At 41.0% G+C, this 133713-nt stretch overlaps 1 protein-coding gene and 1 pseudogene across 1 annotated transcript; one reads left to right on the top strand and one right to left on the bottom strand.

Moving 5' to 3' along the window:
* Nucleotides 1–77103: 77103 nt before the first annotated feature.
* LOC102106061 (3'-5' RNA helicase YTHDC2-like) lies at nucleotides 77104–108705 on the bottom strand. Its single transcript, XM_014257098.2, has 30 exons — nucleotides 108525–108705; nucleotides 108181–108271; nucleotides 106322–106518; nucleotides 104350–104549; nucleotides 103535–103701; nucleotides 97933–98035; nucleotides 96557–96713; nucleotides 94647–94754; nucleotides 93386–93534; nucleotides 92874–93009; nucleotides 92353–92479; nucleotides 92043–92108; nucleotides 90927–91105; nucleotides 90654–90750; nucleotides 90486–90573; nucleotides 90313–90393; nucleotides 89217–89299; nucleotides 88075–88180; nucleotides 87821–87940; nucleotides 87184–87456; nucleotides 86610–86736; nucleotides 85440–85645; nucleotides 84824–85019; nucleotides 83795–83904; nucleotides 82235–82524; nucleotides 81620–81797; nucleotides 80460–80663; nucleotides 78950–79132; nucleotides 77685–77788; nucleotides 77104–77534 (listed from the first exon to the last, which is right to left on the bottom strand). Exons 1-29 carry the CDS (start codon nucleotides 108703–108705, stop codon nucleotides 77726–77728), a joined length of 4266 nt encoding a protein of 1421 aa, XP_014112573.2. The 3' UTR covers nucleotides 77104–77534; nucleotides 77685–77725.
* On the top strand, nucleotides 100551–101398 carry LOC148184464 (uncharacterized; annotated as a pseudogene).
* Nucleotides 108706–133713: the final 25008 nt, after the last annotated feature.

The raw sequence follows: 133713 nt of genomic DNA on the forward strand, positions 1-133713 counted from the left end.
TATCAAAGCAATGAACAAGTTGGAAAAATCCAGTGCTTCTTGAAAACATTTTTCATCTCCAGTCCTGAAGGAATCTTGCAGCACTAAATTCCCAGAGCAGATGTCCTTGCCAACTAGGGCTAACAGCAACATCATATCTAGCCACAGCATTCAAGACTACAGCTCTCCTAATTAATAATGACTATTTAACCTTAAGCTAGCAACACTCAGACAGATTTCAGCCACATTCACAAGGTTAAACACACTTATGTTCTGGTACACAGTATGTGCTCTTTCCAAGTGAGGAAACAGAAGAGACTGGAAAATGTAAATCACAAGTGGGTTTATGGAGCTATCCTGCACAGAGACCAGCTGCTATCTGTCTACAAGGCCCAAGATACATTTACATAACAGACTAATATTTTCAAAATCTCACTGTCAAGACACATCACCATTTCTCTACTGCCCAAATCTTTCTTCCAGAAGATATCTTCCTCTCCTAACTGGTCTCTCACAATCCCTGTTTAGAACCCATTCCTTGTGAATGTCTCTTCCCAAGGGGATCCTCTTCTTATCTTATGATGTCTTACTATGGAACAGAAAGAATCCCAGTTTATTCCTGGACTATTTCTTAAGTAGGAATTAAATCCATCTGTTTGAATAAACTGAACAAATAAGAATGCTTTGTTTGTACACCCTACTTTTCAAACAACAGCTGTGATGAAGAGGGGAAACATTCTTTCCTTTTCAAACTTTGACAGAAACCCCTGTCTCTGAGTGATATCTCTATCATTCAGTGTTGATGGGATAAGCCATTAAAGTTTTTTGAATAGAAGTTAAATAAAATGCTCCAGTCATTTCTTTCAGAAACAGTGACCTAGTTCTGCTACCTACATTATGGCTACCTACATCTTTTTCCTTCCAAGACTGAAATTACCCTTACACAAATATTTATGTGACAGAAAGATTGTTGTCAACTTCAGAGTCAGGTAGAAAGCATGAATAAAAAATACCTCTATTAAATCAGAGAATTATAAGAAACTATATATAGGAATCATTTGCAAGTGGTACTCTACACAAAAATTTGCTATCCACTGGACTTCAAAATGAGTGTCCAACTTATTCATAAGTGATCACAACTTGGAGAGAGAAAATTAAAACAGGGAGACCCAAGAGAGCTGCCGTGTTAGTTCTCATTTCCAATTTTGCCAAGAGGGAGTGCTCTAATTTCTCTTGCACTTGATTGATGAAACTATAAAAAAATGCTATAGAAAACTCTAGAAACACTTGTCTTCAGAAAAAGAAAAAATGGTTTTGTTGTTTGGGTTTGATGTGGGGTTTTTTTGCTAGATGGGTTTTTTTTATAGTTCTTTTAAGTTTTAGCACATCATTTTACCCCCAGTTTGCAGGGTTCTATTTCTTTCCTGGTCTGGTTGCTACTGTTCACATTACAGAACTCATCAGAAGCTCTGGCCAGCACTAAAGCGGTATTGCTACCTTGCAATCTAGTGTTGGAGAGCAGGTACAAGACATTAAAAAGTATAATGCTGCTCCAGAGATTTTACTTTGCTCCAAGTAAATTGCTCCAAGTTATAAATGGGATATAATACAGCAAGAATATAATACAGCAATTGTATTATCTCCATTTTGTCTGAGGTGACCATAGGCATGCTCCCTTCCTCCCTTCCTGTTCTCCCCTGTGGTCCACCCTTTGGTCCACATGGAGAGATGCAGTAATCAGCTGTTTATCTTCCACAGGAATTGGTAGGAGATAGAGGATAATAATTTTCCAGGTCAAAAAACAGGACTGCAGCACAGCTAAGACTCAAACTCATATCACCTATGCCACATTTCTGTACTTTGCCATTAGTCATTACGAAGTTTCCTCTTCAGAAATAAATAGATACAAGTCTTCTGAAACACAACTGTTAATTCAGGGATGAGCTCTTACAGAGGGTTTAAAATGCAAATGTTGAATGAGTATTTTAAAGAAATACACTGAGAAAATATGAGATGGTATTCAGTGTTGTACTATTCCAATTTCTATATAGAGCTCTTACAGAAAATGCATGACGAAGTCTGTGCATTTGGAATGCAAAAAAAAACCCAACTACCCCTCTATGCTTCATTAAGAAAATATTCCCTTTGTCATTTACACTGAAAAACATCTGCACAAGAGTATCTTACTATGGTGACAGGGAGCTAGAAGAAGAAAAATTTGCATGTTTATAGCGTAACATACATTCTTTGGGGTTATCACATCAACCTCTTAGACCCCTACAGAAAGCAAATTAGAAAAAGTTGGGTTTGTACTGTGCCAAAACTGCATTGTGGCTAATTGACTACCATGAGTGAATCATCATCCCTGGGAATAATACTTGATACTTAAGGCAGGAATACAATTATCATCATTACTTTGATTCTTAAAGCGTAATAATAATATAATAATTATGTCTAAGTATAATAATATAATATGTATGTATACATATATTATGTATAAGTATAATAATAATGCTGACCTTCAGACTAAGAACTTTTTTCTCTGGTGGATAATACATTCACTTGCAATTTTCTCATAGTTCTAAGTGACATTTAGCTTCATTTCCTGGTTTATGCTTTCTTTTAATAAGCGACTTCTAATTATTGAAATCCTAACTGGCCATTTCAATGTACCTGGAGATATTCCACAAATCCAGGACTGCTTGGAAAGTCTCTTTCTTTACAAAAACTGATTACCCTGAGGTTTGAATTACCCCTCTGAGTCTCAGCTGGTCAAGGCTAAGAGACATAGACTCTCATGGTAAGTGTAAATATCCAGTCATGTAGGCATGAATAGCTGATAAATGGAAACAACAGCACAGTTAGCTACCCAGGTTTTCATTTTTCTATGTGCTCTAAGCTAATATTTGCAAAGCAGCTTAATAAAGCAACTCAAATATGGAAGGGGCAAAAAGTCAAATAATGACGCCAAAATTTTATTTATTCCCAAATATTTGGTTTTTAAAGCAGTAATATATTTTGTTGGAACTGAGAAATCTAATGTTTGCTTTGGAAATAAGGACAGACAGACAATTGTTTAGGAAGTGAAATTGTCCTTTAGCATTCTTTGTCTTCCAAAGTCATAAATATCAATAAACTATATATTCTTAAAATTAATTCTGATTTTTTTTTTGTCAGATATTGCTGACATTCTGACATTTTCTGTCAGAAATTGTTTCTGATGAAACAGAGAGAAGAAACTGCATGGTCATTCCAACTGCAACAGCACTAATGCTTCTGATATCAATTAAGAAATTATAATACTAAAGCATGTGCATCCTAGCAGGGTGCCCCCAGAGACAGAAGGAAGTATTTAGGAACATAAATATCTCATGAAGACCAGGTCTATTTAGTGTTCATTTCCCTTCATTACACAAAGTGGAAAAGTAAAACTGAAAGTATGTACAAATGTAATATCTCTTAGACTCACCATTCATGCAGGGGAAAAAACTACATGTTGTACATAATTAATTTATTTTTAAATTGCTGTGATCAGAGTTCTAAATATAGCAATGAATATTGTACAAGAAAATCTTGACTCTATATTAAGTTCCTGCAATGCTAATTAGGAAGCATAAGTTTCTGCATAAAAACCCCTGGTTTCATAATCAAGATCCTCATACCAGCACACTATGATGACCCAGTGTCTTATTAACATATGTGTGAAAAAGAATTAAATGCCTCTTCAGCCCAGGATATTCAGATTTGCAGTGAGTGTATTAAAATAAATTAAACCTAACAGTTTGTATGAGCTTGTCCAAAAGATGGATCCTTAAATTAGGCAAAACTGGTAAAAGAAGGGCACACAAATTCACTTTTGTATTGCTATTTCTGTTGCCGGCTGGCACAAAGAGGTGGAAGTTTCGCAAACAAGAATTTTGCCAGAAAATTTAGCCAAGTACAACTCAGTAAACGTTTTCCAGACTCAGCGTTCTGTGATAAGTTGAAAGGACCAAAATGTTCTTTATAGTCATACTACATTAACTAATTTGCCATACTCCCAGCTGATATGCCAGGTCTTTTGCTAAACTTAAACACGAGTGAAGAGGAAGCTCCAATATAGCTCCTGTGTTGGCTTGGCATTCAAACTGTTCCTTATCCCAAAGTCAGAGGAATCACATAAAAGTGAACTACACTTAAATTACATGAAATGCCTCTTTACTTTAAGCATGAACTTATGAAGCAGGCAGATTTTAGCTAATCCCCTCTTTAAATCCTCATTTGGAGTTACTTCTATAATGTATAATGTAACCACATCTAAAACTGATATTCAAAAATTACTTCAGATCAAACCAACCAGCTTCTTTCCACCCATCTCTTAACTGATAGAATATTTGATTGTAGTTAACTCTAGCAGAGAACTGCTTGTACTTGAAAAATTTTCTGTTCCATATTAATTTTATCTCCTCTAGTTTAAACTACTCTTCTTGTATTGTCTGTCATAAAATTATCTGTTTTGCTTTTTGGCTGTTCTTCTGATCATTCTCTAATCTCTCTATCTCCTTTCTATGAGTGGTGCCAAAAAGCCACAAAACTACGGCTGAAGCTTCTCAATCACCAAGACCAAGGATTCTCATTCAGATTTTAAATACAACATCTCTTAGTACTACTCAAATCATCTCTTTTTTTTTTTTCCCAACTGCATGACATCAGTTTTTCTTTCTGTACAGTCTACTGCAAAATCCTGATTCTTTCCCCCACTGTAACTTGCTATTACCAATCTGTATATACTCACATGCACCATTGACCAGCAATTGCAAAATTACCATTGAAATTATCCATTGATTGATTGTCACTGCATTTGCAGCCAGTCACATTGAAATTTGTTTTTCAGTTTTTCCTTATTGCTACAATACAATTTCCAAGTTGAAAGAAATAAAAAATAGCCAAATTATCTGTAGAAATGAATAAATACAGGTAGGGTATACCTTGATACAACAAGGCAATGCAAGGTCAGAAAGGCAGAGTCATAGTTAATTTTATATAGTGCTGGCAATAGCCCTGCTTGGAGCAGAAGTCCAAGTTGGAAGTCCCTGCCTATATATGGGATGCTTTTATGGGTCTTTTAAATAATTATTAAAGGTAATTAGCTTTTTGGAGGATGGTATCTAACTGTAGGTAATTTTTAACCACAGACTAACCAATTCTTGGGAAGAGTGAAGTCATCTGTCATTTTAGACAGCACATCTGATATGCGCTGATAAATACTGTTCACAAAGTCCCTGTATATATCATAATGGTAAACTTCAGGGTTTGGCGTTGAGATCAGTGCTTTTTAACATCTTTTTCATCTTTGTTGCATGGACAACAGAATCAACCCCACCCTCAGCAATGTTTTCAACAGCACCAAGCCATGTGGTGTCCCTGTCAACACACTGCAGGGACAGGATGGCATCCAGAGAGACCTGTAAGAGATTCTTCGGGGTGCGGATGATCTTGGACACTATAGAGAGGCAGAGACCTCTCTGTAGTCGAGTTAGATGTTAGTAGTTCATTTCAGGGTGTGGGTGAGGGAGCCCTGCTAAGAGCCAACAGATGAAGCTCAAAGCAGGCTCAGAGGGAAGAATAGAAAAAGGGGTAGAACATGAATACATGAGTTCAGGACTTAAGATAGCTATGAAAGAGAGTAACAGAACAGAAGTAAGAGCCGGAAAAAGAGAGAAAAAGAGAGCGAGCTCTCCTTTACAATTGTTTCTATAATCTATACATTGAATATTCTATTCCTTCACTAACCAATCTTTATAAGTATACTAATACAGTAACATTTGTGTGGGACCTATAGAAATAGCCACTTCTGCATATTTTTAGCTATCTCAGGGTACTTTGGACTTTTCCTTATAAGGCTGGGAAGAGGGGTCCCAGCTTAGTTTTACTGGGGGAAAGAATGTGTTCTGGCATACCAGACTGGTTTCTTTGAATTATTCAAACGTTTTTTCATTTGTATTTCTTCCTTAGCCTCTCTGGCTAAGGAGTCATATCTATAATTCCTTTCTGATTCTACCTTTCCAACAGGGACCTTTACAACTTGAGAGGTAATCTGCGCAAACGTCATGAAGTTCAAGTACAAGGTCCTGCACTAGGACTGGGACAATCCCAAATGCAAATATTGGCAGGACAGGAAATTAATCAAGAGCAGCTCCAGGTAGAATTTTGTGATGTTGGTGGGCAAGAAGCTCAACAAGGGTCAGCAATGTGCACAAGTAGCCCAGAAATCCAACCATATCCTGGGCTATATCGAAAGCAGCGTGGCCAGCAGGGAAAGGGAGGGCATTCTGCCCTTCTACTTGGCCCTTGAGAGACCCCACCTGGAGTGCTGCATGCAGCTCTGTGGCCTCTAATATAGGACTTCTTAGAATGAGTCCAGAGGTGGGCCATGAAGATGATCATAGGGCTAGAACATCCCTCCTATGAAAACAGCCTGAGGGATTGGGGTCCTTCAACCTGGAGAAGGCTCCAGGAAGATCTTATAGCACCTTCCAGTACTTGAAGGAGGCTACAGGAGAGCCAGAGAGGGAATTTTGCAAGGACTTGCAGTGACAAGACAAGAGGAATGGCTTTAAACTGAAAGAGGGTGGGTTTAGGTTAGATCTTAGGAAGAAATTCTTAGCTGTGACAATGGTAAAGCACTGGAATGGGTTGTTCAGAGGAATCATGGCTACCTTATTATTGGAAGTATTCAAAGCCAAGTTGAGTGGGGCCCTGAGCAATCTGGTTTAATGTAAAATGTTCTTGTCCATGGCAGGGGAGTTGGAACTAGATGATCTTTAAAGTCCCTTCCAACTCAAACCACTCTTTGATTCTCTGATTCTACACTGAGAGCCTCAAAATAGCACAGGGCCTCCACCCCACACACAGCATGCTGTGCAGAGCCTATCTCTAAAGGGATTCCCATAATCTGGATCATTCAAGCTATTATAGGATTTTCTTACAGGGAATTATATTCATCATCCTATATTCACCCCTCCTATTGTCAAGCAGGAGGCATGTTCACATGAGAACTTCTTACTGCATTGTTAGACACAGACAGGGACACACACTTGATGTAACCACTAGTACCCAGCGGCAACTGTCTGCAGACTTCTCCATGTCAGTGACCTGTCTGCATTCATCCTGAAGCCGGGGAAGTTGTAAAACTCAGCACAGCCCTGGAGGCCCAGCAGTGACTTCAGCACAGCCCACCTATTCAGGGTAACTCTTACATGCATCACACCCTCCTCAATATGCAATGGTCTCCTAGCCAGGCTTTGACTAGTATACAGGGCAGGTAATACAGGGAGAAATAATGGAAAAATTATTATTTTGTTTCCTGTAGGTCTCAAAAGAAAGGTATTACAACACTGACCTTATAAGCCTGTAAAATTATCTAAATTTCTTATCAGTAACATCTAAGAGAATCCTGACTCCTTTCCTAAACATTCTACTATGGTCTGCAGAGAGACAAACTATTTGGGATTTTATTATGTATATCATAAATATTATTATAACACAAAAAAGGAACAAGAAATGTTTTTGACCAACCTGCAATTAGATCTGAAATTAAACTGTTGATAATTAATTTCTCTAAGAGCAATTAAAACATGGTACAACTTATTCACAATGGGAATTTGAAGGTAAACCATCCTGCCTGCCTCTCCCAGCACCCACGTCCAGCCCATCATTGCAGAGCCTGAAGCACTACAGTGAATCTGCACATGTACTTTAGATTGGACAGGGAAGCAGTTTCAAAGTAAATCCACCCCATCTCCAATGCCAGGCTAGACCACAGAGCAGCCTGGGTGCATACAGAGTAGCTTCCTATTGGAGCAAGCAAACCCTGTATTCCCACTCAGTGTGCATACCCAAAGCGCTCAGACACCTTTTTAGGTGTTCCAACACTTCATGCCTCCTTAAGCTGCGCCAGTCACTATAAGCAGCATTTTCCCTAGGAAATCACTTAGAGGCCTGTGCTGTTTAAGAAAGTGAAAAGACATCTATTATATGCTTGACACAGACCTGTTTGGCTAGATTTCATCTTTGTGGCAAACATTGATTGATTAAAAATGTCCACAAGTGAAAAACACATCATGTGTGCTCTAGCTGATAAAGCCCTTCTGGGCAGGAGTTACATCAGATATAAACTTCAGCTCTGGTGTCACAGGAACATCTTCCAAATTAAAATCCTGCTGATTTTAAGCAGGCTGGTTTGACCTGCTGTTGACATATTCCTATGCAAGGCACATGATTGGGAAGGTGAAGGTGAGATAGTTGCCATATACTGCTGTGCTAGAACACCTCCCTAACAACCAGTGTTACAAAATCTGCAGAGTAAGGGAAGGTAACACTCAGTCAGCCCAATGGAGGGAAAAGGCTGCCAACTGACATATATGTAAATTAATTAATACAGGAGTTCTTTAAAGATGTGCAACTAATTTATACTCAATTCAAGATACATTTAAAAATTTACTTTAAAATCTTTAAAATCTGCATAATTTACTTTAAAATCTGGCTTTAAACTTTAAATTTTAAAGAATCTTTAAATTCTTTAAAATCTTACTTTATAATCTTAACTAATATATTATCATACCTTTTCTTCCCTGCCTGATATTGAGGACTTCACACGATGATTAGTGTCAAGTGACAGCTGTGTTAAAAAAACCCAAATAAACAGTTAAGTTCTTATGGTACATCATCAATGATGATGCCTCACTTTTGTACTGTATATAAGGCCCCAAACATTTTCTGTCATTTGATTTTAGGATCAAAAAAAGCTGTTAAGAAAAACTTGCAAGTAAGGTATCCTTAGTTTTCCTTTTCTTTTGAAGATGTTATTTAAAAGTATTCCAACCTCATTCAGTCTTTCCCTTTCAATAATACTATGCAAAGAGCTACAGCTGTCTACCATAAAAATTAAAGGGCTTGAAATTATTGTACTTATGAGATAAATGAAACATTTAATGTGTGATATAATTTAACACTCAGTCTTCATTTAGCACTTTCATGTTACAGGTTTTAGTATGAGAGCTTTCTCATTTTGTTATGTCCCATTCAGTACACAAAATAATTAATTACTTTACTCAGTGTCTTGTTTTAAATTTTTCATTAAGTTTCTGCTTTTCTCTTTTACAGCTATACACCTGAGTCAAAGCATCCTATGAAAATGCCCTTAAAATCTCTGAGCTGGAATTTTTATTTCAACTGGTTTCACAAATAAGCCTGTTTCAGTTACAAGTTAAGCTATGAACTAAAGCCCAAAACACTTAAGTGCCGGGTTGGTCAAAAACAGCTACGTTTTCCATCATCATTTCATCTGCTACAGAATGTACATTTCAAAATCAAGACAAACTCTTACAATTTTTGTCTTCAAACAAGTCAGAGAACAATTAAATAGCAACCCTTAAACCAAAAACTGGAATTCAAAATTCCTTTAACTTTAGCAGGAGATTGGTGAGCATAGTGGTCGCAGTACAGGGACTCCACTGCACATTAGTGTTCAATATACTCTTCATGTCTGAAAGAAAACAAAGTCTTTTATTAGTAACATCCAGATCTGGAACCTCTGATAGGTTCAATGTCTCATATGCAAAAAAACCCATCCAACTCAGCAGCACAGGTGCACAGGTAGGAAACAAAACCCAACTGTACACATTTCTGCATTGCCAAATTAATGGGTACCACATGAAAACATATTTAATATTTACACCCTAAATGGTTTATTTTCCTAAATAATTGAGTATTCCAAGTGTAAACAGTTAATAGGACAGAAGCATGCATTTGTCATAGAATGTGATGAGTTTCTAAAGAGATAAATGCTGAGATGGTTCCCCAAAGCTTCATTCCCCTCTGCCAGGTGTTGGTGTACACGGGGAGAAGTACAAATTCCAAAACTGCAGCAGTAACAAGTGAGTTTCATTTGCAGAAACACAACTTACGAAAGAGAGGCTCATCATGTTATGGTGGAGCAGTCAAAGAATGTTCACAAAAACTTTCACAGACTTAAATACTTTAATGTAACAAGTGCTCCATATAGGATAAAGACACTGAGCCTGACTCTCATCTTGGAAAACTTTTAAACACTTTAATGCTTCTAAACCAGTGGAACTATTCCCTATTTTTGTTAGATGATTAGAGATTAGATATTAGAACCAATCACCGTGTGATGCAAAAATGTATTTGTGCTGTATTTTTTTAACTTGACACACATGCATTATGAATCAGAGAAGCCTAAATTGTTCAGTAACTGATTGATGCGTGCAGGTAACCTTGCTTGGTACTCACTGACCAACCTGTGCCTCAATGTCAATTTCAGGGATGTCTGTGTAGCACATAGCTCTCAAATCACCTCCACTTTGCCTTCTGCTCTTTCCAGCTGTCCCTGTTATATCCAGGCTACGGTATAGAAAACTTCTAAACTTACCAACAAGTTACATATGCCCTTACAGCTTTGTTTACAGAAGTCCTAAATAATCTGTATTTTCATTTTATTGGGTTGTCTAAACCCTTCTGTGCTCCCAAAACTCTGGCAAATTGGAAAGAGACCATAAAATAGTTGCATGACTGTATTTTACTTTTGCACTGAATCTGTCCCTGAGTCAGTAATTCTGTGAAAGAAGCAGTTTCATTCTGCAAAGACATTCCTACAATGAAAATTAGATGTAGAATTACAAAATAAGATTGTAGTTAAAAATTAGAAAGCCAGATGATTAGAAGCTTAGAAATTTCCTTCCTCCTTTGTCATGGAGTTTTACAGCATATTTCCAGGTACACTAGACATTCATTAGCTAGCTAATCCCTTCCTGTAGACTTCAAATTTTCTAGAGTTATCTTTCTTTGAGGTTTGAATTAAAGAAGAACCAAGCAGTCCAGCCTACAATTGAAGGCACTATTTAATTTGTTATTCATATATACTAAGTGTTACATAATGTTAAGCACCCTAAAATGTACATTGGCTGCCTCAGCCACTGAAGTCTCAACTGCCTCCGTGCCACAGTTTTATAAAACAGGGATGACAATATCCCTTCAACTTTCAGGAATTTTGATAAGATTTACTGGTGTTCAGAATTCACACAAATGCTCTAAAGATCTGCATTAGCATTCTTTAAACCAGCATTTGAGTATTATGCAACAATTACCTGTATACCCAAAAATAAGTATAGAAATAACTGAATAGCTACTCATGAGACATGCTCTGCCAATTCTGTTCACTTGCTAAAAGCTAAAGAAAGAAAGGAGAACAGAACAGGAAGTTACATGGAAGGTAGATACTCCCACATCGCACAAGACCTTGGGGAAAAAAAGGAAAAAAATTATAAAATCTGTAAAAATAACTTTGATCCAGCCACATTTTGAGGACAAGAACTTGCAATATCAAAAAAATGTTCTTTTCATGCAGTAAGAAAAAAAATTTTACACCGACTGGTTAAAAACAACTAATATTACTATGTAATCTAGTTAGTGCAATCATGTTTCTCAGTATTTATTTCATATGCAGCAGAGGGCAACAAAATCCTCTAAGTTCATAGAAGAATGTGTAATTTTGATAATGAAAACTTTTGATAACAAAGTTGGACTACTTCATCTAAGTTCATGGTTATTGTATCCAGCCTTCATATCAGATCATACACACCTCCCAGTTCACATTTTTTATTCAACAGATCTAACAAATGCAGGTTGCACTCACCTTGAGGAAAGATAGGGTCAAATGCCAACACTATTGCACGATAAGGAAAGATAAAAAGTACATTTCATTTTCTCTCAACATGTTTTTCTCTGGGCCCTTGATCTTTGCTTGTGATAAATACTGATAACACTCTACATTCTATTATGTAATTATACCTGTGCTGTCCTCATTAATTAAGCCTGTGCAAGTCTGAACCACTTTTTATCTGCTTGTGCTGGCTTCAGCTGGGGTAGAGTTAATTTTCTTCACAGTGGCTGGTATGGGGCTGTGTTTTGGATTTGTGCTGAACACAGGGTTGATAACACAGAGATGTTTCTGTTATTGCTGAGCAGGGCTTACCCAGAGCCAAGGCCTTCTCTGCTGTTTGTACTTCCATGCTGGGGAGGAAGTTGGTGGTGCCTGAGAGGCTGGGAGGAGACATGGCTGGGACAGGGGACCCCAAGGGATCAACGGGATAGTCCAGACTATGTGACATCATGCTCAGTACATAAAAGTGGGGGGAAGAAAGAGAAAGGGAGGAACATTTGGAGTGATGGTGTTTATTTATCCAGGTAAGTGGACAAAACACATGATGGGGCCCTCTTCTCCTGGAGATGACTCAACACCAGCCCATGGAAGAAGTGAATTAATTCCTTGTTTTGCTTTGCTTGTATACATGGATTTTGTTTTCTTTATTAAACTGTCTATATCTCTACCAGTGAGTTTTCCAGCTTTCATCCTTCTATTTCTCTCCCCAGTCATGCTTGAGGGAGAGAGGGAGAGGTTAAATTATGGCACTGCCTCAGTTCTGCACTGAACTTTTTGGTTCAACAGAGGTAAGTGACACAGAATTTTCTTTTTTTTTTTTTTGAACAGGCAACATTTGCTTCAAAACTGTTAAACAAAAGTGAAGATCACATCTTGACTTCACTTCATGAGCTAAAAACCAGAAATAAAGACAAGAAATCTCAATAAAGAGTCCAAATTTTAAGAGCTGAAGAAACAACTTCTCTCACCATCAATGTTCTTGCTTCTGTGGAAAACATTTATTTTTCTTGTCAGAAAAAATAGAAGAAAATAAGAGAGCAGCTGTCATTAGAAATTAAGGCAGAATATTTGACACTACCTAAAGATGCTTTACGGTTCATTGCTTAGGCTAACATGTTAAAAACACACCTTCTATAGTGCATATTTCAAATACAAATTGTTCCTTACTAAGCTCATTCAAGTTTCAAAGATCCCAATATATTAACAAAGTTCTTGTAAAAATGTGGATTGATCCAAGCTTCTTGAGCCCTTAAAATATATGATAACAAAATATAATACAATAAATTCCAGATAAGTGTTTGCAGTCCTAAGCAAATTAGTTTCCCTCCCTCCTAGTAGTAACTGCAATTTCAGCCTCCAGCAAGCTCCTTGTGAGAGTGGATGACACACCCCTAAGGAAGGCAACACACTGACAGAAACGTGAGAAAAAATCCATACAAACACCTTCAAATAAACAAGAGGTGTAAATAACCTAATGTTTAGGTATCACTTACTTTCCCATGTTTTAGCATCCTGCCATCCTGAACAAATTCAGAGCAAGCTTTTCCTGTCAATTCACAGCCCCACACTTAAGATAGCTCTGGGACCAGAAGCAATTTAGAAGGAATAGAATACAATATTCAGTGACATAATTCCATCTGCAAAAATGGAGTTTTTACACAGATTTTGTTGAGTGATTTGGCCCTGCTCCTCAGGAGGCCTGGTGCTGTGATCTGTGGTCCCAGCCACAGCACTCAGTGCCCCATGCCATAGAGAAGCACTTTACCAAAAAGCATATACTACCATTTACCTGCTCCAAACAGTGCAGAGGAAGGCCTTTTCTAATGCTCCTCTGCAGCAGAAAGATATGTCTCTTTTCTAAACAAATCTTCCTGCCATGCAGTTGGTGAGTTAGTTGCAAGACACATCCCTCCAGCTTCAAGAGAAAGAGGATTTGACCCAGGACTGCAGAACTTACGTTCTCCTCATACGGTGTTCAGCTTCCAAGGGTGTTCTCTTTCATGTTTGTAACCACTGCTATCTTTACTACATTATATTTTTGTAGCTGTACATAGAAAAGTTAAAAAATATTCCCAGATACTATCCTGAAACATGCAATTTAATTATAAACTTAATAAAAAGCTGTCAACATCACCTTTTTATCATCAACTGACAGATACAATCCTTCTCTTTCCACAATCCTCTGTGGAATTCATGGATTTAAGAGCATGAGATAACAAAAACACCAAGGATTGACAAATTCTTCAATCTGCTGCTTTCCCTCTCAGCCCCATATACACTAATCAGAGCATCTCTGATTAAAAAAGATGATTAGGAGCATGTCTAATTAAGAAAACTCCAGGGCTGCAATGAGCCCTTCAGACACTCTTCCAACTGCCTCTTTCCTCAGTACATTTTTCCTGAATGTTGAATCTCACTCCTAACTCAATTTTCAATTCTGGGACTAACTCAGACCCTGAGGAATGTGATCCAGTTTTGACATGAGTCTCACTTTAAGAAGAAGGCTAGACTACATAACCTTTCAAGATCTTTTCGACCCTAAATTAATCCTATGATTTTACATGCCTATCTTTAGCATCTTCCCATCTTTCCTTTGTTACAAATGCCAAATGTTCCATTTAGTTCAAGATCACCAGCTTGGAAGGAAACATTCACTTCTTTCATTCCAAACATAAATTAGAAGTATCTGCTGAGTCTAAATGCCCCTAAAAACTGAAATAAATAAATAAACAAATAACCCAGACTTTTGTAATCTTATTATCTGCCTCTAACAATTATCTATATTTTGCTGGAATAGTTTTAAGGTAATGAAACAATCCTATCACTTTTGGGAACTCTGAAGAAGTTTCTGGCTATTTGAGATGTCACCCACACTGAAATCAAATGCAATGGAAGCAGTTTTTCTTATATATTAAAATATATATATGCAAAGAGTAATGTTGCATTCAGCAGCTGCAGGATCACGTTCAGGGAGGCTACAGTTACCAGGAACCAGCATGGGACACCAATGAGATGGGTTTCTTCTCAGGAAACCATTTGTTCAACGCAGGAACAAACTCAGCTTAGATCCAGAGACAGAGAGCCCCAAACAGAGGCAGGGTGGTGGGTTTTGTGGGGCAGAACCAGGGTGGAGTTCAGGGTCAGGAACCACTAGGAACACAGCAAAGGAGAAACCCCAGGAGCTCAAACCCAGTCAGAACACCCTGGGCTGACACCCCATGAGGGTCCAGGGTGGAGCAATTCTTCCTGGGCTCACAGGGCACATTTCCTGAGGCAGAGGTTTTTAGAATTCACACTAGCCAGGCTTTACAGCCAGGCCTCTCACTTAAAAAGTGCTTATCTGAAACTAAATCTTTGCCTCCCTGGGGCACTTCACAGAGTAAGTTGTTCTCGGATGAATAGGATGATACATAAGAGCTATCCATGCACACTTCATTCTTTACATGTAATAGTATCTTTGATATGGGCAGCAACACCCTCTTTTTTCTTTTTTATTCTTACTAATTCAACAGAGTTTAACTAATGCATTTGAATGCTCCATCAACAGGAGCCAACAAACAACATTTCAGTAAAGTCAACCATAATGGATTTTCTTAAAAAGCAGTATCACTATCTTTACTTTAGTTATTATAAAATTCTCCTATTTCTTATATAAACACATCTACAAAACCTTTTTGATTATTACGCTATGATACCATAGCTGCCAGTTATCCTTACTGACTTTTAGGGTTCATTCAAAAACCACTTTAGTTGTGCAGTGACTTCCTTACCATTGTGGTGGGGGTTCTTAGATCACACAAGCCACCTTCGTGTGTCACAGAGGTGTGGTTATTATTGCTGATTATTTTAAAGCCTGAGTGATGGTTATTAGGGAATATAGAAAGGAAGTGGGTAGGGTGAGCTTTGGTGTACACACTATGACAATGGCTATTCAGCCTCAGCAGAAGACAGGATGATGATAAGGCTAGTATGGGGAATGAAACAGAGAGTACAATAGAATTGATAAAGGAGCCTAGTATCTCAGGCCTGATCAAGCAGAAACTGTGGGAGAGACAGGCACAGATAAGTGCTCCCTGGACAATAAATGACCAAGAGATATGTTGTGAAACTTTGTGATAAGATAATGTTAGCAGGTAGAGCAATGTCATGAAGAATGTATAACCAATGGAAAATTGTTACCAAAAATAGAACCCTGTGAGGTGCTCCCCACCCAGAGAGGCAAAGATTTAGTTTCAGATAAGCATTGGACAAGTGAGAGGTGTGGTTCTTTAAAGCCCGGGAAGAGTGGATTCCATCCCTCTGCATAGGGGAATGAGCCCAGGAAGAATTGCCCCACCCTGGACCCTCCTGCAGTGGCCTTGTGGGGTGGGCAGCCCAGGGAGTTCAGACTGGGTTTGAGCCCCTGGGGTTTCTCCCTTGCTATGTTCCTATTTGACCCCAGCCTTAAAACTCCACTCTGGTGTTGTCCCATAAACCCACCACCTTGTCTCTGTTTGGGGCTCTCTGTCTCTGGATCTAAACTGAGTTTGTTCCTGCATTGAAGAAATGGTTTCCTGAGATTAACCAAGCAGAAGCCCATCTCGTTGAATTCTCATGCTGGTTACCATTAACTGTAGCCTCCCTGGACATGATCCTGCAGCAGTGGAACACTAGAGAACCCTGTAAGTGCCATTCAGGTAAAGCCCTATATAAACACCTTGTATACTCAATAAAATTGGATTCTAATCTTGACTCGGATGTCCCTGTCTCCCAGTTGCCAATAGGCTAGTATTTTTCAAATTTGTGTTCATTTAAGTTTTATTTGTCCCCCTAGGGCTCCTGGGCTGATGGCTATAGTAGTTGGTAGTGTTAAGTGAGTGAGACGTTAGGAAGATAATGGTGTCTGGGGAAAATTTCATTAACCAGTGGTTAAGGAATGAGCCTTGAAGCACTCCTGGGAATACTAAGTGCAATGGTACTAGTCCTAGTTTTATTGTGACTGCTATTGTCACAATATGATATGATGTGGCAAGGGTTAGTTGGATAATGTCTCATGGTCCAGTAGATCATGCGTCAGCCATGGTCAGGAAGAGGACTAGTGCTCTATTAACATGGCTTACTGGACACCAGGCAATGTCATCCACCCTAATTGTCCTACTCATGTTAGTATTCTCTGCCTGCAAAGCAGACACAGGCCTAGCAATACTGCCTTTACATGAACCCTTGGTTCTGACTACTTACGTAACCTAGAACTCCTATAATGCTAAAAATCAATGTTTACATTCCTCCCCACAGTCTTCTTATCCCCCTGCCCAAAATTCCTTTGAACTAAGACCACCACCCAATCACCACCCTCAGCCTACAATGGCTACTCCTATCATACTATCCCCTCCAAACACTAGCATTGACTAAATGCTTTTAGCATTTAAATGTTTGCTAAATATCCCCTCTACTACTACTGTCCTGCCAACTGCCATCTCACATAATCACAGCAAGCCAAAACCACCTGTAATACCAACCACCAACACAAAAAGCAATATTCATCACAACCTTAATTAGACTCCAGCCATTCATTATCTCAGCCTTGGTCACAAAACTAAACTTACACTTGGACCAGCAGGGCCAGACCAAAGAGTATTCCCATGAGATAGAACAGCATAAGACATAAGAAAACAAGAGCTATTTATCCATTCTGCAGTTTTTCTTTGTAAACTCCACTTTACCACAGACTACATTCTCATTCTCTGGATATACACTACCGGAGCCCTGCATGCCCAGCCTGAAGACCCATAATGGGAGATGCAGAGAGCTGGGGCCAGAGCTGACATCTTCCCACCATGAAGAGGAAAGAGGAGACCAGGTTAGGAAACACAGGGACAGGTCTTGAATTAAACACTAGCAGCTGCTGCTGCCATTGACCAGACAGAAATGGGAACCGTGATGTCTTGGGACATGCAGGTATTCACCAGCACATTCCTTGACATCCAAAGTACAAAACCAGCAGCAATTAACTGTTAAGGCAGCAGAGGTTTTTTTGACTCTTTTCTTCCAGCACAGATCAAGGAGACACCAGGACCACGCCCAGCACAGGTAACCAACAGCCATAGGCAGCTGCCTCTCCTAATTTTAGCTAAAGCCATTTCTATACAAGGGCCAGATTTAGAAACTTTCTCTGCACTTTTGCAATAAAATATAAGCAAATATGTTAGAAGTGTGAAAAAAAATCTAGATATAGGACCTTAAATTCACATATACAAACCAAATTAGAAGACAAGTTAAGTAAAAACTGCTTCAAGTAACCTTCATTTATCATACTGCTGCGTTTTTTTCTGCTTAGTAGGATATTCTTTACTACATTCTATCTGAGACTGTTTAGCACATTAATGGATTGCTGCTTTATAAACAAGGAAGCAAATTAGATTTAATAGGCTAAACAATTAACCTTGAAGAACATTTCATGCTTCTAAGCCGAGACAAATTATTGTCTGTTCTTGGTTTTGATGGAAATATATATTAAATGCCATTTTTCTGACATAAATCTTGCCTCCAAATCAAGGATTCACTCTTGCTGTTGAACTTTACTGTATCTGAAAGCAGAAATTAAATATATATAAATACAGGGAATTATATACATATGAAGCCTTCTAAGTATAAGAAAGTCCTGAAGGAGAAAAAGTTGTTATAGCTGACATCAGCTGGCTCTTCTTAATCTTTCAGATGTTGTTCTACTCATAGCTGAATTCTGGCCTCTCTTTTGAAAACTTTCTTTAGAGAAATCTAAACTTCTTATTCTGTGTGGAAGTGAACTGTAAACAGATATTTTTGTTTTGAACTGAATTTTCTAATTACCAGAAATGAATCCATGTGGTGATATTTGAACTGGATTGCACACAATTTCAAGTTTTCCCAAATTTTAATTTTATTAATATAGTTTCAAGAAGTCCACATTATACCTTCATAACCGTGGCATGTGAAGCAAAAGACAGAAGGGTGTAGAGATTTTACTCTTTATCAGAAGCATAACCCCATATGGACTAAAATGTTTTATTCCTAAATTTACCTCAGTTAAAATTTCCAAACCTTTTTATCCTCTTCTGACCTGTTAAAAATTGCTGTCTGCCATTCTGAGATCATCAATCTTGCAGACACTATGACTTTTTCATGACAACAGTTTTTAGTACATATTACATTATTCTAACAGTAATAAATTTTATAAAAATAATTAATTATTTTCATTTAAGTTTTCTTTCATTATACATAGATGCTCATTTTTGGTGAGCTATTTAGGACAAGAAATAAAACCAACCTCATTACACCTGTATTATGAACTCAGATTGCAAGACTACTTAAAATAAATAATCCTGAAGTGATTTTCACACGGGGCTATGGCTATAAAACTTGATTTAACAGGACTGGGAATAAGTTTTGTCTCCTACAATTGTTTATTCTCTCTTTACTCAGTGTTTTCTCCTATTTCATGAGCATCTTATTCCATTATGACAGAAACAAATGCAGTCCTCCTGGTGCTGACTTAACATGTTGTCATTTTCTTTTTGGGAAGAAATCTCTTATTTAAAAGAAAAACCCATTAAAGATTTTAAAATAAAACATATAGCTGATTCTTTTCTTTCTCCTCAGTAGATTCTCCAATGAATCTTCAACCTATCCTTGTGTTTAAACTCCATTAACTGAAATCTTTTATATTTAAACACATCTCATTTTTTATCTTAAGTGAAGTTCCATATCAACTATAATCAAGTGTGAAGCTTTAGGCCTGAGAAATTCCTTATCTATCCTTAAACTTCAGACAAATTCAGACCTTGTTTTTACTTTGAACTGTTAAGTCAAATTCTGGGCCCAACCACAATTTCTAGTTATTTGTAAATATGAAAACATCCATAAATACAGAGTTAACTCATGTCACCCTAGGCCAGAATGAAAAGATGAATATCCTTTCCTCATAGGGAACAATCTGAAAAACAGGAATTTTCATGTGAAAAAATACTGAACTTTGGACTGCTTCCCAGAGAGACCCCCTCTATCCCTATTGACTCCAGTAAGAGTCTTAGTAAACAAACTTCTTCTGGATTTTCAGAGTTCTAAGCAGAACATTCAGTATGGAAAGGAATACAGAGCTAGCAAATTCTTCTCAGACTAGGAGAGAGAACTTATTACACAGAGGGCCACTGCTAGTGCACAAAAGCCCATCTGCCTCTTTGAATCTGTACCTGCTAGTCCTGATGTCCTCCAAGAATCAACAAACCAGTTTATATCGATGGGCTTGAGGATGATAAGGATGTAGACAGGCTGAAAATACTAAGAACACTGAAATTTGGTTTTCTTTGAGCAGAGGAAGTTTATAAACCAGGTTAATGTGTTTCACAGATTGTTTCCTTGTATGCGGCTCAAAGAAGAGAAATCTGTTGCAACCCTGCAAAACGTTTGCTCTAGCAGGAGCAGTGCATTTGAGCTTTGAATATTTTCCAGTGCACTCCCCAGTGCATATATCAGGCAGTGGCTGTCATAGCTGCAGCACCTCCATTTTCAACCCACGTCACCAACAGCATGAATCCTTTTGCCAAGGGAGCCCTCTTGATGTGTCCTCTCCATTCATCGAGACCTTGAAATTTTCCTAGGGGAAGCGCAACCTGACAACTCTTTTTATTCCAACACAGCTGTAAGGCTTCAGACCCCTTTGCAGAAGCTGCATTGCAGCAATGCCCTCTCCTAAGCTTGCCATATGCCATGGTTGGGTGTGTTGAGCAAGGATTGTGATTTTTCATTGACGTGCCATGCTTGCAGTGCTGAGGAGCTCAAAAAGGCAGTTTCCCCACCCACTTCTGCTCTCACACCACTTGTTTCTTCTGACCTGAAATGTCAGCTTTCTATTCACTGCAGCTTGTTTTACACAAATACAACACCTACCCACCATCCTCTTCCAGATCTTGTGTTTTGGAGCCAAAACACCACTTTCAGCATAATAAGGAGCAGAGAAAAGTCATCTAGGACTCTCTCCTGGATTCTGGATTTACCATGAGAAGGCAAATATGTCGCTGAGAATTATCACAACCTATTAGCCAAATAAATAATACTAAATAACAATAAAAAATAATAAATAACTAATAAGTAACCAAATAAAAAAATATCAGCTGGAGAAAGCTGCTATCACAAAAAACACCAGTTTTTCAATGCACTGACAAAGAATTAATCATAATTAAGAAAATATTAATTCCAAAAAATTATTTGGGCAGAAAGTAGGGTGTCTTATCTAAGAAAACTGTATAGCTCCATGTTATGTGGGTAAAGCAGATGTTTATAGAGGTCTTGACTGATGTTGCCTTTCAAGCACATCAAGTACATCAAAAGCGCTGACTTTGGTGGGATCCTTTCCAGAAGGGACAAGGTATGTTACAATATGAAAACACCATGTTCAACAGCAGCATCTTTCAGCCACTGTTTTAACAAAAAACCTGTGACTAAGCTTCTATACTTTCATATTTCACCACTAGACTTTCAGAAATTCAATTATCTCCTTTTTTTGTAGGATGATGTTATTTGGGTAAAGAAGGTCCTGTGAAATTTTTAATAAGAAGCCTGGTTCTTGGAAGAAATTTTCCTTTTGTTCTTAAACACCTGAAGGAGAGCTATTTCACCGCAAAATACAAAGCAAATGCATGAAAAACAAAGGTCATTTAGCTATTAAAGATCAAAGCCCGGAGTCTGACACAGATATTTCAAATTCTTTTGCCAGATTGTATCTTGAAAATTCATTTTTGAAATCAGATAGCATGCATGGAGTTAGAGAATTACTGAATAAACAACCTTAACTTTGAAGAAATGGAAGAAAATGCCATTATATCAAGTGAAAGGATCTAGATGAGGGGTGGGGCAAGAAGCTGTGGGAACATTTTCTGAAACTAGCAAGTTTAAGAATGATACGTTATTTGTTAATCAAATTCTGGCTTCTGGCTGGAACAGAACCCATAAAAGCACATGCACATGCTCCAACAATAGCCACTCAGGACAGCTGGGAGTACATAACACAAGAATAAAACACTGGTTCCTAAATGTTTTGTTCAGTTTTGAGGAAAATACTATTTTAGTCATGCTATTTGAGTACTACCTTACTAAAGTGTCAGTAATTCATCTTTACAACAGCTCCATATTATTATTCTAATTTGAAGGAAGATTAAATACACTAAATACATTAAATAGATGAAAATAAATGATCTATGAAAATGAGATAAGGCCAGTGACAAAACCAGCATTACATTTCCTACTAACTCTAGCTTCAGTATCTTTGGCATATCAGACAAAAACCTGTTAAAGCATTTTCCTCTGTCATTTGTTCACTTAGATATGATTTTAATACTGTACCTTTAAACCAAACTTTAGAGCTCATACTGTCTATACAGTCTTTGAAAAACACTCAACCATAAACAATTATTTCAAAAAAAACACAGTCACTGTGAAATTTGAAACAGTAACAGCAGTTTATCCTTGAAGGGGAGTAAAAATCTTTAGCAGCACTACAGCTTGGGCTTTTTTTGTTGAGATTTTTGTTGTTGGTGGTTTGGGTTGGGTTTTTTTGGGGTTTTTTTCTTGTTTGGGCTTCTTTTATAAAAATTACATGGCTCAGGAGATAAGATTAAATTTTCATATCAAGGTTTTGTCGCCACCAAAGTGCTTTAAATTAAATGTATTACTTAAGTTTCCACAAAAGGAGCTCCTTCATTATAGTCAAGGGCATCCAAGTTTTATCCAAGCAACATGTAACAGTAATGCTGCAACCTGGAGGTCTAAAAGTAAACTGAGAATGAACACTTCACCCAGTCAGAATTTCTGCATCTTCAAGTCCTGTAGGGCATATAAATGCCACATACTCATCCCCTTCCCAAGGTACAAGCAGAAGGAGTTCCAAATTTTTCTATCATCATTTTCTACATAAACAAGGGGAAACTCTCTCAACTTAAAAAATTGCAATTTGGAAAGCTGTTGGGCTAAGGAATATTTGCAGGTGTGAAGAGCAGTGCAGTCAACTCATAAAGTTGGGTAACAGCACAGGAGTGTGTCCAATGCAAGTTCCATGGCACCTCAGTACACCTTCAGACTTTCTCCATCCTGCCCACTCTACACAATCCAGGAAGGGAAGAGTGGAAGAGGGGAGGACATGGCTGTTTGAGGGGGTTGAGGTGTGGGAGTGACATTTCCATGGAGAACAGCTACAATAATGGCAGGAGAGAGCAGGGAGCTGGACCCCTCCCATTACAAGCAGATGACCAGGAAAAGACACAAGGGAGAAGAGTGACAACTACTTGCACCTCAGCAGTGACCAGAACATCCTTGTTCTTCCTGGCCACAAAAGGGTTGTTCAAAAGCCCCTCCTTTGGAGCCACAGTGGCACCACTCTGCCACACTCCAATGCGCACTCAAGATGTTTGTGCCACGGTTATCTTCAAAGCCCAACGTGAAGAGCCTTTGATTGTTCGTGCCACATTTGTCAATCTGTATATATGTGGGTTTGGTACCTCTCTCCCACCCAAGCAAGACTGCCCTCCCCGTGCGCCTTGTTCAAGTAATATGAGTAAGAAGGTTTCGGTTTTTAACTGCAAGTAACCATTTCATATGGATGTGTTGATACTTAAGCCTACATATTAATTTCTTTATCAACACAGTGGCTTTTTATCCAGTCGGGTATGTAACACAAATAGAGCAGCAAGTGTTCTTAAGCATAAGCAAGCCAGAGCATATGAGAAGGGATTTTTCTACACAAATCTGATCTGCTGAAAGTACATTCTGTGAAAAGCAATCATTCCACACTTACAGCTATTCTGCTCAAACCATCTAAAAACTACATGACTACAGTTGGTGTAGCAATGAGCACAACTTGAGAGCCCTCCTGAGAGACAGGATATGTTTATTCAGGCTCAAGAAACTATGATTTTCAATTACCTCATCTTGCTGTGTCTGCACAGGCTGAAATATATGGGAACTTCCTGCAAGAGGTCTCCTTTTCAACTAGTGAACTGAAAAACAGATCACTAAAAAAATAACAGAGGGGTTTGTGTTCATGTGTAAAGATTGGTACTTCCTGCAAAAATACACTGAAATATCCCCAAATTACTATATTTGCAATTTCTTGCTACTGTAGTAGATTTTACCTCATTCTCAGAAAATCTTTAATAATTTAGAAAAACACTACAAAGTAATTAGAGAATTCTAAACAGCAACATGTTCCTGAAGCATGTGTCCCCTGCTTCCCTTTGGAACCTCAGACCTACAGTAGTTCAGTCCTTGAGCTAGGCAGATATATAAGATAATGTAAAATAAATAGAGGGGAGTTCATTTCCTCTATATTCATTAAGACCTTGCTGTGATTTTTGTTACATTTTTGGAAAGTCCTAGGATTTTTTTCTAATTAAATTTTTTTAGATTTGGGGGAGTAACATCAGGGGATATTCTTTCAAGTTTCTATCTTGAATAACATGTACTGCCCTGGGGCATGAGGCTATTCAGAACACTATGGATTTTGGGCTACATTTAGTAGAGCAACATTGGTTCAGCTTTGTATCACTTTCTTCTAGGCATGGCACTATCTAAGCATCCACCAGGTCTGTTCTTTGGTAGAGGTGGTGGGAAAAATAAAACTTTTCATTACAGCATTGAGACCAATTTATAAAAATCACAGAGCTCAAATCTGTCTCCTTACAATTTAGAGTGGAAAACTAGAATAAATACACAGTCTGAAAAGATTTAAGTAGAGGGCATGGTTTTCTGTTTGACAGAAACTGAATGTAGTTCAAAGTTAATGGCTGAATGACACAACCTCCTTTTCAGCTTTTGATACAATTGAAATTACTTTCATTTCTAGAGAAAACTTCATACGTGAAAATCAGTAACTTTGCCTTATTTTTATTTCCACATTTTCTAATAAGAATTTTAAGAATTCAGTAGTGTTTATGCAGAGTGTTACTCTTCACTTTCACAGAATCACAGAATCACAGGATACACTGAGTTGAAAGGGACACACAGGGATCACCAGAATCCAACTCCTGGACCTGCACAGCACCATCTCCAAGAGTCTCACCACATGCCTTACAGAATTGCCCAAATATTTCTTGAACTCTGTCAGGCTGGTGCTGTGACCACTTCCCTGGGGAGCCTGTTCCAGTGCCCAAACACCCTCTGGATGGAGAGTCTTCTTCTAATATCCAAACTAAATCTCCCCTGGAACAACTTGAGACCACTCCCTTGTGTCCTGTCACTGTCACCACAGAGAATAGATCAGTGCCTGCCCCTTCTCTTCCCCTCATGAGCAAGTTATAAATGCAGTGAGATCTCCCCTCAGTTTCCTCTTCTCCAGGCTGAACAAACCAAGTGACCTCAATCACCCCCCAAACGGGGAGGCTTATCCCCCAAGGCTCTTCACCATCTTTGTTGCCCTCATTCGGACACTCCCTAACAGCTCAATGTCTTTTTTGTATTGTGGCACCTGAAAACCTCCCAGTTTTGTAACATCTGTGAACTTGCTTGGTATCCTGGCCAGTCCTGTGTCTAAACCATTTATGAAGATGTTGAAGAGCACAGGGATGAGCATGGAGCACTGTGGAACCCCTGTAGTGACAGGCCCCCAGGACTCGAGGTGAGGCTGCCCCAGCTCAGAGCAGAGCAGGACAATCCCCTCCCTTGCCCGGCTGTGATGCTGGGCCTGATGCACCCCAGGACACCGGGGCCCTCCTGCCTGCCAGGGCACTGCTGGCTCAGGGTCAGCTTGTCATTGACCAGGAACCTCAAGTCCCTTCCTGCAGTGCTGCTTTCCAGCTTCTCCTTTCCCAGTCTGTCTGTGCATCCAGGGCTGCTCTGTCCCAGTGCAGAATCTGTCACTCTCCCTTGTTGAATTTCATTCAGCTGGTGCCTGCCCAGTCCTCTCATTTGTCAAGGTCTCCTGCAGGCCCTCCCTGCCTTTGAGGAAGTCAAGAGCTTCTCCCAGTTTTGTATCATCTGTGAACTTGCTCAGTACCCTGGCCAGTCCTGTGTCCAAGTCATTTATGGAGATGAAGAGCACAGGGCTGAGGATGGAGCCCTGTGGAACCCTGCTAGTGACAGGTCACCAGGCTGATGTCACCCCATTCACTGTAACCCTTTGTGCCTGTCCCCCGAGCCAGTTGTATACCCATCACATGGATGATGTGTTTGTCCAGCTGTGAGCTGGACAATTTGAGAAGAATTATATCCTGGGGTGACTTTATGGTGCTTGCATCCCCAGCTGTCTGTTCTGTTTATGCTGGATGTTGGGTTCTGCACCTTCCAGACTGGTTCTGAGAGCAAAGCAGGGGAGAAGTGTGGGGTTTGTTTGCAGAAGCTGCACTCACTCCTCCGCATCCTTCTCCTGGACTGTGCTGTCTGCAGCACAGACAGGCAGTGAGGCAGAGCTCTCCTTTGCTTCTAGTTAGCTCTCTTTAGCTAACTGAGGCAGAGAAGTTCCCTGGACTGTGTCTTTTCTTTTTCTTGGAACTAATCAGCCTGCCCTGGACTAAAAACACAGAAAAACACTGTGAGCTCACACCTGGGGTCCACTGAGGCCCAGGATGAAGCATTTTCCAGTGCTGGAGGGACTGATAAGAGTCTGAGCAGGCCAAGCTACACCTCACAACAAGGACTTTCTGAATTTACCATCTCTTCAGAGTAACCACAGGTTTCATTTTTTATTATTATTCATTATTCCATGTTTGTGAAAAAACCTGTTTATTTGCTTGTTAAATAAACAGTTTTTTCCACTTTTCTCAAGGGAGATTGAGGTCTCCCAGACTGATGGGAGGAGGGGCCACTTGAATTTTTTTTCTAGAGGGATCCCTTTAGAGGTTTCCTTCCAAATTTGCCCTAAATCAGGACAGATGCTCAGAGGGACACCTTTGGATGCTTTACTGAAATCCAGAAAGATTATATCCACTGGCTTCCCTTGATGAGCTGGGTGGATTATCTTGTTTTAAAAGGGAATTGAGTTTGACAAGCAGGACTTTCCCCTCATGTGACCAGTGACTGTATTCACCAGCTTCTCATTGGCTCGATCTCTCTGGATTCCCAAGACTGCTCAAAAATCATCAAGAAAGATTTTGCAATGACATTAACTAGCTCTTTAGGAATTCTTGAATTAATCCCATGAGGCCCCATAGTAAGTGAAGATAAAGCAGCCTAATGGAAAGATGAATCAGCGTCATGGTAATTTCCTCTGAAAATATATCTGGGTCTTCAGGGTGGCAGGCCAAGTTTCCATAATTTGGTTGTCCGAGATCCAGCCTCAACAATTTCAAATCCAAATGTTCAGGTCTGCAGCAGAATACCTGGAAGCCTACAGCTTTCACAGCTGCTGTCTCTCAGTAGGAAGTCAGGAACCAAATGGGGTCAGGAATTCCTCTCTTGGAGCCTCCAAATCTCACCTGTGTAGAAAGCCAGGAAAGTTTGGTCTGGCTGACTGTCCCAAAGCCACATGCTTCAGATGTCTCTTCAGATCCAGAGTAAAACTACAAGACGGATTTTCACCAGTCTGGGAAAACAAGAAATATATGTCAGAAATATATTTGGACATTATTTCAGAAATTCCTTTTCAATTTTAGATTTTATGCTCAGCAGAGCATATTTCAAAAGAGACGTTTTGTTGCATGAAATAATTTGCACTTTCTGATCACATGAATTATAAAGGAATAAAAGGTGTAGGAACATATAAAGTGAAACAAATCTGATTGTGAAATGACTTTTCAGCATATGCTCTACTATTCTATTTCAAACATTGGTAAAAATAAAGAAAACTCCTAGCACAACACACCATAAAGAGCAGTAGTAGAAGCAATTTTAGAAGTAATTGGTTTTCAAATTAAACTTACACAAGCAGGATAAAGGTTCTGTCAAATACAGCCATGCACTAAACTGAAACTCACATTCTTTCTATGTTTGTATTTTGAAGGCCTGTTAATGGGAAGAAGTGGTAGAAGTCAAGACTTGAAGTGCTAGAAAGCAGTTACCTTAAAGCCAGCTGTGAATGTTTCACAGCTGAGCTTTAGCTATGCACCATTTTCTTTCCAAGTGTAGGAAGATTTGTACTAGCTGTCATGTTTTGCAGAATAAGTTGAGTTTTAGACTGCAGCCTGGAAATAACTACTGCAACCTTCTTAAAGAAAAATCTCATTTCTCAGACCAAAATGATAGAAAAACATGTAAAAAAATAAGGCTGGATCTTAAATGTCTTACTTACTTCTGTAGTCTTTCTTTGCTTTAAACCTAAATCCTTTCCAAGCTTCCCCAGGGAAAGGATTTTTCATAATTAAGAAATCTGGGAATTTGACCAAACACAGGGCAGCTGTTAAGACAAGAAAAAAAGTAGCAATAACATTAAACTACACTAAATGGGTATTTCTCAAAAAAGGAAGGAGAAAAGCACTTGAAGGGAAATAAATCAGGACATAATTAAATAATTTCTACATATGATGACCATTTTTCTAACATTTTGTTATTTCCATGCAGCCAGAAAAGATACAATCATCATGGAAACACAGTAAAAAGAAATAAAAGATTTTATCTGTTCGCTCATCTCTCTCTAGAAAGTCTGCCTGCAGAGCCATCCCATGGGAGCTGCCACAAGTCTTCCTATAATATTTGTGCGCGTGAATGGCTGCAGGAACAAGGATGGTCTAGAAGAATCTAAAAAGCTCTGGGGGAGTTAACAGGCAAAATAATCAGTAACAAGCAGAACATACTTTGATGAGAATGTGTGAGAGAGAAAAAGGACCAAGGGATATACACACTATGTGGAGGGAAGCATCCGCACACCACTGAGCAGAGTGGGGGTTGGTGGTGGCAAATTTCACTTTCTGCAGAATTCTGAGTCTTCTTCAGATACTGAGCTACAGTCTCTGTGTAAAAGCAAGACCTAGAAAATTTTGAAAAAGTTGTCATGGGATCTTGGAAAAAGTAAGAAATGGGAGAGAGGTTTAAGAGTTAAATTTATGCCAGTTTGTGTTTATGTGACTGCTGTACCTCTTCTGAATGAACTGACTGAGACTACAGTAGGTTAAGGTCTGTGACTGGAACCAGATCATGTTTGCTCAGTGGTGCACTGAGTGCTGTACCGACTCTTATGCTTGCCCATTCACCCTTCATGGTGGTGCCCACAGGTTTGCTGCCAATCTTTGGAAAGCAAAACAGAAGATTGCTGCCAGTGCATAGCTTTGTGACTGAAGGGTTAAGCTGTGAATATGTTTGCTCCCTCAACACTGCAAAATAACACTACAATATAACTAAGTCCCTCAAAAATACATTTCATGACAGATATTAACAGACTTTTAGCACTGCCAAAGGCCAAGCTACTGAAAGAATCTCCATCATAATATCATGAATACCCATCCAGAGGAATACCTCGTCTCTGGTCTGAATATGCCAAGGACAGCATGCATTTCACTTTCTTCTGTCTTACACTGTGTGTAAGTAGATCAGGAAAGTATAAGTATTTACAGGAGAGCTGAATTAGAAAATACAAATGAAACAAAACAAAACAAAACAACAGCTAAACAAAAACCCCCAAACAAATAAAAAAATCAACCACTTAGAAGGAGCAAAGAAGCAAAGCTACCAAAAAAATCATACAAGCTGACCATGGACACTTTGTACTCCAACTTCTTTTCATTTCCCTATATTTGCTGATTTCTATACATACTGTCTGCTGCTTTCATTTTATTATTCTTCTCATGATGCTGTCACATACTGACAGACAGAGGCTGTCAGGCCATGGCTCACAGAACATTTCTCCCAATGCATTTATTCTCCAATTGCTTTGGGAAATGACAGTGCTCTTGTTCACAGACAGCCAGCTGTGACCTGTTCTGCCCTGGAGCTTTCCTCCAGCCTTCTCAAGGATATATTCTCACCAGATACAAAGACTTTTATAATGCTCTGGACCTGTAGTGCTTGATTGGGCAGGTCTTACTCAGATTTCATTAGGATCATGTGAAAAAAAGAACTCAAATCTGCCTTTGAATTTTTAAGAAGTCTCCCTCTCTCTTTCTCTCTCTCTCTCTCTCTCTTTCTGTATCTCTCTCTTTTTCTCTCTGCCAATTTTATTTTTCTCCTTTTCTTGCCTAGGATGCCACTAGCAGAGATGTAAAGAGTCGCTACATTGATGCCAGGAGAAGATCCTTGTGCTAATATCTGTGTTCAGAAAGTGAACATTAGGACTGTCAGACCTGATGCTGATTCCTGATGCCTGGCAAGACATCACTGTCAAGCCAATATAAAACTCCCAAGTAACAATATTTTAGTCAACTTTGCATTCCACTTGCGCTCTTTTCAGTTACAAAAGATTTGACACAGAAGGAGAGGCTTGTCTGTTTCATGGGAAGTTTGTAATGTAACAACTTGTTTTTTGAAATCTTCATGTAAACAATTATGACCCTAAAATTCTATGTATTAGTAGCAAAACTTAAAATTACTTTAAGAAAATGACAGTAGCAAAGTGCATACTTGTAAAATTTAAATAAAAAAGCACTATAATTAAAAAAAGTTTTAGTTTTATGTGGTCTTTTAATCTTGATATAGGCCAGAAAAAAAAAATATGTCATTTAGATTGTTTACTTATCAGCCTTTAAAAATTATATTTATAATACTTTTGCACAAGATTCCTATATCTCTGTATGTAAGTGGTGCACACTCCAGGCAACGTGTATATTGCATCTTTTCTAACCCATGTACATTGGAAGACTACACAGTTATTTTGAGGACTACTATTATTGCAATTTATTTTTCCTATACTACTGCAAGAAATGTCACACAACCTGTAATATGCAAAGGCAGAGGAAAAATTACTGTCCCTGCACTAAAGATCTAATGCAGTAAAGAGAAGAGATCTTGTGAAAATTACTGAATTATTTTGAGTATTGCAGACAGTACGGTCCAATATAACCTTTCTACATTCCTACCACAAACTCATTAACCATGCTCTCCCTAAAAACATACCCCACATACTGTGTCATCTTTCATTGCATTCAAAATTACTCATTTATCCCTCTGACAATGGACAGGCAAAAACCACAAATGGATTCTGAACTTGCCAGGAGTCTATTCCTAAGCTTCCAGGAAAATGTTCTTGTCTGGATATGAGAATATTTGAAAAATCAAGAACTCTTAAGTGTCTTTCCAAGACCATGAAGTCTGAGATTTTACTCATGACATTAGAACATTATCACAGTATTGCATAGGCATCATAATGGACAACTTCAAAAGTGATGAGGTCCTTAAAGATGAAGAAAGTTCCCATGTAAGTGTTCCAAAGTAGCAAAACTGTATATCAGCATACTGATTTTGTTGAAAGAAGGGCTCCAAAGCAGCTTTCAAAGGCCCGCTCAGCATCTGTCTACTACTTCAAACACCAAAATTTTACAGTCTGCCCCTAAGTTCATATTACTTTCCTTTTAAATCTGAATAAGCCTACTTGGAGAAAATAGGCATAACTCTCCCATAAGGCACTATTTTTAGGTAGGATTCATTACATAGTCACTATTTTCCTCAAACAATATGTCAGTGGTGACACCCTGGTAGGTTGCGTGAACTGCCTTTACTCTCAGTTATGACAGTATAAATCAGAAATATCTCCACTGACCTCATTGGAATTCCAGGAGTAAAGGACTGGTGAACTAACTTCTTGGCATCTGCTTACAATAGCCTTTATTAAACCCTCGTGCACATAAAAGAGACCAAGTTGTTCACAAGGATAGGAGCAGAACAGGTGTAATTAAACAAATATTGGAGAAGTACTCCTGGTCACAGACACAAAGTCATTCCTCAGTTTTCAAATAATTGTCACAGAATGAGTGGGAGAAATTGCAAAAAAACCCCTTATTTTCTTAAGCTGAAATATCAAACTATTGAAGGTATTAAAAAGGCAAGGGAACTAGAAGACATATAGATGCAATAAATCACGACAAAGCCAGTGTAAAATTACTGGCATATATTTAAAGAATACTGAATACTAATAGAAGAATCAAGGAGATTTAGCTGACACCAAATTATTGTTAGTTTAGCAATATGCATGGACTGGCTGCTGTAACTAAACAATTTGTTATCAAAAGCCAAAACAGAAGGTATAGAAATAGCAGTCTAGTTGTCTGAGGTAACCCCGGGGTGGCCAGAAAGGACTTCCTTTTGCAGATTTACAGTGATGTATCTTCATCAGTGATAAGCAAACAGCTAGAGCAAGTGAAGCCTCTGCAAGTTTGCACCAAGGTGAGTAGTGCAGCTGACACTCCTGAGAGATAGGACATCATCCAGAAGAACGTGGACAAGCTTCTTCCATGAGAACTTCCTCAGGTACAAGGACACATGAAAGGTGGACCACCTTGGTTGAAGCAATCCCCAATATCAACAAAGGCTTGGGGATTAGTTGATTGAGAGCAGCCATGCTACAAAGGACTTGGAGGTCCTGGTGGATGAAAAACTTGAGGTGTCTTGGCAACATATACTCACAGGTCAAAAAGTCAAGCAGACTGCGTTAAAAGCACTGTGGCCAGCAGATCAAGGGAGATGATTTTATCTCTCTATTCTGTTCTGGTGAGACATCCCCTCAGAGTGCTGCACACAGCTCTGGGGCCCTCAGCACAGGAAAGACATGGAGCTGTTGGAGTGAGTCCAAAGGAGGGCTATGAAGATGATCAGAGGGCTGGAGCACCTCTTCCATGAGGAAAGACTGGAGAAGACCCCAGGAAGGCCTGCCTCATCGCCACAATTCAGTATTTACAGGGGGCTTTTGAAAAAGGTGGGAACAGACTTTTTAGTAGGACCTGATGCAACAGGACAAGGATAGATTGAGTCCAGATAGGTGAAACAGAGGAACAGTTTGCCCAGACATACTGTGGATGTCCCATCTCTGGAAGTGTTCTAGGTCAGGTTGGATGGACCTTGGTGCAAACTGGTCTGGTTGAAGACATCCCTGCTCATTGCAGGAAGGTTGGACTAGATGACTTTCAAAGGTCCCTACTAACCCAAACTATTCTATGACTCAATGTCAAGGAGAAAGTAATTAAGTGGATGATGATTATGATGACAATGATGATGATTACTACTTTTCTTATTATTAATGATTGTAGAATTAATTAATAACTATTCAAAATTATTAATAAAATCATGTCACTCTGTAAATGGCAGTCAAAAAATACAGGACTACTTTTGCTCTACATTATCTTTTTCTGTACTGCTTCATTTGCAAATAAACCCATATTTCCTATTGTCCTCTATCACATAAAGGACGGCCAATTCTTTTGTTGTAACAAAGAAGTTTCAGAATAATATTTACTTTCAAAACTCTGCAAACATGATTGTCAGTGTAATTGTAACACCCATGAAAACATTTTTTCTCTTTTTTTACAGAAACTATTATCAGTAAATGCAACTAATCTACTAATTCCATTGGTGGTACATGGGAAGAGATATTAACATTCCTCTCTCTCTCTGTATTTCTGTTGCTAACAAGAATAAAACAGGAACAAAGCCCAATCTCTAAAACCACAAAAAAAAAAAAAGAGAAGAAATTGAACAGCTTCAGAAAAGTAAAATTTTGAGCAGAAATGCCAGACTTCCATGAACTTTTCAAAGTAGACCAAGCCATCCTTTCAAATGTTGCAGAAGTCTACTTTTTAAACAGCATTTCAGAATTTTGATCTTCAGATTTGCCTCAAGATTCCACTTTCTGTGTTTTTTCTGCAACAGGTAAAATCTTCATGCTGGAAACTACATGCTTCACACATATATCTAATACTTGTTGAACTTGAAAAGAGCATATTAACCCTCATAAAATTCTAGTTCCAATAAAGAGTATATTTGGAAATCATTAAAAGAAAAAATATCACCTTTGAAACTATACTTTGAAACTATAACCTCTTTTAAACATTGGTTTAGAAACTACATTTGACCCTGATATCACGAATTTAATTAGGATATTTCACAGGTAATGACTTTTTATTTTCCAGTTCAACCATCCATAAAATGGAATCCTCTGTGTGATTACTGAAGCATTTGTAATTGGACTTTTCTTTACAACTTAGCAGAAGACACACAGAATAAGAAATGCATTTTCAAATTTTTGTGTCCTCCAGCTTTAGAGAGAAAGCATTGTCATGAAGCAAGCATGGAATTGCCCCTCTTTTCCAGAAAGTGACTCTTCAGACCACAAAATTAGTGAACAGAGAAACATTGCTTGTACTAAAGCACCTTTTTCTGTGTTGCTGGGTGGCTCACAAGCCTCTGTAATGGGCATGTCTACCTTTATGGACAAAGTGCTGTGAGGCACTGTGCCATGCCTTCAATGAGAGAAAAAGATGAGAAGCTGCAACAGAAAAATCAACTCCATGAGCACAAGTTTATTTCAAAACCTGTCAGAAACCCTCATATATGACAGCCTTTCTGATAGGTGAGAATGAATGCTTTAAGCTGTTAGTATTTCTTGGTTAACTGATACCTACTCAAGGTCTGATTAGGAATATGGTTTGAAACAGTTTTAACTCTCAGAATATCTGCTGTATTCAGGAAGTTCTTACTGATTCCCTTCATTTAAGAGTCATACCACTGTTTACTAAAGGTTCCCATAGGGACAAATGTTGCTTTTTTCAACAGACACTGAAAAAGCAGCAAAGAGGAAGAAGAGTGCACCAAAGTTTGCATCCAGTTCAATCTAATTCATCCAATCCAATCCAGCAACAGTAGATGCCTGTCAAAAACAGAAATATCCACATCCATGAGTCCACACCCAGAACATAATGTACAGTGGGCTGTCTGACCCTCATACCTGCCTCTGAAACTGATCCTGACCTGGAGTCACCCCATCCCCATCCCACCTCCTTTTCAGTGAGATCCCTGCTCCATCTGCTTGGTTACTCTGCCTGACATTCCACTCATCTTCCTATATGGAGCAGTGGGCCCTCACTGCCCTCTGCAATAAGGTAGGTGAAACTGAGCAGATAATAACCCATAAAATGACAGGAACTAAAAAAGGACACTCACAGACCAATGAGGAGGTAGTCAGATATCTTATTTTGCACTCACAAACATCCTCAAAAGACAGACACTGGAACCTTCTTCTCTTAATTAATGAAAGGAAGTTGATGGAGGTATTTTTCTGGTCTTAATAAGACTTCTTATATTTTCCCCCACAGCATCCCTCTGGATAAGTGTGTGTTATATCAAGTGTGGGATGAGTAGGGTCATGGTGCATTGATGTAGGATGGTCTGAAGGACAGAGCTTAAAGGATTGCAGTGAATAGGGCCACCAGTGGCTGGAGACAGGTCACCAGAGGTGTTCCTCAGGGGTCAATTCTAGGGCCAGTGCTGCTCAATGTATTTGTCCATGACCTGGATGCAGGAGTTGAATGCACTGGCAGAGAGCTTGATGTTGAGTCCAAACTGGGAGGTGCCGTTGACTCTCTGATGGGACAAGAGGCCTTCCAGAAGGATCTAGATAGATTGGTGCACTGAGCGATCATCAAAGGCATGAAATTTAACAAGAACAGACACTGGACACTGCCCCTGGCATTGAGTAACACCTGGCACAAATAGGAACTGAGAGTGGCTGGAGAGCTGCCCTGCAGAAAGGGACCCAGGGGTGCTGATTGGCAGCAGGCTCAGTGTGAGTCAGCAGTGTGCCACGGCAAACCCCACCAAGAGCTGCATCAAACACAACACAGCAAAGCAATAATTTTTCATCTCTTTATTTTTAATACACTAGTCCATGGTACCTAGGTAATTTTTATTATTGTTTTGTATATTTTTTTTCTTAAGCTTATGCTGTAGGTCTAACTTCACACTTACCCACATTTCACTTCCCATACATTTTCCTTCATATCCTGAAGTCACTGAAATTTTGTCTTTAAAACATGTTTTATCTTTCTTCTGCAATGGTGTGCCTTTCACTTGCTCATTTTTGAATGAAAGTAGCTATGACCACTGTGAATTCAGCATTGTGTCTGTGTGTGAGTGGTATTCTACATGTAGCTACCAGACAATAATGCTCAGAAAATCTAAGAACTCTCCATCCTTTAACTGTACCTCTGTAGGGTTCATGTTGGAGATGCTTAAGTACATGTTCTGTACCCAAGAAAAGGGTGCATCACAGGGTAACAGATGCTTAGGGAGTTTCTGTATCACAGAGGATGCAGTATTACACTTGGTCCATTCCAGTAATGGATGCTTACTAATCAGAAGCCTTGTACATTCTTTTATCCTCTATAAGTGACTCAAGACTTCTTTTCCATCTGACACATGGTCTCAGGAATTGCAAATGCTCATTACTTTTTCCTGTTTGTGTTTCCTGTTTTGAAACACAAAAAAACAAACACTGATAGATAGACAGACAGGATCAAATACTTGAAAGAATTCAATACTTCATAATTATTCTTATTTGGAAAAGTTATTTTCCTCCCACAAGAAAGACAGAAAAATTTGAACCATATCATACACAATAACTACAGTCATTGTATTACTTAAAAAAAAAAGCTAAAGTACCCAGGAAAACTTATTGGTATTATATTTCTACACTAGAAAATACAGTCTCAGACTGTCTGGGATGAACCTTCCTTAAATTAGCCCTGCATGGCAAGAAAAGCCATTAACCCTACAGTACAAAAATGACTGCATCATTCATCATAGATCAAGGATTGTAGTTTTCAAGGTTTCTATACTAAAAATACAACAATTTAATTAGTATTATAAACTGTGCAATGCTTTACTGACATCTATTTAATATAAAAGTGTCCAGATTTTGGTATGATAAATATCCACTCATTGTCTAATATCCAAAGGCATCCATAGCTGCTCATCTGTCTCTGTACAAGCTGTGATAGAATTTATAATATAAACCATTATTATAGGGATGATTAAGTACAAGGAGTTGAATCCTGCTCTCTGTGCAGGGGTGTAAATGCAAAGCAACACCATTAACTCATATGTCATTGCCCTACAATTTAACAGGAAGGCATCATCATACTTTCAGTTATAGACATGCTAGTAACAGACATAAAGAATGTTTCATATGCCTGTAACCTAATGATTTACAGACTCCCTGTCCTGGGGTGACTTTATGATACTGGTATCCCCAATCATGTGGTTTATGTTATATATTAAGTTATGCACCTTTAAGACTAGCTTTGAGAGCAAGAGAGGGGGAAGAAGAAGCGTGCAGTTTGTGTTAAGGAAAAACATCACTCCCACACATCCCGCTCCTGGACTGTGGTGTCTGCAGCACGGACAGACAGCGGGACAGAGCTTCTCTCTGGCTTTTAGTTAGTTTTAGCTAGCTGAGGCAGAGGAGTTCCCTGGACCTTTGTTTGTTTTTTTCCCAATTTTCTTGGATCTGTGCAAGCCTGCTCTGGACTGAACAGCCAGCCAAACCCCGGGAGCTCACGCCTGTGGCCCACCGGGGCCTGGGCCTCGGCACTTTCCTGCGCCGGAGGGATTGATAAGAACCTGAGCGAGCCGAGCTACACCACATGAAAAGGACTTTTCTTCCTAGACTTGCCATCCCATCGAACAGCAAGAGGTTTTATTATTTAATATTACTCAATTTCTGTTAAATAAACAGCTTTTTCCACTTCTCTCTAAGGAATTTTTTCTTTTCCCGGACCAGTTAGTGGGGAGGGGCATTTCCCTGGGGAAATCCCCATTTGGAGTTTTCCTTCCTAATTTGCCCTAAACTAAGACAAATACAGTTTTTTTGGCGCCCAACGTGGGGCAAGAGAAAGTGGAAAAACCTGTACTGAGTGTTGGTTGTATTTATTCTGTATTGGGATAAAGCAGTCAGTAGCCATTTTGTTTGGATACATAATGTCTCTTGGGGTGGAGGCCTTCATGTGGACCTGGTCCCTAAAAGTTTTTGAGGTTTTAATACCTGTCTTTGCCCTCTATCACAGTAGAGGGGCACGGATTAGAATGGTTATTGTGCTGGGCTCGGTGATAATGATTTATAGGAAGTTTATAGAACTACTGAAGTTTCTGTCAGGTATGTTTGGTTTATGGTTTCTTCACCCGACCCTGCCTCCCAGTCCCAGTAGCACATTTTGGGAGTTTATTGGTAATTGCACCCAGTTTGTTAGAGGAAGAGCAGGGGATGAGGCTTTTCAGCCTTTTCTTTCCTTCTTCTCCTTTGAATCTGTTATGTCCCTCTTTGAGAATATCCAGTTTCCCCTGAGTGTTAAGGATACCACATTCCTGGTCACTTTCCTGGTAGTTCAGCTGTTGAGCTTCCTCTATATGGTCTGCAACTTCTCTAGAATGAGGGCTGAGATATCCAGAGGAGCCAACGAGACCCCTGCCCCAGAAGTAGACTCAAGTGTGGGAAATCCTGAGTGGTGTAGAGAATGGGAGAGAACGGGCCGGACTCTGAAGGAATTTTCTGATCCCCCAGCCTGGGAATTTTCACGTGAACGAATTCAGAACCCAGATGAAGTAGGGAAATATCTGGAAGAGAATTGCTGTGATGATTCTAAGAAGAAAAATATCATTGCAATAAGCTGGGCCCTAGCGTACGCTTATCGCACGCTGCTAGATACTGTAGGGCAGGCAGATAAATCAGCAGCTACCCCAGTCACTCAGGCTGCAGCCAAGCCAGCAGCCAAACCAGACAGTGAGCCTAAGCCAGCTGCCAAAACAGACAGTGAGCCTAAGCCAGTGTCTGTTGCTCCTGCTACGAGAGGCATGAAATTCAAAACCAAAACCGATCGGCCAGTAGATGATGATAATGGTGATGCGGGGGAAGGACCCTCAAGACCAGCAACTGATCAAAAATCAGAAGGCACTGGTGAACCTTTCTCCCTGAAGGACCTTCGTGGCCTGAGAAAAGATTACACTCGACGACCTGATGAATCTATAATTAGTTGGTTAGTCCGTCTGTGGGATGCTGCAGGTGAGGCTACAGTTCTGGATGGCACTGAAGCGAGGCATCTGGGGTCCCTGTCACACGATCCGGTTATTGACCAGGAGATGATGAGGGGGGCTGACCCTTATAGTCTCTGGGAACGGGTCCTAAGAAGTGTGGCACAAAGATATCTGTGTGCAGACGATCTCTATATACAGCAAACTCGTTGGAAAACCATAGAACAAGGCATTCAGCGTTTGAGAGAAATGGCAATAGTAGAGATTGTCTTTGTGGGTGACTTAGGTACTAGAAATCCAGACTTGGTGCCATGTACATCTGTGATGTGGCGAAAACTTGTTCGACTTGGGCCATAAGAATACGCTTCTGCTTTAGCAACAATGAAGCGGGATGACCGGGAGGAGACTGTGCTGGATATGGCGAAGAAGCTCCGAGCATATGCAGATACCGTGCATGGCCCCATGCAGGCAACAATTGCAACTGTGAGAACAGATATGCAAAACTTCCAAAACAAAATAGAGGAGAATCTCAAGAAACTCAGGGAGGACCTTCTTCCAGTCTCGGCAGTACAGACCAGGAGCCCTGGTACTCAACGCAGAAGTTCCCCAGATAGAGAGAAAAAGCTACGAGCTGAGCTGTGGTTTTTCCTACGTGACTGTGGAGAAAACATGAAAAGATGGGATGGAAAATCTACTGCTGCTCTGGCAAAACGGATGCTTGAATTGGAAGACAGCAAGACTCAGGGGGAATACTCTACCAAAAAGAAAGCCGCTCCAGTAGCCTGTAGTCAAACTGACAAGTATGATGATGACATGTCTGACTCCCTTGAAGAAACCTCCAAGACATATACCCAAGAAAAGAAGGATAACCAGGCTTAGAGGGGCCCTGCCTCTAGCCAGGTAGAGGCTAGGGAAAACCGTGTCTTTTGGACTGTGTGGATTCGTTGGCCTGGCACATCAGAACCACGAAAATATGAGGCCTTGGTTGACACTGGTGCACAGTGCACCCTAATCCCATCAAGATATGTAGGGGCAGAATCTGTTTCTATTGCTGGTGTGACAGGGGGATCACAGGACTTTACTTTAGTGGAAGCTGATGTGAGCCTGACTGGGAATGAGTGGAAGAAACACCCCATTGTGACTGGCCCAGAGGCCCCATGCATTTTGGGCATTGACTACCTCCGAAGTGGGTATTTTAAGGACCCAAAGGGGCTTAGGTGGGCATTTGGGATAGCAGCTGTAGAGACAGAGGGCATCAAGCAATTGAACACTTTGCCTGGACTGTCAGAGAACCCATCTGCAGTAGGACTCCTAAAGGTGGAAGAACAGCGAGTACCAATTGCCACCTCAACGGTGCACCGCCGACAATATAGAACAACTCGAGATGCTGTAATTCCCGTCCACAAGATGATCCGAGAGCTGGAGAGCCAAGAGGTGGTCAGCAAAACCCACTCACCCTTCAACAGCCCCATCTGGCCTGTGAGTAAATCTGAAGGAGAATGGAGATTGACTGTGGACTATCGTGCATTGAATGAAGTGACTCCACCTCTGAGCGCTGCCGTGCCAGACATGCTGGAGCTCCAGTACGAGCTGGAGTCCAAGGCAGCGAAGTGGTACGCCACTATTGACATTGCCAATGCATTTTTCTCCATTCCTCTGGCAGCAGAATGCAGGCCTTAGTTTGCCTTCACGTGGAGGGGAGTGCAGTACACCTGGAACCGACTGCCCCAGGGGTGGAAGCACAGCCCCACCATCTGCCATGGACTGATCCAGGCTGCCCTGGAAAAGGGTGAGGCTCCAGAACATCTGCAGTACATTGATGACATCATTGTTTGGGGAAAGACGGCTGAAGAGGTCTTTGAGAAAGGAGAGAAAATCATCCAGGTTCTCCTGAAAGCCGGTTTTGCCATCAAGAAGAGCAAAGTTAAGGGACCAGCTCGTGAAATTCAGTTCCTGGGGGTAAAGTGGCAAGATGGACAGCGTCAGATTCCTACTGATGTCATCAACAAGATCACAGCAATGTCTCCACCAGCCAACAAGAAGGAAACGCAAGCTTTCCTAGGTGTCATAGGTTTTTGGAGGATGCACATTCCTGAGTACAGCCAGATTGTGAGCCCTCTTTACCTGGTCACCCGCAAAAAGAACACTTTCCAGTGGGGCCCTGAACAACAACAAGCCTTTGCTCAGATCAAACAGGAGATCACCCATGCAGTAGCCCTTGGCCCAGTCAGAACAGGACCAGACGTGAAGAACGTGCTCTACTCTGCAGCCGGGAGCCACGGTCTGTCCTGGAGCCTTTGGCAGAAAGTGCCTGGGGAGACTCGAGGCCAACCACTAGGATTCTGGAGCCGAAGCTACAGAGGGTCCAAAGCCAACTACACTCCCACAGAGAAGGAAATCTTAGCTGCCTATGAAGGAGTTCAAGCCGCCTCAGAAGTGATTGGCACAGAAGCACAACTCCTCCTGGCACCCTGACTGCCAGTGCTGGGGTGGATGTTCAAAGCAAAGGTTCCCTCTACCCACCATGCCACCGACGCTACATAGAGCAAGTAGATCGCCCTCATCACGCAGCGCGCCCGTATAGGAAACCCAAATCGCCCTGGGATTTTGGAGATAATTACAAACTGGCCGGAAGGTGAAAACTTTGGTCTCATTGATGAAGAGGAGCAGGAACAAGTGACACGAGCTGAAGAAGCTCCACCGTACAACCAACTGCCAGCAGAAGAAACACGCTATGCTCTGTTCACTGATGGTTCCTGTCGCGTCGTAGGGATGAACTGGAAGTGGAAAACAGCCGTATGGAGCCCCACACAACAGGTCACAGAGGCCACTGAAGGAGAAGGTGGATCAAGCCAACTTGCTGAACTCAAAGCTGTTCAACTGGCCCTGGACATTGCTGAAAGAGAGAAGTGGCCAAAACTCTACCTCTACACTGATTCATGGATGGTAGCCAATGCTCTGTGGGGATGGCTGGAAAGGTGGAAAAGGGCCGACTGGCAACGCAGAGGAAAGCCAATCTGGGCTGCTGATGAGTGGAAGGACATCGCCACCAGGGTAGAGAAACTGTCTGTGAGGGTCCGTCATGTAGATGCCCATGTCCCCAAGAGTAGAGCTAATGAAGAGCACCGAAACAATGAGCAGGTGGATGAGGCTGAAAAGATAGAGGTGTCAAAGATAGACTTAGATTGGCAACACAAGGGAGAGTTGTTCCTAGCTCGATGGGCCCATAATGCCTCAGGCCATCAGGGTAGAGATGCCACCTATAAGTGGGCACGAGACCGAGGGGTGGATCTAACCATGGACAGTATTTCCCAGGTTATCCATGACTGTGAGACGTGTGCCACGATCAAGCAGGCCAAGAGGTTGAAGCCACTATGGTACAGTGGGCGGTGGTCCAAATATAGATATGGGGAAGCCTGGCAGATTGGCTACATCACACTGCCCCAAACCCGCCAAGGCAAGCACTACGTGCTCACAATGGTAGAAGCCACCACTGGATAGTTGGAAACCTACCCTGTGCCTCATGCCACTGCCCGGAACACCATCCTGAGACTTGAAAAGCAGGTCCTTTGGAGGCATGGCACCCCTGAGAGGATTGAGTCAGACAATGGGACTCATTTCAAGAATAACCTTATAAACAGCTGGGCTAGGGAACATGGCATTGAGTGGGTGTACCATATCCCCTACCATGCACCTGCTGCGGGAAAAGTGGAGAGGTACAATGGACTGTTAAAGACAACCTTGAAAGCGTTGGGTGGGGGATCTTTCAAAAATTGGGAGCAGCATCTAGCAAGGGCCACCTGGATAGTTAATACCCGAGGTTCCACCAATCGAGCAGGCCCAGCCCAATCCGAGCCCCTGCATAAAGTAGACGGAGACAAAGTCCCAGCAGTACATCTCAGAGGTTTGTTAGGAAAGACAGTTTGGATCAATTCTACTTCAAGTACAGACAAACCCATTCGTGGAGTTGTTTTTGCTCAAGGACCGGGTTGCACATGGTGGACAATGCAGAAAGATGGAACAGCACAATGTGTACCTCAGAGAGATCTGATGGTTAGGTGAAAATCATGAATAAATGCCCTTGTCTGTATATAATGTATGTGTTGTAGGGTTAAAATATATATATATTAATTTTGATAATAAGTTGACGATATGGGGATAAGGGGTGGAATGTCCTGGGGTGACTTTATGATACTGGTATCCCCAGTCGTCTGGTTTATGTTCTATATTAAGTTATGCACCTTTAAGACTGGCTTTGAGAGCAAGAGAGGGGGAAGAAGAAGCGCGCAGTTTGTGTTAAGGAAAAACATCACTCCCACACATCCCGCTCCTGGACTGTGGTGTCTGCAGCACGGACAGACAGCGGGACAGAGCTTCTCTCTGGCTTTTAGTTAGTTTTAGCTAGCTGAGGCAGAGGAGTTCCCTGGACCTTTGTTTGTTTTTTTCCCAATTTTCTTGGATCTGTGCAAACCTGCTCTGGACTGAACACCCAGCCAAACCCCGGGAGCTCACGCCTGTGGCCCGGGCCTGGGCCTCGGCACTTTCCTGCGCCGGAGGGACTGATAAGAACCTGAGCGAGCCGAGCTACACCACATGAAAAGGACTTTTCTTCCTAGACTTGCCATCCCATCGAACAGCAAGAGGTTTTATTATTTAATATTACTCAATTTCTGTTAAATAATCAGCTTTTTCCACTTCTCTCCAAGGAATTTTTTCTTTTCCCGGACCAGTTAGTGGGGAGGGGCATTTCCCTGGGGGAATCCCCATTTGGAGTTTTCCTTCCTAATTTGCCCTAAACTAAGACACTCCCTTACCCCATGTCCTTCTCTCCAAATGGCATATATATTAAATATAGAATCATCAAATCACATACTATTATGGGTTGGAAAGGATCTTTAAAGCTCACACAATCACACTTCTCTGCAACGAGCAGAGTCCACTTTCACTACACCTGATTGTTCAAACACCCAATCCAACCTGACTTTGAACACTTCCATGGATAGGGTATCCATAGGTCCTCTGGGTAACCTGTTTCAAGGCCTCACCACCCTCACTGCAGCTGTCGGGTGCTGCTGACAGTCAATTCCTTCTCCACAAAATCCTTATGTCTTCAATTTATCTGTAAGAGGTAAGAATATTCTGGGGGAGCATATCAAAGGCCTTACAGAAATTCATGTAGGTGACATCCATAACACTTACCTTACCCAAAAAATGCAGTTGATCAGCATTTGTTTCCTACACCAGCATGAAAGTATAGCTGGCTGAAATTGTTTGGCCATAATTATATGAATATAATGAGTTATAATTATGTATACTTGGTACAGACCAAGCATTTCCAGGACATCACTGCAGAGCACATCCTATCCCAACGCAAGCACTTCCAAAACTTTCCTATTTGTCATTATGAAACTGTTACCAGAATTAAACCAAAAGGATTCTGTAAAAACTTGTTTTAGAAAATCCACAGTTACTAAATTAAATACTGTTCTTCGGTAGGCAAGTCTGAAATAAAATTTTATTAAATTCTACGGGAGTCATTGTTTAGCAGAGAGGAATCTGTGGACATAACAACCATTCTAAACATTTACGCTGGTTCTATAGCAGGTTCAAGAGAGTTTGGTTGGGTTTTTGGTAACAATTAGAGGTCTTGGTAATAAATTTTTGCTTTTTTTCATCAGCAACTAGAATGTTCTGTTTGCTTCCAAGGAAAATCGTGTACATACAGAGTGGGTTGGAGAACCTCAGAATGACTGAAAATCTAGGCAAAATGCAGTGAAGTAAGTAGCTTGTTTTCAGGGAGCAAACTATTTTCATCATTATGGTCATACAGTTAAATCAAGCAAAAAGCAGAGCAGAACATCTGCACTGCAATTACTGGAATTTTACCAAAAAATATCGAAAAAAAAAATTTCAAAAAATAGCTTCAAAAAGATGAATTTGAAGCTAAAATTATGCAGGAGGTGTTTTAATTTATAAATCTATGTTCTTCCATCTCTAGAAATGGAGACAACTTGCATTCTTTTGCTGTATCTCTCATCTGCAGAAGTCAGGCTTCAGATCTGCACCACATAACATTCTAATCTTTAATATGTGTGTTCTATAGTTCTGCAATATCTGTGTGCAAAGAAAAAAAGCATTATTCATACTGTCCCAAAGAACTTAAAAAAACCCAGAATCTGTTATTCCTGTCAGCAAGAAGTGCAAAGAAATCTTTAGGTTTTGAGAAAAGTGGAGTGGTACAGTACGAATGAGTAGCTGGATATAATCTGTTCTACATAAATAATATCGAGTCACACAATCTGTTTCACACACAGCTGAATGAAAGAAAAATTATTGTATATTGTACACATTTTACTTATTTATGTACGACTAAAAAGGTAATCACTCTACAGATGAACAGAAAAAATGGAAGGTTTTGTGATGCTGCCTTGCAAAAGGCAAGAAAAGGCAACACATCAGTATCTCAGAAGTGAAGCTTTACCAAAAAAATGTATTATTTCTTGAGGAACATTGTGCTGAAGAATAAGATGCTACTCTATCTCAGTTGTAATGCAGGTTTATCACTCATGGTGTAGACCCAGACTGCTCCTCTATATTCAGCCAACACCTGATAGGGAAAATAGTGTCACTCAGTGAGGAGATGGTATTGCTTGTTGTAATTAGCAAATGTTCACTAATAGATGTATGAAAACAACAAGAAGAGCTAGCATTGCTGAAAATAATGCCCTGAAAAAAGAAAAAAAAAATGCCAGCGCAATAATTTTTTTGAATAACAGAAGAAAGCTACTTCTCATGACTGCTGTGGCAGAGAAGAGCATTTCAACTGACTTGACAACTAACAAATATTTTGGACTGATGCCTTTACTGTGTTCCCTTGACAAAAGCAGATGTCCTGGCTTTGACCTTGTTTTTTTAAAGCAGGCTAGGGTCTGCACCCAAGAATAATGCATGCCAATACTTTTTCAGAATCACTGGGCTGGGTAAGGAGGAGGTAATGGTGGTATGAAGATAAAAAATGAATGAATTATTATAAAGCATTCCATATCCTAATTAAAAACAACAATATAGCGCCAGGTCTTATTGCCAAATAGACCTGAGCCCCCATGGAGCAAGAGGAGGACACTTACAGGCTTTGCTGGAATTCAGAAAGGGAAACAAAACTCTTTCTTCAGGTCCAGCTGGTTTTCATGATTATCAAACCAGATTTCTGGAACAGTGCACTGCCTGCAGAGTTCACCACTCTGTAAATAGATGTAAATACAAATTATTCCTTCTCGATGTTATTTCTGTGCCATATGAAATATAATTCCTACTTGTCCTCTGACAGATGAAAATTGGGTTCTCCAGGTCAGTTGTGCCAAGGTGTCCAGCTATCATGTTGGCAGACCCAGCCTGAACATTACTACCAGTACATTATCATCTATCCCATATTCCCTGGTTAATGAATCTTTCCACTCTTATTAAGACTCTTGACTGCTTTGAAATCATTAGTTCCCTTTATCAAGAAAAGCATATTCAGGTTAGATAGAGAAGTTTTCACTTCAAAAACATAATTTAGGCATCTTCTGTGTCAAGGAAGAGAATTTGGAGTGTCTTCACACCTTTTAAACATAAAGACATACTGAACTTTCAAGCACTCATTAATGCAGAAAATGTAATCTCCTTTTATCAGCATTTTCAGTTGCACAGTTTTATACCAACTGAGCTTATTTGACACCCTTCTTCCCAGGCACAGAAAGATATCTAAAGAGATAGCTCATTAACCTATTTTTAAGAAGTCTGCCAAGCTAGAAAGAAGCCAGAAAGATTTTCATGAAGTATTTTTATTTTTATAGGATTCCAAAATTTGCCAGTGTTCCATATTGTTGCTTTATTACAACTCTTGAATTCTTACATGGCTTCAGAACTTTCAAAATTACCAATAACAAATGTTTTTAAATCATTAATGGTTCTGAAGTAGACTCATATACGAATGCATAATTTTTCAGGGTTAGATTGAAATTGTATGGTAATTTCTTACCATAAGAAAAAACAGTCTTATTCTCCTAAATTTTGTTCTCAAAATTCAATCTGCTGATAAGAGGTGGGTGGGATGTTAGTTATAGGGATTTTTTTTTTATTTAAAGGATGGTAAAGTGTAAGCAATACAGAAATTTATGCTATACTATACCACTACAACCAAAATGTTCTTTCTACACCTGAGGCTAAGACAACCTCTAGCAAATTCTAGCCTTTGACAAGACTAGAAACTTTTATCAGATTAAAAGTGCTATTTCCAGTCAAACTATGAACCTTGAATAAGAAGTTAATGAAACAGGTCACATAATCCAAGATGATATTTACCATCAGTCAGGGATTCCTATGGCTTTCTGCAGAAAATGAGTGTATGGAAGCAAGATCAGGCTACACAGGATAATTACAGAAGTATTGTCTGACACAGTAGGGAGAAAATTCATATGGACAAAACTTAATTCCAGTCATTCTTACTTTAGTCCATGGCAATATTATGTAGGCCACCTGTGAGCTCTTGTAAAACACTTGAAAGACAATGAAGTCATCAATCAAAGCCAAGATGTGTTCCTGAAGGGCGTGCCTTCTTGAGGTTACTGTCTAGTGGACAAAGGGAAGGCAGTGAATGTGGGGTGTTTTTTTTATTTTTAGCAGAGCTTTTGATTAGATTTTGATTTTAGTTAGAGCCTCTAACATTATCCTTCTGAACAAAATGTCCAGTGTACAGGTGGACACATACACCTGTGAAATATATATATATAATGGGTGAATATATAATATATATAATGGGTGAAAAATTGGATGAGGGATTGTGTTCAAAGACTTGTAGTAAAGGGGGAAAAATTTGGCTGTGGCCAGTCACTAGTGGTGTTTTCAGGCTCTCAGCATAGTGCTTTTATGGTTTTTTTTATGTCAGATACCTGGACACAGAAGTGGAATGAACTCTCAGTCTGCAGGCAATAATAAACTAGGAGAAGAAAGTGATTGTCTTGAGGATAGAGACGCCTTACAAAGAGAGATATTTAAAAGGTTAGAGCACTGTAAAATCACCAGCTGTATAAAATTTAACAAGAACATGTCTCACTTTGTACCTGGGAGAAGGTAATTCAAAATGCACGTATAGACTGTTGAACCAGATTCTGGAGTGCAGCCCTGTAGAAAGGGATAGAGGAGTTTTGACTTATGGTTATTCCAAGTAGAGTCAACAATGTGCTCTAGCAGCCAAAAGGGCCAAAAATATCTTGGGGTACATCAAGTACAGTATAGCTAACTGGCCATATATACTCAATATGTATTCCAATATACTCAGCACTGCTGCAGCCTTATCTTGATTACTGTGTGCAGTTTGGGGCCCTCCAAAATAAAAAAAAAAAAAAATCAATAAATTAGAATGTGTCCTAAGGAGGGCAACAAACATGGTGAAAGGACTAGAGAGCAGCTGTGGATATTAGGCTTTTCCAGCTTACTGAAGTGTAGACTGATGCATTATCTCATTATTGACTACACCTTTGTCATGAAGGAAAACAGACTGAGATGTTGAATTCTTCTGTCATGTGTGTGCTAAAAAGACTTGAGGGAATGGCTTTAAGCATCAGGGAAAGTTCAGATTGGATATGGATGAGTATCTTCTTCACAGAGAAGGTGGCAAGCACTGGAAATTTTCAAGGCTCCAAGCATGTTGGTTTGCAAGAAGTGGTCAGACATAACTCTTTGCTATGTGAGCCTGTGATCTGTCCACAGAGAAAGTGACCACAGAATTTTTTATGCTGCTACTCAACAGTTGCCAATAATTTTATTTAGACTGTGTATTGCTGATGTCCTTTCACACCTAAACATTTCTTCTGCTCTAGACTCCAGCCCTATACTTTACTTGAAGCTTAGCAGCTTAGCAGCACTATATGTTTCAAGTCTCCAAGTTATAATGCATCTGTGAAGGTTCTTTGTCATGCAGAATCTGAAAAGTACACAGCGCAATCAAGGGGTTTTAATTTATTTTCTTGTGTTGTCAAATTAATTGTGCAGACATAGGAAGTGTGTCCTAGCCATTTGGACAGGTAGAAGCCAGTGAGAGATTCTTGACCCTCACAGTAGTACGTATGTACTAAGTTCTGCTGTATAACAGCTAAATACCTAGTAAATAATTTCTCCTGTACCTTACATTCATCACTTGTAGTGTGAGGCTCAATCTCCTACAGCTCTCAGCAATGTCGGGAAATTATTACTATCTGCAAACTTCTCTAAGGTTCTTGAATGTAAGATGCAGTGGAAGAGTGATATGGAGGGGGGAATAAAAAGTTTTACTTCACTTTATAACATTAGAGTGATGATTAATTTATCTGCCTTGCAGAAAAACATTTTAATAATTTCCATAAGAGAATGCATTGATGTGTGTGAACACTCAAAAGAGAGGAATTCCCTTTCAACTACATATTTCTGCTTATTAGTTAGCAATCCTTTTATGTTGGTAGTGTTACTACTTCGAAGAACAAGTGCCTACAGACAGACAGCATAGTTTGAAAAGTGTCGAGAGACTCTGATTTCTAAAGAGATGTGAACTCAAACAGGGGAAAAGAGGAGCAAGGGACGAATTTTATTTAGGACACATGTATCAAAAGTGACAGCTCATCATTCTGATTATGTTAGTAGGACTAATGCACTTCAGCTTGCCAGTTTTATTTAAAACTAGCAAAACACATTGCTCGTTCTCGAAACGTGTACATCCTTTCTCTCTGACCTGCAGGATAGTAGGGCTCCAAAAGCAGCACCTGTATGAAGCGCAGCAGACAACAGGAAAATGAGGACCATCTGGATATGACATAATTGCAAAGTTAACTAGCTTACAGTCTATTATTCTCATGCAGTGAGTGGAGAAACTGCTGTATTAGTGGTAGAAAGATGGACTCTTTTCTGTTTGGCCAGGCAAATAAGAACCATACAGCCATTTGATCTCTCCCCTCTGCCCCAGTGGGAAGGGCAACCGAAAGGGAAAAAAAGAAACTTCATGGGTTGATATAAGAACCATTTAATTATTGAAACAAAATAAAATTTAATAATACTTCTAACAAGACTAATGACAAAATAGCAGTAGTTACAATAATAGCATTGATAATAATAACAAAAATAATTTTAATGAAAAGGAGAGAGTAAAACTCAAGAGAACGAAGTGATGCACAATACAATTGTTCACTTCCCACGGACTGATGCCCAGCCCAGAAAGAAATTGGGCCCTTTCTACGTAACTCTTTCTCATTTATGCACTGGACATGATGTTCTGTGGTATAGAATACCTTTTTGGCCAGCTCAGGTCAGCTGTCCTGTCCATGGTCGCTTCCAGCTTCTTAGGCATATGCTCACTGGCAAAGAATGGGACACTGAAAAGCCCTTTACTCAGAGTAAACACTGTTCAGCAACAGCCAAAAGCATTGTTGTGTTATCAACATTATTCTCATACTGAAGCCAAAACACAGCATTGTACCAATTACTATGATTTAAGTCCATCAAAGCCAAAACCAGAATACTCTCCACCCCTGATTCCATATAATTTACTTCATACCAGGTCCAGCACTTCCTAATAGCACATTACCATTCCTGTCTCTTGGTAATTATACACACGGATATAATTTCCTCAGTCTATGGACCATCCCTGTAAAAGTCCAATTAGTTAACTTGGACCATGACCTTGGACTCAATATGTCCAAAGCTGTCTGGATCAGTATATAGATGTTAGGGCTGAATTTCCATCCTGGGGCGGGTGACTTCAGCTTTACTAGACACCCCTCTAAGTGAAGGCAAATTGTGGTCTTCACTCTGCTGCCAAAGGGATTGAGAAAGATGCACCATCAATATCAATTGTGACACCACTGGGCTACCTTTAACTCATATGTTCCAGTTACATCATGTCTGGTATAGCAGTAGTCAGTGATGGCATGAATCACAGAATCACAGAATCACAGAAACACAGACTCACAGAATGGGTGGTGATGGAAGAGACCCCAGTGGGTCATCTCATCCAACTGCCCTGCTCAGAGCACGTGGCACAGGATTGAATCCAGATGGTTCTTGAATATCTCCTGTGAGGGAGACTCCACATCTCTGGACAACCTGTTCCATTATGAGTCACCCACATTGTAAAGTTCATCCTCATATTCAGGTGGAACTTCCTGTACTTCAGTTTTTGCCTATTGCTTCTTTTCTCATTGCTTGGCAACACCAAGAAGAGGCTAGGTCCATCCTCTTGAAACCCTCCATTCAGATACTGACAGACACTGATATGGTCCCCTCTCAGTCATCTCTTCTCAACACTGAGCTCAACACTGAGGCCCAGCTCCCTCAGCCTTTCCTCATAAGAAAAATGCTCCAGGCTCTTAATCATTTTCATAGTTCTCTGCTGGACACACTTCAGGAACTCCATGTCTCTCTTGTATTAAGGTGCTCAGAACTGGACAGAGCACTCCAGATGTGGCTCACTAAGGCCAAGGTGAGGGGCAAGTACACCTCCCTTGACCTGCTGGCAATGCTCTTCCTAATGCAGCCCCAGGTTATCATTGTCCTTGGCCACCAGGGCACTGCTGGTTCATGGAGGGCTTGCTGTCCAGCAGGATCCCAGCTCCTTTTCCACAGAGCTGCTTCCCAGCAGGTCACCCCCAGCCTGTGCTGGTGCCTGGGGCTGTTCCTCCCTGGGTGCAGGACCCTGCTTTTGCCTTTGCTGAATTTCAGAAGGTTCCTCTCTGCCCATCTCTCCAGCCTGTTGAGGTCCTTCTGAAGGGCTGCAGAGCCCTCTGGGGTATGGGCCACTCCTCCCAGCTTTGTGTTGTCAGTGAAATTGCTGAGCAGGCCTCTGCCCCTTCACCCAAGTCATTGATGGGTAAGTTAAACAAGACTGGGCCCACTATTGAACCTTGGGGGACACCACTAGGGACAGGTCTCCAACCAGAGCCTGTGCCACTGATGATGATCTCTGGGGTCTGCTGTTTAGCCAGTTCTCAATCCACCTGCCTGTCCTCATATTCAGTCCACTCTTCCTGAGTTTGCCTGTGAAGGCATTGTTAGAGACAGTGTCAAAAGCCTCACTGAAGTTGTGGTAGACAAGATCTCCCCTCACCTATCCAGGTATTTGTTTTATTGTGGAAGGCAATCAGGTTGGTCAAGCATGATTTGCCTTTGGTGAATCCATGCTGACTACTCCTGATCACCTTCTTGTACTCCCTGTGGATAGAGGGGGCCTCCAGAATGAGGTGCTGCACCACCTTTCTAGGGACTGAGGTGAGGCTGGCTGGCTGATACTCCCTGCATCCTCCTTCTTGCCCTGTTTGAAGACTGGGGTGACATTTGCTTTCTTCAGTCCTCAGGCACAATGTCCTGATCTCCATGATCTTTCAAAGATGATTGTAAGGACCATAGCTATGATGTCCATCAGCTGTCTCAGCACTCCTATGTGCATTCTGCCAGGGCCCATGGAGTTGTAGATGTCCAGTTTGATTAGGTGCTCTCCAACCCAACCCTTCTTGACCAAGTAAAACTCTTCCAGCATTCCTTCACCCTGATCTCCTGGCTCAGAGATCCCTGCAGGCTTGTCTTGCCAGTGAAGAACAAAACAAAGGTGTCATTCAGTAACTCTGCCTTCTCTGCATCCTGGTACCAGGGTCCCCTGGACCTACATTATCCTTTGTTTTCCTTCTGTTACTGATGTATTTGGAAAAGCCTTTCTTGTTGTTCTTGACATCCTCGGTCAATTTGAATTCTATATGGTCCTTGGCCTTCTTTCTCTCATTTCTACCTTGTCTCACAACCTCTCAATATTAAATCTAAGTGGCATGACCCTGCTTCTATCTCCTGTGTGTTTTGTGCTTACACTTGAGTAATGACAGGAGCTCTTTATTCATCCTTGTGGGTGTCACACTCCTTTGCCCAATTTCTTGCTCACCAGGAGGTATCACTCTTGAGCCTGAGGAAGCCATCCTGGAATAACAAACTGTCCTTCCCTCCAAGGCCAAAATAATCTTCTTTTAATCTCCATTCTCTGTTAAACAATCACACTTGAATTATGTGGCTGTTGAGTAAGCAGCTCCTGCTGATCACGCCTTGATCTCCAGTCAGCAAACCACCCCATGGGGAGGAATCATGGAGTCTCAGATGGAGCAATCATCTGGTGCACCTCTGTGGTAGCAATTGGCACCTGCTGTTTTTCTACTTTCAGCAACCCCACAACAGAAGGGTCCTCAAAAAGACTGGTCAAGGTAGACAGCTCCTTAACTTTCTTCACCAAGGCAGCTATACCAAATTGTTACAAATTCAGGTCCTTGAAACACCCTCTCTTGAAGTAGTTTACACCAAAGATGCCTCTCAGCCAATCATAAGGAGGTGTTTTTTTCACTCAGTCCCAGTCAGGATGACTTCAGCTTCCAATACAATAGCTGTTTGGATCCCCCTGTCATTCCAGAAACGGATTCTCTGCTTGGATTCCTGCACAGTTTGATGGCATTATGGGTACATTGTGCACTGGTGTCTACTAGAGACCCCCATGGGGCTGATGGGCCAGGCCATCGGATCCACACAGTCCAGTAAACCACTCCTCCACCTGGCAGGAGTCAGACCCCTCTAGTTCAGGTCATAGGATTCCTCACTTACTTCTCATGAAAACAGATTAGAATTCCTTTCCATTTTGAGGAAGACCAAGCCTTCCACTCTGCCAGGGGAACTAGTAACTGCAGACTGGACAGAAAGTTTTCTGGAAGAGCCCTCATTTGTGGTTGTTTTCCCTTGACATCCAAGTACCCATGCCTCTAGGGTTGTGGTAGATTTTACATCCCACTTAATCATGTCTTCTCCATATACACAGAGTACTCCATGGTGTGCATTTTCTATAACCTCTCTCTTGATCAAAAGAAGGCTTCCTGTTAATAGCTGAGATACTGGTCCACACATGGCTTGTGTACATTTGATTTGGCCTGGATCTGTGGATAATTGCAGGATTTTTGTGTGTAAATGTGTAATCTTTAGCATTGCTAATTCCCTGAGGTATTTCAATTGTCGTCCACTTGTCACATAACATGTTCCTTGTAGGGATATTTTTGTTGCCGCCTGTTTGTTCACTTTCATTAAGTCTGCTTGTTCACTTTCATTAAGTTTAAAGTTGGTCTGCCCCAGTGACTGCCCCGCTACCCCAATATGGTTTGTCCCCAGTTGCCTATCATTGTAAACCCCTCCCCTTTTTCCAGATTGTTCCCCATCCATCACTTTGGTCCTGCCCCCGAGCCCTATCAATCTATGTACACCACACCTTTTGTTCTGGTTCCTTCCCTGTTTATCACCCCTTACCTGATGCCCTATTGGTTGTACAATTGTCTTCCCTCCCCCGGGTCCCTACCATTGGTTCTGTATGTTGTAAACCCTTCCCACAACACCTCCCCTGCTGCCGTCCTATTGGTTGTTGTATGAGCCGCCCACGGACTTTAAAACCTGGCGCACGGAGGTGCCCGGGGTCTCGGCTCGGACCTTCTCCTCGTGATCCCAGCCCTGTCCCTTGTCGCCTTTTCCCTGCACCTGCTAGAATAAACTTGTTCCTGGGAAATTGGAGGACTCTGAGCACTCTCTCTCCCTTTACCACACCCCGCATCGCCCTGCGAATCATAGAGCCCGAGCCCAGAGGAGCTCTAGAGGTTCCAGGTTGAGTCACACAGTGCTCACCTGGTTCCCCACTCCTGCCGCTGACTCTTGGCATGAGCTAGCCGAGGCGTGAAGGGCCGAGCGGGCAGCAACATATTTTTAGTTCATATTTGACAGGAGTCACCTTCAGAGAGTCTGAGGACTTATGTCCCTTTTCCAATCACTTTGTCCATGCCCCTTTCCCTAGAAGATGATCCAGCTGCTTGACTTCTGTAACTTTTTGTTCCAGGCTGCTGACCCCACAATGCAGCCAGGTAACAATGTGCTCATACTGGACAATATCTGAAACCTTTTCACACACCATACAGCTCACTAGGGGACCGAGATGGAGTGGTTACGTCTTAGTCCCCCTCTTCGTTCTGCCCTTGTGGTGTCCCTGCTTTGTCTTCTTCTAGTAAACAACACACCTTTTGTGTCCATTTCTTTGTATGTATAGGGGCAACTGATACAGGCATGGGTTGGTTCTCTGGTTTAGCTGCATCACCCATCACTGGGGCATAAATAGCTGTAGTAAGTATTGCTGGGGTTTGAGGAGATAGTGCTTGTGACAGGGGTTTGAGTAGTAGTGCCTGTTGCTAGAATTTGAATAGCAGCAATGGTTTGGAGTAGACACAATTGCTTACCCTACCCTACAAGATTTGAGCCACGTTCATGGTTCCTAGCAATAGCATCATGCTGGTTTGAATACTTCAAGGCTATCCAAAAATTTCAAAATTCTCAAATACTATAGTATTTGACTTACAGAAGAAGAAAATGTGTGAAGACACCTTCTCCATAGGTTGGTTCTTGAACAAAAGGTAAGATGTGCAGTCATTAGGTTTTTAAAAGATGGATCCTGCAGTACAGACATGGCAGCAACATGGGGTACCATACCAGGTTAATTTCAAGACCACTGCTTCAGTAATATCACAAGCCAGTATTAGAAAGTACAACATGCTAACTTTAGCCCAGCCCTCAGAGGTTATAAACAGTATGACAGGCAACACATACTGCAAGTATGTAAGCTGTTACATAAAACAACTCTGCAAACAAATGCAACTCTGAGAGCAAAAGAGGTCAATCTTGTGACCAGCTATTAAACTAACGCAATTAATGATTATAATAAATTTGTTGTAATATGTTCTGGTCAGATCTGCCATTATCTCAATGGTTTGTGCCCCTCACTGGGCACAAAAAAGGACTCTGTTGGTTTAACCACCACCAGAAACTATGTACCTTGCAGGCACTCGCTCACTCACTCACTCACTCCCTGTGCCTCCCCTCTGGTAGGCTAGGGAGAACTGGTAAAAGGTAAAATATGTGGTTTGAAATAAGAACAGTTTAGTAATTGAAAATAAGTAAAATATAGTAATACCGTTACTAATACTAATATTAATACTAATAGCAATGATAAGGAAAAAAGAGAGAGGGATAAAATCCTAAAGAAAAAAGCAATGCACAATACAAATCTCCACCACCCACTGACTGATGCCCAGCCTCTCCCTAAGCAGCAATCACTTCCTTACAGCTGTCTCCCTCTGGTTTATAATACTGAACATGGCATTCTATGTTTGGTCAGTTCAGGTCAGCTGTCATGGCTGTTCTCCCTCCCAGTTTCTCATGCACCTACTTGCTGGCAGAGCATGGACAAACTGAGAAGTCCTTGATTTAGGGTAAGCACTACTTAGCAACACCCAAAACATCAGCGTGTTACCAACATTATTCTCATACTGAATCCAGGCCACAGCACTGTACTAGCTACAAGGGAAAAACAGCAAGGCTGTACGGTGGAGTCTACTGATAACAGAACTTTTTTTCCAGATCAGAGCAGAAAGTAACTGAGATGAGTTAAAGATGGGTATCACTATTTCCAGTGCATTTATTAGGGATAAAACAATGGGTGAAATTCTGCATCAATCAATTAATGCAAAGTACCATGAATGGGAAAAGAGGAAGCTCTTAATGATATACAATTACAGGTTTAAATTTACCTATTATCTCTCAGGAAGTAGCTTAGAGCATTTGGAGCAGTTCCATGTAAACATAACATCAATACTTCACATTAGTCAAAAAGGCAAATAGAATGTTAAGAAGTGTTAGGGGAGAAATCAAGTACAAAGCAGGAAATACCACACTGCTACTGTATAGATAATTTGTGCAACTTCATCTAATTAAAAATAGAATATAATAATATAATGTAACACAATACAATCTCAAAAAATATCAGAAAAATGTATCTTCTTTTCAGAGGGATATCGCAGAACTTGAAGAGGTACAGCAAAAGGTGGTGTAGCTGATCAGTGTTGAAGAACAGCTCCTCGATGAAGAAAAGATAAGTAGATGAAATTCCTTGAACCTTGAAAGGAAATGGCTGTTGAAAAATATTGCTACATGAATGACAAAAAAAAAAGATTAACAGCTAATTAACAGGTTTAATGAGGATACAACTTGGAAGACAACTTGTGAAGTTTAAAAGTAATAGAAAACCAAGTCCTTGTTCCCCAGAACATAATTATAAGTGCAGGCTACTAGGGTCATTGCCTGTCATAAGTGTAAAAGCAGGGAAATACCAAAGCAAAAATAAAGAAAAAAACATCAGTTTTTTTCCACACATTGAAACATCTGATCATGTGTCAATATGAACTATTTATATGAAAGCTGATCATTGTCCAAAAATCAACGTGAAAAAGAAGTCATATTTTTTGTATCCGTCTCATAACTTTAGGTTCCAAAGGCCAAAATCCTATTTGCACGGGACTCCAGGAAAAGCCTCTTTTAATGAGAAAAAACTTGTCTTACTATCTAAATTAGCAATAATGGTCCCTAAGCCCCCGATTATTTTTTCTTAAACTCGTCAGTTGCTCTTCTGTAATTTCTCTTGCAACAAGCTGTTCAAACAACGCAGAGGATGCACTGCACTCGTTCAGTCTTCTGTTCGTCATTGCAAATGTGTTTGCATTGTCTCCAGCACAAAGACATCATCAATCAAGTTGATTTTTCCCTGAATATCTGGAATAGGTGTCTTTCTTTCCACCACTTAGATGTCCCTTAATTTCTGTTACTATTGCGGTTGCCATGAGGGGATAAAGAAAAAAACTAGGATCGTGATCACGTGAGAAAGAGCCTGGCAGCCAGACTGACTTGTGCTTTGCATGTGGGGTGACAATTTACTATTTTACAGTGCTCCCCCAACTTCTGTGTGATGATGCAGCAGTTGCAAAGTGAGATACATCTGATTTTTACTCACTGAATTTTATATCAGTAATAGACACAGTCTCTTTGAAGTCTCTGCTAAGATTAAGGAATGCATTTAAATTAATACTGTTTATTTTATCTACTCTTATAAGAAAGATGTCTTCTTTTTATTTGGCTCTATTGTGGGATGGGAAGGTCTTCATCTGATGACAGAAATAATCATTATGTCAGTTGACCTACTTAGGAAAAAAATATGAAACAGAATTTAAACCAGCTTAACCTCTTGCCTTCTACTCATTTGTCACATTAAAAGAAAAACTCCTAGGAGCAGGATATAGCTTGGAACTAGCTGCAAGAGCCACAAATCATCATGCTTGGAGTAACTTCTTTCTTTGCTGAGTCAGAAAGAACTGGGTAATACTGAACTACTGCTCCTGAGATGTTTTTATCATGTGCAATATAAAAGCATAGGCCACGACAGATACCCTCACCATCCAGGTGTGGAGTCACTGAAAGTGCCCATTTCCTCCTAACAGGTAATCAGGGTCAGCCTGTGGTCTGTAGAGTATGTTGGAACTTTCAACCTAGAAGAATTGGTCTCATTTTGGGCAGTTCACTACGCACATATACAGAAAGTTGTTGATGCAAGTTTTAAATTTATAAAGCACAAATGTTGCTGAGATTCTGAAATTACAGACAAGTTGCCTAGAGATGCTCAGGTCTGTAGCAAGATGCTGTCAACAAAACCTTGTGCTGATGCAACTTTGCTGCACATATACATTCCAGTCTCCCAGTCCACTGTTTTTCTCATTCTCAGTTGGTGTTACAAATTTCATCCTTCATTGCATTTACTGTGCTTTTTTGCCAAAGCAGAAGTTTCTGCTGTTTTACCAGAGATTAGGTAAATGCTCAGTAAAACAGATCCCCTTGAAGAGAAGTGAAATGGCAGTTTTAGCCTCCACTGTGCACACAAAGCAAGAGGAGCTGGAGGGCTGCAGTGGCCATGTTCTGGGCAGGCTGCAAGCCTCAGTATCCAAATCTTGGTAATTGTCTTGTCTTCAGAGAAAGAGAATATTTTGACACAATCTGAACCACTGTGTGGATGATAAAGATCTTAGTTTTTTGACTTTTAAACTGACATCATCTTAGCCATAGCTGAGTGGGCACACTAATATAATTCTTCTAAAAATAAAGAGCAGCTAGAGAGTACTGAGAGGCTTGAGCAGTTTGACAATCAGCTAAGAGGATCATTAATTCTTTGGGTTTCTGAATGCCTGTGGCTGCAGTCTGACTTGTTGCCTAAGGGCCTAAGGCCCAACAGCCTTCCAGGAGCTATTGGAAAGTGAGAAAATTCACTTACCTTCTTGGAAGAAAGGATGACTCTCAGGTCCCACCACTAAGGGTTGGCAGAGAGGACTGCAAGTACATTAAGAACATTAAGAGGTAATGTGGAGGCCAGTGAAAAATATGAAAACTAGTCTCAGCTGGGTGAAACTGAACTAAAGGTGAACAGAATTATTCTCAGCAGTAGTGTAATAACTCTGGTGGGAAGACCTACAGCAAAGGCATGCAAAAGCAGAGACATATGTGAGATGCGCTGGCAGAACCAACCTTTGGCAATTTGCACCTTGAGGAAGTTCTGGTACCAGCTTCTCAAAGCTGGAGGTTGCCCAGGACAATGGAACCCATGCTAAGAGAAAGATACCTCTAATTGACTCTGGATGTCTTTTTTGACTACATTCCTATGGTTGAAAGGTGTTTCAGAGTGATGGGGTGGAGACAAGATAAGGGGGTGTGGTTGAGGAACATAAGGGATAGAAAATGGCTGTAGTTAATTTGTACAAATGTTTGCTGTCTGTTTTTATTAGATGTGCAGTATTTCCATCAGTGTAAAAGCCCCAAATCTTAGCAAAAAATACATTTGTAGTCAGTTTGCAGTTAGAGAGTTTTACTAGATACAAATTATTTTTAGGTGGGCCTCTTTTCTTGGTATCTCAATAACTAATTCTTGGAGTGAAACACTTCCCTTGAATTTCTGGTCCAGTTTCAGTAGCATGAACAAAGACCCTCATCTCCATTTCAGATGCACAAAAGTTTATCCAAGTTACACTATGATGGCCAGATTCAGGTTATGTATATATTGGCAATGTATTCTTCCACATTCAAGAAACAATTAGGCTTGCTGACTACTACCAATGCAGACTACTAGTATACGATAAAATAGCAAGACCTGATGCAATGTCTAAGCCATTATCTGTCTCAGAAGTGGTTCAGTTGTTATTATACCAAGGAAAAACTTAAGAGCACTGAAGAAATTATATTATTCTTATATTCTCGAATATTTGTATCCCTTTATATCTCATCTCCTACTGTCTTTTGTGTGTTTTTCAAAACTCAATGCTTTAAAATCTTCTACTTTTCTGTATCATTTGGATCCTTTGCTAACATTTTTTACCCATAGCAGTGAATTGTCAATTCTGACAGGAAATATGAAAATTAAGGTGACATTCTGCTTTGGAGAAATAAGACCAAAAGAGTACCAAATAAAGCAAAACCTAATCACAAATATTTTATTAAGAGAAAGCAGAACACTTCAAGTAAAAAAAGTTTGCCATAACCCAATTAGTTTTTAACTAGTAATATACTAGGCAGTAATATACTTAACTGGAAATGTAAATTGAAAACTTACAGCATGTAAATTAACAGGTGTCGAAAAAAGAGTGTCATCAATGGAACAGGGTATGGGCATGGAAAATAAAAGGCTTCTATTTTGTCCAGACAAATATGCTCTATAAGCATAGTCAGCACAACTGCTCTGTTGTGTTTCATTTAACCTGCCCATAAAAGAGGAAATTGCAGGCACAGCTTATTGCATGGTCAAGCTAATCTACTTAATATTGGTAAAGCTGAGAGGGCAGAAGGCAATATCAAACTGTGTGTTATATGTTGTGTCAACTAATTCAGTACTGCTCCAATAAATCTGTCTTACTAAACGAATTTCTATGCTTAAGCAATGTTGCTAGCCATTTTAAATTCCCCTGGAAGATGTAATATATTTGTATAGAAACCAAATCTCCACACTGCATCATTGCCAAGAAGAAATCAAATATACATCTATTGTAGAAAACGTATGTTAAAAAAATTGGATAAATGAAAGTAACAGATGTATTCAAACAACGACTTGAAACAACTAAAAGTATCACTTCTTTCCGTGAAGTATTAGGAGCTGCATAACCCTTCATCAAAATCTGTACATAGCAACAGAAGTGAATTTGACAGTCAGATATATTTACATTCTATGCTATTAGATTTTGAAATATAAATATCCTGCTTTTACCACTCATCTGGTATAAAAGTGATGGGTATAAAAGTTGGGGTTTGATCCTCTTCACCCTTTGACAGAAAATAAAGTGGTGCTTGGCAGAAATGCAGTCTTAGGAGCAGAAATTAGGTTTTACAGGAAGGAAAAAAAAAAAAAAAAAAAAAAAAGAAAAAAGTGGATGAGAAGAAAAGAGGAAAAAAAGGAGAAAGGACCCAGTTCTCCTTTTGAGTACTGCACTTACTGGTACACTGTTTGACCCCATTGGCAGGTTGGCTCTGCAAAGAGGACAAAGATAGATGTCCTCATTTCTGGGATGGGCCTCTGTCACACTGTGTTTCAGCAGCTTTCAGCCACCGCACTGGTCCGTGGTCACCTGGAGTATGAGTGTCACTCCCATTGTGTACGTGAAAAGCAACTAAGAAAAGCAATTCATTGCTCTGAACTCACTTGACTGCTGTTCTCACCCCGGGTGGAAAATTTTCAAGGGTGTGCAGTCAGGAGGATGCTGTGTCAGAGCCCCGACTGGCACGAGAGAGCATTGCAGATGCAGGGCAGCACACAGAAGCGTGAGAACCTGCAGAAATCTGCTCAGACCTCGGCTGACCCCATTTCCCCGCCCCACCATCCCAGGCTGCTCCGCAAGCTGAGCTGCTCTGCTGCTGCTCCGTGAGTGAGGCGGAGGCAGAGAACCCGTGCGAGCACGGGGTGCGGCTGGTCCCTCCTGCCCCACACATTCAAGCCCTGTGTTAGTGCACTGGTGTGCAGATTCAGCCGCCTCTCCTGCGGCCACCTGGAAGCAGCCCGCACAAAGGGTACGTGGACTGCCCCAGCAGACAGTGCACCAATGCCGTGTTCAACCCTGGAAAACCTCCTGGTGGTACTGCAGGACACTGACCTACCAAAATCAGTTTGACGGATGAAGAGCTCTTTCACCACCATTTTCACCACCTTTTTTCCTACTTTCATCGTATCTGTCTGTCAGACTTAATTACCCGCTAGCAGGAAGGATGCTGTGGCCATGCCTAATCGCCACGTCTCACAAGACACGTTGACTTTACTCATCTCAGCCAGGCTAGGGAGACCCATCCTGACAGAAGAGCAGAGGCCACAGATGGATAGCAGGGCTTCCTGGGATTTCACCATTACTACTGTGGTTTCCAGAGCTAAAACTTTGCAGCAATAAAGTCAGCAAAGTATTGCCAATACCACCAGAGGAACACACACATAAAGAACTTAGCAAATTGCATAGTGGATATGCAGAACATGGAATCAGGTTTTCCTTTATTTCTTTATTATTACGCTAGCATCAAATCTTGTATCAAGAAAATACTTGGGGCACACAATGGGTATTTGGGTGCTAAGATACCTTGTAAGGTGAAACAGGCTAATCGTGATTTTGATTAATCTTCTACTGCTAGCATAACTTAACTATTTAACCTTCAATTTTTCCTCTTACTTGGGAGGAAAAAAAATCCCGAGTAAATGGAAAGTGAAAATCCATGTAAATCTCTTGGATTCCATACAGATTTTCCTCCTACAAAGAAAAAAAAAAAAAAATTATTTTTTCTTCCTTAAGAATATAGTGTCTAGAACAAACCTATCATTAAAAATACGAGCAGCAGACTGGGGATCTCCCAAGTCAGCATCATGTGTCTTCCAAGCCAGAGGAAAACTCCCTGTAAGGCAGACAGGGAGTTTGAATTATTAAAGCTGAAGGGATAATCTACTCAGACTGATCAGAGCAGGGCTCTCTTGAGAGCTGGTGGGGTTTTTCCATTGGCAGGGAGATGTATGTTTCGTACGTGAGCTGCATTTAAAGCAGCTGATTTCCATATTGCTTTCTCAAGCAGAATTTCTATTGCCGTAAGTACTTTCCAAAAAAACCTCTACCACTTCACCACGCACCCACCCACACCCGCACACATGAAACACCCCCATTGTTAGAAATGATCAAAAACCAAATGAGAAACTAAGATTAAATTCTCATAAAAATAAAAGGTAATTTCCCCATCACTGCACTGATTCTAATGGAAGAATTTTGGGGGAATTTTTTGGCTGAAAATAGTTACACCTACAAGTACATAATGCAGCAAAATGAAAATCAGTGGGCACAGGGTTTCCCAGGCAACCTCTTATCAATTGTCTGTTTCTTGGTGATACTGTTCACTGCAATATAAAACCTTGAAAACAGTTTCATCTGCCGCAGACTGAAGGAAGGGGGGTGGCAGAGGGAATCACCCAAATGGGAGGTTCATGAATAAATGAGTACTTATAAGATTATTTTGATTCCTCTGAATAATTTCCAAGCTATCTGAGTGCAAAGACTGGTTGTCAAGCAATGCATTAAAGTATGAAGAGAATTTATTATCCTAAATACTGAAGTATTTTCCTACAGAAAATGTATCTTATATTTAAAAAAATATTTTCTGGCACCCCTGTAGAATATTTCTGGCTTCTTTCATAATTCAGTTCTGTCACTCACATTTATTATGACTTCCACCTCCTGAGGTTTCACAAGAGGAAATGCCAATCATGCTGCAGACATACATAAATAATCACTTTGATGGAATCAGCCTCAAAGAGCCAAGCATCAGGAAAAGCAGTCTGATGTCCTGACATTCTCTTCTCACCATGTCAGTTTCCCTGTTTATAAATTCTTCTCGGGGAGGGGAACAGAGAGTTGCTGGAGGCTGTCCTCTCACCTTGCAAATTTGCCTGGTGGTATCACATAGGGCTGGAAGTCCCAATGAAGCTGAAAGCTTATGTTTTGGGTAGGTATTTATGTATCACAAAGGCACCCACCTGCATTGAGAAAATTTAAAACTCTCCAATTACTATACAGGAAAACTGTGAAAACCTGAAAAGCTTTTCAGGTTAAAAAGAAAGCTGGTAGCCACAAGCCTACCATCTTCACTGTTAAAAACCTTGCAAAAATATTCCCCTGTGAATTCCTGCAGCAGACAGGTCTTCACCTTCTCTTTCTCTCCAGCACATTTCCCTGTCCCAGCCTTTTCCTTTTCCTGCCCTTTTCTGTGTATTTGCTTCCATGAAAAACTGACATTTGGGTCAGTCCTGCCAAGGTAGGGAAATAGCATGTGCCAGTAACCTAGTATCTATAGAGTCCCTAAGAAATCACAAGCATATTTCAGGAGCCACTTTATAACTCCCATCCTGCTGCACTAATTGTAGTTCCACAGCTACAACAACAAGACAAACTCTGTTGTCTTTTTGTCCCTTCAGGTTCCCTTGAGAAGGTGGTGAAAATGTGTCCCATATCTTGGCGCATACACACAGAGGAAAACAAATCCTTCATTTTCTGTCTCCTCATACAGAAAAACCACTGAAGTCTGTTGTGGGCACACAGCTTTGTGGATTCCTCCTTAATGCAATTTAGATTGGAGATATAGGGAAACACACAGCTGGGAACCTTCAGATAACTAATAGCAGGGAAGTAAGGCCAATAAAATGAGAAGGTCAAAAACTGACACCGTACTTTGAATACTAAACAGACTAGTACTGCCTGGATATGTTCAATTACACTTCCATATTTTTACTGCACCTTGATTACAAATTTTGCTTTTAAGTCACAAGGTTAAAGCATTGGACACAAAGGAAATGTGACCCTGCTTTGGGTCACATTTGGGATAAACAGCAAGTGAAGCAGAATACACACCACTGATAGCTTACAACCCATTTAGACAGAGTTTTTGAGACTCCCAAAGTGAAACCTCACTAACAGTTACTAAATATAACAAAAGAAGATAGATTTTATTTGGTACCCATACCAAACACTGTGACACAATTTACTGCAATTGTTTATTTTGTTGGCTATATGTAGATAGTAGAACACAGAAATAATGAATATTTTGAAAATCAATTGAAGCAGAACAAAAACAAAATCTGCTAGCTTCATCTACAAGAACCAAGAGGGAGAGATTTAGCAACACTACTACTTCAACATTGCTAATTCATAAAGGTTGCTCTGGATTATTTAATCTATTTTGCAAGACAGTAAAGTAATCCAGGCCCTGATCAATTTTTTTTTTGCGAGCAACACCGCTCTACAAGACATCATTCTGCAAGAACAGCTTCTTATAAGAAGCCACTATTCCACTTCCACTATTGTTTAGTCTGGAACAAACTGGCCAGCCTCACAGAGGTAAAAGCACTAGATGGAAGAGATACTGACCTTTATGGTCAATATGGGTTTGATCACTACAGTATCACAGGCACCACCACAAACTGCAAAACATCACCTTCAGAGAAGCATTTCAGTGTGGAAAGAAACCTCACATCAATGCCCTGATAGTGTCAGAAAACAAAAGCTCTACTGTCTTAGATGGCATAGCTACAGAAGGCAGGGTAACAGCAATTTTTCAATTTGATATCAATATACACAAATTACTTGAGTGCTTCTCTCTGTTCCAGACCTTCAAAAAAACTTATTTTATAGTAAGTAGAGACTTTGGATATTTCAGGGGAAAAAAACCTCACTGCTCCAGATTTATTCACATTTTTCTCCACAACACTTGTTGCTATGCAGATAGGACATAGGTCTCTTGACAGAAAGCCCTTCACTGTCACCTACCTTAACCCTTAGCTACTGGCCAAGGGGTAATACAGAGGTTACACTCACAGCTGAAGAAATCAAAATTAGAAGTCTTCTTCCTCAATGAAATGAGGGTGAAAATGTGAGATGCACTCCATGATCTAACCAATACCACGTTCTCCTTGTAAAATATTTTATTAACTTATGTTGTGGTTACAGGAGAAACAGTAACAATATGAGTGTGGCTAAAGTATGTATTCCACGCCCAACTACATTTATTATTACTATTATTATTATTATTATTATTATTAACCATTAATAGTGGGCCATTTACAGCAGCTGAGCCATGCACATCCCACATATGAGCTGGGTGTAATGTTTCCTTTGTCTCCACATGGTAAATACATGCAGCCTAAGGGGGATCATGTCTGCCAATGGTCAGTCAAGGACTCCTCAAAATATCCTATGACTCATAGTATTACATCATTCCATTGTGAAAATGCCCACCCTGGGGGAGCTACTGAACATTCCTGCCTGTATATAATCTGTGGCTCAGGATACTGCCTCCACCATTGGACATCTGGAGGGCGACCAGACTTTCCACAGGACCATGTCTTTTGAAGAGACTGCAGTCATCTCTCAACAGCACTGCAACCATGTTTCATTTGGACTGAGACACCTAACGGGGGCCAGGTTGTACCCTGTGGTTTCAAATCAGTTTTCTGTATTCATTGCACTTATTGTAATCTTTCTATTAAATTGTAACTTCAGCTTAAAATCTCTGGCAAGGTATTTGTGTGGGGTTAACTTCTCCTGCTGGCTGACATTCAAACCAGCACAGCTTATTAAAAAAAAATAAAAATACTTATAAAACACTACCTCATTACAGCTGAGAGACCTTAACTCTTCTCCCTTTATTTTTGCTATATATCCAGATGGCCATAATACTTACAACTCCTCTGTTAATTACCTTGATTAGCTATGCAAAACACAGTAGACAACAGACAGTTTTTGATGAGCAGAGCTCTTTACCTTTCTATCATAAGTTCAAAGTTCTGAAGTATCAAAGGACAGAGGGCTACCACCATCTGATCACAGTTACACAAAAAGGCATGAAATTAACAGGTATATCCAAAGATATACCAAAGAGGAACCCAAAGACAGTGTCCCTCTCAAATGCAAAATCTGGCCACTGTAACCTGTAGTATAAGGTTCCTGTTCCCAATCAGCAGAGCCTACACTACCCCCTCACTTTATTTATGGATTTTGACAAGTTAAAGGACTTGATGCTGATTTCACTCTTCTGCTGCAGGCAGAGAGCTCTGCTGTCGGCACAGGTTTGCCTTATACAACCAGGTATTTCAGAACTACCCTGCACACACAGGCTCCCCACAATGGCTTTGATGAGGTTGGGTTTGGCATTAGCAGAATGGCTTAACTGCACAGACATCTCTAGGGATCTTCATGATGAAAATCTTCCAAACGAGAAAAACTAAGAAAAATAACTGTTATGCTAATCCCACTATTCACACTGTAGGAGAAAAAGCACTTTACGACTGATTTTTGGCAGTAATTTTACCCACTATTGCCTGAAAATACTGAAGCAAAAGCAGTTACCTGCGCACAGCCCTGGGATTAGAGTGCTATTGATGGCTGTTTCCAGTTCCAGAAGTTAACTGAATGCCCAAAATCTCTTCTCACTCAAAAGTAGGATCAGTTAAATGTTGAAAGAATGGATGCCATTCTGAATGCATCACCAACAGAGATAACAGGCTTCAGCATTTTATTACTTTGCAATATTACCCAAAATATATTGCTATTACTGAGATCTACCATGGTTGCATACAAGAGAAGCAGAGCTACTTTACTGAGGGTACAAGCAGGACCCTCAAAGCTTAAATTGTGGCTTTTTCCTAAGGCTTCACAATAAAAGAAAATGTGTGACATAATTAAATATATTAAAAATTGGCTTTTTGTCAGGGGTAAACAAAATTAACCTAAAAGATTATTATGATTAAGATGATGTGCATTTTTTCCAGACGTGGAGTCTGCAGAGTTCCTAAGTAGCAGCATTAAAAATCTGTAAAATTCAAATATTATTACAGTATTGAGACTTTTACAGAAAAAACTCAATTTTTGAAATATAAATATGAATCCTGTTTTCTCAACCAAATCCTAATATTAAATATGGAAAGCATAGCTGAAAACCTATTTTTTTCAGAAAGTATAACAGATTTTCCTTAAGAATGAGGACATTTCAAAGGTTATTAGCTTTTCAAATGACTAAATGCCAGCAGCCTGTGGATTGAAGAATGTTTAATTGCAAGGGGAATGTGCTAGAATGTGTGAGCTAAATGCTCCTCTCACCAGCAGTGCTAAGGACTCATCCTCTGGACCTGATAAACCCAGGTAAGCTGATGGACAAGCTTCCTCCTATCTTGTTGGATACAACTTTGTAGGCTCTAAAATGGGACCATGAAATTAAAAATATGTCTAATAAACACAGGCATCTTTATAATAATCTTTTAATTTAATTCCACAGCATCCTGTTGGTTGCCCAGCAGTTTCTTAAGATTTCAGTATTACAGAGTTGGGATAGAGTTGCCTTTCTAACAGCACTCTTGTCTTCAAGATATGATCAGTAATAGAATCTTGGTATTTTCCACTCTGGAAAAATCTTCCTTTTGCAGCATAATTAGACATGGCATAAAACAAACAAAAGCTTTCAGATGGGGAAGTAAGAGCTGTGGAACGGGGCACAGGGTGCATGTTTTCTGCTTTGAAAAAGCAAGCTATCATAGTGTAGTTTTATTTTTGCCTAGAAGCCATCTCCATATCAGGGGGTGCCATCCTTACCTAGAGCAATTCTGGAATAGCCACAACATTACAAAGGGATGCATGTAGAACTTATTAATCAGACGAAAATTTGAAGTCACTAATGTCTCTCTTATGTTTTTATGTGTTGCCAGTAAGTAAGCAAGAAGCTCCTCTAAAAGGCTTGGTCTACAGCAGATAAAGTTAATGAACCCCCACAGGACAAATACAGCTTACACAGCAAGACTGCTTATGCTGACACAGCTTGTTACTACTGCCACAAATGAAATAAACTGTATTGACTTGTTTGTCAGAATGAGTTGCATTTGCACCAGACACTTACTCTGCTGGTATAAATCATGCTGATTATTTTATTTTTTACCCCACAAGACTCATAGACATCACTAGACTTGGAAAAGTTTTTTGCACCTACTTGTCCCAATGCCTTTCCCTCTCCTTCTCTGTTTGCATTTCATAACTGACTGTGTTTGTGAGATTGGTGGGTAGCTGTAAGTTCTTTGAATATTTGTTGTTTACTGCCCCTAAAAATGTTATCTTAGAAAGCATTTTTTAGGGCAGAGGCAAGAGAGGAAAATTAAATTTTTATTTTTATTTAATGAGACCTAAGAAACTAGTTTTGGAATGCAATAGGCAGGAATAGGATCTGGGTGGAAAATTTTGATTTACCATTTCACACATGCACAATTCTTAAAAGGCATGTAGGAACTCCTAAACAGGTTGCTGTAGACTCAGGAGACTATTTATTTCCCCTTGTGCTATCCAGTCCAAAATATAGTGCTCATAGATTAAAATTCTTGATAACCCACAGGAGCAAGGATGACTATCCAGAAGACTCTTATATTATTTCATAGCTTCCAGTGCATATCTGCTCCTTCTTAATCTACATTAAGGAGATTGCAAAGACAAATAACTTTGCAAAGTAGGAATGGTAGCCACTCTGAAGAAAGTATTAGTATTTGCTGGAAAAGGAGAGTCATGCTACAGAGAAGCACATATCAAAAGGCAGATAGGACTGAATTCACTTATTTTAGCATACCGGTGCTCTATTTTCTTGCAAGTTTCATAACATAAACTGCAAGCAGCAACTGCCAGTCAGAAAATAACTAAATATGTCTTTTCAGCTTCTTTTTAATACAGAGGTAAAGACCAAGACTTCTGTTATACTTTGGAAAGGCAAATTCTACCTATCTGGTCAAAATTTTGGGCGATAAGAAATTAGGTACTTCAGAAAAAAATTGAAGAGGTTTTACCATCTGTTTCAAAATTATGAAAAGATGATTATTCTGAAAGTTTATGTACCCTGCACACTATTGCCTGTGGCATAACCAACAATTATCCTGTTATTTAAGGGAGGACCATCCTGGTTTTAAGGAGCACTTTTGTACCTCCTTATAGATTAGGAAAATATAAAACAAAGCAAATACATTTATGAAAGCAGAAATGTCTCAGAAATACACATCAACCTCAGCACCTTATTTACTCCCTTCTGCATATCGACTCCAGACATATTTTTAAACTTAAGATTTGAAAATGCAGTATCAGGTGCCACCAACCTTCCCAAGATCTTTACAGCAGTAGTGTAAACTGCCTGGTGATGGAAGATGCAATTATTCATGTCCAAGACCATTACTCAAATTAAGGTTCATAAAAATAGTTTGTCAATTTGAAATAAATCAACCAGAAAAGAGGTGTTTTTTTACCATTGAACTTACAAATTTTGCAAAACTGTAAAGAAAAAACTACAGTAAATAAATAATTATAATATCTACATTTTCTGGCCTTTCTCATCCTTTATTCATTAACCTGTAATTCTCACATTTTAAGCTTTTTTTTGGCAGAACATCACCACCTAGCGATCATGTGTGCTTACAGGAGTTTCCAGAAAGCTGATTAGAACCTGAAAACAGAAGGCTGATGGGAAGAAAAAAAGAAAATTTAAGTGAAGAAAAATCTTTTTTTGTTATTTACATTGGAAACACTTCGAAAGGAACATTAAATAGGACATTCTAAAGTAATTCAAGAAGATTTTTAGAGACTGATTATTTGATTAAGAATTAAGTAACAATATTATTTGGGTAAGAAAATTTAGTCTTTTAGCCCCTATTATCTAAGATCAATTTATTTCATTAATAGCAGATAAAATTAGAATTAAATTTACATGTAAAATACTAAGAAAGAGGCAATTCAGACTTTTTCAGGAAACCCTCCTAGCACTGAGAGCTATTAAGTGGAAATATCATCTTGATTACATATTATATCCTAGAACTAGGCTGGTACAGATCATAGAATTAAACCCCGTATTTACCAGCTTCATATATAGTCTAATGGATACATTTCTTTGGAATTTTTTTTTTTTGGCTCTGATCTAACAATCAAGATGGGGGTGTTATTTATGGATAAGCTTCTCCCAAACCATTCACTTCTTACTGCAATAATTATTAAAGTGTTTCTTTCTGTGAGACCATACCACCACTCCAGTTATACTCTCTTCACTTTTGGAGTAATTTTATAAGGCAGAAATACAGAAAAAAGACTAACTCAGAATATACTTTCTAAATATTAAAAACAAAAAGAAGGAAATATCCCAAACTTTTGAAGATGTGTTCAGAGACTTGTAAAATTAAATGTCATTGCTATGTTGAGCTGAACGTAAATAAAAGATAACACACATTTAAAAGCCAGCCACATTAAGCTGCTCCCTAAAATGTTTCTCAAAAGTGGACATACATGGAGTTTTCAGCTTGTTCAAACAATAAAGATAGCTATAACTAACACTGAGGAGCCACACAAATCTGTGCCAAAAGAAAGAAAGTATTGACACAACAAAACTACCTTGCAGTCAGCTTAACCAGGGAAGAATCACCTCAACAAAATGGTCTCTTTTCAGGAGCTTCATTTCAGCATGTTCAGAAATGCTTTGCCTCTTTAAATGCTTGCTAAAGCTTATTCTCCCATATTCTTGTGCACAGAAGTACATTGGAAGGATCATATTTTTGTCTTTCCTGCCAAAAAAGTTCAGTTCCAGGCCCCATTCTGGAGTTTTGTCAATCATATTTCCTATGGCTGAAAGGGGGAATCTCAACCAGGAGATGTAGGAAGATTACAGAGCCCGTGACCTGCGCTAAGCAGGATGTGACAAAGAACTTTCCAAACGGGAAGACAAGACACACCAAGTGCAGGTGGAAAGGGACAGAGATCAAAGCTCCTGCACAAGAGGGGCTCACCTCTTATGAGGCATGGGCCTTTGGCCAGGTGCCTATGTAGGCCCTACGCTGCCAGAGGGAAGCCCATGGCCCCAGCAGGGCTCAGGCTCTTGGCAGCCAACATCCCTCCCAAATCAGGAGAGCTCTCCAGGCTCTGAGCAGGCTGTGCCTGTGTGGGGGGACAGCCTGAGGATTAGTGCCCCACTGCCAGCTGGGCCAGCCCCTGAGATGCTGACTGGCCCTGAGCCTGCTCAGCATCCTACAGAAGCAACACAAGTGGAGAATCCCAGAAGACTAGAGGCCAGTGTATGTGTCTCAAACACCAATAGCCAGATGGCTGTGGAGTCAGCCAAGGACTGCTGGTAAAAATACATGAGAGCTGTTGGGAGAAAGCCAGCACTGCTTGTAATAACCAGACATGAGAAAGAACAAGTAGTGACTGGAGAAGGGGGCCATGCGGAGGTAGACAGCACTCCTCCGGGACAAATATCCTTGTTCTAGTTGCTGAGGTCAACACAACACAGTACAGCAAAAGGGCAGGAATGAAGCCAAAAAGTCAGCATGGACTCTAGAGCAGAGTCAAGACCATGCAAGAGCCACAAAGCCTGTGACCCATTTCCAGAAAAGTCTGAAACGACAGACCATGCATGACAACAAATTGGCATAGGAAGCAAGAAACCTTTCTTCAGGTCAGGGAAACCCACCCATAAAAGGATCTCCCTGAATCCTGGCAGTGCTCCCAGGACCATGGACATCTAATAATCTGCATCAACAATGGAACCAGGACTGACATCCCTGCATCATCTGCATCAATGCTTGAACCATGAATGACATTCCTTCAGCTGGATCAATGATGGAACGAGGAATGACATCCCATCATCTGAACTGATGCTGGAACCAGGACTGGTGGTATCTTTTTCTCGCCCTTTTTCTTTCTCTCCCCCTCCCTCTTTTTAATAATTTGCCTCTTTTCTCCCTTCACTTTCACCATATCCCTTCGTCTCAAACCCTCTGCAATGTATATATAGGGTAGGCTAGAGACTAACAGCAATTTCCATGCCAAGCATGTAATTTAGAACCAGGGCTAGTCTCCTGTTCTCTTTTTTTTTTTTTTTCTCTTTTTCCTTCCCTCTGTTTAATTAATCTGTTTTTCTCCCTTCCCTTTCACCCTGGCCTTTCTCCCAAACCCCCAGCCTTGTGTATAGGGTAGGATGCAGACTAATATAGCAATTTCCATGCCAACTGTGTAAGTTACTAAAAAACTTGGTGAGATTTTGCAGACCCTATGACTTTTGTTGCCCCTTTTTATCACAAGCACTTACAAGACTTGGAAGCTTCCTTCCCCTTAAGGGGGAATTGACAAGGGGGTGGTTTTGCCATGGACACACTAATACAAGTTTTGTAAAGTTTTCCTCGTCTCATTTCTGGGAATCTCCTGAAGCAGTCCTGTAGAAGAGGACCACAGAGGTACCAATGGAGGAGAATGTGACCCCTAACTGTTGGGGCAACCACGGTGAGCAGGGCAGAGGCACAGGCTCTCAGAGCTTGAGGGCTGCACTGCACCGCACCTCATCCCATGACACATACAGAGTGTACATGGGCTGCATTCCTGTACGAGTCTCCTGTGTGGCCTCCACTGGGATCCAGAGGCCCAGCCAGCAGTCAGCAGCCACACTGGACCAGGGACACAGTATGCCCATGGCAGCTCCCTTGGGCAAGCAGGACCCAGAACTGCTACTGCCCCACGTGGAGAAGAACATCTGCCAGGCCCTGAGAAGAATGGGAATGATCTGAGTGTCACCTTCCAGACAAAGCCTTCTCACATGCTGAAGACCAGCAGGCTGATAGGCCACCATGCATCCCAGGAGACCTATATCAAATGCAGGAGCTATATCACAGAAAATATCCCTCACAAGAAACTACCAGGATTGAAATATTTGGACTAGCTCCCAGACATTACTCCTCAGTTGGATCTGGCATATGCACCCTTTTCAACACCTGATACAATCCCAAGGAACTTTTAGCAGATATTCTCTAGGCTTTCACCACAGTTCTCCAGGTCTATTTGTTTTGCCTGCCACAATAGGCCACTTCTCACGTTACACTTCATTTAGGCCTTGGATCACCACCAAAGGGCAGACAGCTGATTTCTTTCCTCTAATTTAACATGTTCAGAAGCAGTGCATCAGCCAAATTCACCCCTTCTGTATTTAGTACTAATTTCCTGCAATCCAGCCAAACAGAGTATAAAATCCCAGCTGCAGCAGGATTCACAGACTACAGGTCAGTAAAGGAAAGACAGAGACATCTATTTTAATGAACAGAAGGAGGAACCACTGCGAAACTCAGCATCTCTCCAGCCTGGATCTGGATCTTAGCTCCATGCTGTACTTATCCTCACCTGAAATCAAAGCAAGGTCCTTATGATCTTCCAGATTCAGAGATATAATTTTGTTCTACGTCTGTTACTCAACACATTCTCTCCACCAGTAGAAGTGAAGCAAATCCAAACTTTTATGGTTCTCTTAAACAGTCAATAGATACATCCCAGTTGCCCCACAGGCACTGGGAATGCTCTAGGAGATCGGAGAACAACTTCAGAGCCACTACAGGCAAGATCAATACAAAAGCTTTATCTATTGTTTCCTTTCATAATGCTTCATAAAGATTATTTGACAGCATGAAGACAATAAAAAAAGAAAAAAAGCTGAAGGATAGAAAAAGGCACCAAAAAGTCCACAAAATCCAGTTTATGCCAAGTAAGAGTACCTTGTGCAATGGGAATACTGAGAAGCTGAACATTTTAGAACAGATTTTTCTCCCTCCCCTTTTGCAAGTCTCAGACCTAGGGAGAAAAAGACATGTTCCAGCTTCTTCTCTTACAAAGCAATAAGTTTACCTCTTAGGATCCTTGTAATTAGGATCCCTCCAAATGCCATACTAATGAACAGCAATGACCACTTTGATCATGTGGAAAGGGTAGCAGTCAGAGAGGACATGACTAGCACCTTGGCTTTTCACAACCTAACAACGTCCAACTTATGCTCAGTATCCTGGTTTAGTGTATAAAGCCATTCGTAGTAAGTATACCAATTTCTTCCTCCAATTTCAATAGCAGAGTTGATGCAGCAAAATAATAGGGAAAAGAGTTACCACGTTTGGCCACCATTTCAGCAGTAAGACCCTCTTCACCATATTTCTGCTATGAGATCCAGATAAAAACCACAAGTTATCTGAGATAAGGAAGACATGGTGACAAATCATAGTAACCTTCATACAATGATAGTTAACAGCACAGTCATTTTCAAAATAAATGCCAAAAAACTTTCCCCATATAATTAAGCTGCTATTTCTCTCCCATCCCAATTGAGGGAATGAGATGGTTTGCTAGTGACATGACATGCTAGTCAGAAACACTTCCCCTTTATCCCAATACCTAGCATGGCTTTTCTTAATTACTGTTCTGCAGTAATTAACCATTTTGTGGCTATCCCTAATGACATGGATCATTATTCAACTTCCCTTTTAAAAAGAGGAAATCTTTGGATAGCCAAATTGCTTCTGCCCTCAGAGATGACAGGGTAAGGGTTGGTGTCATATTGAATACTCATCAAAGACCCAAAGTGATTGTGTGACCAGGGAAGCAGCCAAACGAGTGATGGAGGTCAAGGCTTATGAGCCTTCAGAAGCTATATGGTAAGAAGACAAATCAAAAAGTCTTCAAAGCAGATGTTCAGCTGTCACTTCCCTTCATCATGATATAGCAATTTTTTTCACCTGCAGAGAAAGGCTTAAATACTAGAACGTGTCTATGTTGTGAACACATCCATGCCAGAAGTCTAGCAACACAGAAAGGCTGAACCTTTCTGAGCTTTCAGTATTGATGGGAACCATTCTACAGATGAAAAGCAGTACTTAAAATAATTCCACAAAATGCACAACCATCACATGTCCTCTATGGCTCACATTAAACATAGTTCAAGTGTGAAACAAAACAGTGAAGAAGTTATGAGTCCTGGCAAAACTATAGCAATCTATCTTCATTTGTGCAGAACGGTCAGAAATATTTCTTATGATAAATATCAGAAAATGGGTTTGATTTCCTGATTATTTTTTTCAATAAATTAATCACAAATATCTTCCCCAATATTACTTATGCTAAAAACTAATTAAATATTTATATAGTTGGTACTTATTGGGAATTTGAGAGCAGAATAGCAGGTCAGGTACCTAGATATGCCATTTTTTTTTTTTTTCTACAGACATTTAGTACACATCAAATTATTTTCTTGTTTTTCTGCCTGCTATGTCAGCATTTTCTACTAAAGTAAATGTGGTTTTTTTATTTTCTTGATCTGGTGGCTCTTTTGTTCATTTTTTGTTCTCATTTGGCACTCCCCCTTTTCACTTCCAGCATCCTCAACAACTAATTCTCACTTAATGATTAGGAGAAAGTGGCTATTTTGTTACACTTGCCAGTGTTATGGTAAGCACTGGAATCAAAGGACTTTCCAACCTAAACAACTCAATCCATGATTCTGTAAAAAACAGACAAAACACATTCCCACTTAAGTGCCAGTTTTCCTGCATCTGATTTTGAGAGAAGGGTTGCAGTGCAGCTAAAAACTAACTCTGACTTTCCATTTGTCTCCTATCTTAGCCAGAACATGGATTTGAGCAGAAGCTGCCACACACAGGTTTTCTTGGAGAGGCCTGTTTATGGAAATGATTGCATCTTGATTGGCAGAGAGAAGTAGCCACATGCCAAAAATCTGACTGTTTTCCTAGTGCAGAGTTCTTGCATGTTATCTTGACTACTTTTTATATAAATTGAGTGCTAAACTAGTAATAAATGTCTCCCATAAAAAAAAAAAAAAGAGATGGATTTTAAAAAACACTACTTAGTGCAAATCAGTCTTCATTAAAGATGAAAACATATATATTCACATATTTTTTTTAAAAAAAAAGTTGTTTGTTTGCTTGTTTAATGCCTAAAGATCCTTTTCATTTTAAAACTTTGGATACTGTTTTGGTCCCCTTCTCTTTCACAGCCATTCATATCCTTGGCAGTCTTTTTATTGACTGGACCAGGTCCTGCAGTAGCCTGTTTCAGGTCTAACTTAAGTTTCTAATGATGCTGCACCAGAGTTAATAAATACATGGAGTAGCCTGAAGTGGAAGAACATCATAAGAACACATGAGAAACTAAGCAGAAGCTCAGAAGCAGAAAAAGCTGTCTGTTTAACCTAAGAATAAGCAACATTGCTGGCAATGAGCAGACTGAATTTATAACAGCCTCACATTACACTACGTTAGTGACTAAGGAAAAGCCAAATAAACCAGAACAACAACAGTACAGAAGAACTTGAAAGACGAGGTATAGAAAGAAGAATTGAAGACTACATTGAAAGATGAAGCAAGTTGTACTGGTAATTATTTTTTATTTTTTATAAAAGAAGTAGAAATCTTATAACAATGCTCAAGTTAGTGAACTACTAGAATTCCATTTGGCCACAGGCCTCTTTCTGAAAGACTGTTTCAGCTTGTCAAAGTGTGAGTATTTTTAACGGCAAAAAAAAAATTGAAACTGGAAATACCACTGGACCAATCCACACTCAAAAAAGTCTCATGCTTCTTTCCCTTCTGTATTTAAACTAGAATTCAAAAACTAGCATTCTCCAGCTGCCTAATTGTTTGTATGAAATATATTCTTCTCCCTTGTACTGTGCATACAGAGGTTCACCAAACAATTACAGAATTCCCAATATATTTGGAGACATGTCAATTTATTTATTTTACTCAAACTGCAAGAATTATTAACATTGAACTGGTTTCTTTCATACATTTACTGGATTAAGAACGTAAATTGTCTGTTGTGCTATTTTAAACCCACAAACAACTTATACGTGGTGCATTGCTTTAAACTTAGTTTTGAACTTTACCACACTTTCAAGTATCTGCACACTACTGTAGAAAAAATAATTCAGTCAAAAACAAGATTGGTGGATAACCTTATTGACATTTTTTACAACAAGGAAACATTGAAACAAACATAATTCCCTCTTTATTCTTCCACTGCTAGCTGCACATTATGACTGAGAGCTTCAGCAGATAGTTTGTTGTACCACCTTCTTCCTTATCTTGGTATTGTAGACATGCTGCTGATTCTAGTGGTTAGAGCTGATGTTTCAACGTCAGCTAGAAAAAATCAAAAGGAAGAAAATATTTAGTCCTCTGTGTACCAGCTCTTCCACAAGCTACAAATGACAGTACCGTAATGACATGGAGTATGTTGATACCTTTTCATCTATCATAAAACCAAAATGCAATACATGAAATAATAACTACCTCTATCACATTATCTGACATGCTTAATCAGTTGAGTTTTTTCATTCCAAAGGAATATGGTCCCAAAGCTGCAGCAACTGCTCTCCAACTCGCGGTTCCAGCTCCTAGAAATGATCAGAAAATGAGAAAAGTTATTAGCACCGTTGCCATTGTGCATATAAAAACCATTTATTACAAAATCCTTAGAAGAGGTTGCTGGTGGTCTTTCTGAAAGAGCTGTTACTCTTGCTATTGTATTAGAACTATCCCTACTACAAGGGTTCAACAGGAGATTAAAAATTTTCATAAGCAATCCTGGCCTACAGGTTGTTTGGAGTTTTTTTGTTTCAGGCAAGATGTCAGTTCTCACAATAGAATTCCCAGTAAACACATTATCACAGGAACAGATGCACCATACAATTCATGCCTTCCACAGCTCACTCCCTTATTAAGTAAAGATCATTACTGTCCACATGTTTTATTTCTATTAAATGTGGTGGAGAACATGGAAAGGAAGGTCACAGATAATGCAGTGGCTCTTGGTGGAATCACAGACATTAATATGAATCACTTATTTTTGATATTGTTGAGATTCTTTAGGTCTTAGCCACTTATAAAAGAAGCACTGTCAACTTCAACATGTGCTACATTCCTTTTCTTGTTCTTAAAACTGAAGAGGTTTTGGGGAAGTAGTGAGAAGACAACACAAAGTTTAGGTCCAGAATCTTGTATCATGGAGATGTTTTGAGAGGGGACCGAGAAGAATGCAAAAACTCCCACAGAGAATTCTTCTGCAAATTTTTTTTTTGGCTTTTTGTAGTTGCATTTAGTTTAACGAACTGGAGAACAGTACTAAGCTTTATTCTACCCCAAGTATCAAGATTCTCTTGAGGCTCTACAGAAAATGCAAACCTCTAATCATGTACAGTTATTTGGGTATGACAGACTATCTTATCTTGAGGAACACATCTGAATAAAACAGGAAACAAACCTCCAGGAATTAAAAAAAAAACCAAACAAAAAAACCCACCAACAAAACCTAATTTTTTGGGAAAATCTAGCTTTGGATCTTTGGGGTTTTTTAAACAACATTAATCAAGACACTGGTTTGATTTTAACAAATTCCCTACTTCAACAGTAATTCTGCATTAGCAGAAGGTACAATGTGCACCAAGGAACTGTGATTCAGATCAATACATACATGAGCATAGTTGAGTTCAAGGCTGAACAAACTAATGAACAAAACACAGTTCTACCAAGTGAAGACTTTAGAAGAGAATAACTACCTGTCCATCTCTGCTTATTTGTACTTTCTTATTGTCATTCCAAGGGTTCAGCAAATGATGTGCAAAATGAAAAGGAATGCTTTCCTTTCGGATCCACTCCACCTTAAATACACCTCCAAATCCAGGAGATCCCCAGTCCTGACTTTTCTCACACCCTATTGATGAACCCATTCTAGCAAAGCCCTGGAAGAAAAATTGAAATATGAAAGAACAGACAAAATGAGAGCATATTCTATTTATGCTGGAATTAAATAAATGAGTAGATTTCATATGAAACTTTCAAATTAGTTTCAAAGTGATTCAAACACTCAGCCACATGAAGCTGGATCTTCCAAAATATTTACACCTAGAAAGGTAGAAGTACAATTTGTTTTTCCCACGTCAAATGCACCTTCTAGAATTTGATCACACAGGATGTCTTTCAATTCATCTCTCACAATTACCATTCAAGGGTCTTTTAAGCTTTATAACAGAGGCTGAAAAGCTGTTGTAAAAACATTTAAAGTGCAAGCTATCAAGACTAATGTTCTATGTCCATTAGCTATTTCTCACTACTTGTACAAAATTCTTTCAAAAATCTATTCCTTCCTTCCTTGCTTCCTTCCTGCCTTCCCTCCTGCCTGCCTTCCTGCCCGCCATTGCTCTGTCTTTGTTAACAAACTTTCATATGGTTAAAACTGTGGAGCTCTTCTCCAAAGAAGTCAAAGCTGCTTTAAGTTCCTTCTTTAATGAAGCTGAAAGATATTCCAACAAGACAAGTATTCAGAAAGGAAATGGAAGAAAGCACAAATCCAAGCTCAGCTGACTTATATTAATGGCTTATAATATGTAAATAGGTAAATTGAGCTCTCTTTACTTGGAACAATTGAGTTTAGCAGGCTCTACAATGCAGTTAGCCTGCAACTTTGCACTATCAGGTCAAGTCTACCTTTAAACTGGCCACAAATTTGTCAGCAAATTGTTGACAAATATCTCACAAAATGTTAACTCAAGACACCTCTGGAAGAAATACAGCCATGACTTTCCAGTTTCATAACTCTGAGAAACTACAGTTTCAGCAAAACAATTTTTATTAAAATTTGTACTGAAGACATATGAGTTTCCTAGCTTTAGAAAGCTCTGACTTGATTGTGTCTTCTTGTTCACTTACAAGATTTATTTTGGCATGCAGAGAAAAAGGCAGCAACCTACTGGTTTGTATGGATTTCTTTATTTGTTCTATTGCTGCTGTTTTAAAGCATTTATTTAGGATAGAAACATTTTTCTGACTTAGTATGTTTGGAAGTAATTTAGTTTTATCCTTTGAGGGAAAAATTGAGTTCATTAAAAGGGGCTATTTTGGAGAAAAAGAAAGTACACTTTCTCAGCAACCAGAGACACTGGCACAATACTCTACTTATTAGAAAGTCAAAAGTCATAAACAAAGGCCTCCCTTACTAAACACAGCCATCTGCTGCACTCTCCTAAACCACCAACCACCACCAATGGCTGGTATCAGCTAAGGACTCACCTGGAAATGCCCAGACCCTTGAACAGAAAATATTAAGTAAACCATGGTGCTTTCCCAAAAGGCTCCGTTCAGTTTTCGTTCATTACTTGGAGTAGTGGACCATATACCCTTCTGCTGAGAAATTTCAATGTTCTGTAGGTTGCTACTTTTCATTATGAAGTACCTAATTGGCATATTTTGTCTTGGTGAAGGTGATTTGGAAGCCTGAAAGAATTAAATTAAATTAATAAATACAATAAAATAAACCGAGCTTTAGTTATGAAGTTTCACTCACATGCAGTCAGACTCTTCATTGAGTTTTTCCTCTCCTCTCCAAGATTACACAAGAAACACGCTATCTATCAGCTCTCCCTGTCAGAATTAACTTAAAAGTACATTTACATCTATTTTACATTTTTAAGCATTTTTCAAAATTATAATTCGTTCATGGTGGGCAGCAAACAATTATGGCAGAACAGGCCTACATAGTCCAGTGATTAATTACAATTCTTTTAAATATGAAACAACTTCAGATGACACAAAATTAATCACCCTAGACTGTAGCCTACAGCACACTTGCATTTTCATTTTCAGGAAACAAATTTTCTCCTTGTAACACTGGCTGAAATAAAAAAAAATACAGGAAGATTTATGAAAATAAGCACACTAAAAATGTATGCTTTATCAAATAATCATCTAAAAAACTGCCAAGCAGTCATAATGAAGCAGGTAACACAAAACTTAAAAAGAACCAGTACCAATGCATGCTATAACAGAAACAGAGGAAAACAGAATCCACAGCGTTCAGAAATGCATGTACTGGATACACTGTCACTGTTTATTATACCAAATTTCAAAAAAAAAAACCCAAAACAACAAAAAAAACCAACAAAAAAACAAACGAAAAATTCCCCCTCAAACTTATATTTTTTTTCTCTGCTCTGAATAGCTTTACTTCAGAAGTCTGCAGAGAATAATATTTTTACTGTATTCAGCTAGTATAACAAGGATATTTATTCTTGATTTTCAATCCCCTCAAAAAATATTATGTGGTTCTTAACAATGAAAATCTAGGTTAGGTTCTTAATTTATGAATACAATACCTAATAGTTGCTGAAAGATATCAGCAAGAGATTACATTAATTTTGAAAAGGAGGATAGTATGTTTATGAGAACTGTACCTTTCCACATATTGGAGAAGACGGACTAGCACAGGGGCTAGGGAAGCTACTGCTGTCTGCAGACTTCACAGATGATCGATCCGACCTGTCATCTGAAGTTTGTTTGTAGTGTAAAATATTTTTTCGTTTGTAATTCTTTGGCTGATGAAGTACGGGACGTGCAGACCTCATTACAACTCTAAAAAGCAAAGGTAGAAACAAAAGAGACTGTGAATTTTGCAAGAGATCACATAACAATTTAAATCTATGTATCAGCCTACAGGAAGACCATATACAACCATAATTCCAAAACACATTAAACACTCAAACAATCAATCAATCAATCAATCAATAAATAAGCAAGCATACATTCATTCTGAGTGTTATGGTTAAACCTCTTCTTCTACTTCCCAAGGAGCACAACTCCTGGACACTATTTCTGACTGCTCTTCTAACAGCCTGCCATATATATTTCATATATATGAAATAGTTCTCAGTGGAATCACAACTACAACACAGCACAGGACAGTATCAAAGCTTTCAGCTGTATTTATATTGTTTCTTTCTTCCTTCTACTAGCAGAAATTCAAGTGATGCTTTTATAGCTACAGTCTCTGGAAGATCTCAACATCTTACTTTTCAGCATTAGAAGAGTCAGAGAACTCAGTTTCTGCAGTACTTCTCCTGGTGTTAGTTGATCTCCATGTCGATGATAAAAGACGATCTTCAGAAGCCACAGGTTTTGGTCTCTGACCAATTCCTGAAGGTTGCTGCAAACCTGCAGACTGCTCTTCAGCAGTTAAAACAGCTACAACTGCTCTTACAGTTGCTTCATCAACTTGAGACCACGATTTAGAAGGAGATCGCATACGACGCAGAAATAAGCTATGCCACTTTTGTCTGAGTTGCAACAGCAAACCAGCAGCCTGTAATGAATTTCAGTTCTGTTAAAGACTAATAAAAATTAGATCAGTTAGGCAAAGGTACCTTACCCTTTCCCATCAGGCAGCAGCTGGCATTCTGGCAAACTGAAAGGCAAGATTAAGGTTTTGGGGAGGATAAGAAAATCTCACATTTAAATTAAGCTGTTATATTTTCTTTCTTCAGGTCCAAAATAATTTTGAAAACATTTCATGCCTCACTCCACAAAACTTAAAATTCTATTGTTAACACACAGGATTTTTCATTTTTCACTTAAAAAAATTATCTTCCCTCTAAAAGCAGGCATTTTATGTCTAATGCCCTTCCTGCAAGTTCAGTTTATATTTATGGGCTCTTTATATATACTTGATAGAAAATACCTCTGATTACTCTACCTTTTAACACAATCAGAGCTTTGTAATAACCGGCAGACCTGTATCTTCAATGCCTAGGACTTTTTTCTTCTTTTTATAAAATCTGACAGTGATTTTCTTTCAGCAGTTCCAGTTTTAGGTGCTCCATTTTAGTCAAGCAACTTTATTCATCCCCTCAGATAAGGAAATAACACAATATGCCACTTTTACTGTTCTCTCAGCTCCTGCTCAAATTTTGGCTAACCCAGCTCAGGCTAAGGTCTTGTGTGCTGGGCAATACAGGGGACCACAAAGAGCAGAAGGGCCATTATGCAGTCACTACCACCTGCAGCTTGCTGTTCCCTGCAGCCACTTTCTTTAGTCTGGCAGTTTCTTTAGAATGTGCTAACTTAAGGAAATGGATCTAACTGCCAAGCTGGAAATTACAAAACATCAGCTTATCCGAAGTGCTTCTGAAGCAGATCCAACAGCAGCTGACTGCTGAGGCTTTCCTGCCTCCCAATGCGGTATGTGGGACAGTCACACCATGACAGAGGGAGAAGAATGAGCACTCCTGCAGTTGACTAGGTAACTAATTCTCTCCTCCTTTTTGCTCACAGATTTAAGAGTTATGGGCTGTTACCCATAGGGAGCCCTAAAACTTGGATGTGAATTCACACAAGCCTGGGCAAAAGGAGACTGATTCCCTGTTTGTATGTTTTTCTTATTTCTTACTGAACTCATGAAATAAAGATTAACTCATTCAGTATGTTTTCCTGTAAAATGGAGAGATCTGAAGGGATCACAACAGCCATTGTTACAGTTAATTTTTGGTTATCCAACTGTTTTAGGAATTTTTTTAGGGTAGTATGGCATAAATATTCTTCTACACAAACAAGCATGGAAGTGACAGATTACATACTTCAGAGTCCAGTGTAAGGTGGAGCCATTCATCTAGCTTCAGCAGTGATACATTAGAAGTTTTTTGGTCCTCCACTTCACTGTCACTGCTATCACTGGATACCCTGTCTCCTGAATAAAGTATAAAAGCTGCGTTAACATTCCTGTATTACTTAAAACAAAAAATCTTGAACATTACTGTGTTACCAGCAATAAGCTAATTTTCCTTCTAAATTTTCACTTAAAATGTAAACATTTGTAAACACACTTTTTCATTTCTGCATATGCACCCCAGTGAAGGTCTTTGCTTCAGTTAGGAGAACAAGTTCCCAGACCTCTTAAGGGCCCTACTACATAAACACCTATACAGATGTGATCTGACTCCTTCATGTACCTTCATCAATAACAAGCCATTTTCAAACTTCTGCCTGAAGTTGTTTGTAAAATTACACTTTGCTCTATGCTTTATATCTTAGTATAGCAATATATTTGAAGTCCCATTAAGAGGAAAAAATAATAAATGCATATGGTTATTAAGGATTCCTTTTTCTTTTTCAATGTACAATTCAATCAGCATTAACACTATTTTAAGGGTAACAGTTTTGGAGCAAGTCAGGAAATGCAGCTTGGACTCTTACTTCAATTCAAACGAGTATTTCTACACGACTGACAATAGATAGATTAGTTTTGCTTCTATTCTTACAGTACTCCATTTACATATGAAGAAAAGAAAATTCTAAAAAATTCTCTATTACTTCTAGCTAATAATGTGGCTAATTGACATTAAAGGTTATCAGTAGAAAATTATCTTTAAAATGTATCTTTCAACTGGAAGCAATATTATTATTTGCCATGTTAACTACATTATTCAGTTTGAATCATCTGGTTCGAAGTATCAAATAAAGTAGGCTGTAGAAAAAAAATACATATATACTCTGTCATTTTAAGAATCAGCCAAAATATGTAGAAAATAGACTTGAAAAATAAGTTTTCCAAATCACATACTAGTACAATACCAATGCAAACATTCCAAATCCAGACTTCAGTATACCTTGACAGGATGAAGATGCCTGTAAAGCATTACTTGGTAACCTAGCTGGTCCACAGAAGAGAGCCACAGTGACAGGTGTTACAACAGAACAGCACCTGATGTTTGCTATCCTGTGGGCTCTTGTCATTTCATCATATATCAGCCAGTCTGTAGGAAGTGCTTGAACAGCTGCAGCTTGACCATTCACTGGGGGAATCTGTGCAGAAGCAAATAAGACTAGGCTATTTTATAATTTATGTGTAATTAAAATAAATTTTCACTTACTTCTTACTTTATGTATGTAGAAATAAATGCATAAGTATTTACATACACAAGAACAAAAACAGTGCAAGTATATTCAACCAGACTTACAAGTTATCCTATCACCTTGAAACAAAATATTTTGCTTTAAAAGAGCAGCTAAAGAAATATCAGTTTCAGAGCAGAATTTTTTTCTCATAACAATGAGCAGAGATTGTTATGTCTTCAAAATACTTTTACAACTAGCTTTTTCTTTTTACTATTTTGTCTTGTTCCACTTAGTAGAGGTAACTGAAATACTGGAAAAATAAACCGACTCAAATTTTTCATTCTATCACCTGCCGGAAAAAATATTTTAGGTTTGAAGTGGCTTTACCTTTTTATACTGAGGTTGACTAAGAACAGAGGTAGGATGAAATCGCACTTTCTTCTCCTTTGGTGCAGTTAAAACCAGGCTCCCTCTGTCTACGTGCACAAGATTGGGATACATCCCGGCCACTAAGGCAGCTTTAACTACAGCCCAGTTTTCAGAGTTAGCATTAACATCTCTAATATCAGCTCCTCCTCTGGCTCTAATAAAATCTGAAGAAAGAAAGAGGCCAAAACTGTGTTACATTTGCTTGTATTTAAGATCTACTTTTTTGCTTCTCAAAAGGAATTTGAAAAAAAAAAAAGGAAATAAACTACAAATTAGTTGCATTTTTTCACAATGACCAATATTAACAGCACCACAAAGAAACCCTTACACTGAAATTATTCCTGGTAAGGGATTTCATACTAATGTAAAATAGAATTACTTTTCACAATACTTCTTTACTTAACAGAATATTAGAAATTGTGTGATTTAAACTGCAACTTGCTTACAACTTAGCAGTTGTAAGTGGACCTACTTGGTGTAAGTGGTCCACTTTGAGTGGACCCTACTCAAAACCTAGTGTGGGTGAACTTTAAATACAGTGTAGGTGAACTGTTTGTTAGCATGAACGGCTAAGCAGGGGAAGTTAACAGCTACTGTCGGATAAAGAATGAGAACTTCGACTGCCCCAAGCTGGAATTTAAGAGCAGGTAATGGGCTGCCCACACTGAGACAGTGGAAGACTCCAGACCATAAACTGCCATTGGATCAAGAAGAGCATGAGAACATGAAGATTGGGCGCACTGACAGTAAGGGATAAAGGGATTTCTATTTTCAGGACACTCTCCAGGGACATCCAGCTTGAGCTAAAATTAACTGATTAAGCCTCGGAACCTAGGGTCTGAACTCCTTTTAACAACTGCCTCAGGAAAGTATTTACTAGAACACAAAAAGCCAAGAAAACTTGCCTCACACTGCAAGACAGCAGGATCTTGAATAATCAGGTTGCTTTCAGTTATGCCAGCTGTTCCCCAGGCACATTTTCTCACCCTAGCATCTCCCCCATGCCAGTACGTGAACATGTACTCGTCTTTTTCAACTTAAGGAAAATGACAAGTGAACACTATTCTCCTTACAATCTGTATACACTTAACTCTAAAATTATCTTAGAACCTTTTCCAGCCTACTTACCTGAGGCTCTAAGCTGGCCAAGCAACTGTGTTCTCATTCCTACGATGATTTGCATAGTGGCTTGAGACAGGAAGTTCTTTTCACAGAAGGCTCTTTCCCAGCCATCACTGCGTGCCTTCTGCCACCCCTTTAAAGAATAATTTTTAACATTTGCCTATTAATTTAAATATCTGAAATTTAAAAATAAATAGTTTTAAAAATTACATTTAGGTCAATAAAATAAATCAAAGTAAATGTACCAAACCTGATTTTTTTTATTTAACTACTATGGTTTTTTTTTCCCTGTTCCCTAACCAAAACATAATGATAATTATGCTATTTAAAGTTCATTATGTTATTATAGAGATCACTATGTCGAAACTGCTATTTTAAGTTATCCACGTAATAGGATATAAAGTGGCATCTTGCTGGAACGTACAAAATTTAACCAGGTTTGAAAAGGTCAGATAAAATGTGTCCCTAAAAAATCTGTGAGTCCAATATACAGGAAAGCCATAGTCTACCATTCCACATCCAGCTTGGTTGGTAGGTCATTTACTCTGATGAGCGAACAGTCCTTGCTCTGAAAGGATACCTGGAAAGCCCTGAGAAGCACCATGTGGTCGCTGAAGGTTCCCGCAGTAAAACGCTTCCTACACAGCATGGCTGCACGCTTTTGAGAGGCCAGCGTGGGCAGCACAAAAGGGTCTCGGTAGGCAAGAGCACAAGCAATGGTAAGGACAGGATCCAGGCACTTCAAAACAACGGCGCACAACACCATTTTACCGAGGTGTGGCTCCACTGGCAATTCGGTGAGATGATAACCAAGTTCAGTGAGATCTTCCCAAGGGTCCATGGCATCTATAGTCTGTATGAAAAAAGGTGGGGATGTAGGGACAAGGGGAAGAAGGGGAAAGGGGTCAAAATTAATTTACAATGAAAGCAGAAATGTCCAACCAATATTGGACATTACCTACGTTCGCCCCCAAACCCTAAAGAATCAAGTCAAACTAGGTTCAGTTCAAGACGAGATTTTACAATAGTCCCTTCCCTTAACATGGAAAAATACATACACACACACACAAACATACAGAAACGAAAACAAACAAAAATTCAAAGCATCCTTAAGTAAGTGAACAAGACTTTCAGTACAATTAAGTCAGTAAGATATGTTACCGCACCACAGATACTAACTAAACACAACTCCCATCTAAATGTAATCCTCTGCTGACCTTGAGCATTTGTAGAGCATTTTTCACAATTAAAGCTGGTGGAGGATCAGGAGCTTTCATAAGAAACTCAACAACTGAACAATTAATTGGAGCCAGAAGTTTTGTGTGTAAACAAAGCTCCTGCAAGTTAAAAAGAAGAAAAACACTATTAAAGTTTGGGAAAGAGAAAATGCCTATACACCTTTTTCGAGTTATTAGAATGATCTGGCGACAATACATTTTTTAAAAGTTGTAACTTCTAAGTAAGCACACACCTGAAGTGGCATTCTTAAAAGTTCTGGAGTCTGAAATTCCAACATATTCTCAAATCGGAGCCTACTGAAGAGACGAAAACAGACTCCAGGCCGACAGCGCCCAGCCCTGGAAAATAAAATGTGGGAAACTGTGAAAATTAGAATTTTTTTTTTTTAAAAAAACACAACCAAACTAAAAACAACCCACACAAACTTAGAATGCAAATGCAGAAGAAGGTCTACGAGAATGGTAATTTTGTTGTTAAGAGAAAGTCCCTCATATGAATTAAAAGTTTTCCAATATATTAATTGTTTTTGACAGTAGGGAAATTTATATCACTTTATTATAAAAAATACTTTTAATAATTATAATTTCAACCCTACACTGAAAAATCTGGTGGGAAAAAGTAAGACCTATCTAAAAAAAGTGACATAATTTTTTTGCTAACTTAAGATCAATCCAAATCTCAGGCAACTTGTGCCATAAGGAATCTAAGCTGCACACTTTATTTCTTCTTCAAATTCCCCAGTTAGACGTTTAAGATGTAAATGGTAGAATGAAGACCAGAAAACATGTTAATGAACAACAGTGACTGCAAATGCTCAGAACTCATGCTCAAAAATCTGGAGTATAATGACAACATGTCTCCAAACAGGCATTTGCTGCTATCTACAGGCGTAACTTCTCAGCCCTCACTCACTGCACTGGGAAGAGTATGATCATGGCCTATTAAGTCATGAATATTTTGGAGATGGTCAATAAGGAATCTTTGCTCAGTATCACTTCTAAAGAAGGGGTATCAGGGTATCAATTAAAAACTAGCAGTAAGCAGTCCTTAGCCCACAGACAAGTTACTGTGGCTGCTGGTGCTACAGGGCAGAAAGAGGAAATAAGTTCCTGGGGGAACAAACAACCTAGACCTAACATAAGTTCTGGGACATTCTTAAGTGCCACTTCTCAATGTCTTGGGAAATTTTGCCAAGAAAATACATGTTGATTCTTAATTTACTGCAAAGAAGCATTAGTCAGTGTTCAACACGATACTGGGCTGGGCTACAAACATAAGCCAGTGTGGCTGCTACAGATTTGTACCTTACTCTTGAGTTAACATACAGGACGGTGGATATCTGAAAAATAAAAATCAGTATGAAGCATTTATTACCTGCCTTTTCTCTGGATAGCACTGGCTTTTGAAATCCACACCATTTTTAGCATTGTAACACAACTCAGTGCATCAAAAGACTTCTATAGAAGCAGAGCAAGGAACATAAAACCATGATTAAACATGATACATGATACAAAAATTATTAGTAAGCTTTTAACAGAAGTTATTTTAAAAATAGAAAAAAAATTTTGAACACCAGCAGCTTCTGGCACAAAGGTATGCTCTGAAGTGCTTCCTTTCTATTTAATTTATAATACCTGTTTTGCATTATAATACCTGTTTTGAATTGGTGCTACCATTTCCTAAATTGAAGTTTCCTTTCTAGTCCGTAAGTAATTTTGAATCAATGAAAGATATGGACTGTATTTTGAATTATCACAAATGAGGGAAAAATATGTGATTGTATTGATTAAAGTTTTCTTTTTTGTCTCACTTGGAAATTACATCCTTATTTTCTTCCATTGGATGCAAGGTTACAGAAATATTGCATTACCACAGGAACTTTAGAAATTTGGCATGCATCTCCCCTATGAAATCCAAGTTCATTTTCAAAGACATATAATAGGTCTTAAACAACCGCATTATATTACCTCTCCATTCCTTAACACATAACTTGGGAATGGGCACGCAACACATAAGAAGCAATACTTAAAAATTTAATGGATTTGATTTGGACTTGACACAACAGTAGGACAAAGGGAACTCCCAGAGCTCTTTTAAGTCTTGGGAAGATGGCAGTCTAAACAGATGCATATTTTAAACATATTTGAAAAAAGAAACAGAAACTGTGAATTTTAAAAAAAGAGATATATCAACATTGCAATCTACAATACTTTTTAGAAAGTTCATTAACAGCTAATTATTTACAGTATTTGTCATAAAACAAATGTCAAAACTTTTCAGTGATCTTTGTTATTTGAAATACACTACCTCTCAGCCTACTATAAAAAATAGTACTCTATTATTATAGAATTACACTATATAATATATATAAACTATATATAATATATATACTATATATATTATGTAATATAGATACTATAGAATAACACTAGTAAGTTTACTTGTCACAGAAAGTTTTAACCAATCATACCTCTTTCACCTTGCCTGAATCAATAACAAATACAACATCATTGACTGTTATGCTGGTTTCTGCTATGTTTGTAGAAAGAATCTGCAAATGAAACAAGAAGCAACCAAAACTATAGTTAAAAGCAAAGACAAAAGATACTAATATAATATCTGACAAAATCATCTAGGACTTACTATTTTGCGCACACCAGGAGGTGGACTTTTAAGCACTTTCTTCTGATCCAAAGTTTGCATATTTGAATGAAGCATGAAAACCTGGTATCTAATGCAAGACAAAGAGCACATCTAAGTATTTTTAAAAGACACAATGAAAACCTCAACCATAGGAACTAGAAGCTTTACCTGTGAGCGTTGTCAGCAAATCTCCTGTCATCAAAAAGAATACGGTCCCTCAGGCTAACTATCTCATCATATCCAGGAAGAAATATTAAAATTGCTCCTGAAAAAGCAGCAGGTTTGCAGAGTTAAGCAGCAAATTCACTTAAAATATGTATTAGTACTGTACAGACTACAGCAGTTGGAAGGTTTTACCTATTTAGTGTTTCCAAAAGAAGGGCAGGATTCATCAAAGGCTGAATATACAGTAATTTACTAGGAGTCTGCGTTTATACTTACCGGTGTCACAACTATTACAGATGTTATAAAGTAAGTGCATAATGAGGTCCAAATCCACTTTTTCATCATCAAAACTGTGATGATAAGCCGTCAACAGTTCTCTGTCCTCTGCACTAAGGTCACTACCACTTGTTCGAACCAGGGAACTTTCATCCAGATTTCCAAAACCCGCTGAAGCACTAAGATAGACAAATGCACAGACCAGAGTCAAGGCTGTTAGTTTCACGTTTGCATTCAGCCACCAAATAAACTTAGATCAACACTAACAAGACTACTCCTTTGAAATTTTAATTTTAAAATGTAGCAGAACAGCACCGGCAAAATACTATTACTGTTCACTGATCTAAGTGTAATCCAACAAAGCATGAAACTTCACTTTTTAGCATAACTTTAATTTTCTCACTCTTTATTGAAACACAGCCATAAGCGAAGTGTCAAAACTCAAAGTATAAAGACACTATCTGTTTATCTGTTAAATAAGAAGTATTTAAAATAAATGTATTTCCCAAATATCTTCCTCCCATAAGCAGCTACTATGCAAATGGAAACAACACTAAAAACTGTTCTAAAAATATTGGTCTCTACAAAACAACTGAACTATAACTGTTAAGTTAATCACAAACCAATTCCCAAATTACCTAGTGAATGTTGCTTCTATTAAGTTTCTTTAATATGGCTACTATGTATAGAAAACAATGTATAGATAAAAACACAACAGATTTGTTTCCTAAATAAGCATCTGAAATTAAAAATGTACATGGTAAAATTGGTATTCCTGTCTATTTACGTAAGTCACTATACTCACATCCTGCCTACATGTATAATCATGATAGCAGTGCCCACATCAAAATGATAAAAAACAATAATATGAAAGAAGTCTACATGATTCTAACTATATTTATCCTAGGATTTGCACAGACATAATCACTGAAATACACGGAATACTTCTTTTTAAAAGAGCATATTTTTGAAACATTCCTGGTCTCAAATAAATCCTGCTATTTAGGTCAGATTTAAAGGCATAAAAAGCTAAAAACTGTTCCAACTAGAAGACACAGTGCAAATTTTCCTCCAACATTTCCCTTCAACTGTTTCTGCAAAGTAGTTGTAGCTTACCTGTAGGATTCCAACAGGTCAACAATCTCTGTCTGTCCAAAGCGCTTAGCCCAGTCCACAGCCATCCTGAAAGAGCACACAGAAATCTTTTTTAAACTTCTCACTTCAAAAGTCACACAGCCTAAGACACGGAATTAAGAACTCAATTTCTAATTTCCAGAATATGTGATGAACAGAAGCTAGAAAATGTTTCAAATGTCAAAATTTACTATGGCTTACAGTAGTCCGTTAAGTTAGCAATTAATTTAAATGTTATAGAAATTTCTTTCTCATTTGTATATTGACAAATAAATCTGTGTTTTGTTTTTACCAGCCATTAGATGATCTGCAGTGGATATTTGCTCCCATACTGATTAGCTGCTCTACTTGACTCAAAAAGCCTCTCCCAGAAGCAATCATTAGTGCAGTCGCACTGGTTTCACTGTGCCTATAATCAACTGAGAATAACAAATAAATAAATAGATAAACAAAGAAACAAACCAGCAAACCAAATCAAAAACATAATTACTTTTTCACCTAAATGTGGTATAAATGTGGTTTATATAACTTTGAACATCCAGGCCAGAGAGAATTTGTTTTCTGACTTCTTCCCACCACTCAGTTCTTGTGAATTTAACACTACTTTAGACACAATCTCTGTTAACACTTCAAAAGAAGTACAAACAAAAAAATAACTAAACAATTCATTCATTCTGCTAATTCTATTTAGTTTTCCAATAGACATCAGAATTCAAACCTAAAAACCTTTAAATCTGGAGCTAAAGCAATCACAGAAATTCAAGTAATTTTGTTATTGTTTTTTTTCTTATGTAATAAGATGATAAGACTTACCACTGACATTTTCAGTTAAAATGAGATGGAACACCTGAGCAAAGGCATCAATATCTTTATGCAACCAGATGTCAGAAAGACAAGAATCCATTTCTTTTATTAACCATAGTTCAAGACAATTCGCATCCTTTTCAGTCTGAAGAGAAAAATCAATGCTGAAAGATGGATGTCTTCCAAATCTTATCTCTATTCTCATATACTACACATGAAGAATCTGAAGTTGCTTTTCCAAGTAACAATCAGAAATCCAGCATTAAGGTAGCAGTTAAAGCATTTTTTGTATCATATGCAAGTACTTTAAAAAATGGCAATTCAGCCATTTAAGCTGAAGAAAAGTTGTGTACATTGTTAGTGAAAAGCAAATTTCAGCTAGAGTAATTAATGATAATTTTTAAAAAAATTATCTATAAAATATGTTAATATCCTTCAAGATATTCTACAGGAGTAGTATGTTTGGAAAACAGTTTTTAAAGCAGATTTAAACACATCTCCCAACAAAAGGAAAAACTTACCAGTTGATTAAATACTGTGTCACCATCATCACCCAACAGACTACCCTCTTCAGTTGCCCTTGGGACAGATCTTGGTCTCTCAGATTCCAGCTTACTACTATTTTCTTGACCAGAACACCACTCAGTAAGAGTGTTTTGCTGTTTTTCTTCTACAATGCATAAAGAATTTCCATGAAAAGTTTTAGTCATCCTAATTATCCATAAATTTCAGTTTTAAAACAATAGCTATATCTAACCATGAAGTTAAAAGTATTTGATCTCTTATTTAATCTAGAACATTGTTACCAGTCCAAAACAAATTCTATGATTAAGGGCATCCAAAGTGCACCACTTCAAACATCTGCTATAAGAACAATGTAGGAAATACCCCTTGGTTGCTTAACCCATTAAGCCTGCAACTTGCTGCATTCAAACGAGCTTCCTAAGTAACTTCTACAGAATTCTCAATCCAGATCTTTCTCCAAAAGTGAAATGCCAAAGAGCAGTGATACAACTCTTGCATGAAACAACTAATTTTTGTATACAGGAAAAAGAAACAGTAGAAGCCATCAGTGCCTCAACTGAGTTTTTCTACCCACAGTGATCAGAGCTGAGCACCATGAAAAATGTGTAGTTAGGATTGTATGTTATAGCTTTGGGGTTGGCCTTTTTTTATTTTTTTTTAATACTCATAAGGATCATTTACTTTCAGCCGAATACTTTCAAAACTTCTCAAATATTGTGATCAATATACCCAAACACTTCATCAATTAAGTAAAAAAAACAGGGGGTTCTTTTCAAGGTAATTGAAAAGAACCCCTTGCATTTGGTTCAAGTGTGGTTCCGCTCCTTGACCTAAATATGTTGAATGCATCCATGTCTGAAGAACGCACTTAAAAATGTTGATAGCAGAAACTACTTCTGTGCAAAGTGTACAAAATCCTGCTTTCTCTAATGGCTGCACTTAAATTTGCACCTAAATGTCAGCATATTGTATCTTATGTATCCATAATTTTCACAAGGGCAAAGCCCCCACATGTATGTACTTCTATTCCATCATTAGGAAAAATGTAACATTTACTAACTGAAAGAATATAACTGCTGAAAGTAAAAATATTTTTTTCAATCACAGTTTACATCAACAATGTAAACAGAGTTTTAAAGATACTTGCTGTCATCTAATCATGTCTCATTTAACAATATGAATTTTGATAGAGAATCATCTTATTTGTTGTTCAATGAGACTCATTGTCAAGCCGTAACAGTTAACAAGTCTACCAACCTTGCTGCTTCTCTTTTTTGTACTTTACCATCTCTTTGTTTGTATACCCAGTACTTCGTAAGATGTCCTCCAAAAACATCTCTTTGACTTCAAAAGGTCTTCCTTGGACTAAAAGCAGAAATAATTCACAAAAGATTAGATATTCCCAAGCTTCACTTTATGAACATTAGTTCTTAAGAGCAGTTATTATAGACAGGAAAGCGATTTAAACATGATTAGGGCCTGATTTAATGAATTATTAAATTCCTTGGAAAGTCCTGTAAGTGTATCTTCACTTGAGTTTATTTTCCTTAAGCAACTGGGCCACAAAAAAAAAACTCTAAAAGGAAATTCCAGATGAATACCTTGTTTTTCATTAACCTCTTCAATTCCATTAAGGAAGAGATATAAGACTGACAGTTATTTACTGCAATTTTATCAAATGAGAAGAAAATAGTCACTTTTGTTTCAGTGTACAAGACAAAATTCACTGTGTCAGCCACCTGAATTTCTTAATATAAGAGCAATTAAGACAGTTTTAGTGCAAAATCCCACGAGCAGATTGCCATTGTCTGTATTCAACTACCTCCTTTCATGAGAGGTATATGAGGAGATGGACAGTTCAATCTTTGTCCTCAATTAGTGCAGCCAATTTTGGCTTTTTTTACTGACTTACTTCCCATGGTCTTTTTCTCCTAAGAACTTACCCTGATCTCTCTTTTAACATTACTGTTTTCTAGACCTTATTCATGCGTATTAAATTATGTTTTTACACAGGAAGGATTAATATCTATTTTTGGTTCCTTAGCAGATACTTACCACCAAGTTTGTATCACCTAGGACTTTTCTCTCCTTCAGAAAGAACAAGCTACAATTCACATATTTTTAGAAGCTGTCATGGAGGAAGTCTTCTAACACTAACCACAAACTCTGTGTTCTACAGAAACCCACAACTAAAAAATGTTGGTTTCTGTGGTCAGGATTGTGTCAGCTAAACTGCTGAAGAATCAAACCTTTTTCATTATATTAACAGACAAAGTATCTAAACCCTTTTTTCTTAATACTTAAATTAGCAAACTTGGAGAAAGCATCTTTTCAATTGTGATTATCCTGTGAAGTCCAGTATTTGGTAACAGTATAACCACTGCAGTAAACTGAAGAAAGAGATAGTAGTCAGAATGTCCAAGATAAATCTATTGATCCAAAATGATAAGAAGCTTCAAAAAAAGTAAACTGGAAAGCCACATAAAAATTATGATGAGGTTTTTCTCCTCCAAAAAAATTTTCAGATATTAAAATCATGTGTAACTTCCAGATTAATGCCTGCAATAAGCTGCAAGCCTTATTTTCCTAGGCAACAATTCAAAACGGAAAACCAGAAATGAACACTTTTATGTAAATAAGAAAAAATAACTCTTTCTCATGAACATCCCCTAAAATTAACCAATGACTTCTGTAGAAAATTCTAAATTAAGAAAAGAATCATGTGATTAAAACATAAATCCCAATTTGCCTAAGACTGTGTTTCTGAAATTAATAAATACAGTCATCTGAGTTTTATCCACTAACTACTAGCAATCTCTGAAGCTAGAACTAGATTCTAATGGAATATACTAATAGATACCACACTCTTGTAAATCCTAAGGTCTGTATCAATATGCAGACCAGCATTTTAAGAACCTTTTCCTCCTTGAATTGAACACGAATGGGGGCCAGGACATCCCTGCATTTACAGAATATCCACTGATAAAAACAGTTCCCTTTGAGGTGGAGGCAAATAGTTAAGAAGTAACAACCTCAAGTAAACAAAGAACAAGCACTTTAAGTGATGGTCAGCGTATTTATCTCAGAATGATTTGGTACATTTCAGTGAAGGTCTATGAATCTCAGGGCAGGTATACTGAGATTTAAGAGTTTACTTAGGTACTTACTGTGTATTACTGGACAGCATCCAAAATACCTAATAAAGAGATCTGCATCTAGAGCAGCACTAGAAATAATTAGTTTTAAATTAGCTTGGCTTTGCAACACTTCTCTCAGTTTTATTAGCAAGAAGTCACTGAACCTATCCCTCTCATGTACTTCATCCTGTATGAAAGAAAAGAAAATCAAAAAAGGAACATGTAAGCATCACAGATCCAAGACCATAACTTTTCACACGTACGATTTTTTTTTAAATTAAAACATGTAACTTGGTGGTACGTTACAGAGGTATTAAAATGTTTAAGTTTAGCTTAAGAAGGGTTTTTTTAAAATTATCCAGAAGTCAAAAATACTTCAAAAAGTTTTATAAAGATATCAGAGCAGACTGCACTGTAATGCATAACCTGTAATGCAGACTGCACTGTAATGCATAAATCTTAATTTCAGAGATCAAAAAGAGTATATGAAACAAATTCTTGCAATTGAAACTCATTTTCAAGATAATACCACAAACTGCAAATCTGACAAATCTTATGTCAATAATATTCCCCTTCACAACTGATAAGAATTAAAAGAACTGTATGATACCACATAATGAGAAAAAAAAAAAGTTAGATTTTTTAGATCCATTAAATCATGCACAAAGCTTATCATTTAGGCACATGTCTGATTAATCATCTTTGTCTATCTTCTGTTTAGTTTTATATCCTGAATGTATGAATCAACAAGATTTGCAGGCTGAAGTGAAAAATGCACAAACCATTCTTGTGCTTTTTTTCCTCCTTGGTAAACAGACAGGCACCTAAAATTACCTTGTTTTTTTCTGTTTTCAGCAATGGAGAAATTACAGTAAACATTCTGGTTTCATTGACTTACCAAACTCCACAACAGGAAGTTCACATAATCATAAATGAACACAAATAATTTGCTGGAAATTAAGACTACATGTCGAAAATATTGCGCAAACAAAGGGACTGAAAACTTGGTACTGCAAAATCAAGTACATGAAAACAGAAATTCTGACATACTCACACTGAACCATATCTACATAAGCCTTCCTAAGACTTTTCTGCTAACAGAGGAAATTGAGAAAAATTTTGACCTCTGGCCTCCACAATCACATCACAATTCCAAAATTAACTGTTGACACAAACCTAATATAAGATGCTTTTACAAGAAAAAAAAACAAAAAACAAGCAACAAACCCCAGAAAAATATGCACATTACAATAAAAAAATCAGTAACTCTTTAAAGTTAATTCAGATTCTAACTTAACAAAAACAACTTAAATTTCCATCAAATTAATGCAGAAAACTAGAGTCTCATCTTCCAATTAAGAAACAATATCTACTGCTCTATCTCACAGGAAATACAATGTCCTTACCACAATTACATGTGTCACAGTTGACAGGGTGCTGTCTCCTGCCATCAGTGTGCGAAGCAGTATGCCATTAGTGCAAAAGGTTACCAGTGTCTTTGGAGAAACCCTAGAGAACAGTGAACAAAGATGCCTCAGCTTTTTTCACCATTTAAATGCTACTAGCTTTCCACTATTTACTGAAAATTAATGATTGAACAGCTGCTCACCAGAAGTGGAATCACAGTTCTGTCACCAAAAAGAGCTCACACATACTGTTTGTTTATAAACTATACCTGTTCCCTAAGAGCTCCTAAGGATTCTTAGAGCTGATGCTCCAAAACTTCAGACAAGGGATTAACAAAAAATAGGAGATTAATTTTTTCTAAATTAATAAGCAAGGAAAACAGAATCTTGAGAACCTCACCATTTTCTATTAGTTTACTGCAAAATTTAGCGTGGACTGCCTTGAAGAAACAGGTCACAATTCTTCAGAATAACTTCAGATACAGTCTTTGTATTTGTCTACATGTGGTAACTTGACCTTGGCTGAACACCAGGCACCCACACAGGCTGCTCTATCCCTCTCCTCCACAGCTGGACAGGGGAGATGGAATTCAATAAAAGGCTCATGGGTCAAGGTTAAGGACAGGGAGCGATCACTCACCAGTTACCATCATGGGGACAACAGACTTGACTTGTGCAACTTGGTTTAGAGTATTACAAATTAAATCCAAATAGGATAATGAGAAATAGAATCAAACATTACAACACCTCCCCTCACCCTGCCCTTCTTCCCAGGTTTAACTTCCAATTTTCTCTAATTCCTGCCCCTCAGTGCATAAGGGGACAGGGAGTGGAGGCTGTGATCAATTCACATCTTGTCTCTGCTGCTCCTTCCTCCTTATGGGGGGGATTTCTTACACTCTTCACAAACTGCTCCTGTGTAGGTCCCTCCCATGTGGTGCAGTCCTTCAGGATCAGATTGCTCCAGCATGGGACCCCCATGGGCTCACAAGTTCCACCAACAAAACTGCTCAAGTGAAAACTCTGCTCTCTGTGGGGCCACATGTCCTGTTAGGAGCCTGTTCCAGCACTGGCTTCCCACAGAGTCACAACCTCCTACGGGCAAGCACCACCTGCTCTGGTATTGGGGTCCTCCACAGGCTGCAGGTGGACTGCTCCAGTGTGGACCTCCATGGGCTACAGGTAATACGGGGAATAAACCAGAGACCATAATGGAACTGATAAAGGGCTGGGGTCTCTCTATTTTGCTAATCTTTTACAGTCTACGTTGTCAACTCAGCTGATGACCCCTCATGATTTAAAGGGACTGGTGAACTTATTATTAACCCCAACTCACTATGCCATTTTGGATGTAAAAATGGAAAAAGGGGGAGGTAATATCCAAAGCTCCCGGTATTTGCCCTCAGTGTCCTAAGGGAAGGCATTTTGCTAATCCATGTCATTCCAAGTATGATTTTGAAGGGCACCCGATATTGGGGAACTGAAGCCAGAGGCACCACGCACAGATACAAATACCTCAGCCGATGCCTCAGAGAGGACCACAGCAAGCCTCAGCCTGGCCACAAGCAGCCTTCACCAGCCCATCACCCATTTACAACCTGCCACAGCAGGGAGCGCAGGACTGGATCTGGCAACCTCCATCAGTAACATTACTTGATTGATCTCTTCATTTGCTTCCCACAGGAATTTTCGGACCATCAGGGCAGTGTATGCATGCACTCCCTTTAGGTCAGTCATCCACCTCTCTGGGGACTGTTTGTTCTCCCGGGGTTACAGGCTCTGACTCTGACAATGAGATAATGATCACAGCTTGGACACCTCGACCACCCCTCGCAGTGTGCCCAATGGACCTTGAATAGCTCAATTAATTTTACTTCCCCAAACCATGAGCACACCTTTCACAGACATAACCGAACAGGAAGATTTGGGACCACTGGAACACCCCAAATACCCTGAGTACAACCTATATTTGAACCATGCCTCACATGCCATAGTATCCTGACATTAAAAAGACAAAAGATAACACTTGTCGCCTTATAGACACAGGGGCTGACTTTACAGCTATCTCTTGAGCCAAAGGGCCCCACAATGGTCCCTTGCTGAAATGTCCCAGGTGCTTTCAGGCACCGGGGGAAGCAGCCAGAGCTACCAAAGCCGCCACTTGATACAGATCACAGGTCCGGAGGGACACCTCACCTCAGTCAAACCACTTGTGTTACCAGTGCCAATGGTACTATGTGGGAGGGATGTTCTCTCTCACCGGGATTAGGTGATTGATTAGGATTCAATCAGATTTTTAATGGGGGTCACTGAAGCACATGTCACTTTAAAACTAACCTGGAAAACAGAAAATCCAGTTTGGGTGGAACAGTAGTTCCCTGTAGCTACTGAAAATAAGGATAAACAATGACTTCCCAAATGTTATGTTATTTACTGGGAATTGTTTCTAGTGCTCAGACATGGCCTGTTAACCAAAACCAAATGTTTGGATAACCTTAGCAAATATTTCAGGACAGGATACCTTGTGTTTGGCCACTGCATCGCCTGACAATCCTTTTTCAAGATGCCTTGTCGCTCTGCCCTCAGAAAACTGGCCTTGCCTGACTCATGCAGGTACAATGTTGAAAAACATCAATCATGCGAAAGCCTGGCACCAATGGACCCCTTATCTTTCCTTGGCATCCCTTGAGTCTCAAGGGTTAGAAATCCTGAGCTGGGTGAAAATGGATCTTTGTGTAAGGTTTAATTATTCTAGGAAAAATCAGTCCAAAGTTTGGGATGTTTCCCCTCATCACCCTGTGAAGGAAAATGTGAGTGCTTGGTGTTAATTAATTATACATCCACTATCGTTCCTCACTCTACCAATGCTCCATTACTTTTGCCTCCTGGGGTATTTTTAATTTGTGGGGATAGGGCTTGGCCTGCCATCCCATTGAATATCAAAGGAGGACTATGTAGCCTTGGGAGATTATCCCTTTTAACCCCAACCACATCCATGATTTGTCAACATAAATATCCCTCTAGAACTAAGAACTTTACATGATTTTGACAATAATTGTGATGACCAGTTTGATTTTTGGTCTTTTGGACAGCGATGGGCAGCATTGTTTTTTACCCCTGCTGTAGCAGCGGGAAAAACTTTAGGATTACTTAATAGATTAGGCTGCTGACTAGCTAAACGAAGAAATTCTATGTCCTTAGCATTAACAGGACTTTTAACTGATGTTGATTTTATTCTATTCTACACGCTACTTTGCAAAACAGAGCAGCAATAGACTTCTTGCTTTTAGCACAAGGACATGGATGTGATGAGTTTGATGGAATGTGTTGTATGAACTTGTCCGACTACTCTCTCTCAATCTACACAAGCATTCAAGCCCTGAAAGAGGGTGTAAACAAACTGCAAGTAGATGACAGACTTGACTGGCTAAGTCAACATCAGGGAGACCCGAGATTCAGTGGATAGGTAAGAAATCTAATTAAAATAAGCTTATATGTATTAGGCATTATATTATGCAGTTAGAGTTAGTCCTTATATTTTACAGTGCCTGCAGAAATTAATAGACAAGTCACTTAAGAGGGTATTTTTGGTTGAATGGGAAGGGGGAAGTAAGGGGAATAAAACAGGTACAATGGAACTGATAAAGGAGCCTAGTGTCTTAGGCCTAATCAAACAGAAACCACGGCAGAGACAGACACAGAGAACTACTCCCTGGGGTAGGAGTGACCAAGAGACATGCTGTGAAACTTTGTAATGATTACCAGGTAACTGATGTCATGAAGAGTGTGTAACCAATGGGAAATTGTTCCCAAATATAGAACCCTATGTAAGTGCCATACAAGTTAAACCCTATATAACCCTTGTATACTCAATAAAATTGGCTTCTGATCTTGACTCGGACCAATAGGGTAACATCCTCCCTCACCATGGTCTTCACCACAGGCTGCTGGAGAATCTCTACCTTGGCACCTGCAGCGCCTCCTGCCCCTTCTTTGGCACCTTGGGGTCTGCAGAACTACTCCTCTCAAATATTGGCAATCCTCTCTTTGTACTGCTGCACAGATTTTCTTATCAAATATGTTGTTCCAGAGTCATGCTCACTGTTACCAATGGGCTCAGCCTTGGCTAGAGGTGGTCTCTCTAACAGCCTCTCAACTGGCAGAGGCTTTATCAGACATGTGGGAAGCTTCTTCTCACAAAAACCATTCCCCTCACTATCAAAACATTGCCATACAAACACAATACACTATACTTGACTGAATCTCAAAGAAATCAGCTGAACCTAAAACTCTTTAAAACTACCTACTACCTGTGGCAGTGCTAGCTGTGCAAGTAATAACAGCAATTACTTCCTCCAACATTGACACCTGAAGTACTTAAAGCTTCCAGAAAAAACTGCAGAGTACTACACAAAGGAACACACATACATATGTCTGTATTTCAAGTTTAGAATTCTTTCTTCACTTCAAAAATACTCATACATGTTGGAATTCACCGAACACATACCAAATGAAGTGCTTTACTTTTTTAATCTCTACTCTTCTTTTTCATCAGCCTTCTAGAAATCACCATTACTGTCTAACAGACACTAAAAGATAAAAAAATAGATTTCTGTGTTACTACAAACACTTCCATCCAACCCTTCTGACAAGTTGGAAACATTGCCATCCCTCCCTTTTACTCTTTCTCAAGCGAATGCTGGCTCTCCTCTACTACTTCCAGCAATTCTTTCATCTGACCTATACTTTGTTTTTCTTCATTCAGCATAATTCTTCCACACAATATTCATTCACCTTACTTGCAATTCACCTTTACTTGCTCTTCTAATTGGTTAATAGCTGTGTGATCTTTGGTATGCATATCAAAATTCTTTAACTTGGTTTTGCTGTTCAAGTGCATTCATTTTCATTAGAAATGTATTATCTTTATCCATATAAGCAAGATAATCAGACACACCTTTTGCCACCTTCTTCTCACTTGTATTCCAACTGCTGCTCATTCCTGAAAATCCCACTATTTACACAATTCAAAGATTTTAGAAATCACATACAATTTTCAGACTTTCACCCACCCCTGCCCTACTTTAGGAGCAAACCCATCAAGTCATCTAGAATTTCTGCTTTTGCTTTAAAGACAGAAAAGAGTAAATTTAACCCAAAGTGGATTGGTAATACTAAACAGCATTGTTCACTTTCCAATTTTGTTGATTTCCCTTTTCTGTGTCCAATCAACTCTCCCTACATAGCTTTTGTCACAGCATGCTGGTCTTCCTACCTATTTTCAAAGCTTGCAGAACTTTTGTATTCATCTATGTTAAAAGCATAAAGGACAAGAATATCCACACACATACTCCGTATCAAGAGAAAGCACTTCAGTTCTATAGAACAACTCACTGCATGAAACTGCAAAATACAGGAGAAAAAACATCCTTTTCAACTCTTAAACATTCATTACCCAAAATTACACATCCTACTTACATTTTTTACACAGTGATATTTTACTGGGTTGCATCCCAAATACATTATAGTTTAAATAATCACATGACTAAAAACACAGAACACCAACACTAGATCAACTGAGTTTAAGAAATGCCATCAGTACCTGCTTTCTAATCGGATCTGATAACCAACTGTCTGGCCAATCTTTTCTCTTCTTTCTGCTGCCACTCTTTCAGCCACAGCAAGTGCTGCTAAACGTCTTGGCTGAGTGCAAAATATACGGCAGGGAGTTCCATTTTTTTGACAGTCATCAAGAATAAACTGGGGGATCTGTAAAGAAGTGGTTTAAATTTACTTTTTAGTTTGATGGGCTCATAACTTTTTTATCACAATGAAACAAGTAACTACACCTCAGTATCACACATATTGCAAAATGATTCACAATACAATCATCATTGCCAAGGTACCTGAAGTGGCAAAAAAGGCCACAAAAATCAGTTTCAGCTTTTAAGTTTAGTCTCTTTCTAACAAAATACAACAACAAAAACACCCAACCACCTACACAGAAGTTGCAGCTTTTCTCTCCTGCTTCAGGAAAATTTCTGTAAAAAACCTTTAGATAATCTTTCATTGTAACACACTAATACTCTAGTTACTAGGAACTAACTTTAGAAGTAAAGGGGTATACAAAACCATAGCTGCTTTCCCTTCAATATTCTATGATTTTAATGAAAAACTGATATCCATCATATAATTGTGCAGAATGATTTATTTTTCTAAATAGTAATAAATTTTAATATGTATCTGCTGGTTTAGTATTGCAAAAGCAAAAAGTTAACTGGAACACTACACTTTGAACTACATAGGAAAACAAAAGCCTTAAAAATAGAAAAAAAAAACTTCCTTATTACAGATTTGGCATCATATATTGTTTGGTATAAATGCTGTTATGTTTTTTATTTCATTTAAGAAACGTACTTGAGTAGTTTTTCCTGATCCAGTCTCTCCTACAATCAAAACAACTTTATGGTCCTTTATTATTTTAACAATTTCTTCCTGTTTTTCAAAAACTGGGAGTGATTGCCTGAAGGAATCAAACTCTGATTGCCCTCTTTTCACTGGAACCTGGGGGATACCATCACTAAGTCGTCCACTTGTCTTGTTCACTTCTTTGTTTTCTGTGGAAAGAAGCCAATAAATTATAAAATAAATTATAAATTATAAAACACTGGTTAAAATTGTACTTAAAAATGAACACTCCTGATTTTATTAGCATGCCTGTTGATGAAGTGAGAAACCCATGACATTTTTAAAAGTGATTTTCACAGTAACACATCCTGTTATGGTGCTTGAAATAAATATAGTTCAAAGGATTTTTTTACTTTCATAGAAATTTTGAGCAGAACTGAGTTATCACAGCACAATGCTTGAGTTAAAAAAAGGTAAGAAAAGCTTAAAGAGAAATATAAACTAAATCAGAGAAAAAAAACTTTGGCCTTTGTATCTGTTTACACATTCTAATCTCAAGAGTTTGCCTAGAAAAATCCACCACAGAGTTAAATATTTAAGTCAGTCCAAACTGAAAAGTGTGTTCTCGAACAAAAAGACAATTTTACTGTGATTCATATGCCTTCTTCCACATCCTTATTGATCTTTCAAGACCTCCTTTCAGTCAGTCTTACACAACCTAGTAGCCTAGTCTGTAAGATTACTCTTAACAAATACTAATTGAAACATGATGTACTGAGAGCCCTGGAGCCACACAGCGGTGTAATGAATCAGAAAGCAATGTGTAAGTAGCTAAAACCCTGCAGTCTTCTGAGGATGCTACTTCAACATCAGTATGTTAAATGCTACTCTGCAATTCCCTAAAAATTATTTTCAGAAGAATGAGAAGGTCACTATAAATGCAACTTTAATGCAATTATATAGACATAATGCAATTATTTCATTCAATTAACAGATTCATATATTAAGTGACATTGTTTTACCAAGACAGACACAGACAAACAAATTAAAAGAGCTAAAGACCATTCTAAAGAAATAAAGATAAATTTTACACTATTCATTCATTTGTACCCTACATCCACAAGAAATTGCTTTTCTGTACTTTTATTATAGTTTCCCTCTGTCCACTAAACAATCCTATTAAACAAATTAAACAACTGAGAAAGAAAACTAGCAACGCAAGCACTTAAAGCACAGACACAATGAATCAGAAATATCCATTTAAACAAGGCACACTGCTATGCTCTCTGTTCGCTACACCCAGCTTTATACAAGGAAACACAACAAAATTTTCACAAACATAACTGTTAAGGCAACAGTCATGTTAAAAGCATTGTTTTTTAAACATCTTATATCAGAAGTCTGTCTTCCAGAGAACTTTACATACGTTAGAAATCAAGAAGTTTATATAATAGTCTGAGTTTATGTAATAGCTCTTAGACACCGAACCTATTTTAGATGACAAAACAAAATATGAACTCCTTATTTTATCAAGGACATGGATTCCTAACAGCACAACAGCCAGTCTCATTATCACTTAAGGGTTTTCTTACACAGAGTGATGGTAACACTTGTCTCTTTAATCTTACTCCATGGAACTTGCAGGAGTCCATATTTCACAATTGTTTTTTTTTAAAAAAAAATTAAAAAAAAAATTCTGGCTGAAATTGGCTCAAAGAATCAAAATTAACTTGATACAGGGAAAACATTGCAATGTGGGTGACATGACCGCCTGAGCACCTTATGACACTGGTTTTAAAAGACCCTGTATTAAGAATTAAAAGTCAAAAACTTATTAGGTCTGTTTGGAAAGAAGAGTTTCAGTTAGGACAGAAGAAGAGACAGAAAATAAGAGTTGATTCTTTGGGGCTGGATTGTGGTTTGTTTTTTCAAGTACTCTTGTTGATTGACAATTCCATATCACAAGATACACTGAACATACCAGATTCAACAGCATAGGCATTCCCTCGTTCTGTCTTTGGCAGAAGTTCTGTTCTTTCTTTATTTGTGACAGGAAAATTCTGAATTAAAGTATGAACAGTGCGTTTTGTACCAGGAGTTAAGGCACAAGTCATTACTGCACGTTTTAGTTCTGATCCATCCTTTTTTCTTACAGTTAGGTATCGATTTGCTCCTTTTCTGGGAGAAAGGAAAAAAAAAGGCATTTCAGGAATAAACATACTAGCTACCTCTATGTAATGATCTTTGACAAGAACTCTTTTAAGATGACTTTTACCTTGTTTTCAAATACAATTGCAAAATTAGAATCCTCCAAATGATGTCCTAAGTAGCATAATGCAACATTCACGATAGTCATCATCAAAAGCACCTTCTATTCATGCGAGGTAGTGCAGAACAGACACTGTGGACATTGGATAACCATGTCCCAGTTATCACTACATTTGTCTCCCAAAATACAGCCTATCAATACTACCAATCATTTCATCAAACAATACTGAGAGTTATGACACCAAACTGACTTTCAGACTATCTGGAAAGATTTTTAAGTTCAAAAAAAACCAAATAGGCAGAATAGACAAAAAAACTCCCTGCTAGTGGCATTCCAAGCCTTAACACAATCCAGTAAAACATATCAGGTATCAGGATGTTCATTATCAAGGATTTATTATGTAGAAATGGAGCCAAAACATTTACCATATCACTGATCTACTTAAGGGATCAATGGACCCCTTACCTTTCCTTGGCATCCCCTTGAGCCTCAAGAGTTAGAACTCTTGGGCTGTGTGAAAATGGATCTTTGTGTAAGGTTTAATTATTCTAGGAAAAAATAGTCTAAAGCTTGGGCTGTTTCCCCTCATCACCCTGTGTACAAAAATGTGACTCTTGACACCAAAACACAAAGTATTTTTGTAAATATATTTGAAACTGAACCAACCTGGGTTGCCTGGGCTATAACCAACATATTAATACTTTCAAAACAACTTCTCAGGGTAAGAACAGAAGGCCACACTAAGAGCCCGGTGGCCTGTCCTTGGCAGGAGTGGAAGACTGGTGCAGGTACACAGGTGCTGGCAAAGACAGCCTCTGTGAGGAGAGGCACAGCCACCTCCAGCAGCTCCTGGAAAAAAGGATTCTGTCCTCTCTAAATCCTCAGATACATCCTCATTTCAAGAACTGAAATACACTGTTGAGACCCCCTTGAGCCTTGTCTTCTCCAGGCTGAAAAGACCTAGTACTCTGTCCCTTTCTGCATACAGCAGATGCTCCATGCCACTCAGCAGGTTGCTGGTCCTCCACTGAACTCTCTCCAGTCTAGACCTCTGTCCTCCTGGTGATCCCAGCACTGGACAGCCACAACACTCCCTGTGTAGCCTAATCAGTGCTGAGTAGCAGTGAAGGATATCTCCCTCTGCCAGCTAGTAATACTTGAACCCTCTTCTATGCTTCCCAACAGAAGCACTCTTTCCAACATGCTACTCTAAGTTACATTTCTGTCAACGAAGAAGACTCTATGTAAAACCTTTGAAAATGTATTAGCACAGGGGAAAAAAAAACAAACAAGGAAGGATCTTTGTGAGAAGTCTTTTTTATGCACATGAAGTTCTCAAAATTGCATTGCAAACTAGCACGGCATGCACTTTTTTACCTCAGACATCAAGCAAAGCACAGAGACACTTATTTTTATATCTTAAGTTTCTCCTCTGGTACCATTCCCAAAAACACTGCAGGATAAGCTAAAAGTACAGACAGTTTTAAAAGTACAGACAGACACCGATAACGAAATCCCATAATTTGCACCAAAAAGAGAAAATAATACATAAAAATAAAAGTCAAACTTACCCTTTACTTTTCGATATCAGTCCAAGAGAATGACAGAGCCGGTGAACAAACGCTCTTTCGGTTCTAGTGAAAGAAGATGGGAATTCCATCTCTGGAAAGATAATTTAGAAACTAAAAACCCGAACATAAAAACTCAACAGGCAGTATCCCTGATGTATGCCCTCGGTGCCGCGAGTTTATCGGTCCCCAAACCCAGCACTCTTCCCGTGCACAGCGGGACTGGTGGCAGCGCTGGCCCCTGGCACCCGTGCGGGACACGGCCGCCCCGGGGCAGCGCGCCCGGAGATGCTCCAGCCCGGGAGAGCCCGCGGGCCCGGCTCCCTGCCCGCCGCTGCCCCACGCACCCGTGTCCTCGCCGTAGCGGAACCGCTCCAGAGCGAGGTTCACCGCGATCTCCACTTCCTCGTCCACGCGGATATCCCTCAGACCTTTGCCGCCTCGGCCGCGGCCCGGCGCGGCGGGAGCGCCCGAGCCCGCTGCGCCCCCGCCGGGCTGCCGCGGCGGGACGTCCCTGGGCCGCGCCATGGCTGCGGCACAGGGGGGGGGCTCCGCCACAGAGCGGGGGCTCCGCCACAGAGCGGGGGCTCCGCCACAGAGCGGGGGCTCCGCCACACGCGGGGGGCGGCAGGCGCTGCCCCCGGGCAGCGGCAGCAGCGGGGGCGGCGGCAGCAGCGGCCAGGCGCGGCGCCGTGCCGCCTGCCCAGCGCCGGGCGGCAGCGGGCCGAGCTGGCAGCGGCGCGGAGCCTGCGGGAGGCGGAGCCGCTCTGCAAACGGAAGGAAGCGCCTGCCTGGGGGTGTTTGTTCCCGGCAGGGTGTAAGGGTGTGTGTTGTGGAAGCAGTGTTGCGCAATTGTGTCACTGTCGGCCGTGCGTGGAGAAGCGGCGCTGATACTTGCCAGGTCGCGAATCATGCCATTTCATTGAATGGCGTTAAGTGCAGGTGATAATATCGCAGTCCTCAGCTTTGTTTTGAATGTTTTACGGAGTCATCAAGATTTTCCTTCTCTTTCTCTCTCTTCCATCTTTATGTCTCTCCTTTCTTGTTATGTCTTGGCAAAGTATGGCTATCATATTTTACCCCTTGCTTTGTAACAAAGTCTGTGGTGAGGACTGGCAGGTTGTTAGTTGCAAATGAGAGCTTGTTAGCCAACACTTCTACTGTTCCATAGAAGTGCTGGAAGGGCCAGTTGCTGGATTTCAGGTCATTGTATAGTAAAAGGATAAAAGTCCCTGACACATGGACTGCTATCTTTGTTCGAGTGTACAAAGAATTCACAGCAAACATCATGTCCCCAGACAAATGGGTCGTGATATAGTCAGATAGGGAAGTTTTCTTAAAAGTTTGGCAGTCCAAATGGGACCCTAGGCCACCATCTTCACAGCTCCCCTTCTTCAAACATCCAACTGCTGTGGAGTCCATGGGGAACTATGTGAGTTGACCAGAGATCTTTGAAGCAGGGAGGATACAAAGGATGAATGCTAAAATTTCCCAAATATATTCAATATAAACTGTAACGGTCTCAAATTATTTTTAATAAACTTCTTAATTCTGGACTTTTCCTTGCTGCAGCATTATGTCCATAGTTGGTGAAATTTGGTTAGTGCATTGAGTATGGGAGCACAGCCTCCTCTGCAAAAGGCACATACACAGGGTTTTTTAGTCTCTCCCAAGCTGCACAGGGGATTGAGGTGACCTGTACGGTGTGCAGGGTAGACGAGGTCTCTCCTAAGGCATGTGTGGGCTGCAGTCCCCTGTGATGCATGCAGGGGTTTTGGAGTCCCTAGTAAGGCATGCAGGGGCTGGGGTCCCTCGTAAGACCTGCAGGGAGGTTGAGGTTTAGGGACAGCTGTTGAAGAGGGGTCAGGCAGTCCTAAACGGGCAGGCAAAGGCTGTTCAGAACAGATGGTTCATGATCTCTGCTGGTCTTCACCAACTGGAGTGAGGAGATGAATTCAGATGCCCAAATCCAGAGTGGCACAGATGGGTGTCACAAGGCACCCAGTGTGCTGATGAAACCTATCCCAGAGAAGCCATCGGGAGCTCCAGGGAGCAGTCTGACAGTGCCCAGTGAGTTCTCACCAGCCTATGGGGAAGGAAAAGTCCATGTCAGACTGTAACCATATCCACAGCAGGTGAACTGCCCATCTCCCAGAATTGCTCTGTGAACATTGACAGATGATTTGAGGGATTAACTAAACTTGGTATAGCGAAAAAACATTGGTAGGAGAGTTGTTAAAGAATTTCAAAAGATGAAGTAGGAAACAATTTAAAGACCTGTGCTATATCATGTGCAAGCGATAGTGTTTTAGTGTGTGGCGATCTTTCAATACATTTCAAGAGTTTATTTTGCAACTAACAAATAGGCAATTCGTGCACAGATGGACCACATCTCTGGAAAGCACACACACTGAAGGAGTTGTTCACTCCAGATTGCTGCTATGTGCACATAGCGTCTCTTCAAAGAGTGGTACCCACAAAGATCTGATGTAGAGGTACGCTCATTTTCAAACCATGTGCTGTTTGTGACTATTTGAATTGATTGTTGTGGTGTAAATTTGAAATACCATGCCAAAAGGAGGTACTTCAGAAGTCATGCTGAAATGCTGCTCCATTTTTTGTATGTGCATGACTAGTACTTGTGCTTGTAATAGTGATAATTCTGTATGTGTGTGTGTGTGTGTGTGTGTGTGTGTGTGTGTATAGTTATAAACCCACATTTTTCTATGTGTACATTTATTTTAAATAAGAGGATAGTAAACTTGCAAAAAATATTTGAAGACTTCCTCCAGAATATGGAGAACTGTTGCAGTTGTCTGGTAAGATTTGCTATTTATAAAACAAAGAGCATTCTTAGTGGCCTGGTTTACTGGCATGGTCATAGGAGCAGGAAATCTTTTTAGTATTCAAAACAACGTTATATCTATTACCTTGAGGAATTCTGTTTCATTTTCTTCCAGGAGGATAATATGCAGAGAGTACTGCCTGAGCAAGGAACTGTCTCTGTTGCCTAGTGTTTTTAATTGCTCCTTTGATGAAAAACAAAAGGAAAAGCTGCTGTTTAAAAAAAAAAAAATTGTGAATGGGGAAGTGTTTTTACTTTTAGGAAGTATGTTAGGCCCCTTGAATCTGCAGAGGCTTTGGCACTTATTGCACTGCAATTAAGATACAAAATTACTGGAATCAGCTCTTGTACAAACAGTTCATGAAAATAACTTCTAAGAAAACTGTGATGAGAAAGAATGTTTGTAATTGGTAGATGAAGCTGCCCTAGCAGAAAGGGAACAGAGTGCATCTCCATCCATGCTTCAGATGTGTCAAAAGGAAATTTAAATCTTTAGGCTGCATTATGGGGAAGGGACAATAAATGATAACAAAGAGAGGCCATAATTAAGCTCTCATGTCTGATCACAAAAAGTAGGCGTGAGTTTTTCTCAGAGCTGTGGGATCTGAAATCCATGGATTCCTAGGTTAGGGGAACAGACTAAGTCTTTGACTGAGACCACTGAGAACTTAGAGTATAGCTAATGGAGAGGTAACGCAGAAATTAGGACCTCATAAGAAATCAATTGCAACTACACACAGTTGTAGCAGGAGCACCAGCCTGTATTAACTCAGCGGCAGCAGCAGGAGGAGCCCAAAGTCCCAATGACACAACGGACACATAGATACTGCATCTTAACACCTTTAATCCAAAAACCTAATAGCAGTACCTGATGATGGAGAAAAACATCCTCAGTGTGAGAAAGTGATGCAAATTTCAAATAAAGCACAGACTGATTTAAGTGATGTTCCCTCACATAAACCAGATGTAGCTCTATTTGCATATGGCTCATGCTACTCCCTCCAAGGACTGCAACAGGCTGGGCGTGCTGTAGTGAGCTGGGGACAGGTAACAGAAGCAGAACCACTTCCAGCAAGGATGCATGCACAAATAGCAGAACTGGTACTTTTAATGCATGCAGCACTTATGGAAAGAGGGAAATGAGTGAATGTCTGTACAGATTCTTGGTATGCTCTTGGGCTGTGTCACGCAATGGGGGGGTGTTGTGGGAAAAAACATGGATTTTCACATCACCCAGTATAATGTACTGTTGTGACTCTGATGGCTGACAAGAGGAAATGCCAAATTTTATAAACCCTAAGACAATGTAAAAGAAGGACTTCTCTACAGAAGAAGAGGTACAATGGGAAAAATGAAAGGCAACTCAAAATTATGATGGGATGTGGGCAATTAGGGGAATACCAGTTCTGACAAAGAATATTTAGTCACTCTGGCTATGTGGTTTCATGATAAATCCTATGGAGGGACACAGGCAATAGTTATCCAAGTACAAAAAAATATGGCCAGCCCAGGAATTTATGCCACCTCAAAAGAGAAGTACAAATAGCTGGCCAACATGACATGAGTTTTCAAGTAGCAGAATGAGCTCATGCTTGGGCGGGTGACTATGGACTGATTTCCCTTTTCAGGGACTGCAGAGACCCCACAGAAATGTCACCTGTGGCAGGGTGGTAGTAGACCAACTGTCAGGCTAGGCAGAAGCCTTCCCAACAAGAAAGACTTATTCAGGAGGAAGAATAGAAGCCTTCATAAAGAAACCAGTGCTCATTATATAGCAAATATGATACCAAAATTTTCCAGATAGAAACTTTCTACAACAGCTTTGAGAATTAGAAAACAGACATTCTTTATTGAAGCATGCTGGTCACTTGGAGGATCCTTCCTCTAATTAATTGCCCTGACTGTTGGGTAAACAGAGTTTTTATCATGCCATGCTGATTTACATAATCATTAGATATCACCACTTACTCGATGTACATGTTTTACTTTATGTTACATAGTCACACCCCTTATCAGAAGTCCTTACATGGTTCTTAGGGAGTCTTCTGTGGTCTTCAACATCTGATGTCCTTTTTAGGTGGCCGCTCCTTGACCCCCACTTTTGAGTAAGCGCAAAATTGTTTAAAACTCCTGCTTTGTCTTGCAGAGCTTAGCTGGCATCCTGCTTGACTCTTGTATGACTTCTGCTTGAGTAAGTTGCATCCTGTTTCTATTTCTCCAAGGCTATGCTGTTCTGTTCTACCGTCCTTATCAAATACAATCAATCAGCTTGCTAATAACACCAAGGTCACGTACACCTTCAATCACCATATGAACCGTTTATTTAAGGAATTGGCCTCAATGATCATTGTAGGTCCCTTCCAATTCAGAATATTCTCTGTTAGATGGTGATGCCTGCCTGACTCAATATGCTAACAAGTAGAGAAGGATCAATCTCTTGATCAGTAACTGATTTTCGAGGGTCCTTTGTGGTTTCATATTGATAAATATTTCTGTCCTATGACACTCTTGTTAGCCTTAACTCTGTTAAGTTTGTTATTTGTTATAATGCTGTATGTAAGAGCAGTGGTTAAATGCTTTGAAACATTTTTTTTCTCTCCTAGTGTATTAGCAGATATGCTCAATTAAAACATGGGTGGGAGTGTTGAGATATATGGTCAGTGCAGATAGCTCAGTGTTCAGCTGCAGTGCCAGCTGCAGATTTGGCTCTGACTGTCAGGAGCCCAAAAAGAGACTGTGAACCTTTAGTTCACAAAAAATAGTGCTTGTTTTTGCATTTTAAAAGTGTCTTTAAAAGGGGTGAAGAAAAGTGATCTAAGAGAAGAGATATTCTGTGTGTTGGGAGAGGCCAGAAGCCACCTAATATTTCCATTCATATGGCCCTGAGAGCTCCTGCGGTCAGCAGTGCAAGGACTTCCTGCAGCGTAACCCAACATTGCCATGTCCTGAGACAGAAGTTTGCTTCTTCCATGCCTCACAGAGCTGGTTTTGCAGAAGCTTGAATCTGGAGTAAGGATTTCTCTCTGCAGTTCTTAGAAAGTGCCGGGCTTGAGTAACGAGGTTAGAGATGGAAGGGCTAAAGTTATTTGTTGTGCCTTGAAGAGCTGGAACAGAGAGGAATAGAGACAAGGTCAGAGCCCAGACCTTCAGGGGCTCCAGGAATCCCTTTTGTGAGGGCTGCCCCACCCTGTCCCCACCCCACCCAATCCCAGATCTTCCCATGCACACAAGGGAACTGGAAAAGGATAAATTCTAAAGTGCTTGCCATGAATACCTCTTGTGTCCCTTAAATCTCTGTCTGCTCTGTTCACACCACTCCTTGTGTGGACAGAGAGCAGAACCCTGCCCAGGATCTTTCATACTTCACACCTGTCCCTTCTGACATCCCACTGCTCTCACTGATCCTCACAGGTGACCTGGAACAATTCCTGCTGCCTGCTCAAGTAGCAGCTGCTAAGCACTTGGGACGCCAAGTCTGGCATCACCCCAGTGGCACAGCTCCCCAGCACCAGTGCTGCCAGCCTGGCCACATGTCCTCCTCCCCTTGGTAGGACTGAGCCCCATGTGTAAAGCATAAGGGCAAAGGTGGGAGAGGCAGGGAGTCCTGAGGCACAGTCAGGAAACCAGAGCTATTGGGCTGAGTCCTGCTCCTGGGGCTGGGGCCAAACTGCAGTAGGGCAGTGAGAGACCCTGAGGGTTTTGGCTCACCAGTGAGCCTAATGGCTGCCTCTCGCATGGACTTCTGTGGGCTTTGCAGGTACATCACAGACTGGCGCAGGTACCCATCTGCTCTGTCTCTCTCCTCTTCCAGCTGGAGAAAGCACAAGGGGACAGAGGGAAGGGTTGGCAATGACTCTTCCCCTTGGATGGGCAGCCCCTGCATCCCAGACTGACATCCCTGCATGGAAACCCCTGAAGGCCAGCCAACAGCTGGGCTGGAGGGAGCAGAGAGATGGTTACTCCACAGGTAGCCTCAGTGCTGTCCTGATGCCAAAGCACAGTTGGGTTGGGGCTTTGTTGGCAGCCTGGCTCAGGGCTGCACAGAAGCCTGGAGAAGAGCCTGCTGGGCCACACACCCAAGGGGAGTAGTATGTGGTGAACAGGCTGTTGGTGATGAGTGCAGCAGTAGGCAGGGGCCACAGCTGCCAGCTCCTCACAGTGGGTTTTGAGGGTAGAGAGCTTGTTCAGACATGGTGTGGGGCCACCCTTACCAGGCGCTCACCAAACTTCCACAGCTCTTCTGTCTCCAGCAGCTGCTCAAGATTCCTTTTCTTCAGGAATATTGTTGCTTGAATCAGGGTTTCCCAAGAGGCCTGCAGAGCAGCAGAGACTGGGAGATGGCACAGCATCCCAGGACACAGTACCAGCCAAAGGCCAGAAGGAGGCAGGAGTACTGCATTCTTTGAGATATTACAGTAGAAGGCAGCTGAGCCTCCTCACAGGGGACACCAGTAGCCCAGTGTCCTTACCTCTGCCACAGACTGATTCTCATCATGCATGTGGTAGAAAAGCGGGAGCAGGCTCTGGTGCACACAGTCCTTCAGGGGCTTTCGTTCTTCTTGATCTATCAATTCCATCACCGCTTGAAAGAGTCGAATGGAGAGCAGCTGCACATGGCTGGCATCCTAGTGAAGACATAAAGAACCTCAGCACTGCCTACTCCAGGCCTACCTGGGAATCAACTGAAAATCCACAAGGAAATAGTTTCCTGGCAGCATCTCAGGGACTCAGGGTAGCACAGGGCCTTACATTGTCAAAGAGTGGCTGGAGTGCCTCAGCCAGCTGCAGAGCGAGGGAACTGGCAATTGGTGCATCTCTGTTCAGGAGGATGTCACTGAGCACAGAGAGGGTCAGCCACACCACCTCCCTGTCTTCCTCTTTCAGCAGCTCTGTGAGGCTTTCAGTAAGGTCTTGCATGCTTTCAGCCTGTGTGGAACACAATGCAATGTTGTGAAGCCATGAAAGGCTGCATGGCCAGAACCACTCCAGCAGTTCAACTCCATGCTACTGCCTCAGAGCCCAGAAGCCAAAGGCTATGGCAGGCAAATTGGGAGTTAGGAGGGATGGAAGAACCTGCCCATCTTCTGATGTCCAGCCAAGTGCAAGCTACTGTGCTACTCAGCCACACACTGCTTGCTTGCATAGCTTCAGCTAGGCAGCCTGCTTCTCACCATAGAGGGTCTCTTGCAGAGTGCCACAAGGCATCTGAGCACCAGGAGACGCATTACACTGCACTTCCTCAACAGGTAGATTTGGACAAGCTGTAGCATTCGTCCATCTAAGTTCTTTAAGTTAAGGCAAGGTAGGACCTGAAACACACACAGCAGTGACAGTGTCGCCACAACTGCAAGGGACAAAGAGCATAAAGCAGAGCCCACCTCTACCCCTCCTTCACCAGATGGACTCCCCTACAGCTGCACCTCCAAAAGAGCAGAGTGGTGGGACACAGCTCAGCAAGGCAGTGCTCACCATCAGGCTCACCTCAACAAAGAAAGCCATGGCAGCGACCTCCCAGCGGGCTTCCTCTCTGCGGAGCAGCCTGAACAGGTAGCGTGCAATCCGGTAACAAGAGGATTGTGAGATCCTGAGCATTGTTCTGGCAGGGGAAAAAGACATCTTCAACTATGAGCACGGCAGGCAAACCTCTCCTCTGACTGACTCACAGAGGTCTCGTATTTCACCACTGCCTCTTACAAGGAGGAAGGTGAACATCAGCAGGCTCATTTCAGGAATGAAGAGGCTGAAAACCCACCCATTCTGCCCACGGGCCAGTCCTGTCCCCCTGATGCAAATTCCCTGTACCCAGCAGGCTGTCCTTAGTGAGGCTGCCTGCAGACAGAACTCCTGCTTTGTGCCATCAGCGCAGACACACTGGTATTTTGGGTTGTGGCTGCCCCAATGCACCCAAGCCCTTCAAGGCTTTGTCACTCTGCTGCACCATCCATCCGTGACAAGTCCCTCTCACTCATGACCACAGGGATTATGTACATACTGTGAAGAAATAACAGCTGGAGCAGGGAGAGAGGGGCTCTCACCTGGCCAGAAGACCCATTGTATTGTGGTGAGTGTCAGGGTTGAGGAGTGTGTCCCAACCACACTCACGTTCAACTCCAGACACCACATCCTCATAATCAAGGTGACAGAGCAGCGCTTTCAGGGTCACCAATGCAAATCTGTGTGCAGAGCAAAGCTCAGGTCATGCCACAGATCCTGGCCCCAGCTCCAAGGGTACTGGAGAGATGGGAGGACCAGAACGGAGCACCTGTTGGGGTTGCTGGGCAGGCAGTGCTTGTGCTGGCATCGCCTCCAGAAGGCTTTGACCTCCACTGGCAGCTGGTCTGTGCTGGAGAAAACTTGGAAGAGCAGAGCCACAAAGAGGCGCGGGAAATACATAATCAATATCTCTGGGCACTGGGGCAGGTGAATGATCTCCCACAGTGCTCTGGTTGCCTGCAAAAACCAAAACAGCCCATGCTAGCACAGAGACATCTCTGTGGCAGGGCCCAGCCGTGGGAGGATGAAGCTCAGGCCTTGCTCTGTGCCAGGGTAGATGCAGGGGGAGCAGCATCTGACCTGGCTGCCTCTGCACCTGTCATGAACCCAGGTTTCTAGCACACCAAGTGGGGGCAGGGGATGCAGTGGTGGGGGACAAAGGATGGAGAGGTGCCAGAGAGGCAGCCTTTGAGGATGTGCTTGGGTGTCATCCAGAAACTCACGGCCAAGGAAAAGACATCTGCATTGTCCTTATCAGAGGTGGATGTGCTGTGCTGCGGCCAGTCTTGCAGCACACAGAGGAGCTCTGGCAGCACCTTCTCTGCAATTCTTCTTGAGGAGACAATTGCCCTCCACATGGTCATAGCAACACTGCAGGCCCAGAACAATGTGTCAGTGGGGTTTTGGCCACAACACAGTGGCCTGAGCAGCTGCAGAGTCTCCAGCTGGTCCCCATCTCTGCCCCTGCCCACATGTGAGGGCAGAGTGTACAGGCTGATGGGCTCTCAGGCTGCTAAATCTTGAGCCCTCCAGGCCAATGGGTCTTTTACCTATCACATGATGTGGCACACCGCAGGAGGGTCACCACCACATCATGTGGCTGTTCCACGGTCATCTCCTGCAGGGTTTTATCCAGTCTGTGCTCAGCAGACACATCCCTGACATATGAGAGCCATTGGTAAATGTCCCTCACAATGGTCGGCACCTGGAGGAGACATGGCAGAGAATTGGAATGGCACTACAGTGAGTAATTTCTCCAGCTTATCCCCATGAAGTGCTTTCCTTTGCAATACACTGTGCTGGCCTTAAAAAGCATTGAGTCCATCCTTACCATGCACTTTTCACCTCTCCATTTGCTTTCCAATAGATCCTCTAATTTACTTTCTTGCAGAAATGTGTTAAGTTGAAGCAGAGTTTCCCAAGAGGCCTGTAGAGCAGCAGATAACACAAGATTTAACCTCTGCTGAGATCACAGAACCTGTATCACCTGCACCTGGGCAAGGCTCAGGGCCTTTCCTGCCCCTTAGTAGGAAGATGCAGCAACTGAGAAACCATGAGTCAGTTTGTTGCCCAGGCAGAGTGACAGGTCGACACCCATCTCAGGCACGTAGTACTGCCAGGACAGCAGAATAGAGGTATCCCAGAACTGCTGCTCTGTAGCTAAGAGAAGGGAGATGCATGGGCCTTTGGCTCATCAAGGCATCAGCACAGGAGGCAGCCAAGTCACCTCCAAATTGGTCACCAGCATTTCAGAAATTCTAACCTCTGCCACAAACTGGTTCTTGTCATGCAAGTGGCAGAACAGTGGGAACAGGCTCTGGCGTACATTCCTCTGTAGGGGCATTTTACCCCCTTCCTCTACCAACTCCATCACTGCTTGAAAGAGGCGAATAGAGAGCAGCTGCACAGGACCAGTATCCTAGTAAAAAGGAAGAGAGCAAGAACCTCAGAACTGATTGCTCCAGGCCCACCTGGGCATGGAACTGAAAATCCACAATGAAAGAGTTTCCTGCCAGCACGCAGCACATGTGGTGGGGGGCACAGAGCCTTACATTGACAAAGAGTGTCTGGAGTGCCTCAACCAGCTGCAGAGCGATGGAAGTAGCAATTGGTGCATCTCTGTTCAGGAGCATGTCACTGAGCACAGAGAGGGTCATCTCCCTCACCTCCCTGTCTTCCTCCTTCAGCAGCTCTGTGAGGCTTTCAGTCAGGGCCCACATTGTGTTGGCCTGTGTGGAACACAATGCAATGTTGTGAAGCCATGAAACGCTGCCAGAACCACTCCAGCAGTTCAATCCCATGCTACTGCCTCAGAGCCCAGAAGCCAAAGGCCTGTTCCGATGGAGTCTGGTAGATGAATGGGAAGCCAGAAGAGCTGGAAGAAGCTGCCATTCTGAAGTCCATCCAAGTGCAAGCTATTGTGCTACTCAGCCACCCACTGACTGGCTGGCTGCCTGCTTCTCACCATAGAGGGTCTCTTGCAGAGTGCCACAAGGCATCTGAGCACCAGGAGACGCATCACTCTGGACTCCCTCCACAGGTAGATTGGGAAAAGCTGTAGGATGCGTTCACCCCATTGCTTTGTGGTAAGGCAAGGCAGGATCTGAAACACACAAATCAGTGACAGGGATGCACAGCTGATACAGCCTTATCACTGCACAGGGCTAGGTACGAACAGCAATAAGGGCATATGCAAGATCAATGGCAGCAGAGCCCAAAGGTAGTAGAGGCTGCAGAGCACCCCTGTGTTTTCACTGTCATGCACAAGTTGCTCACTTGCTCCACTTTGTCCCCCAGCTCTAGTCAGCCTGCAATATGACCTTGTAAAAGCATGAGGGAAAAGGAGGAGCTGTCACAAGGATAGCACAAACCATAGGCGTCGTAAGTATCACCCCAACAAAAAGAGACAAAGAGCATAAAGCAGAGCCCACCTCTACCCCTCCTTCACCAGATGGACTCCCCTACAGCTGCACCTCCAAAAGAGCAGAGTGGTGGGACACAGCTCAGCAAGGCAGTGCTCACCATCAGGCTCACCTCAACAAGGAAAGCCATGGCAGCGACCTCCCAGCGGGCTTCCTCTCTGCGGAGCAGCCTGAACAGGTAGCGTGCAATCCGGTAACAAGAGGACTGTGAGATCCTGAGCATTGTTCTGGCAGGGGAAAAAGACATCTTCAACTATGAGCACGGCAGGCAAACCTCTCCTCTGACTGACTCACAGAGGTCTCGTATTTCACCACTGCCTCTTACAAGGAGGAAGGTGAACATCAGCAGGCTCATTTCAGGAATGAAGAGGCTGAAAACCCACCCATTCTGCCCACGGGCCAGTCCTGTCCCCCAGGCTGTGAGTAGCCAATGATGCAAATTCCCTGTACCCAGCAGGCTGTCCTTAGTGAGGCTGCCTGCAGACAGAACTCCTGCTTTGTGCCATCAGCGCAGACACACTGGTATTTTGGGTTGTGGCTGCTCCAATGCACCCAAGCCCTTCAAGGCTTTGTCACTCTGCTGCACCATCCATCCGTGACAAGTCCCTCTCACTCATGACCACAGGGATTATGTACATACTGTGAAGAAATAACAGCTGGAGCAGGGAGAGAGGGGCTCTCACCTGGCCAGAAGACCCATTGTATTGTGGTGAGTGTCAGGGTTGAGGAGTGTGTCCCAACCACACTCACGTTCAACTCCAGACACCACATCCTCATAATCAAGGTGACAGAGCAGCGCTTTCAGGGTCACCAATGCAAATCTGTGTGCAGAGCAAAGCTCAGGTCATGCCACAGATCCTGGCCCCAGCTCCAAGGGTACTGGAGAGATGGGAGGACCAGAACGGAGCACCTGTTGGGGTTGCTGGGCAGGCAGTGCTTGTGCTGGCATCGCCTCCAGAAGGCTTTGACCTCCACTGGCAGCTGGTCTGTGCTGGAGAAAAACTTGGAAGAGCAGAGCCACAAAGAGGCGCGGGAAATACATAATCAATATCTCTGGGCACTGGGGCAGGTGAATGATCTCCCACAGTGCTCTGGTTGCCTGCAAAAACCAAAACAGCCCATGCTAGCACAGAGACATCTCTGTGGCAGGGCCCAGCCGTGGGAGGATGAAGCTCAGGCCTTGCTCTGTGCCAGGGCAGATGCAGGGGGAGCAGCATCTGACCTGGCTGCCTCTGCACCTGTCATGAACCCAGGTTTCTAGCACACCAAGTGGGGGCAGGGGATGCAGTGGTGGGGGACAAAGGATGGAGAGGTGCCAGAGAGGCAGCCTTTGAGGATGTGCTTGGGTGTCATCCAGAAACTCACGGCCAAGGAAAAGACATCTGCATTGTCCTTATCAGAGGTGGATGTGCTGTGCAGCGGCCAGTCTTCCAGCACACAGAGGAGCTCCGGCAGCACCTTCTCTGCAATTCCTCTTGAGGAGACAATTGCCCTCCACATGGTCATAGCAACACTGCAGGCCCAGAACAATGTGTCAGTGGGGTTTTGGCCACAACACAGTGGCCTGAGCAGCTGCAGAGTCTCCAGCTGGTCCCCATCTCTGCCTCTGCCCACTGCCCCTCTCCAGCAGTACTCATCCAGACTGTTACTGTGAGCAGCAGACAGCCAAAGGATGGTGCCTCAACGGGTAGGGAAGGAGCATGGCAGTAGGGCCTCATCATGCCATGACTGGGAAAGAAGGGCGTCAGAGTGGCCTGAAAATCTTCCCCTTTCTGCCAGCACATGTGGGGCAGGGTGTACAGGTTGATGGGCTCTCAGGCTGCTAAGTCCTGAGCCCTCCAGGCCAGTGGGTGTTTTACCTGTCACACGATGGGGCACACCGCAGGAGGGTCACCACCACATCATGTGGCTGTTCAAGGGTCATCTCCTGCAGGGTTTCATCCAGACTGTATTCAATAGATACATCCGTGATGCATGAGAGCCACTGGTAAATGTCCCTCACAATGGTCGGCACCTGGAGGAGACATGGCAGAGAATTGGAGTGCCACTACAATTTACCCAGCTTAACCCCATGAAATGCCTTCCTTTTCTAGCACACTGTGCGAGCTAAAAGTCTGTTGGATTTGTAGCAGACCCAGTTTGAGTATGTACACATTTGCTGATTGGCCAAGCCCTTTCCATAGGCTACTTACTGTCTTCAGTCTGGGAGTGCTGTTTCCCATGATCACATCCAGCACGGCAGGATAATCCCTTGCTTTATAGATGTAAGCATTTGCCATGCCCTCATGGGCCAGGATGCTGCCATCTTCACTATCAATAGACTCACCGTCGTCTTGAAATATCTTAGGGCAGGAAAAAGAGGGATGTCAAATCTAGTGCTCTGCAGCAGTGCTTGGCTAAGGTGCAGCAGCAGGTCCAGCCCAGGCAGGGAAGTCTGCAAGTACCTGTGGACTTCTGTGGAAGTGGCAATGGGTGTACTTCTTCTCTTCTGGCAGTTTCTTAACTGGAGTTTGCAAAAAGCAAGCACAGTCAGACCTGAGGGACTGCAGGAGGGCCTGGAGAACACAGTTGAGCCCTGCACTCCCCAGCAAGGGCCAGCTCTCAGACAATAGCTTGTGGGGACACCAATCCCTGTCTCTCTGGCTGCAGCCTGGGGCTGATTCCCCCAGTGGATGATGCAGGAGTACTGGGGGAATCAGCCCCATTCCCATTTACCCTTCTTCCCTGAGGATGTTAACAGTGGATGGGATGACCCAGCTCAGCCACTTACCTGTCTGCAGCTGCTGGAGTCCGTTCACTTCTTCAGGCTGCTGTACTGGAGTAGCCCCAGGGCTTTTATCATCATTTTCCTCCTCTTTCCCCTCCTCCCCTTTCCTCCCTTTCACTGAGGTCAATCTGGGCATGCTTGGGGTTCTCTCCACTGGGGGTTCTCTCTGGTCAATCCTGCTGGAGCTTGGGCTTTGAGGGCTGCAGCCACAGGGATGGGAGATATCTTGGAAAAGTGGAAAACATATGCATCAGCAAGACATGAGGTGGGTATACAGGGCCTCTTTGCAGGCCTGCTCTGTTCCCTCATGTCCTGTTATATCCTCTAGGATTATGTGGGTGGATGCCTTGGCAACAGAGACAGGTCATAAAGTGCCCATATTGTGGTGGGTCACAATGGGCCCTGTGACACATGACATCCAATTGGCAGTGCCTATATCACAACGGGTCACACAAGGGTCCATGGCATGTACCATCCAATTGTCAGTGCCCATATCATGGTGGGTGGTTGCCATGAACATATATTTATTGATGGAGACATCATACTCATATAGAAGAAGTCAGAACTATGGGCAGGTGTTGTTTTGATGATGTCTCTACCAATGTTCTGGATGTCTCTATCAATGTTCTGGATTCTCTGTCTGATCCTTTCTCAAGCTACTATGTCTTCATCCTCCAGGGTTCTCGTGTTTGTCCCAGTGGGTCTGACTGTAACCTCCCAGGCCTCTCATCCTACAGTCCAAAGAGGGAAACAAAACCTATCACATCAAACTCACCTTGTTTGTAGACAATGAAAGGACAGTACAAGCACAACCCAGAAAAACCTTTACCTCAGCAAGGCATCAACACTGGTGACAATTCCAAGAATGTGGATAGTGGGTGTCTCTGCCACACTCTACCCCAGAATCACAGTCATGATCTGACCAGTGTCTTTGGAGTGGCGGTGCTTCCAAAGTTAAAAGGAGATGCAATGTTACTGAGTTGCAATGCCTCCATAGATCATCATTCTTCAAGTCCCATTAGCAATGAACAATTGATCAACAATAAGAACAATAAGCGCACAGTAATAACCAACATCATAGAAACAATTAACAGTAGTAATAGGCAAACAGGGATGGGGGTACCATCTTAGGGTTGTATGGGGACATCTAGCGTGAAAAAGAGGCAGATGAGGAATGTTAACTGCATATGTTTCCAGGGTACATTACTGTCACAGGTGGGGTTTAAGGGGGTTTTACCATGGAGACTGGTTTTATTATGGTGCTCTTATTGCTGTAGATCATGATCCAAATTAAAATAATCACAATTATAATAATTATCGAAGTCTGAAAGAGTCTGGTTAGCCAGCTGACAAGAAAACCCAGGTGCATTGAGAACTGCTCCTAGCCAGTTACCAGTGCAGCAGCAATCTCCCTGTTGTCTCTATTGTTTCGTTCAACTCTTCATACAGTGACATTGAAACATTTGGGATGTGGACACACAATCACCTACTGATAAAACCATCTTTCCACATACACCTTTCTCTTTTAATAGGATTAAATAAAATTAAACTCTTGTTTTGAATAGTCATTTTGCTGTTTCCTTGCAATTGGTGGGTCAGGAAGCATGGTTTGGAGAGTCTCAGAAGGGAGCATTAAATTATAGATGGGCTGGTTTTGCATGAATTGACATTTGGTGAGCAGGGAAAAAGCCACCCACAGAGATGATTTTTCTGGGAGGGGTTGCTAACAGCTTCCTCTGTTCCGAGCAAAAACCAGTAACTGGCTAGCTCTGAGAAATGACAAGCTATTGAAACACTTAGAAGCCGGGTCTGCATCTGTGAGATTCACATTTTAAAGACGGGCAAGCCCAGGACATCTTTCTCTTGGCTTTCGTCCTTGAACAGGTAAATGTTTGCGCGGCCTGATGGGGCTGAGCCGCGTCTCTGCTGTTGTGCTGGCCCTTTCCCAGGCAGCCTTCTGGGTCCCATGCCAGCAGGCCCTCCCCCCCACCTCCCCAGTCCTTTCTCCAGCGGTGCTGCCAGGGCCATGCCAGCCGGCGGCTATACCAGCGCTGGGAGCAGCCATGCAGGCAGGACCAGTGCCAAGAGTAGCTCTGCAGTCAACGCTGGGGGCAGCCCCGAAGGCAGGGGAGTAGCCTCATGACCTCCGCCATCTCGGATCGGGAGCAGCCACGTGTCCGGGACTGCAGGGCAGAAGAATCAGTGCAACCAGGACAGCGGCACGGGGCCATTTCTGCCTTGGCATGGCTCGCGATGAACTTTCTTTGTTTAGCCACTTTTAGCCAGCCATGCTGCAGAGAGAAGGACAAAAACAGTGGCAGCAGCAGCTTTTCTTGTTTCTGGTGCTCTGCAAGAAGAAAAATGCTGAGTGGAGCTGGCGGCCGACACGGCTCGCATGGCGTTGGCAAAGACCAAGTGACCAGCAGCAAGAGGCACGGTGAGTGATCTCCCTGATGCACAACCTGGATGAGATCCACCTTTCAGCACTGCAGAACTCTATAAAAACTGTTTCAGTTGAAAAAGCTTGAGAACAAATGAACCTACAAACGCCAATTCTCTCCTGAATCAGGAAAAGGAAAGGGTGAAGACAAGGAAAGAAAACAATATGGGACACTGAGGTCAGTAAAGAAGGAGTCAAATTCTAATTAGGAGGGGATTGAGGAGATGCTTTGGTCTTGGGCTGAAATCCTCTTTGCAAGGGTATGGTGAAGATATATTTTTGATATATCAGACTTCGATTTTTCCCTGTAATTCAGAAATTGCATGGGGGTATGCAGCATTCACCTGCAGCCCATGAGAAAAGGGCACTTGTTCTGGAGCATGTGGATGCTGAAAAGCTGTAATCCAGCGAGAACAGACAGCGATCCAATGAACAGAGAGAGATGAGAGATGAGAAACTTTGCCCCAGGGATAAAAGAAAAAAAGTCTCTGTTCTCAGAGATAAAAGATAAGAGAACTTTTGAGTGTTTTTTTTTTTGCTAGAACAACTCATCCTTAAAGTAGTACTCCATAAGTTGACATGGGCCATGACATGGCCCATGAAAGCAGCTTTGGGAAAGCTGCAAGGCATGGGAGGGACTTTCCCACTGAGAACAGATTTTCCTTTCCTGGGCAGCTGATTGTCTGTGACATTGAAGCCACAAGAGAACTGTTTCTTGTGGAGAAGTGTCCTAGGGTGACTTTATGATACTGGTATCCCCAATCGTCTGGTTTATGTTATATATTAGGTTCTGCACCTTTAAGTCTGGCTTTGAGAGCAAGAGAGGGGGAAGAAGAAGCGCGCAGTGTCTTAAGGAAAAACATCACTCCCACACATCCCACTCCTGGACTGTGGTGTCTGCAGCACGGACAGACAGCGGGACAGAGCTTCTCTCTGGCTTTTAGTTAGTTTTAGCTAGCTGAGGTAGAGGAGTTCCCTGGACCTTTGGTTTTTTTTCCCTCCTTTTTTTCTCTTGGATCTGTGCAAGCCTGCTCTGGACTGAACACCCAGCCAAACCCCAGGAGCTCACACCTGTGGCCCACCGGGGCCTGGGCCTCAGCACTTTCCAGCGCCGAAAGGACTGATAAGGAACCTGAGCGAGCCGAGCTACACCACATGAAAAGGATTTTTTTTCCTAGACTTGCCATCCCATCGAACAGCAAGAGGTTTTATTATTTAATATTATTCAATTTCTGTTAAATAAACAGCTTTTTCCACTTCTCTCCAAGAAATTTTTTTGTTGGTTTTTTTTTTTTTTCCCCTGTCCCAGACCAGGGGTGGGGAGGCGGCATTTCCCTGAGGAAATCCCCATTTGGAGTTTTCCTCCCTAATTTGCCCTAAACTAGGACAAGAAGTCTCTGTGGCATGGCAAGAGAAACTCCTCTGAGTAGTGAGTGATTAAAAATCTCAGGTTGTGTCTCTATGTTGTCCATAGGAAAGAAAAGAGGTTGTGGACAGGGGAGAAGATTTTATTCTGACTTTTTTTTTTTTTTTCAGTTCTGTTAATAAATAATATTATAATAAAGTAATAAAGTAATAAAGTTTTCTTTATACCTTTCTTTATGCCTTTAAAGTTTTGAGCCTGCTTTATTGTCCTCCCAGTTAATATCTCGCAGAAGGAAATGAGTACATACATCTAGAAGGTGCACTGGTGATTTTAGCCAGCACTTAACCCGCTACAATGGAGCATTAAATTATGCATGACCCTGCATGTATTCCCAATGACCTTTTTCAGAGTAGGGGGAGGGACCAGGATTGCTCTGTTGCTATGCTCTGTGACACCAGTTTATAACATGATAACATCAAGGGCAATGGGGGGTGGTCAGCGTATTCAATGTTGTTTTCCTGCTAGTTCTGGGGATTCATTAATAATAGCATCCAATCTGTGGGAGAAACAGGGCAGGATGATTTTCTCCGGCTTTTCACCTCCTTGTCCTCTCTTCAGGCCTATTAAAACAGCTTTTGAGAACTTTAAATTCCCTTTGAATGTTAAGGACAGAATGTTTCTGCCACTAAGTTTACCAGGTCTCCCCAGTGCAGTCCACATCATGTTTAGAGTTATGAAAGAGTCTTTTAGCAAGGTCTTTCAGGTACCTGCCCTGGGGGTGGATAGTTGTGAGTGGCATGGAATGTGGGAGAAAATGGTATTTGAAGGACTTCTCTCCTCCAATGGTTTGGAAGTTCACCCCTGAGAAAACTACAGGACCCTGATAAAGTGACAGAATATTTGCAAGAAGAATGTTCTGGCAACTCTGGAGAGGAGCAACTTATTCCAGTGTGTTGGGTCCTGGCTACTCTTTACCAGATATAGTTCAATACTAGACAGCACTCTCAGAGGGAAGAGGAGGCAAGCAGACCAGCAGGCACTGTGGCCAAACTGCAGGTGAACCAGAGGAGCAACTCGGGCTGGTAGCAGTCTTAGAAGAAATTCAAGACCATTTTGCTTAGAGAGGGATCAAGAAGAAAGTGGGGCCCTCACAAGAGGAGCAAGAGTCAGGGTCAGAGATAATCTCCCAGTCCCTGTCCTTGGGTGAGCTGCAAGTTATGTAAACAGATTTCAGCGATCAGCTAGCTAAGCCGCTGTTGCAGTGCAGTTATTGGTTTATTCCAGTGTTCCCCTGTGTTCTCCCCATGCTGGTATATCCCTAAGTTGTATCCTCCCCTACGCTGCCTATCATTTTGACCCAACCTATTATTCCCAAACCTTCCCTGCCTGTCACTGTGACCCTGCCCCTTCTTCCAGGTCCTTCCCTGTCAATCCCCAGTTAGGCCAATCTCTGATTGTACCACCCGTCTGGAAATCCCCTAACCCTTAACGCCCCCATTGGCACATGTGACATGCTCTCTCCACCCACTTATCCTATTGGTCAATGTATTGTAAACCCCACCTCATGCTCCTCCCATTTATCCCTGATTGGTTAAAATTTTGTACACACCCCCTGAAACCTCCCTGTATTTAATCCCAAGCACAGAGGTGCTCAGGGCTCTACTGTCCCTGACCCTTTCAGCCTCAATAAACCCAGGGTGCTGGAACCCATACAGAGAGCTTCCTCCTTACTCTTTTGCCTTATCCCTGACACCTGTTTCCATAGAGCAAGTGGCTCCAAAGGTTCAGCCTCAGGAGTTGCTTCTCCAAGGCTGTTCCCTACATCTGGCATGGTGCCGGTGTGCACAGAGAGCTAGCCAGGGCTCCAGTGACTGTGTCACACCCCTGAAGACCTGGATCCTCCAGTGCTGAGATACTACTGTCCATGATATGAAACCAGATGGTAATGAAGCCAAGCAACTGGGATCCCTGTCCCAGGACACAGGACAAGGGGATTTGGAATAGGACAGAAATATTCATCCTCTGGAGGTGACTCCTGTCAAGCATCAGGAAAAGGTATTCTTTGAAAGATGATCTAATAGTACAGTGAAACAGGTGGAACACCATGGAGAAAGGTACCTGGTGCCTGAGAGAATTATCTCTGCTAGAGGTAATCTATAAGGAGTCAAGTAAAAAGCAACCCCATGTAGATCCATGTGATGTCCAGTGTACACAATTGTCATGATTTAGGAATGGTACTCCCCAACTTAGTGCTTTTAGTGAGACTCTAAACTACACTGCTACTCACTTCCTTCCTGTCCCACTTCCCTTCCCTCTGTGGGTGGCTTGGAAGAAGAAATGAAGGCACAAAAGATAAAGATCACATATTGAGATAAGAACAATTTACTGGAAACAGCAATGAGATGAGGAAACATACATACGTAATAGCAACAATATTAATAATGAAAGCGTATAAAAGAGTGATTCACAGGCAAAATGCTCATCCCAGAGCTGTGGTTACACCACCCCAAGTGCTTTCTCCAGCTAGGAACAAGCACCACACACACTTGACTGAAAGGAACCCCTTCTCTTTGGAAGAGACACCTTTCCACCATCCCCAGAAAATTATGTGAGGTAGTATAGAATCATAGATTCTCAGCTGATGAGGTTTTGCCAACACTGCACTGTTGTGGCAGCATCGGTAGCTGTTGTTCTTCAACCTTCAACAGTCCCTCAGCAGAAGGGGCTTCTGAGAGGCTAAGCAAGGTATTCAACTATCTAGTTTCTTCTGTCTCTGTAACAGGTATTCCAAAAAGCCCAATGATGCCCTCTTGCATCTTCGGAACATTAAATTCTGCCATGTGTTTTGGTACACTGGATGCTGTCTGAATTATGGAATTGCTTGTTATATGTAAGTATTATCTCCAGCACATCTGATAATCTCAGGTACCAGATACTTTGCTTGACAAGTTCCACTTGTCTTGATGTACTGCAAGGTCTTCTTGCAAAAGCATGTTTCCCTCACACTTGAGAAGAGTTACCTCTGAAGGCTCAGAGTCTCTGTTCTTTTTCCAAGCCCCACACAGAATGAAAGAAATGTGATTGTTTAAAATCCAGCTGGGAAATTAAATCCGCTCAAGATGCTCTCCTTCCCCCACTCCTTCTGATAACACAAGAGCCCTAGGAAAGATTATAAACTGCAATAGCAATTGACTGAAAATCACAATAGCCACAACTATATTAATAGTTGGCCCTTTGCCAAAAAGAAGGGTGGGTGAGTGCAGCGCAGCAAGAGAATGAGGTTCTCTGGACCACCTGGGAAGGTGACTGGCGAAATCTCAATCTCTGGGGGGGGTGTGTGGTCCCTGATGACAATATATTTACAAGCCAGTCCTGAGTCCATCAAAGTCCCATCCAGTGGGTTCACAGCAACTACTGTCCAGTGCTGGGACTGGAGAAAGATTTTTTTTGTTTGTTTGTTAGGTCTTTATTCCCCCGATGTTACTAGGGGGAATCCTCCCTCCCGTGCTAGTTCGCACACCCCCAGGGCAAGGGTTTGGATCTGGACACTCCCTTGCCAAGTGTCCCAATTATCCACAGTGGAAACACCGCAGGTAGCTCAGTGGTGCCTGTTGTGAACATTGTGTCATGGCTGCTGCTGGTATCTTCCTCGGTGCTGGTGTTGCTCTGCTCACCTCCACCATTGGGACTTTCTTTGTACATGCCTCCATGATTGTCTCCAAAGTGGGAGGTGGGTGGAGAGGCAGGCTAAGATGTAATAATATTGGTGTTGCAGTGTGATGCTGGTCTACCACAAAGTTAATAATGTTGTTGCTGTTTCTACCCTGATGTCAATTGTATTAAGTTCATCTCTTACCCAAGTGTTGTAATCCCTTCCAGTCAGGTCACTGCCGGTGCTCCCCAACATGGCATACCACCAGCTTTGGTACACAAATGAGGCAAAAAGGGTTATGAGTGCTGAGGTAGCCCCTAGAGCAAGTGAACCAGATAGAAGAGAGACAAAAGAGCCTCATAACCTAACTGACAGAGAGACCAGGATATTCCCAGCCTTGACTCGAAATCCTCGCCATCACCAGGAAAGTGCCTGACCGGGATGACACCCCTACACAAATGAGCCACGAGAGGTCTTCCACAGCATTCCTGTGAGGACAGAAGACCAGGCCTGCCCAGGAGATGACCAACAGGAATGAAACATCTCCTACCTGATGACCTCATGGGAGCAATGGCAGCACGCAGCCTCCCGAGCCCCCACCCTGGAACTGATATCTTAATAAAGGCACAAAAAGGACCCAGATGTCCTGCCCATTCATTTCACTGAGGATCACCTGACGGCACACATCATTCACATTGCTCTTTGCCTCTTCCAACAGGATGTTTTCATGGAGTTCTTGCCTTCTCCACCTGTCTCTCTATTTGCACCTGCAGCCTATCGATAAATCTTACAAAGTATTCATTAGGGAACTGCTTGATTGATAAAAAGCTGGCACGGCATTCCTCTACAGGCAGTAAATTAAATGCCTTCTTGGCAGCCTCTGCAATCTTACTGAGGACAGGCTTGGATATTCCCCAGGCCTGTTCCTGAGGCTTTGCCAAATCCCCTTTGCCACAAAGATGTTCAATGGTGAGGAGATTTTCATCTGCGTCAACTGCAGTCTCACTGCACAAGAGCTCTGGAAGAATGGCCTGCAATGATCTCTTCCCCCCGTTTCCACAGCTTGTATGCAGCCAAGGAAAGGAGGGAGGAAAATAACTCCTTCAAATTAGAGGGAACCAAATCATTCAAGTAGAAGGCAGCTTTTAACAAACTCTTAAAATATTCACTCCTTCTCCAGAATTCCTTCTGAGCTTTGCACAGCTCCTTCTTATTTTGGGTTCTCCCTCCCCTGTCATGATAGCTAACTATTGTAATGAAGGGAACGGCTTCCCATTCTGGGTTCCGGTTTCCAAGCCTGTAACTTCTGGTCTCCAGAGCATGGGAAGGGGGAGGAGGGACATGGGAACCGGAAGCTGAAAGGGGTGGTACTTCTGGAAGACCAGCCAAGTGGAAGGAGATTTGGGAGGAGCAGGAAGGTGTGGGACCCGGGGGTATGAAGATGGTAGGGCATGCCTTGGGGGAGGAGGAGGAGGCTTCTGAGGGGAGCAAATGGGAGGGGTCAGGGAACCAGGAAGGGTTGGAGGGTGAGGAGAGAAAGGGATTCTGGGAATGAAAAGCACAAGGGAGGGGCCCAACCATGCTGTCCCTGCCATCTTGTACCCTCCAGGGGCCATCTTGGGGAGCAGTGGAAGGACGAGGCACTCGAGGTGAACAAAGGGTCTGGGGTGAAAACTGGGAAATTTTAACATCACTAACTTTAGGGTCATCAACTGGGGAAGAAACGAAACCGGTAGGGACCCTGGCAGCTTGTGCAGGGCTGCCAGGGCAGGGGTGCTGAGGCAGATGTGGAGGGCCAGGGAGACGTAAGCCCTCACTGCTGCTCTGCCACACGTCTCTCCCCGCATAGGGACAGAGGGAGAAGGAGTTTGGGATAGCGAAACTGGGGATAACTGAGATGGCTGTCCCTCCACCCCCCCTTTTTCAACTAAGGCTGACCAAATCAGAACAAAAAGACGAATTAACTTAAACGCTGTTTTATCCACCTGATTAGCTAAAATGGTAACCTTTGACCCAATGGCATTCCGGAAACTAACAGAACTCAAATTTTCAGGGGATACCTGGGGGTAGTGAAGGAACAGCTATCTAACTGATTTACCAAAATATGGATATGATGCAGTATCAGTATCCAACTATAACGGACAACGACTCTTTAACTGATTAGGGTTACAGAGTATATGTTTATTGGTAGCACTGGGCTGATGTCAAGGGTCATCCCTTAATACACATGGCCCCGAATACAGGCGATTACACTTTTTATTTACCAAGATACTGAATAGAAATACATATTCATAACCTAGTGTCCTGGTTTAGGGCAAATTTGGGAGAAAACCTCCAATGGGGCTCCCCCCAGGAAGCAAACCCACGTGGCCCTTTTCTCCCACCCCACAACTGGTTCGGGAAGAGATTTCTCTGAGAGAAGTGGAAAAAACCTGTTTATTTCACAGGCACAGCACTACCCAGCACAAAAATGAATTATATCAAATTACAAAACCTCTCGCCGTTCAGAAGAGATGACAAACTTCAGAGGGTCTCTTTCCTGTGGGTGTTCGCTCTGTTATCAGTCCCTCTGGTGCTGGAAAATGCCGCTGCCCAGACTGGGCTCCCAGTAGTCCACGGGTGCAAGCTCCCGGTGCTCCCCCGAGTCCCCAGTTCAGAGCAGGTTCGATTCGTTTCAGAAAAAGGGAAAGAAAACAGTCCAGGAAGACCTCTGTGCTCCGGCTAGTTGGAAAGCCAAGGCGATCTGTGTCTTGTCTGTCTGTGCTGTAGTCAAAACTCCCGATGCGGGGGGAGCAAGTACAGTCTCTGATAACAGACTCGGTGCTTCTTTTCCACTCACTTTTACTCTTAGATGAAATTTTAAGAATACAAAACCTGTGTCTGGGTTAGGTGGACAAATGGGGATACAATTTAACATCATAATCAACCCAGGACACAGGCATGCTAGCATCCGGCCTACAGGCTCTATTCCCATGGTCTTTGTTAATGTCTAAGGCTGGCTCATTATCAGTCCCAAGCAGTTCTAGCCCCAGCCTTTGGTACGAATCGAGTACAATCAGCTCATTCAAAGCAGCAGAACAAACATGACCTAAGAGAGTAGACGAGTGAAAGAATTTGAGGAGAATATATGCAGGGAATGACTTGGCTATCTTGGTCTATAAGGATAATTCTTCTGACTTTCTAATATATTGCCTGTGTTTTGACCTTCTTAACAAGGCCCTTTGCATCACACGTTCATCAGGAACTGAGCACACTGAGCTTCTGTAGCTGCATGAAAGATGTTCCTCTGCAGGGACACGCAGGGGGAAAAAGGAGCGGGTGCTTGAGCCCTCTCTGCGTGTGAAAGTTCAGACCCCACTTCCCACGTGTCAGTGGCAGGGCTGAAGAGCCATGTCATGGCAGGACTCCAGCCCTCAGCATCTTCAGCCACTAAGGGCAAATGCTGCCTGATCAGAAGCTTGCAGCTCTGCATTGTGCCAAAGCTTTGTACTGGACCAACCAAAGCTACCCCTTACTGGTTCAGGATGCTCAGGCCCTGGACTGACAACACG

This window comes from Pseudopodoces humilis, chromosome 4 (assembly GCF_049639895.1).
Source record: "Pseudopodoces humilis isolate 2021_Gansu_Grassland_sample_001 chromosome 4, ASM4963989v1, whole genome shotgun sequence".
In the NCBI taxonomy this organism is placed as follows: Eukaryota; Metazoa; Chordata; class Aves; order Passeriformes; family Paridae; genus Pseudopodoces; species Pseudopodoces humilis.

Coding starts and splice junctions, on each gene's coding strand:
- LOC102106061 (XM_014257098.2), bottom strand. CDS start 108,705: ATGGCGCGGCCCAGGGACGTCCCGCCGCGGCAGCCCGGCGGGGGCGCA. Junction 86,737..87,183: donor TGCTTCTCAGGGCTTTCCAG/GTATCCTTTCAG, acceptor TATTCTTTAAAG/GGGTGGCAGAAGGCACGCAG. Junction 81,798..82,234: donor GACTCTTCTAATGCTGAAAA/GTAAGATGTTGA, acceptor TTTGCTTTTTAG/AGTTGTAATGAGGTCTGCAC.